The sequence below is a fragment of the Carcharhinus amblyrhynchos genome, chromosome 12 (genome assembly GCF_965287045.1).
Source record: "Carcharhinus amblyrhynchos chromosome 12, sCarAmb.v2.hapA, whole genome shotgun sequence".
NCBI classification, from domain to species: Eukaryota; Metazoa; Chordata; class Chondrichthyes; order Carcharhiniformes; family Carcharhinidae; genus Carcharhinus; species Carcharhinus amblyrhynchos.
Window position 1 is genome coordinate 76,948,423 of NC_137335.1, and position 144,179 is coordinate 77,092,601.

The window sequence follows — 144,179 nt, forward strand, 5'->3', positions numbered from 1 at the left end:
CAAGGGAGCAGAAGTGGTACTGTACCTTTCCTGTTCCATACTCAAGAAAAGGTGTACCATGGTTGAAATTCTACACATGGAGTCAGAAGGCTTAAATCCTTGTCTTAATGACTTAAGCAAGGTGATTGGACTCCTACTGAACCCAGACTAACACTCAAGATAATTATGAAGCTGAAATGACTGGATAAAGTCATTTCAGGGTTTGTTGATCTTGGGCGAGATTTTCCGGTCACTGATCGAGCGAGATCATAAAATCCCAACCCCAGATGTCTAAAGACAACACCAAGGAAAGCTGTGGGAGGAGAGGTGCAGCCACTTTGGATGCAGGGCCAGCTGGAAGGCACTATCTTGCATCCACATTTTTCCAGCAACACTGCATCTACCTCAACATATTTGAGGTCCAGTGCCCCTCTAGAGAAACTGTGATCTCCATACGCCAGATTGCTTCCAGCTGTGTGGGTGGCCACCTTATGCCAGTGGGTCTAAAGGTCACAGTAATCCTCAGCATATTTGCCGTCAGTTCTTTCCAGGGACCAGTGGGGAGTCTACTGCCCAGAGCTGTGGTAAGCTGATCAATGATGCTCTCTTCAGATGGGATGTGACATTTCCAGACTGATGGGCCAACCAGGCTGAGCAAGCCAGAGACTTTGCAGCAAATGCAGGGTTCCCCTACTTCCAGGGTGCCATTGACGATACTCATGTGACCACCAAGCTGCCAGGAGGTGAGCCGGGTGCCTTTGTTGGCAGAAAGGGCTTTCACTCCATGAACATTCAGATAGTTTGCAATTGTAAGACACAGATTCTGCAAGTCCGTGCAAGGTACCCTGGCAGCTCCCATCCTGCAACATTCGCAGATGACAAGATTGTCCATGGCTTCAGCTTGTTTGGATGATTGGCTTTCAATGGCAAAGGCTTTCCCTTGAAAAGGCAACTCTTGCATCAAGAACAAAAGTTGAGCTGAGGTACAATTAATAGTCTTGTCTCCTCAACGGTGCTAATCGAGGGGACAATTGAGCTGTTGAAGATGCATTCAGATGCCTCAACCAATCAGAGAGTGCACTGCAGTATCCTTCAGAGTGTGTGCCATTTACTACTGTGCAGTGTAGCAGACAGCAATCGGACTATGGCGGGGTGGGGGGTTGGGGGGGGGGGGGTGGTGAGTGGTGGTGTGGTGGTGGGTGGAGGAGGAGGAGGAGGCGGCATGAAAAGAGATCCATTGGGAGGGCCCCAGTGCTGGTGATCCATGTTTGGGGAGGAAAGACGCTCTTGTAAGAGCAGGATACAGTACTCAACTCATCGATCAACAGTTCTGACATGCCACAGTGTAAAACTGCACTGACCTCCTCAGAAGACAAACACGGGATATGGCAAGAAGAGTATCCTTTGGCGCCCAGTACTTTCACAGAGTGGAGGAGCTATGACATCTTCTCTGGAGCCTTCAACATGTCATCGATGAAGACGAACATCTCGCCACGGCCATTCCCACACCCCCATTACTTGCCTTCAAACAACTGCGCAACCTCAACCTCAAACAAATTGTTCGCAGCAAACTACCCAGCCTTCAGAACAGTGACCGTGACATCACACAACCCTGCCACAGCAACCCCTGCAAGGCATACCATATCATCGACACAGATGCCATCATCTCATATCAGAATGCCATCTCCAGGTACACGGTACATGCTCTTGTGACTTGGCCAAAGTTGTCACCTGATACGCTGCAAGAAAGGATGTCCCGAGGCATGGCGGGACTATGCAGGCGTTACAACAACGGATGAATTGACATTGCTCAACAATCACCAGGCAGGGGTGTTTCCTTCCCGCAGGGGGACACTTCAGCAGTCAAGGGCGTTCAGCCTCTGACCTTCGGGTAAATTTTCTCCGAAGTGGTCTTCAAGACACTGATTGTCAAATTCTGCACACATGAGGACGGCCTCAATCGGGATCTTGGCTTCATGTCACACTACCTGTAACCCCCAAGACTTGCCTGGGCTTGTAAAATCTTACTAACTGTCCTGGCTTGAGACAATTCATATCTCTTTAACCTGTGTTTAACCCTCTCTTCACTCGCATTGTCTGTACCTGTAAAGATTTATTACCTGTTAAGACTTGCATTCCAACCATTATCTTACTTTGTGTCTTTGTCTATATATGCCCTGTTTGTGAACCCAACTCTCCACTCACCTGATGAAGGGGCAGCGCTCTGAAAGCTCACGCTACCAAATAAACTGGTTGGACTTTAACCTGGTGTTGTGAGACTTCTTACTAAGATAGAAGCTTGCAGATCTGGTATTCACAACGTTTTTTGCACCATCTCCAGCACCTCCACATTGTTTATATATGTCCTGCCCAGCAAGTGTCGTAAAATTGTAGAATCCTACAGTGGAGGAGGAGGATATTCAGGCCATCAAGTCTGCACTGGCCACAATCCCACCCAGGCCCTATTATCCCCATAACCTCATGCAATTACCTTAGCTAGCCCCCCTAACACTAAGGGTCAATTTAGCATGGCCAATCCACCTAACCCACACATCTTTGGACTGTGGGAGGAAACCCGTGCTCTTGGAGGAAACCCACGCAGACATGGGGAGAATGTGCAAACTCCACACAGACAATGAACCAAGCCAGGAATTGAACCTGGGTCCCTGGCTCTCTGAGACAGCAGTGCTAACCGTTGTGCTGCCATATCAATGACATTCTTGCCACCAACCTTCAGTTGATTGAAAGGTATAGCACCTTCAGTGAACAATGACAGCCTTCAGGAGAATGCCTCTAACCTTCTTAAATCCCCTGCCAGATCCCCATTAGATCTAGCACACAACAAGCTCTTGCCCCTACACAGCCCAAGGAATCAGCGAAAAGAATCATGCTGTGCAGTCCTTAATTGGCAGCCAGCACGAAACTATTTAAATCCTGAAGATTTTCTGGAGCAAATTCCACATCCACTTCTGCACCCACCAAAATTCATGCCTCAAAATTCTTAAGGGGTTAAACAGGATAGACATTGGTAGTGTTTCCCTGGTTGGGAAGTCTTGAATTAGGACTCACAATCACCAAATAAAGAGTCAGCCATTTAAGATTGAGAGAGGAAATTTCTTCACTTGAAGTGTTGTGAATCTTCAGAAGTCTTCACCACACAGAGCTGTGGATGTCCATTTTTTAAGTAAATTTATGTTAGAGATCAACAGATTTTTGGATACTGAGGGAATTAAAGGATTGAAGATAGTATATGAAGGTATAGCTCAGGTAGATCAGTCATAATTTTATTGAATTGTGAAACAGCCTCAAAGTTAAATGGCCTCCACCTGCCAATTTCTTATGCTCCTGGTTTGGTGTAATTTGCAAAATTGAATCTTAGCCACAATTCCACCTCCTAATTGCAATTCCAACATCGATTTTCTGACATTTGGGAAAAATTACACCTTGTCTTTCCTTTTCTGTTATCTACAATTTTACTTTCACCCACCGAACAAAATAATTTGTACAATCTTGACAATTTTTTAGACCTTCAATTTCTTTGAGTGCTTCATTGTGCTCTTGTCTACTTCTTGCAATTTCTGCTTTGATCTCTCACTCTTTTCCCTATAATTTCACTTCATCACCATCATCCCATGGTTCATGATCCACTCATTCCGGCATTTTCTAGTGTAGATATGTGAAATTTCTTTATTGAACGACAAATGAGATCTGCTTCTAGCATACGAACCAGAGACATATTTTTGACTCATAAATGCCCCCAAGTGGCAAAAAGAGGATTTTTTGATAACTGCTCTAAAAACCAAATCATTGATGTTTTAAAATGTTTAGTGCAAGTTAATCAGCCCCCGTTCTTCTTGAAGACTAATAAAGTGAATTGCCTTGGGGAAATTAAGCACTGGTCTGGTTCCTACGAAGGGTATTCAAAGGCCAGAGATCCCACGGATCTCCTTTTCTTGCTAGGGATTGCAATGTCCTGGGACTACATTTTGCAGCAGGGTCGTGGGTAGAGTACTTGCCCTTTGGAAAGTTGGCCAGAGGCTGATATGACCAGAAGTCCCTCCCGCAGTTAAGGATGAGCTAAATTGGTTCAGGATGGATCTTCTATCCCTCTGAGCGCTGCTGGCATTGCAGGGAGCAGGATGAAGAACATCATGGCTGCCCCAGTAAAGAAAGTCTTGGGATCATAGACTGCAGCGAAGTGGTAGGGAGGCCAGGTTTTGAAGAGCAGGCAGTGCAAAAAGAAGGGGGTGATATTATCCCAATGCGTGCAGGGCAAACCCCTAGATGAGGTGTCCCTCCTTCCTCCCCACCTTTTTTCATGTAGGCCATAAAAAGCAGCCTGCTCATGCCAGCCACATTATGATGTGGGCATCATGTGTATTATCTAGGTTAAGCTTGTTAAGAGCCCTCTCCCCAGCTAAAATCCAGGCCTGGTCTGAAGAGGCAGGCAAGAGTCTGAAGAGGACATCAGCTGGTGATGAGCAGGCAATGCTTTAGATTGCACTAACCCTGAGTGAAGTTGTGGCTGGTAAAGCAGAAAACATTCGTGGGAAGTAGCATTCAGGGGAAACAGAAAGGCAGCTTGAAATTTGACTGCTTTACCAACCAAGTCGAAAGATGTGCAGGTTTAGTTGATTGGCTACGCTAAAATTGCCCCTTAGTGTCCTGAGGTGCGTAGGTTAAAGGGATTCCATGATTCTAACTGAACAGCTGAGAAGTTGCAGCTGGTTCTGCTTCAGGTTTCCAGCATCTACAGTATTTTATTTCTGATGAGTCGAAGCAATTTGTTTACATTTCTGCAAACCAAGAACTCATCAGGATTTTAATTCAAAGTAAAAGCTTCTTGAGTTAGATCTAATTTTTTTGAGGGACAAATTTTACGTTGCTAAAAGGGTAATGGAGAGCAGCTAGCATGTATTCACTAGGAGGTAGGAAGTGCTGATCGCCATTACATTATGTTTGAGGAAGGCAGCACCATGCATTTCATTCTCTGGTGTTGGGTTCTTTTATTTGGGTATTTAGCTGCTCAAGTAGCACAGTGGGCTGGGAGACATCAGCTGGGTCCTTTAGCGGGACTCACAACCAGTGTCTGGCCGATCCTGAGTCTCCCAGGCCCTTTTTTTAGTGTAAGTTCCACACTAGAAGTCGGCATGGAGCTGAATACCATTTTGAAATTGCTATTTACACATGCTTAGTGAGCCCGGAACTTACTCTCTGGGCCAGCTAGCATCTCCTCCCCCGTCAGAAGAAGTTCCCACCAATGAGGAACAGGCCCACCCGGAAGGTCCGGGGTAGGGGTGGTGTCCCTTGGGCAGTGCTAGTCTGGCACTGCCTCAAAGGGCACATTGGCACTGTTCACTGGGCCAGAGGGGGGGGGGCATGCTGGGAGGGATGACTGATGGTGGTCGGTGGGGGATTCACTGCCACTCTGCAATAGGATCATTTGGGGAGGGAGTGAGGGGCAAACGTGGCTGGCCGTGCGGGAGTGCTCGGTGCTGGCCATGGGAGAGGAGATTGGGGAGGGGGAGGAGGGAGATCAGTGATTGGGAGGGGTAGGCCAGTGACCGGGGAGAAGAGGGCCCGGGAAAATATTGGAAGGCTAGAGATTGGGAGAGGGGTGGGAGTAGGGGGACAGTGCACATGCACCAATCTTCTCACTGACAGATCGACACGTGCACAGTGGCCCACTCAGCACTATCCTGCTGGTCTTTTGGGCAGAATGACCCCTGCCCGATTTACCGGCATAAATCCTTCTGAGACACTCTGTGGTGCGTAGAATATCAAGAGAATCATTCAGATAAATATGCCCAAAAAACGGGTGGGAAATTCTCCTGTTTTCCACCTGTTGGGCACTTAGTTTTCTTTTGGGAGAATCCCAGTCAGAGATTCCCATCGGGACTCGGCCGGTCCCTTTTGGAGCAATCAAAACAGACTGTAAAGAGACTCAGAGCGACTTGCATCCCATCCCAACTGTCCATGCAAAACGGGGGGGCTTTGTATATGTTCACATAAGTTTGAAGGTATTGATTCATCTTGAATCACTTAAATGCTCATTGCGGCAACAACCCAAGTTGTGTAAGGATGGCGGACTCAGAAGGAAAAGTGGGTTATCATTTCTCAAGGCTGGTTTGGGATCAAGTCAGAGGTATCTATGAAGAGGACAGTGTTAAAATTCAAAATGACATAATTTGTTGGGTGGAATTGGTGACACTGGCTGATTAAATTTAATGAGGTACAATTCCAAAGGGGGTGCAGGAGCAGAGGGATCTGGGGGCATCATTGAAAGCAAAAGGGGAGTTTGGCAGCATGGTTTAAAAAAGCATGTGGAATCCTGGGCTTTATAAAAAGGGGCATAGAGTTAGGGTACATAAGCGAGGAAGTTATGATAAAAATGTATAAAACAGTTCAGCTTCCACTAGAGAATTGCATTCAGTTCTGGGCATAATACTTCAGGAAGGATGTGAGACATTAGATTCACGTGAATGGTTCCAGGGATGAGAAATTTCAATATTTATTTATTTAGTGAATGTAAAATCCCTTAGTTTTTTCGGGCCTTCTTGTGTTGAGTGTGGATAGACCTCCACTGAGTCTGTGGAATCGACACTCTTCTGTGATACGGTGCATAGCTTGCTTCGGTTGGTTAGCTCAGTTGGTTGGTCAGCTGGTTCACAATGCATTGCAACACCAACAGCACAGGTTCAAATCTGGTACTGGCTGAGGTTATTCACGAAGGCCCTGCCTTCTCAACCATGCCCCTCCGTCTGATGTATGGTGACCCTCAGGTTAAATCACCACCCTTTGATATGTCTTGAACTTGTTGAGGGTGGACCACTCTTTCCTTGGAAGATTGAAATCAGGCAGCTGTTGTGTTAGGACTGAGACAACATACTTGTGTGTGGTGTCCAATGACTCCCATATATTTGTCTGGGGGTTTGCACTGAAGTCCTATGTGGGAGAGTTTTGCAAATCAGTCTTCAGGAGGAGGCCAGTGTGCCAAACAGTATCATAGGTAATTGTGAGGTCAAGGAAAACAGCACCTGTCTTCAGGTTTCTCTGAAAATAATTTTCAATGTAGGTGGTGAGGGCCAATACCTGTTTCCCTGTGATGCAGTCCTTGTGAAACCAACTTGATCAATGTTAAGGACTCCTTCTACAATTAGGGATATGTGCTGATAGATGAGGCATTCAAAGATTTTGCATGGGACTGATAGGCAATCTGACAAAGCTAGCTACAGCTATGCAGTCTTCTCCAGGTTTTGGTATGGTAATGAGTTATGGTGTCTACGATTTCTTTGAAGTAGTATTGAAATTTTTGACCATCATGTACTTCAGTTATGTAAATAGACTGGTACTTTTCTGGGACATTTCTCTTATGAGAAGAGAAGGCTAAGAGGAGATTTGATAGTTATTCAAAATAATGATGGATCTGGACAAAGTAGACAGGGAGAAACATGGATCAAAAACCAGAGGATGCAGAACTAAGTTGATCGGCAAAAGCAATGGCAACATGAGGAAAATCTTCCACAGAGCAAATAGCTGAAACTAAGAATGCATGAACTGAAAGTGTGGAAGAGGCAGATTCAATCAAACCTTTCAAAAAAGAATTGTATAATTAGTTTAAAATATTTGCAGGGTTATGAGGAAAAGTGTGTGTATGGCACTACCTGAATTGCTCTTGCAGAGAGGCAGCACAGGCAAAATGGGCCAAGTGGACTCCTTCTGTGCTATGACCACTCTGATTCGATCTTGAATTTAAGTAGATATATTGCTATCAGAACATTGCAGCAATTCAGCTATCAAATTCAGAATATTGTAGTACTGAAGGAATGCTGCACTGTCAGAAATGCTGTTCTATAAACAAAGGACCTGTTTGTTCAAGTGGATGTTAATACCTGGGATGAGGAACTAATTGTGAGGAAAGGGATGGGACTATTTCCATTGAAACCGAGAAACTGGGAAAGATTTAAAGAGGACTTTAAAATTAAGAATTTTATTCAGTGTAAATAAGGGTAAATCTAGTTAAGGAGATAATTACAAAACACATGAAATTAAATTGGTCACTATAAAAGTGAAGGGAAAATGTGAAGAAGAGTTGAATTTGCCCCATGGAGCAACTGACACATTTTTAAGGAAACACCAGATAAACATTTGAAGTAGAGAAAGAGACAGAATTATCTAAGGGGTGCTGTAGGAAGTTTTGAATTGCTCTAGAAAATAGAAGATTATTGAGCCCATTATACCCACGTTAAACTTATATGATTCTGTAATTTTATTTATAGAAGAGCAAGAAGCTCCCTTAATCAGTGCACTTGATATATTTGTTTACATAACATTGAATGAGCTTCAAAAGTAATCTAAGGTAAGCACTTTCAAAAATCTCATAAGATGCTACCTAACTGCATTTATACTACAACAACAGCTTATATCTTGGCACCTTTGAAGTAGTAAATTCCCTCAAAGTACATCAGGCATTGAAACAAAATCTTGATAAGGGTGATAATGGCCTTTGGCTGTGCTTGCTCACATGACTTGTGGTTCATAAGATATCCCCAATGTAAGCTTAATGACCTAAATCTTGATGTCTTAGGTGAATTGTAAAGGTCACAAATGTAACCATATATGGTCAATGAAATACCTATAGGAGGGCAAAACTCTTGAAATTTGTCACTTCGTGTGAACAGAAGACATCATCCAAACCCAGCTGAATTCTAAGCGTGAGTATCCAAGGGAGTCTTTGCTTAGCCAGATTTTCTATGTTTCCCTCTTCCTCTGCTATTAACTCCAGTTTTTTCTCTAGGTCCTGTGAAGTGTCTCCCACATTACCCATTTATATTATAATGCTAATTAGATTGTCTAAAAGGTGGGACAAAGGGGTTGACATGTTTAAATAGATGCAAATATTATGGCAACATGATTGAATGTACAAATTGCTCTATCAAATATTTAATACACAGAATGCTTTTACAGCTGATGAATGGATTTAAGAATCATCGGGGATGTGGTGACAGAGGAACAGCATTTTTTTCCTAATGAGTGGATCAGTCTTTGAAGTCAGAATCTACAAATTATTTAAAAAAACAAAGTGTGTTTTTGCTCATCTGAATTTAAAGCTCTGCTTCTCCCCCTACCTTTCCTCCTTTGAAATATTCCTTAAAATCCACATCTTTGAGCAAATGGCACGGTGACACAGTGGTTGGCACTGCTGCCTCACAGCACCAGGGACTTGGATTTGATTCCCGGCTTTGGTCACTGTGTATGTGGAGTTTGCACGTTCTCCCCGTGTCTGCATTGGTTTCCTCTGGTGCTCTGGTGTCTTCCCACAGTCTGAAAGACGTGCTGGTTATGTGCACTGGCCATGCTAAATTCTCCCTCAGGTGCCAGAGTGTGGTGACTGGGAGATTTTCACAGTAATTTCATTGTGGTGTTAATGTAAGCCTACTTATGATGAATAAATTAATTTTAATAAGCCATTGATCTTCTGCCCCAATATTCTATTATGTGAGTTAACATGGTTTTACTAAAGGGAAATGTAGGGAAAGGTGAGATTATTCACTTTGGTTGAAAGGATAGAAGAACTGAATATTTTTTAAACAGCGAAAGAATTGTAAGATCAAAGAGACCTGTGTGTACTTGTTCACATTAACTTAATAAGTTAATATACAGGTACAGCAAGCAAGAAATTAAGAAGGCAAATGGTACACTGGTTTTTATTGCAAACAGTTGGAGTACAGAAATGAAGATGTCTTGCTGGAGCTGTACAGGGTTTTGGCGAGACCACACCTGGAGTATGGTGTGCTGTTTTGTTCTCCATATTTGCATTGAAGACAGTGGAGCAAAGGTCCATTTAGATTGGTCCCTGGCATAAGATCCTATGATGAGAGACTGAGTAAATTATTTTCGCTGGAGTTCGGTGATAATGTTTCGAATAATGGGAAAATCAAAAATTGTCTTTGGCTGTTGCTATAAAATTTGTTCTTTTGCTAATGATTCCACTCTTCCACTCAATCACTCATCATGAACCTAGCTACTAACAACTAAAACTGTTACCCTAATGCTTTCCTTATCACCCACCATAATCTGTATCTGGTTCACGTACACCATCTTCCATCAAGACTTGTTCATCAATCACCACCATCCTCAATGTAGCTACTCTGGTTCCACAACTCAATGCCTCAAATTTAAAATCTTCTTTAATTTCCCTTTATGGCCTCACTCCACCCTATCACTGTAATCTCCTGCAGATAATCATTCACTTTTGGGCATTCTTCATTCTTTCACCCATATCACCAGCAGCGGAGCTTTCAGGAATTCAGTTCTGAAGTTCATTCACACTGTCTCTTTCTTTAAATAAAAACCTCTCCTTTACAAGTTTTTAGTCCCAATCTCTCAGTTCCTGTCTCAGCATATGTTTTCCCTGAAGCACCTTGGGATATTTCTTGTTTTAAAAGCTAATGTGACAATTGAAACAAATTGCATTTTTACTCTTCTGATTTGCTATTTGTGCAATCTTGCTGTGCGAAAATTAACCGCTGTGCTTCTCTAACAAACAAACATTACTTTTCAAAAAGTAATTGGTTGCCAAGCATTTTGAGACATTAAGAATATGAAAATACTTCCTTTTGTTTTAGTCTTCCAAACTAAATTACCGTTGAAGCAAAAGCAAGAAAAGATCTGAACAGGCGGTGGTTCCATTAGTACCTGTTCCTCTTTCCAAAAGCTAACTGATCTGCCTGTATGCTGACAGCATATTAATTTTTATTTCTGATTTGCAACAGTGCAATGTTTTCTGTTGTATCATTTAATTCCTCTCATTATCATTAGAGGTTTGGAGGTGATGGGGCTTGTTCTCGGATTCATAATCCAAGGCAGGTGCATTTAATCCCATGATTGGCAGTTTGAGAATTTGGATTAAATTTAAAGAAAAAAATTCAGGGAACACACCTGGCTATTAATTAAAATAACTGTGAAGTGGAAAATGCTGGACATACTCAGCAGGTCAGGCACCAATTGACAGGAGTTAATGTCCATTCATCAGGATGTCAATTGTTTTCCTCTCCACAGGTGCTGCTTGACCTTCTCAGTATTTGATTAGGAATTTATTTGATTTATTATTGTCACATGTATTGGGATACAATGAGAAGTATTGTTCCTTGCATGTTATCCAGACAAAACATACTGTTCATAGAGTACATAAGGGAGAAGGAGAGGGAGTAGAATGTAGCATTACAGTTACAGCTAGATTGTAGAGAAAGATCAACTTAATATATGGGAGATCCATTCAAACGCCTGATGGCAGCAGGAAAGAAGCTGTTCAAGTCCTTTAGTATCGGTTTTCAGATTTTTGTAATTTTTCCCAACAGAAGAAGCGGAAAAGAGAATGTCTGGGGTGTGTGGGGCCCTTGATTATGCAGGCTGCTTTTCTGAGGCAGCGGGAAACGTAGAGGAGTCAATCAATGGGAGGCTAGTTTGAGTGATGCACTGGTCTATGTTCACACCCTTTGTAACTTCTTGCGGTCTTGGTCAGAGCAGGAGCCATAGTGAGCTGTGATACATCTGGAAATGATACTTTCTAAGGTGCATCTGTAAAAATTGGTGCGACATGCAACATGTAGTGGACATGCCAAATTTCCTTAGCCTCCAATGAAAGTAGATGCTTTGCTGGGCTTACTTAACTGTAGTGTCAGCTTGGAGGGACCAGGACAGATTGTTGGTGATCTGGACATCTAAAAACTTGAAGCTCTTGACCATTTCCACTTTATTACCGTTGACATAGACAGGGCATATCCTCCAAAACTTTTGCTGAAGTCGATGACTGTCTCCTACATCACACCATTTCACCAGATTCTCTATCGCTTTCCTGTACTCAATCACTTTATTGTTTGAGATCTGACCCAGTACGGTGGTGCTATCAGCAAACTTAAAACTGGAGTTTGAGTGGAATTTGGTCACACAGTCATAAGTGTACAATGAGTATAGAAGGGGCTGAGGACACAGCCTTGTGGGGCACCAGTGTTGAGGGTAATAGTGGAGGAGGCGTTGTTGCCTATCCCTACTGATTGCGGTTTGTGGGTTAGGAAGTTCAGGATCCAGTCAGAAAGGGATTTGATTTGATTTATTATTGTCACATATATTAACATATAGTGAAAAGTATTGTTTCTTGCACACTATAAAGACAAAGCACACTGTTCATAGAGAAGGCAATGAGATAGTGCAGAATGTAGTGTTACAGTCATATTAGGATGTAGAGAAAGATCAATTTAATGCCAGGTAGGTCCATTCAAAAGCCTGATGGCAGCAGGGAAGAAGCTGTTCTTGAGTCAGTTGGCACGTGACCTCAGACTTTTGTATTGTTTTCCCGATAGAAGAAGGTGGAAGAGAGAATGTCCAGGGTGCTTGGGTTCCTTAATTAGTATGGCTGCTTTGCCGAGGCAGCAGGGAGTATAGACAGAGTCAATGGATGGGAGGCTGGTTTGCCTGACAGATTGAGCTACACTCACGACCTTTTGTAGTTTCTCGCGGTTTTGGGCAGAGCAGAAGTCATACCAAGCAGTGATATAACCAGAAAGAATGTTTTCTATGGTGCATCTGTAGAGGTTGGTGAAAGTTGTAGCTGACGTGCCAAATTTCCTCAGCCTTCTGATAAAGTAGAGACATTGGTGGGCCTTCTTAACTATAGTGTCAGCTTGGTAGGGGGAGGGGGAGGGAAACCAGGACAGGTTGTTGGTGATCTGGATACCTAAACTCTTGAAGCTCCTCAACCATTTCTACTTTGTTCTCATCAATGTAGACAGGGGTATGTTCTCCACTGCGCTTCCTGAAGTCGATGACAATCTCCTTCATCTTGTTAACATTGAGGGAGAGATTATTGTCATCGCACCAGTCCACCAGATTCTCTGTCTCATTCCTGTATTCTGTCTCAACGTTGTTTGAGATCCTACCCACTATGGTGGCGTCATCAGCAAATTTGAAAATCGAGTTGGAGAGCAATTTGGCTACACAGCCATATAAGGAGTATAGAAGGGGACTGAGAACACAGCCTTGTGGGGCACCAGTGTTGAGGATGATCGCAGAGGAGGTGTTGTTGCCTATCCTTACTGATTATTGTCAGCAGGTTAGGAAGTTCAGCATCCAGTCACAGAGGGAGAAGCCAAGCCCCAGGCCATGGACTTTGCAGATGAATTTCATAGGAGTAATGGTGTTGAAGGCTGAGCTGTAGTTAATAAATAGGAGTCTTACATAGTATCTGTGTTATCTAGGTGTTCCAGGGTTGAGTGCAGGGTCTGGGAGATGGCGTTTCTGTGGACCTGTTGTGGCAGTAGGCGAACTGCAGTGGATCCAGACAGTCCAGGAGGCTGGAATTGAGTCGTGCCACGACTAACCTTTTGAAGCACTTCATAATGATGGATGTCAGAGCCACTGTATGATTGTCATTAAGGCACACTTCTTGGCTTTTCTTTGGGATGATGGTTGCCTTCTTGAAGCAGATAAGGACCCTAAGCCACATAGTTTAGTGATGAGTTTGATAGGAATGATGGTGTTGAAAGCTGAGCTGTAGTCAATATGTAGGAACCTGACGTAAGTGTTCTTGTTATCCAGGTATTCCAGGGTTGAGTGTAGAGCCAGAGAGTTCGCATTTACTGTAGACCCTTTGCGGCAACAGGTGAACTGTAGCAGATCCAAGCAATCTGGAGACCAGAGTTGATGCATGCCTTGACTAATTTTTCGAAGCATTTCATAATGATGGATGTCTGAGCCATCGGGTGGCAGTCATTAAGGCATGCTGCCTAGTTCATGGATGACGGTTGTCTTCTTGAAGCAGGTAGGGACCTCAGATCAGAGTAAGGAGAGATTAAATATGTCTACAAATGTTCCTGTCAACTGGTATCTGAATCTGAGATACTTTTGACATTTTCTACGTTTGTCACTGACTTCAACCAGCACAGAGTTTTCCCTGAATATCACTAACTCCAGTTTTACTTGAGGTTCCTTGAAGCCATACTTGTGGCGTACTTTCGATACCGTATTTGGTCAAATACAATCTTGATGTCTAAGGCAGACACTCTCCCTTATCTCTGGAGTTCAGCTCTTTTATCCATTAACCAAAGCTGCAATTGCAGCAAGGAAAACAGAGTTGGTGACATGGCACAGTCTTGTTTGAACCTAGCCTTCAATGAGGTGAGTTTTTGGTGGCTCTGTTTGGCTTGCATGTCATCATGGAAGAGACAGTGGAGGGAAGGGCCTTCCACATATATGGGCTTGTTTGGCACTTCAGCAATTTCCCCTTTGGAATAAGAAAGAGCCTTATGACTGCACAGCTTACCCTAACAAAAAAATCATCAGTGATATGTTCCTATTGTCGAGGCAACAGATGAGGCCAAGGTGGGATTCTAGACTTGTCTTGAGCAATTCCATGACTGGGTCATGGCTAGTGACAAACTCATCCTTCTGATAGATTTATCTTGGAGAGTTGGGAAAGATCAGAATCCCTGGAATGTTTGACAGGTAAGGAAGGAGCATTGAAGCAAACTGCAACCACATCCCACTCCTGACAAAATGTCTAGGACATGACCTTGTCATAACCAACACCCAGCAAAACATGCACAAGAACTCAAGGCCAGGATCTAAACACTGCCCACCTGCTCACCATGTCATCATTCAAACAAGGAACCACAAAGATGTCCACATCACATGCACTATAACATAAAGAACAAATGGTGGGTAGAAATAGTATGGGAGATCCAACAACCGATGGACACCAATTACATACACTTGTTTGTCAAAACCCATCCCACAGACAGCCAAGCATGGAGAGCGTATTCAGGAAGGGAGGCAGTTACTGCTTATTGGAGCGAACATTCTGAAGAACACCTCATTTGAGAACCTCTTCAACTTGAACATTTTCAATCCCCCTCCTCATTAAGTTTGGTCCTGGCATTACCTGATCCAGAGCAAAGTTAAAAACGCCATTTGACAGTTGAGAGTCAACAAAGCCTCTGGAGCAAATGAATCCTTCCAAAAATTAATTCTGAACCATGACAGAGATACACTTCTGACACAGCTGCACAACCTCACATGAAAAAAGTGCAAGTCAGGGGGTGTCAGGAACAAAGTGAGGAAGGATGTGGTGCATTGGTGGCAGTTCAGAGCAGGTCTACCAGGTTGATTCCAGGAATAAAAAGATTGATGTATGAGGAGAGATTAAGCAGTTTGGGCTTACACTCGCTGGAGTTTAGGATGACAGCAGATCTAATTGAAGTATTTACAATATTTAAAGGGCTTGATAAAGAAAAATCCAGGGGGCCAGCGATTAGGAGTTGGGGGCAGGGGGGATAGAGGTCCAGTGGGGCCACGGGCTGGCCAGCAATCAGAAGGCCAGTAGTGCAGGACCGCTGCGCATGTGCCAATCTCAGTGCTGACAGATCAGCACATGTGCATTATCATACAAATCAAAGTGAGATACCACAGATGCTGGAATCCTGAGATAAAAACAGAAAGTGCTGGAGAAGGCTCAACAGGACTGGCAGCATCTGTGGAGAGAGAATAGAGCCAATGTTTAGAAGAATGAGGGGAGATCTCATTGAGACGTATAAGATGATGAATGGGATGGATAGGATAGAGGTGGAGAGACTCTTCCCGCTCAGAAAGGACAGTAGGACTAGGGGGCACAGCCTCAAGATAAAGAGGGGGCGGTTTAGAACGGAGTTGAGGAGGAACTTCTTCACTCAAAGGGTGGTGAATCTCTGGAATTCTCTGCCCGTTGAGGTGGTGGAGGCTGCCTCGCTAAATATTTTTAAGACGCGGGTTGATGGGTTTTTGATAAGCGAGGGGATTAAGGGTTATGGGGAGAGGGCGGGAATGTGGAACTGAGCCACGACAGATCAGCCATGATCTTATTGAATGGCGGGGCAGGCTCGAAGGGCTAGATGGCCTACTCCTGCTCCTATTTCTTATGTTCTTATGTTTTGAGTTTGGGTGATTCATTGAAAAGTTGGCTGTATTCTCACTCCACGGATGCTGTCAGACCTGCTGAGTTTTTCCAGCATTTTCTGTTTTTGAATCAGATTCCAGCATTTGCAGTAATTTAAAACCAAAAGGGAGATGTTCGAGATTATGAGGGGCATAGACAGGGTGGATAAGGAACACCTGTTCCCCTTAGTTGAAGAGTCAGTTACGAGGGGACACAAGTTAAAAGTGAGGGGTGGGAAGTTTGGGGGGATTTGAGGTAAAACCTTTTTGCCCAGAGGGTGGGGAGTGGTCTGGAATGTGTTGCCTGGGAGGGTGGTGGAGGCAGGATGCCTCACATCCTTTACAAAGTGATGAATACTTGGCACACCATAACATTCAAAGCTATGGGTCAAGTGCTGGCAAGTGGGATTAGATGGGCAGGTCAGGGTATTTCATGTATCCGTGCAGATTCATTGGGCCAAAGGGCCTCTTCTGCACTGTAGTATTCTGTGAAAGTGCTGGAAAATCTCAGCAGGTTTGGCAGCATCTGTGAGAAAAGAGTTGACGTTTAGAGTCCAGATGACCCTTTGTGAAAGCTGAGTAATTGATCCACAGTAATTTGCCTTCATGACTCTCTTTGGTTTATCACAGATCCTGGCAATGAATACACAAATATTAGGAAAGTAAACACTCATTTTTGTATTTAAAAAGCCAGTACTAATTAAGGATTGTCACACAGTAACTTGACTGCAGTGTTAATGTAAGCCTACTTGAGACACCAATAAATAAACTAAACTGCCAAAAACATTCCCTCGTCAAGTGTAAACTTACACTTTCTTGCTTTTCAGTCTCTCACAGAAAAGGCTGTGCGCTGCGGGCGGGCCCCCTGAAGGTTTAAACAAAGTTTTAGTGGCGAGGGCCTCCTAACGGTTGCGGTTTGAATGTCGGTAGCTGGCGCGCACCAGACTCCCGCGAGAGGCTGACGTCAGACGGGATTTGGCGGGTTGGGGGGGGGAGGGGAGTGCGCAAGCCCCAGCTGGGAAATGGCGCTGACGTTAAAGTGAAAGGAGCGGGAGAGCGAGCGAGTGTGAAAAAGGCTGGCGGGAGGGAGAGGATAGGGAAACGGGGAAGGGCAAAGGCGCAGCCGGACACACACACACACAGCCGTCACCACACTGAGAGCGGGCTGCTTGCTGCTGGAGGGACCATCGCACCCTGGATTTAATGACGGGATCAGCCCGGCGGCGGTGCTGCTGCATCTGATCGCAGGTAAGGGACCCCTTTCCATCCCTTCCTCCTCACCCCGATATTGTAGCGTTCCCTCCTCCAGATCTCCCTCTCATCACCAAAGCACCCGAAGCCTCTGGGCCTGCGAGTGAGGCCTGCACTAACGCCCTGACTTTTTTACTGAGGCGGCCGAGGAGGGTTGGAAGGAGGAGGGGGGGGTGAGTCACTCCTGTGTAGGCCCCTTCGCGCGCCAGTCTCCCCGCCCCTCTGTCTCTCTCCTGCCCCCCATTACCACGTCCAGCACTTGGAATTGAATCTTAAAACTGGGGCCAGAAAGCTGCAAAAAAAAGAAGCAGAATCTCCGAAGTCCTGCGCAAACGGATTTTTAATCCACTTCGTGTAAAGGAACTGCTGCCTCTCTCCCTCCCTGTCCCTCTGAACTTGGAATCGTGAGCATGTGTCAGATGTTCATTCCTGCATTTGTTAACATTCATAACGTCTGCATGGTGGTAAAGTCCACAAGGGAGTTCAATCCACCCGATCCTCCCCCTCCCCTTTCTATTTGTGAAGGTAGTGCTGGGATTTGTAGTCTGGTGGGTGAAATCTGCACGTTGCTTTCTTGAATAGGAAGAAACCAGACCCACGTTATCCTAGGCACCACTTGAATGGTATCGATCGGATTTAACCGGATGCACATGGGGCCGAAACCTCTTGGGTAGAGTTAATCCATACATTAAACTGGACGCGAAATGTGAGCCTTTAATAAATAGGGAATTAATAGCAGCGTTCGAGTCTTTTGCAAGAACGAATTGCAGTTTGCATTTGTTCTTTGTAGCTAAACGTTTTTAAAAAGATGAATACAGCTACAGTCAGTGCTGCAAGGGCAAAGATCTTTATCAAAGTATATTGCATTGAAGTTATCCAACAGTGTTTTGTGCACTGAAAAATTAATTAATACCTCTTGATGTAAAAGGTGTAACCTCTTCTGTTATGTCTTGTTATGTAGAGTAATATTTTAATACTGCCTCTGTGCTTTGCACTTTGTAGCAGTAAAGATAAAGAAATAAATCAAATGCAGTTATGTCAGTGACCATTTTATGAATAAAAAGATTCCACGAAACAAACAAATGATCAATTGCCATGGTGGTGCAATGGGATTATTTACATCCACCTGAGCAGGCAAATGTGTCATAACAAGTTGGCTAGGAACTGGGGCAAGTGCAGCATCCTCCCAGTTCTACATCAGCCAAGATTATGTGCTCATTTTTGATACAAGTTTGAATATTAGAAAACCCTGTACTGTGGAAGAATAAACTTTATTTGGGCTTGCTTCTGTTGAATTCTGACGAGTTATTTTTCATAGAATCCCTAATTACAAAAAGAGTCTGCACTGATTCTCCAAAAAGAGCATCCTACCCAGGCCCTTGCCTCCACCCTCTCCTTGTAGCCCTGTGTATTTACATTGGCTAATCAACCTAACCTGCATGTCCTTGGACTGTGGAATGAAACCAAAGCAGCCATGGAAAACCCACAGAGACATTGGGAGAACATGCAGACTTCACACGCACAATTGCCCAAAGCCGGAATCGAACCCAGGTCCCTGGCACTGTGAGGCAGCAGTACTAACCAGTGTGCCAACATCCTTGAGGCAGTTTGGAATTGGAATTTATTTTTGTGTAATGTGAAAGCAGTAATGCATTTCGGTATTGGCAACACTATTGATTTTGTGTAAGAGTGAGAGTGCAGTGAAATGAGCAAATAAAATCAAAAGGGGAAATTGTAAATGCAGGAAATCGAAAATAGAAATGTTATACTGGAAATGCACAATAGGCCATTTTAGTATCTAAACAGGAAAAAAACCTTTGATTTCGGTGCACATTTGATTAAGAGAAGGTTAAACTCTTAAAAGAAAGTTCTTGTGGTGCGTTGGGTAGTGCTCTGCCTCTGAGCCAGAAGCCCCAGGTTCGAGTCCCAGCCCAGGGCATGATGGTCAAGGAATGCGCTCATAATGTGGCCAAAAGGGTTGCATGCCAACGTGGATATCTGACAACGCATACCGATGGCATGTTGTAAGATTGGGAGAGATTCTTGGTCAGCTGTTAGATGGTAAGAAATTGGAGTCTCTACCATCATTGACCATAGCTCCAGGCTGCAACATGCATGTAAAGTGTATATTGTCACAGCAGCTTCAATTCCTTGGGAAATCAGTTAACTGGACAACAATGTGGGTCATATTGGTGCCAATAGCTGTGAATTTGAGACCTGCCTTCTAGCATAACCATGATGGAACACCTGTCATTGAGCAGAGAACCTTAGAGGAAGATGCTCTGAAAGATCCCCAAATTTGCTTGACTGTTCTCTTGTCATGGGTCACCTTCCAACAATAAGCTGTCAAAATAGTTTGAACAGCAGTAGAGAAGCTATTCAATTTGTAGTTTGATACCATGTTGGCTAATGTGATTTTCTTGCAGTGGTTTGCTAAAGTAATCTATTCTGCACCCAATGTATACTTAAATGGTTTGAGACATTATTTGTATTGAGAATATTTTCTTATGCTGGTGCTCACATCAGAACTGGAAAATTACACCAGCGGAGATAATTTTACTTATAACGTTTGACAGACTGAGGCTAGCTTTGCTCTGTTTTTGATGTGCCAGCATAAAATTAATGGTATCAGGCAATGGACTATAACTGAAACTCGTAGCTTGTATCTGAGGTCTCTTTCTAGCAGATTGGTTACTTTGTGTCAGCTTTTGACCTGCACTCTTAATTCAGTAGTTGCCTTTATTGTTTTTTTTCCAAATATGTTGTCTTTGTAAGTAACATTAATAACATGACAGATTGGTAAACAATACCGATACAAAAGTCTTGCGATTAAAGTAAAGCAAAATACATGCTTGTACAAATATGTAATTTTCTAAGAATGTACCCAAGATATTCAAACATGTGGCCACTTAATTTCTTTGGTCAGAGAATGCTTGTTGCAATGTTGAAAGTGCAATTTTTCAATGAGATATTTGTATGCAGTTCAAAGCAAATCTCTGGATTTAAAACAAAGTACATATTCAATAGTACAGACTTCACTCCTAGCCTCATGCATAGTATTATGGTTGTGTTATAACTGCAACATTCTATTGTAGTAGTGATACATATCTATTGTTACTGACAGTATCAGGCATACAGACATATGTTCTGCTCAAGGGAGCTGGTTTTGAGTTGTTAGCGTCTTTTTTCTGGAAAAGTAGACTTGGGGAAGGGTACTACCTTCCTCATCACTACATTTGAAGGATCTTGTGAGGATCTTGTGAAGATGCTGCTGGTGGTATTTATCCTGTACTTTGAAGTGCCCATTATAGGTTAGCCAAATCTGTGAAACATATAGGATAGCAGGGATCACTGCTGCCCGGTGAACCATGACTTGGATTTGAGATCCTGGTCCTCACATTCTCTGTTTCGGTTGACCAAAGGCTAAACTGGCATATTGGAGGCATTGATGAAATTATTTATATCTGCCTTTGTCATGAGAGGTGAAATATACCCACCCACCTGTGGGAGATCCTGGCTTGGCTTGTGACCGACCAAAATGGCTCATTGAGGAACGTACCATCACAGAGGCTTCGCCAGAAACGTGGGGAAGTTGAGATGAAGTGTAATAATCCCCAAACAACTCATCTACCCAACCTTTCAAGCATCACTTGACCTACACTTGGCAGATCCTTCAGATTACACATGGGATTCACCAGCCATCACAAAATCCATTGAACATGTGTGAAAGCAAACCATTCTTCACCCCAAGGGATTGCCTAAGAAGGAATTATGCTGTTTTAACTATTGCTTTAGACATTGGTAGGATCTTTGGAACATCAAACTTAATTTTGCTAAAGTTTCAATTAAACCGCCCTAGTAAGTTCACTATTCTCCAAAGTTTGTTTTTCTTCGCTAGATTTAACTTGCTAATGTGTCAAACTCTATCTTGTTTAAACAATTGAGAATTCATAATTGTTAATTATTCGTGCCATGATTAATTATTTTGATTCTATACGAAAGAGCGAGGTAATTTAAATCACCGTGTCTTCAGCGATGCGATCAGATGTTAACAGATCAGGAGCAATTTGTGAGCTGCTTTCTCTTATCTTTGGCCTTTAGCACTCAATTGCCTCAGCAAAACAAAACCTCAAAACACAACCTGCATTCAAGATACCAAATAATGGTGGTTGATCTTTGGTTACAGATTCTATCCAGCCCCCTAGACTCGAAAGGTTGGTTCTATATTCAGTCCACAGATGCTGCTAAGATTTTCCAACATTTTCTGTTTTTGTTTCAGATTCAAGCAACTGCAGTATTTTGTTTTTATTTACTCTAGGTTTTGCCTGTGCTTCTCCCAAGAAATTCCAGGAGTAAACTAAGTAGATTGGTTTGGAGTAGTGAACAATGCATATACTATTTAAATGTGATTGTAAAGGGTATCAGGATAGCAGCATAAAAATTGTAAGTTTAACATGAGTATATACCAGCCAACAAGAGGAAGTTCAAAACAATACTTGGAATTGTGAATGCGCAGTATTTTAAGTATCGCAATTGGCCATCTCAACTTCTATCACCTTTGAAAATGTGACAGTTCTTTTTTAATTCATAAAATTGTACGTGTGCTGTTGATGTGAACTGAACTGTCCATAGCAGAAGCTGACGAGTAATCAGTGATAATTCAGTTGTTACATAACAAAATGATGGCACAGAATTATGAGGATAATTGTAAATATCATCCACTGCAGAAAAATAGTCATATAGTTAAAGCAATATTTGCTCTTTTATAAAAAGAGGTCAATTTTTCTCTTTCTATTCTCCTTTCTTACCCACCACCAAACATTTTGTGTCCTGTTAATCTGCAGTAACTTTACAGAGTTACCAAGATCTGTGCTGATTTTGTATGGTTTTGCTAATATGTATATTCTGCTCACAGTTCGATACATCGTAAAACTATTCCCTTACTGCTCAAACAAGCAACATACTTTCACACAAAGCTCAGACAATAACGCAAGTAAATCCTCAAGTGGCAATAAGTGGATAAAGGCTGCAGAAAATTATTTAAATCTTTGTTTTCCTGTTCTTGCATTTATAAGCAGATATTGATTTTTAAGAACCCTTGCAATATCCAAATTCTGCCAACTGTTGAGTGTTTTGGTGGTAATTTTGCAAATTCCTCAAACCATTCTTCTGTTCTTCGCAGTCCCTCCTGTCAACAAACTTACGCCTCTTCAGGAAAATATTGACATCCTAGGCCAGACTAGCTTTTATTAAATTTCACAGGGCTCTCACAGGTTCTAACCTAACCTGATATTGAAGTTGAAGTCTTTCTTCACTTGACATATGTTCCGTGATTTCAGGTTATGTTCATAGAATCCCTACTGTGCAGAAGGAGACCATTCAGCCCATCGAGTTTGCACTGACCACAATCCCATCCATGCCCTAGTCCCGTAATCCCACGTATTTCCCCTGCTATTCCCCTGATACTAGGATCAATTTCACGTTCTTGTAAGGAAAGTGAGATGGGAGAGGAATGAAAATTTCCATAACTTGAAGCAGATTTTTAAAATAAACTTTTTTAACAGTAAGATTTGGGCTTTTATATTTGGAGCCAAGAAATATGAAACATTGAACCATAGAATCCCAATAGTACAGAAAGAGGCCATCTGGCAATTGAGTCTGTAATCATTCTCTGAAGGAGCATCTCTTCTGCCCTATCCCTGTAACCCTTGCATTTATCATGGCCAGTCCACCTAACCTGCACATCTTTGGACTGTAGAAGGAAACTGGAGCACCCAGTGGAAACCCACAAAGACACAGGGAGAACATGCAAACTCCACACACTGTTATCCAAGGCTAGCCACCATGCCACTCAACATTTTTGAACCTAATTGATATCTTATTTACAAAGACTCATATTTATGTAGCATCTTTCCAAGCAGTGATATACTTTGTACTGTGTGATTGCTGTAGAAATCGTGGTACCAATTTGTGTGGCGTGGCATGGTCCCATGAAAGGAGATTAAGTAAATAACCAAATCCTCTGTTCTAGGCTGTTGGTTGGGGCTTAAAATCGGCCAGGACACTGGAATGAACTCATCTGCTCTTCAATAGATGTACGGGATTTTTTTGTACCCACTTAAAGGTAGGCTGCCTGCATAAAAGTGTTGGTTTAGATTATTTAATCAAGTTTCTGCTATGGGGCATGTTCCCACAATCTTCTGACTCCCAATATGAGTGATACCACTGAGTTAGTACTAACACATTTACCAAAAAGCTGTTAATGACAGAAGTGGTGTTTCTATAAGGAGCAGTATTGGGACTGTTGCTGTTCACTGGTTACGTTTTAATGGTTTTGACTTTGGAATCAAAAATGTGGTTTTTAAATTTGTGGGTGCCATCATTTTGGTCAGCAGGCTAGTCAATACTGAAGCACACCCGAATAAATTACAGGGAGACACTAATAAGATCAGCCAAATGAAGTTCATAAATTGTGAAATGGAACATGTTGAAGGGTTGAATTGAGAGGTCACATTACTTGGAAGGGGCAAGTCTCGATGGGAGAAGGGATCAAATGGATCTTAGCATGCAAAGGTTGTGCTATAGATTAGCAAGGCCATATTAAAAACAAAACAAACAAAGCACTAAGCTTTTTCTAAAGGAAAAGGGAAAGAAGTGAAGGGACATTATTGCCAGATCTGTATTAAATCTAAGTTAGATCACACTTTGAATAATGCATTCAGTTTTAAGCACCACATTTAGATAGGGTGGATAGTGATAGCCTTTTTCCTCGGATGGAGAAAGCTAGCACGAGGGGGCATGACTTTAAATTAAGGGGGGGTAGCTACAGGACGGATGTCAGGGGTAGGTTCTTTACCCAGCGGGTGGTGAGGGATTGGAATGCCCTGCCTGCTGCAGTTGTAGATGCGTCTAGTTTGGGGGCGTTTAAGAGATCTCTGGATAGGTTTATGGACGAAAAGGGATTGGTATAGGCTAGTGGGTCATTGTTTTTGTAACTGGTCGGCGCAACATCGTGGGCCGAAGGGCCTGTTCTGCGCTGTAATGTTCTATGTTCTATGTTCTACATTATAAAAAGGTGTAGAGGCACTGGAGAAGCATGGACGTATCAGCAGATTGATTTCATTTATTATTGCCACATATATTGGCATACAGTGAAAAGTATTGTATGTTGCACACTATACAGACAAAGCATACCATTCACAGAAGGAAAGGAGAGAATGCAGAATGTAGCGTTACAGTTATAGCTAGGGTGTAGAGAAAGATCAACTTAATGCAAGGTAGATCCATTCAAAAGTCTGATGGCAGCAGGGAAGAAGCTGCTCTTGAGTCGGTTGGTACGTGACCTCAGACTTTTGTATATTTTTCCTGGTGGAAGAGAGAATGTCTGGGGCCATGGGTGCATGGGGTCCTTAGTTATGCTGGCTGCTTTTCTGGGGAAGTGGGACTCATAGACAGAGTCAGTGGATTGGAGGCTGGTTTGTGTGATGGATTGGGCTACATTCACAACCATTTGTAGTTTCTTGCTGTGTTGGGCAGAGCAGCAGCTATACTAAGCTGTAATATAATCAGAAAGAATGCTTTCTATGGCGAATCTGTAAAAGTTGGTGAGTCATAGCTGACATGCCAAATTTCCTTAGTTTTCTGAGAAAGTAGAGGTGTTGGTGGGCTTTCTTAACTGTAGTGTTGACATGGGGGGGACCAGGATAGGTTGTTGGTGATCTAGACACCAAAAAACCTGAAGCTTTCTACTGTGTCCTCATTAACAGGTTGGGTCCCTTTGTTTGAAAAATGAAGGCTGACAGGCAGTTTTTAAAAATTAGGGAAAAATTTTAAGATTTTGGTAGTGTGGAGAATGTTTCCTGTTGTGATAAAAAACATAAATAGAGGTGATTAATATTAAGGTAGTCACCAAGCAATCCAGTAGGAAGTTCAGGAAAAAATGTGCTGGTGAGAATGTGAAACTTGCTACCACAAGAAGTAGTTGAACCAGATAGTATAGAGACATTTAAGGGAAACTAGACAAGCATTTGCAAGAGTAAGGAATAGGGTTATGATGAAAGATTTAGATGAAGGAAGATGGAAGGCTTGAGTGGAGCATAAACATCAGCATGGACTGTTTGGGCCAAATGGCTTCTTTCGGTGCTGTATATTCTGTGCAAATACCTATGCAGCACTACTGAATGCTAGAAAAGATTTCTGCTGAAATATGTACTTATATTCAGTGACTTGTTGAAAACTTAAATAATGCAATTCTTCCAGAACATCTACATTCAAGAACAAATGAAATTGGAGCTCGATCCAGGCATTGCCCGCCAATAAGATCATGAATGATACATCTCCTTTCGCGTTCCCACACTAATCCCTTTATTAATTTCTTCACCTTTTTCAAACACAAAAGAAATGCAATTGTTAACTACTTTAGGAAGAATGCAAAGGCATTAGAGAGCATGCAGAAAAGATTCACAAGAATGATTCCAGGATGAGCAGTTTCAGTTACATGGAAGGTTAAGAGGAGATTTAATGGAGATGCTTAAAATTGAGGGGACTGGATAGACTAGGTAGAGAAACTGTTGCCATTGGCACAAATTTAAGGTAATTGGCAAAAGAAGAAATGGTGACATGAATGTCATTTTATTTATGGAGCAGGTGGTTGGGATCTGGAAAGCACTGCCTGAGTGTGTGGACTGTGTTGGAGGCTAATTCAAAAATGAATTTGATCATTATCTGAAAAGGAAGATAATTGCATGGCTACAGGGGGAAAAGGAGGGGGAGTGGCATGAAGTGAATGGCTCCTTCAGAGGGCCAGCACAGAGATGGCAGGCTGAATGGTTACAGCATAGGACAGCCATTCTATGATTTCAAAATAGTGTTCAATTTGTCACAAGCAACATGTTTCTAAGTGGACGCTTTCTAGAATGTAGTTTTTTTTTAGTTAGAATTCGCAATAGCATGCCCTTTACTGATTTTTATGCAAACATGTTCCAGTTACTTTCACTGCTTAAATTAGTTCCCTATGAATTTGCCTGCAGTAATTTTTCACTGATGCACAAGAGCTGAGGAATGCACTGCGTACTCTGTAAAGCATCGGTCTTTCTGTCAGCAATTGAAGAATTTGTATTTGCAGCTGTACAGTGCCGTTATGATCTGGTACCTTGTATTTTACTTCCATGCTCGTTCTGAGAAGTCCTAGGATCTAAAGTTCAAGTTTGCTGGAACCGCAAGTTTTAAGATGAAAAATGTTATTTTAACAATAACTGTTTCGATATACTTCTGTAATTATTTTGTATCTTAATATTGCAAATCTTATTGCCATCAGCAGTGATATACGTTTTTTCCCCAGAGTTGTTTTACGACGTATCCAAGACTGACCACAATGTATGTACTATCAACACACCTCAAAACTGCACAAATCTCGATAACTATAAAGAACAAAATACACACTAAAACTAAATGATGTGGGTGGTAGAGGCCAGAATTTTTGTGTCCTGGTTGAGGCACATAGTATGGAGGGAGCCCGCAGATGCAATTAGATGATGTAGGCTGGGAGGAGGCTCATTGGAACATTTATAGTACAAAACCAAAAAATCATAAGGACTAAACTGTACAACCCTTACTGTTCACATCTAATGGTTGATCCAGTTTTTTATTTCATGGGATTTGGGCATCATTTGCTGCCCATCCCTAATGTCGGGGCAGTGAAGAGTCAACAATGGTTTCGTGGTCACTATTAGACTTTTAATTGCAGATTTTTATCAAATTCAAATTCCATTTGCCATGTTGGAATTTAAACCTGGGTCTCTGGATTACTTGTCCAGTGACAGTACCACTACACCACCACCTTACCATGGTCCATATTTGTTTGAATCTCACATAAACTGCAGTATTTCCTTTTCTTGATTTAAAGATGGAATTTTTTTTCCATGGGATAAATAGTTACTTTGAGACATATAAAAGATAACATAGGATTGCTTAGAAATTATAGGATAGAAGTAGGTTGTTAGGTTCCATTCAGATATGTGCCAGACATGAGCCCCTCAGCTCATTAAATAATAGCTAAAACTGAGTTCTATAGCTCATAAAAGAACTCTGATTTTAAATAATACCTTTAACATAAATGGCACACTATCCTAAAGCGGGGATAATTTGTCGCTGAAAGAACTAGCAAACAATTAATCTAAAGAATTGAGAGCGTGTGTCTCTCCCCCTCATGTATATGTATGATGTGCAATTCCAGTATCGCAATTTTGAATCATCACTGTTGGAAATCTGTTGTTCTGCGTTTATTTTTGCAAAGCTCCACTTAATTTTGTCATTTGTTAATGAAAATACTTTTCTTAAATATTTTCCCACGGCAATTGATATCTGTATGTCCAAAATAAGATTTTAACCATCAAATTAAGTATTTTACGTTAACATCAATTTTACCAAGTAGTTTTTATCTCATTGCTTGAAGGTGCATACGTTTCTGAAAATCTTCATTTGGACTTGACTGTCTTTGTTGAAATTAGCAAAAGCCGGCTCTCACTCACTCTCACTCATGGTGACACAATGGTTAGCAGTACCAGCGACCCGAGTTCGGTTCCCAGCTTAGGTCACTATCTGTGTGGAGTTTGCATGTTCTCCCTGTGTCTGCATGGGTTTCCAGCAGGTGGTCTGGTTTTCTCCAACCATACAAAGATGTGCAGATTAGGTGAATTGGCCATGCTAAATTCTCCTACAGTCTACCCAAACAGGCACTGGAGTGAGGCGACTAAGGGATTTTCACAGTAATTTCATTGCTTTGTTAATCTGTAACAAGAGAGAATCTAACCATCGCTGAATCCCCCACTGTCAACATTCTGGAGTTACCATTGACCAGAAACTGAACTGGACAGCTATGTAAATAGTGTGATAACAACAGCAGATCAGAGGCTGGAAATTCTGCAAAGATTAACTTGCCTCCTGACTCCCCAGAATCTGTCCACTGTCTACAAAGGGCAGTTCTTTGCACTTCTGTTAGTGGGTACCCAAACCGCACTGTGATTGTACCTACACCTTGGGGATTGCAGCGGTTCAAGAAAGCACCTTGCATCTTCAAAGCACCTTCTGAAGTGCAACTAGGGGTGGGCAGTAAATGCTGGCCTAGCCAATGATGCCAGACCCATTTTCTTTGCTATAAGCACTATTAAGAAATTTTAACTTCTATTTAACACCTTCTAGTATTACTTTCTTTACAATCCTACATCCTTGCATGCTCCTGATGTATCAAAAGCCTCAGAGTTTTCAACCTACAGTGATAAATTGAATAGTCTGCAAGTGTGCTAAACGCCAGCACTCCCTCCCAATGCTTCTAATAACTTGGGGCCATGCTCAGTAAGAGCAGAGCAAAGAACTGCCCCTGAACTGCAGCTGAGCCATACTCAAGTGCTACTAAATACCAGATGTCAAATTCCAAATTGTACATCCTGCATACTATTTTGATGTATGGTTTTGAAGCTGGAAAAGGATTTTTGAAGTTTGTAAAATTGTTTCACAGAATAATGAAAAGCCATGGAATTCCATCCCAAAAATATCCTTTTAATAAAAAGAATTTGACAACGTGAATGAATTATTTTGGTCTTGCTCCTAAAATAATTATAACAATATAACTAACTAACCATAGGAGCGCTCCTTACTGTTTTATAAATTATATTGAAATTGCTGTGCAATTCATCTGTAGTGCCCCATTAATTTTGGCTTATTCTGTTTCAGAGTGAAGCATGTGTGAACTTGCAGCGCAAGTCACCAGTGGTCTGCTGCAGTTTCCAGAAGTAACCATCGAAGCTCTTGCCGATGATGAGTCAACACAAGATGAAGGTCTATACGGGAAGATCGCTGCAGGTACAGCATAGTGATGTTTGATCAAAATTAGTTTAATTTATTTATTTAGCCTGTAACCTAATTTGTTTCCTTAAATGTTCATTATGGTATTTGCAGAATATTCATTTTTCTCCATCTCACCTCCAGATTAGTAGATATAACGTGTGCTTTAACTACAAACATTTTTGCAATGTATTTCTGGAAAATGTGACACTGCTTGTATTTTATACTGTTTCACTTCATTATCTTGTGGTGTTGGATACTTTAGTTTCAAGTTATTGATTGATTGATTCTAGTCAATTTGTCCTTGATGGATTTGAGTGCTGGTATTTGGTTCCTCTGGTTTCAAGATAAGAATTTTTGATACAAATGCCTAGGAATTAATGTGCTATTTTTGGGCATCATTTATCAATACAGTACTTGCTATCTAGAAGCATGTGGTAGGTATAAGCATAATAATTAATGTTCCCTCCAATCTAAGAGTGCACGGTAACTTGGAAGCTCCAGCAAACATGTCAACCCCTTTAAGTTACCAATGACTGTACAAAACATTAAAGGACTTGCACATAAATTGCCCACGCGCTACAAATAAAGGTTAGTGGGCACGTTGTTCAGAACTGATGAAAATGCTTTGCTATAATCTTTCAAATGGGAAGATGTTTGTAATTGTCTCTTGCAATGAGAGCGACTTCCGATGACTGAAGTCTGCAGTTAAAGTCTAGGTTTTTAGAGAAGCTAAACTCAAGTAGTTTTATTTTCTGGCTCAAGCCAAAACATGGGAGAAGGATTATTCTGAGTAGCGGGTGAGCAAAGCTCCAGTTTGTACACAGATGTTTTCCTGGCTTTCTTTGTGGTCCAACGATATGCAAAATCTAGAATGTTTGACAAGTGCTGGAGTTCTGTACAATGCAGTTTTAATTCACATGGTGAATTTATTGGTTTTCATTTCATTCATTATCAAGTTTTCTTTGGCAAGCTGTCTGTCCTATTATTCAGAATAAGGTCACATCAGGATAAAATACAGTAAATACTGTTATTCTGGTACAGTGGTGGCTTTATTGGGGCCGCCTTGCATCAAATAGAGTGCATAAACTAGATTACATTGCTTTGTGGTATAAGGAATTAAATATTATTATTTCTTTCACAAACTTATTAACAGTATTAAGTAGGAAAGCTGCCCATTGGTTTAGTGCCTCAGTTTTATAAATCATAGAAATCCTTCATCACTAAATAGAATACTTTAAAGATGCTGGTGTTAAATTCAGTTTTATTCAGGTATTCCCTCCAAACCTCAATAATGGTGCATTTCTTTCAAGAGTGGCTATTGTTATCGGCAATATAACTACATTTTGAAATTAACTTTTATATTGTAGCTCAGACTTCTGAATAAACTCCATTCTAGAACCTTCATTCGAAATGACATGTAGTTTTTGGATCAATTGTAAAGGGCTACTTATTGTTTCCACTCTCAAAATCTGAGCGCACAATTTGTGGGTGACATGGTGGTAAGCACTGCTGCCTCACAGCAGCAAGGACCCGTTTTGATTCCTAGGTCACTGTCTGTGCGGAATCTGCATGTTCTTGCCCTGTCTGCGTGGGTTAGTTGGATTGGCAATGCTAAATTGCTTCTTACTGTAAGGGAGACTAGCTAGGGTAAATATGTGGGGCTGTGGGTGGGATTGTGGTCAGTGTAGACTCAATGAGCCGAATGGCCTCCTGCATTCGAGGGTTCTATGATTCACCTTGAGGCCAACTTCGAGATTTATTGGTGCAGGCTTGCTTATAACTTGTATTTGCATGCTCAGTTATTACGCAAGATTCTTGTTCTGCCAAAAAACAAAATTGTCTTCTGAATCTGTGCCTGTAGGTGTGACTAAAGGTTTGGCTGCAATACCTGACACTTAGGTTACATTCCTACTTCTTTAATATGAACATGTTAATTATGAATACAACATTTTTGAAGAAAGAGAAATCAAATTCCTGACATTCTGTGGCCCAGTGGTTAGCACTGCTGCTTCACAGTGCCAGGGACTTGGGTTCAATTCTCAGCTTGGGTCACTGTCTGTTTGGAGTTTGTTCATTCTTCTCGTGTTGGTGGTTTCGTCCAGGTGCTCCCGTTTCCTCTCTCAGTCCAAAAGTTGTGTTGGTTAGGTGCATTGGCCATGCTAATATTCTCCCTCCGTTTACCTGAACAGGCACCAGAGAGTGGCGACTAGGAAATTTTTACAGTAACTTTGCAGTGATGATGTAAACCTACTTGTGACAATAATAAACTTTAAATTTTAATTGCAACATTTTGTTTTTGAGTACTGGTTTTTCATAAATTTTATTGAAGGGAATATGGTCCACATATCCTTCTATTTCCTATGATGTAGATTGCATTCTGGGAAAGTCTTCACAGATATAGTCAAACGCACTGAGTTGCAAGTATAAAGTTGAAATCTATGTTTTAAGAGAAGCTAAACACTTCAAGTAAAATTTTCTTACCAAATGTATGAAAAGACAGAGCATTTATTATAAGGTGAACCACAGAAAACGCACGAATTTTTCATAGAATCATAAAATCCCAACAGTGCAGAAGGAAGTCATTTGGCCCATCAAGATTGCATCAATAACAAACCCACACAAGCCCTAAACCCCTGGCCCCATGTGTTTATTCTGCTAAACCCCATGATAGTAAGGGGCAATTCAGCATGGCCAATCCACCTAACTTGTTTGGGCAGAGGAAGGAAACACAAGCACCTGGAGGAGACCCCTGCAGACACGGAGGATGCAAACCCTACACAGTCACCCAGGGTCCCTGGCACTGTGAGGCAGCAGTGCTAACCATTCTGCCAACATGCTTTCTATAATCCCTTATTTTGATTTAGAAATGTAATATAGGTGTGGGTGTAGGTGAATTACGGCTTTAGATAGCTATTTCCGAGATGCTGTATGGAAATGTACCTAAAAAATGAGCACAGTTACGAAATTTGCCCTGTGATTTTTCAATTAAGATTAACGTGTACAATATGTGAGCATCATGGGCAGCAATTAATGTGTTTGTATGTTTGAGGTTATTAGATGAGAGTTCGGGTCAAGAATGGGATAAGAGCTGGCACTTGTTCCAGCAGCTTTGTGTACTGTTTTTATTGCTGTTTTGAAATAGAAGTATAATTATAGAAATTAGACGTTAGTGCATAATTATTTCATGCCAAACTATAATTGTAATGAAGTTCTCACATATTTCCACAGTTTTTTAACTAGAAGTTAAGTATAGGGGTGTGTGAAATGTTCACACTGTGTCCACTTGAACAATGAAGAACATCTAAGGGTGCAATTATAGGTTTTGTCCTTACAAATTTAAATTTTTGCCTGCAGTGAGCCATTTGCTCTATTCAAGACTGGGATGTAACTCTGATGGTGGGAGCAGAAAGATTAATTGACTGAGGTACAGTTAAGTAATATAGTCAACAAGTTATTTTCTTCCATTACTTAAAACTTCATCAATATTGTTACCTTTTTAAAAGGATTGCACAGTTGTTTTAAGAACTGATCACATGTTGGTGATGAGTACAGGAAAGAGAGAATGTGGTGTGATGATGATCTCTCCCTCAATGTCAATAAAACAGATAGTCATCAACTTCAGGAAGCGTGGTGGAAGACATGCCCACATCAATGGGAATGAAGTTGAAGTGGTTGAGTGCTTTAGGTTTCTAAGTGTCTGGAGTGCCAACGAGAATAGCCACTGTTGTTCCTTGTTTAAGAAAGGAAGCAGGGATAACCCAACAAATTATAGGTTGGTGAGCCTAATGTCTGTGGTGGGGAAACTTTCAGCAAAGATACTGAGGGACAGGATATATGCACATTTGGCAGAAAATGGACTTGTTAATAACAAGCAGCATGTTTTTGTACTGGGGAGGGTCATTTCTCACCAACCTGATTGAATTTTTTGAAGAGGTGACAAAAATAATTGAGGAATGGGCTGTGGATATTGTTTATATGGGCTTTAGTAAGTTTAACAAGGTCCCACGTGGCAGACTGGTACAAAAATTAAAATTACACGGGATTCGAGGTGGGCTGACTACATGGATGCAGAACTGGCTTCATCATAGGAGACAGAGTAGCAGGTGTTTTTCAGAATGGAGATCTATAGCTATTGGTGTTCTGCAAGAATCAGTGCTGGAACCTCTGTTCTTTATATTATACATAAATGATTTGAAGGAAAATGTGTGTAGTCTGATTAGTAGGTTGCAGATGACTTGAAGATTGGTGGAGTTGCTTATAGTGTTGGGATTCAGCAGGATATAGATGGATTGAAGACTTGGAACAGAAATGGCAGATGGAGTTTAATCTAGACAAATGTGAGGGGATGCATTTTGGAAGATCAAATTTAGGTGTGAATTATACTGTAAATGGCAGAACCCTTAAGAGCATTAACATTCAGAGTGATCTGGGCCTGCAGGCCTACAGTTCCCTAAACAACATAGATGACCAAGGTGGTTAAGAAGGCATATGGCATGCTTGCCTTCATAGGCTGGGGCATTTGAGTACAGCAGTTGGGAAATTATGTTGCAGCTGTATAAAACCTTGGTTTTGGAGTATTGCGTGCAGTTCTGGTAACCACACTACCAGAAGAATATGGAAGCTTTGGAAAGAGTGCAAGATAGTTCACCAGGATATTGCCTGGTTTCAAGAACGTTGGCAATGAGGAAAGATTGAATAAACTAGGATTGTTTTCATTGTAAAGACAGAGGCTGAGGGGAGACCTGATAATGATCTACAAATTTGAGAGGCATAGACAGGGTGAATTGTCAGAGGCTTTTTCCCAGGACAAAAATGTTAATTACAAGAAAGCACAGATTCAAGGTGAAAGTTTAAGGGAGATGTGTGAGGGAAGCTTTTCATGCAGAGAATGGTGGGTGCCTCGAACTCGCTGCCAGAGGTGGTAGTGGAAGCAGACACATTAGCAACATTTTAAGAGGCGTCTGGATGGGCACATAGGGAAGAAATAGAGGGATACAACCCAAGTAAGGGCAGAAGTGGGGCATCATGATCAGCACAGCTTGGAGGGCTCCTGAGATGTACTTTTCTTAGTTTTTTTTCTACCCTGCCTAGCCCTTCCACACCGAAGTGTTAAGAATGCACCAAAGCCTCTAATTTCTTAGGAGAACATAACATAAGAACATAAGAAATAGGAGCAGGAGTAGGCCATCTAGCCCCTCGAGCCTGCCACGCCATTCAATAAGATCGTGGCTGATCTGAAGTGGCTCAGTTCCACTTTCCCGCTTTCTCCCCATAACCCTTAATCCCTTTGCCTACCAAAAACCTATCTACCCGCGTCTTAAATATACTTAGCGAGATAGCCTCCACCACTTCAACAGGCAGAGAATTCCAGAGATTCACCACCCTTTGAGTGAAGAGGCTAAGGAAATTCAGTGTGCCCTCTACGACTCTCTTCAATTCTTACAGATGCACCATAAAAAGCATCCTTTCTGGATGTGTCACAGCTTGGAGTGGCTCCTGCTCAGACCAAGACTGCAAGAAACTACAAAGGGTTGTGAATGTAGCCCAGTCCATCGCACAAACCAGCCTCCTGTCCGTTGACTCCATCTACAGTCCCCGCTGCTTGGAAAAGCAGGCAACATAATCAAGGACCCCATGCATCCGGACATACTCTTTCCCATCGGAACAAGGCGGAAGAAAGATACAAAAGTCTGAGGTCACGTGTTGGAGAAAGAAAATTAGTGACGAGTCGGGATTTTGCTTCTTCAAGAAAAATCCAAAGTACAGAAAACAAATAAATACTGTGGCCTTTCACACTTAAATTAGGCCAGCAAGAAGCAACAACAGGATTAAGGATTGTAGAGCTAGTGAAGGAAGACTTAAGAAAAAGTTCTCTGATCGGAAATAAACCACATAAAGAAGGGTCAGATTCCAGGCAGAATGTGGCATATTTGAGAAGAGAGGAATGCTTTGCTGTGTGGCTGGGGCTATTTAAAATACGTAAGACATAGGAGCAGAATTAGGCCACTCAGCCCTTCAAGTCTGCTCTGCCATTCGGTCATGGCTGATATTTTTCTCATCCCCATTTTCCTTCCTTTTCCCTATAACCCCTGATCGCCTTATCAGTCAAGAACCTATCTATCCCTATAAACTATGAAGCTGGGCTAGCGCTTAATATAAAAAAGGATAGCAAGAGTTTTTATAAGTATATAAAAAGGAAGAGGCTGGCTAGGGTGAACGTTGGTCCTTTAGAGGATGAGAAAGGGGAGCTAGTGGTAGGGGATGGGGATATGGCTAAGGTATTGAATAACTTTTTTGTTTCTGTCTTCACGGAGGAGGACGTGAATAATTTGTCGGGTGTTAGCAATGGAAAGGTGGTAGGACTGGAGGGTCCTAATGACATTACTGTTACTAGAGAGGCGGTGCTCGACAGACTAGAGGGGCTGATTGTGGACAAGTCCCCAGGACCGGATGGAATGCATCCGAGGGTTCTGAAAGAAATGGTGGAGGTGATAGTGGATGCCTTGGTGGTTATTTTCCAGACGTCGCTGGATTCCGGGGAAGTGCCGGAGGATTGGAAAACGGCTAATGTTACGCCGTTGTTTAAGAAGGGTGCCAGGCAAAAGGCGGGGAATTATAGGCCGGTTAGTTTAATGTCTGTGGTAGGTAAAATGTTGGAATCCGTCATTAAGGAGGAAATTGCGAGGCATCTTGAAGGGAACTGCTTGATAGAGCAGACGCAGCACGGTTTCATTAAAGGGAAGTCGTGTCTGACAAATTTACTGGAGTTCTATGAGGATGTGTCTAGGGCGGTGGATAGAGGAGAGCCGGTGGATGTGGCCTTTCTGGATTTTCAGATGGCGTTTGACAAAGTACCTCACAAGAGGTTATTGCAGAAGGTCGAGGGACATGGAGTTGGGGGTAGGGTGTTAGTGTGGATAGAGGGTTGGTTGTCAAATAGGAGGCAGAGAGTGGGAGTCAACGGGTGCTATTCGGATTGGCGGATGGTGACTAGTGGAGTGCCCCAGGGGTCGGTGCTGGGGCCTCAGCTTTTTACCATTTATACAGATGATCTGGAGGAGGGAACCGAGTGTAGGGTGTCGAAATTTGCTGATGACACCAAGATTGGGGGAACGGCAAATTGTGCGGAGGGTGTGGAGAGTCTGCAGAAGGACCTAGATAGGCTGGGCGAATGGACCAGGAAATGGCAAATGGAATTTAATGTTGGCAAGTGTGAGGTGGTCCACTTTGGTAGGAATAATGGTAGGAAGGACTATTACTTACGTGGTGAAAAACTGCAGCAGGCGACGGTGCAGAGGGACCTTGGGGTCCTTGTGCATGAGTCGCAAAAACCCAGCTTGCAGGTGCAGCAGGTGGTCAGGAAGGCGAATGGGATGCTGGCCTTCATAGCGAGGGGGATTGAATATAAAAGTAGGGAGGTCTTGCTGCAGCTGTATAGGGCATTGGTGAGGCCGCAGCTGGAGTACTGTGTGCAGTTTTGGGCGCCGCACCTGCGCAAGGATATTTTGGCCTTGGAGGGAGTGCAGAGGAGGTTTACTAGGCTGATACCGGAGTTGAGGGGGTTGAGCTATGAGGAGAGGCTGAATAAACTAGGCTTGTACTCGTTAGAGTTTAGAAGAATGAGGGGAGATCTCATTGAGATGTATAAGATGATGAATGGGATGGATAGGATAGAGGTGGAGAGACTCTTCCTGCTCAAAAAAGACAGTAGGACTATGGGGCACAGCCTCAAGATAAAGGGGAGGCGGTTTAGAACGGAGTTGAGGAGGAACTTCTTCACTCAAAGGGTGGTGAATCTCTGGAATTCTCTGCCCGTTGAAGTGGTGGAGGCTGCCTCGCTAAATATTTTTAAGACGCGGGTTGATGGGTTTTTGATAAGAGAGGGGATTAAGGGTTATGGGGAGAGGGCGGGAAAGTGGAACTGAGCCACGACAGATCAGCCATGATCTTATTGAATGGCGGGGCAGGCTCGAAGGGCTAGATGGCCGCCTCCTGCTCCTATTTCTTATGTTCTAAAGACACTCAATGATCTGGCCTCCACAGCCTTCTGCAGCAAAGAGTTCCACAGATTCACATTGTCTGGCTGAAGCAATTCCCTCTCATCTCTGTTCTAAAGGTTCGTCCCTTTAGCGTGAGGTTGCGCCCTCTGGTTCTAGTTTTTCCTAGTAGTGGAAACATTCTCTCCACATCCATTCTATCTAGGCTATGCAGTACCCTGTAAGTTTCAATAAGATCCCTCTCATCCATCTAAACTCCCAGAGTACAGACCCAGAGTTCTCAACCGTTCCTCATACGACAAGCTCTTCATTCCAGAGATCATTCTTGTGAACCTCCTCTGGACCCTTTCCAAGGCCAACACATCCTTCCTTAGATATAATGCTAACAGTCTCCGGGGTAAAAACCAAAATACTGGGAAGACAGTAAAACATACTGAGCAGTCTCTAGTACTGCAAGAGAAATAATGGGTTAATTAACATCCATGGGCCCTTTCAGTGAAGAAAATAGAAATGGAGTTCCTATGCAGAGTGTTTTCAGTACTTTGTACAAATGAATAAAATTGCTGGTGAACTGTTTGTACCAGTTTTTCTTAGTACAATAGGAGTCAGATCTTGCGCTGGATTTTGGTTCATCCGACAAATCTGGGAACTAAAATTTCCGATGACTTGACAAAGATCTTAAAGAGCAGTACTCTCCAAAGCAGTTCAGGTTCCACCAAAGGAATCAAGTCGAAGGCGAAAGAATTATGCAGTTTGACAGTTGTTAGAAGATACTCTTTGAGATTGTCTAGTTTTTAGACCACAAACTAGACAATCTGAAGAAAATTGCTTACTTGAAAATGCTTTGAATTTAAGCACAGCAGTCTAAATCAGAATGTCGATGGAAATATCTGGTAAAGGGGCTGCACAATTTGGTGCCAGAATGAAGATCCACAAGATGGAAACTGCCTGTATGAAGTCAAAACCACAATAGGCACGTCATAGTTATGCCAAAATGGATCATTCAGAATGAATGCTGGAGCAATAATAATTGTGGCAAAACTGATCACATTGTAAAAGTTTGTTGGCCTAAACGAGCTTCCCTTGAGAAGAATATTCAGATGAAGAATTTGGGTACTTTCAAGAAGAACAAATTGCGTTCTACAAAAAGAATTACATTTGTGAAGAAGAGAATGTCCATAAATATGGTGGAGATCCAACTGAATGTCTTATCCATACATAGTGGATTACATAGATTCCAGGTGACTCTGAAGTTAAGTGAACAACAGATTAGGATGGAGGTTGACACTGGTGTTGCTGTATCTTTAATTCCTGAGACTACGTACCAGCAAAAGCTGAAGCATCTTCCTTTAAAACTAGCCGACATGATTTAAAGGACATACCACGAAGAGATGTATCATTGAGTGGACAAACAACAGAGTTGCCCCTTCATGTCGTCTGTGATAATTTTCTAGTTCCATTTAGCAGATCATGATTGGAAAAGATAAAGCTTAATTGGAATGTTGTCAATAAATTTGTTGATGTCTAAACAGACCGACAGCACCATCTGGATAAATACGAGAGTGTATGCGAAGAGTCACTTGACTTAACGAGGGAGTTGAAGAGAAACTTGAGATAAAGCCAAATAGTTAACCAAGAAGTCTTGAAACAAGAGCGGTGTCGTTTGCAATTTATTCCAAGGTTAAGAAGAATTAGTGTGACTTGTTAACATTGGTGTATTGGGTAACGTGAGTGACTGGGCTACCCCCATCATATCTGTCATGAAACCAGATGGTTCTGTTTGTATATGTGCTAATCAATATCTGCTTCCTTTAATTGAAGATTTGTTTGCTGGGTTATCAGGTGGCCAGAAGTTAGCAGGATTGATCTCTCACAAGCATGCGTAGAGATGAATGTAGCTGCTAAATTTTAACCGTTACTTATAATCATTACTCATGAAGATATTTTTCATTATAGAAGATTTGGAATAACATCTGCACCAACCCTATTCCAAAGATTGATGAATCAGATTTTATGTCGTCTCTCTAGTGTACAGTGTTATCTGGATTTGAATAATTTAGAAGCAACATAGGGACGTTTCTGAGAATGTGGTCTGCGTATCAAGGAAGAAGAGTATTTTAGGATCGATAATCAATAATGTGAAATGATGACCATATAAATAACATAACTTTGGTGCACCAGAAGTTATGCTCAGTGCTGCTTTTTCTCTGGCTGGGCGTAGGTTGAGCACTGGTCAGAGTTTGCAAAGCAAAAGCTATTGTTTGTTCTTCTGAAGGATATGTGAAACTGCTGCCCCTACTCCATAAGGTGAAGCACCACAACTGAGCAGTAATGTTACAACTGGACAAATCATTGAAAAATTTGTCAGATTTTTCAATTGCCTCCAAAGGTACCAACTTCTTTAGTTACTAATATTGTGAATACTACTATGGAAGACTTAGTTGAAACTGAGTTGCCTGATGATTGTGTCTTAGCTACAATACCATGTGAGAATGATGCAACATTAGTTCCAAGAGAAGAATCATACTTCCAGGGTCAAGGAAAGCCAAGTTCCAGAACATCATACGCAACCAAGAGATCCTCCTGATCAACCGTGTTGTTGCTTCACCAGGTTGTCACCTCATTTTTAGGTATACCCAGTGCTACTCCTGGCATGCTCTCCTTATTAAACAAGAATTCATCCTTACCTTTGGCAACGGTAACATAAGCATTTCGCTGGCAACAAAGTTGAAGATTGTGGTTGAATCCAATTCTACGATGCTGATGGGCCATAGTGCCATGTGGATGCTCAGTTTGAGCTGCTAGATCTATTTTGAATCTATCCCATTTAGCACAGTTTATCGTGTGATACAGCATGATGGAATGTATTCTTTATGAAAAACGGGGCTTCACCTCCACAGAGACTGTATAACAGGCTCCCCACCCAATACTGTCATGCACTGCTATAAGTAGATTGGTGAGACAAAGTAAGAGAGTTTTTCCCCTCCTTTTTGTTCACTCACTACCTGCTGCAAGCCTTGGCTGTCCTTCAGGACCTAGCCAGTAGCGGTACTTCTGAGCGATGGGCATTGAAGTTTCCCACAGAGAATGCATTCGTTACCCTTGATTCTTCTTCCAAGTGGTGCTCAACATGAAGAAACACTGATTCATTAGCTGATGGAGGACAGTAAGTGATAATTATCAGGTTTTTGATTTGATTTATTATTGTCACATGTATTAGCGTACAGTGAAAAGTATTGTTTTTTGCATGCTATGCAGTGAAAGCATACTGTTCATAGAGAAAGAAACGAGAGAGTGCAGAATGTGATGTTAGTCATAGCTAGGGTGTGGAGAAAGATCAACTTAATGCCACTTAATGTAGATCCATTCAATGTCTGATGGCAGCAGGGAAGAAACTGTTCTTGTGTCAGTTGCTATGTGACCTCAGACTTTAGTGTCTTTTCCCAACGGAAGAAGGTGGAAGAGAGAATATCCACTTTATATGGGAGGTTTCATCATCTGTGATGCCAAATACTTCATTAATTCAGAGCCAATGCTGAGGACTTCCAAAGCCAATTCTTTCTGACTGTATACCACTGGTCCATCAGCTTTGAGTTTGTCTTGCTGATGAGTCAAGACATCTCCAAGGATGATGGAGAAGAAAAATGGGTTCTGAAATCTGAAACAAGAGTAGAGGAAGCTGGAAAAACTCAGCAGGCCTGATGGAGGAGTCTGGGGACATTATCTATGAGATATGATTCAGGGAGTATGGCTATCGCAATATTGTTTGACTGTACTGTGGGACAGCTCTCCCAAGTTTTGGCACAAATCCCCAGATGTTCATTGAAGAGGACTTTGCAGGATTGGGTGTGCCTGTGTCATTTTCTGATGCCAGGTGGTTAGACCAATTTTATTCTTAGAGCTTTCCTGTAATGGTTTGATACAACTCAGTGGCTTGTTAAACAATTTCAGAGGAAAGTTGAGAATGACCAACATTGCAGTGGGTCTGGAGTGTGTGTGGCCAGAACAGGTAGGGATGGTAGCTTTCCTTCCCTAAAGTGAATCACATGGGTTTTCGCAGCAATTTTATTCTACGTTTATTAATTGATTGACAGACTGACTGAATCTAAATTCCCTCGCTTCTACAGTGGGATATTATTTAGCATCGTTTTCAGTTGTCAGCTGCTGACCTCTGAAAGAATACACCGTTGGACTTTGAATCTCACATGAAGTAATCATTCTTTATTCTGTGGCTTTTGCTATGTAAACCTTTTCTGTTGTTCTCTTTCCCTTGTTTATTATATGAATACACCTGAGGGTTAATTTGCAACCTTAGTTTTCTTTTGAGGTGTGTGCAAATGAACTCAACCTCTCTGTTCACCCTATATTGAGTTTGTTGTGGGGTTATTAATTGAAATTGGATCACTCCAAAACTGAGGGGTTGGGAAAATGCACCTCTTATAAAGGGGGAAATCAAATCACCCCTTCTGTTCACAGATGAGTTGTGAGAGGAGAAATTGGGGTTGTTTAAATTAAACCTGTTCCTATGCATAACATCCAATTTTTCAAAAGGCAACTTTTCCATATGCTTTGCATCAGTGCTGTTTTCGTGAGATCTAATTTCTTTTGCACAATTCTGGCCAGCGACAATTGACATAAGGGACAAGAGTATGCCTTGTGGCATTACAGTGTGTGATGAATTCCAGCCAGTTTTCTGCTCCAGCTGTGCTTTTGAGCCAATGTGCTGATTGTTTGGAGAGTGTGTGTGTGTGTGTGTGTGTGTGTGTGGGGGGGGGGGGGGGGGGGGGTGGGGGGGTGTGGGGGGGTGGGGGGGGGGGAGCGGTGGTGGGGTGGAAATATTGTAAGTGTGTTACAGCTGTTTGCAATTTGCTTGGTCTGTACTGCACTTTACCAATTTTATGTCAGTGTGTGTGAATACAGTGAAAGACTATATAATGGAAACATGTTAGGAGTTCAAGGTCCAGCATTTTAGTTTCTGAGCCATCTGTTGTCAGAGCTCTCGCTCGTCGGCCTTTTGGCTAAGATCAAGTATAGTTTTGCTGTCCTGCACTTGACAGATGTCACTGAGGCTTCATTTGAAGCAATTTTTAAAAACAACATCTAGGTCCCTTTGGCTAAGATGCAAATGAGATCAAGCCTTGGAGGAGGTTCAATGCCTGCTCCAATCAGCTTGGATCATATAGATCAAACCCAATACAGGAAGAAGCTTGGATCTGGAATATCTCACTTTTGAGACTTTGAATTGGACTTTGATTGGATTGAATTGGATATAACAAAAAGATCTGTTGTCAGAACCCTGTACAACACTCAAAAGTACTTTTCTGAGAGCACAACTGAGATGTGTTTGATTGCTGCTGTGAAAATATCTCATTAGCCCTTCTGTCTGTCTGTGTCTCACTCATGCGCGCTCTTCCTGAGGTGACTTCCGTGAAGAAAGCAAATAATCTGAACTGTTATATTTAATCCAGTGTTGTCTGATTAGCCATTGCAGCACATTCCATGGAAGAAAATACTGTGAAGATACTCTTAAATGGTTACAGCACCCTCTTAGTTACATTTCTCCCTAATAAAGCTGATAGAAAAAGTATTGGGGATTGTAGCATTGTTCAGATTGCAAGGAAGATCCTAATGAAATCCTATAGTTAAGATGTGTATTTGGCAGAGAACATTTTCTACAATGTTGACTGCTGTTGTGGCCATTAGCTGTGGAAATTGCAAAAGTTACTGAGCAAATTCAGAGTTTAATGCTGAACTTTTAACAAATACATTTCATTTTTTCCCGCGTTTAATAACTGTATTGCACCTGACAAAGAAGTTGGAAGGATCACAGCACAAGCGCAGGAAAATGGTTCAAACTCATACCAGTTATTTTATTCCAGCAAAACCCAAGTGACAATTTACTATCAAGTTAACACCAAGGATTATTCTTGGACTGGCCCTGTGGCAAATGGTTTCCTTCTCGCAAATTTTTGAGCATTCACTGGATACTTTTCTCCCAGATTGTATTGCTCCCCAAGAGCCCAAAACCGCAATTACTTCAACTGTAGGGCAAACACGAGCTTCCGAAACTCAGTTCCCAGCAGCTTTGCAGTATTTCTATCAGAGAGCTTAGAATTTGTGTCTTCACTCTGACATACACACTCTGAACTTCTTTTCTGTCTATCACCAGGCCCCTATGGCTAGGTACCAGCACAGTTTTTTTTCTACTATGTTTTTTCTCAAAAATCACAAAACTATTAACTCTTTTGTAACCTATCTCTTCACTTCAGGGGTTGTAAAACCTCATTAAAATGCATGTGTGTAAATGAGCCCAGAAAACCTAGCTTTTTTAAGCTGAGGATCCCTCCAGACTTCCCAATGCCAATCTTACAAGCAAACAAAATAAAGCGGAACCCAAGTCCTACCTTTCTTAATGCACAAGTAAAAATTAAACATAGTTATATGTTGTTCCTAACACTGGTCTTTTTCAGTGGGCAATTAATAGCCAAGGCAGTGAGTGCAGCGTGATGAACTGAAGTCTGATATGTTGCCAGTTCTGGTACATACCAAGCTTGCTGCCTGCAAGAATATTAGAAATCTAGTTTTCTTGTATGGTCCTTTTTTAATCATTCATGAAGTGTTGAGGAACATTTGTGTTCACCATAATAACTGTAGCTATTGTGTTATGTGTCTCTTTCAGGTAGAAATGGTTTGTCCTGGCTAGCTTGTGGTGCTCATTTGGAGCTGCTTAACTCGGTCACAGGTGAACGACTATCAGCCTATCGGTTCCGTGGAATTGGAGAACAACCTCCGACCATTCTGGCTGTAAAAGAATTTTGCTGGCTGAAAAGAACTGGATTATTGATAGGCTTAAAAGAATCAGAAGGTAGCATCCTCTGCCTTTATGACCTCGCAGTATCCAGAGTGGTTAAAGCAGTGTTTCTCCCTGGAAAGGTACATTATTATAATCCTTTGACCATTGCCCCTCTCCCTTTGCAACGAAACACAGTGATTAGCAGAGAGCCTTAATTTTTCATATTGTTGTTTGAAATTTGTCATGTTAGTTTTCATATTCTCAGTTTTATGAATGCTAAGCAATAGTTATTTCCATTTCTTCACAGATTGCAAAGAAAGATGATTTGTTCCTTTGTTTTCTATTTAACAGCAACCAACTGTCCTTCATTTGGGACTGGACTGTTGTATGTTTTGTTCTTTCCAAAATGGTCTGAATTTCTTTTAGAACCAAAAGTGTGTGTGCTGGAAAATTTCAGCAGGTCTGGTAGCATCTGTAAAGAGAGAAAAGAGCTGATGTTTTGAGGTCAGATGACCTTTTGTCAAAGCTCATCTGGATTCGAAATGTCAGCTCTTTTCTCTCCTTACAGATGCTGCCACAGGTCTGAGATTTTCCAGCATTTTCTCATTTGGTTTCAGATTCCAGCATCTGCAGTAATTTGCTTTTCTTATAACAATCCTTTCTTTGCACTTAGCTTTGCTCGATAAGTGGAAAAGTTTCAAAAGTGCATTTGCACTGGGCTTTGCATTGTGCGTCAGAGGCTTCATACTCTGCAACAAGTTATTAGTTCCCCCAACCCTTCAGCAGCTTTGTGTCATCTATAGGGTTCAGGTCTGGAATGTGACGAAAGTCTCTCCAGTTGACTAGATGAGCATAACTGAACAACACTCGAGCTGGATTCCACCCAGGATAAAGCAACCAACCCATTTAATTGGCACTATATCCACCACCTTAAACATTCAACCCCTCCACTACTTCGATGCACCTTCTAAACCCATGGTTTCTATTGCCTCGATGGATGGGTGCATGGGAGGACCACTACCTCTAATTTCTCATCCAAGTCTCACACTTATTATTGTTTTTCCTTCAGCATCATTGGCTCAAAATCCTGGCACTCCCTACCTAGCCATGCTGCTAGATTTATCTTTTTACATTTTCATCCACTGAATTAAACCTATTTGTATTCCCTATGTGAAACTTCATGATTCATGAAATGTCCCATGTTGCCTGCTGGGAACGTAGTGTTGTTCAACTTAATTTCTATTCAATCCTGAGGTTCATTTTTAATATCACTAATAAGATGCCATTTGAATTAATTCTTGCACAATATATTGGTTTTTGTGCATATCTACTGAGGAATATATCATTTCTGGTGGATATGTTTCAAATATGATTGTTCCATTTTGATTTTAGTTAGGGTAGCAAGCCTAAGAAAGTTTCTTCTTGAAGGTACTTAATCTTTTAACATTCCACTGTAATATTTTGCATGTGACCGCCTCAGTTCTGTGTTATGCAGTATTGGGTTTTAAGTCGAACTGCTTATCAGCTGCTGAAGTACCACCAAGATCTGCAAGGAGGGACATGGCCTGCTTGCTTACTATATCTGTCCTGTTTCCCTCAACCCACCCCAAAAAATTGCCCCATAGCTTAAATGTGAAGTGATTGAAACAAAACAGAAAGAACTGAAACAAAGCACATGATGAAGAAGAAATAGCGAGGCATCTTGAGAAGAATTGTTTGATAGAGCAGACGCAGCACAGATTCGTTAAGGGGAAGTCGTGTCTGACGAATTTATTGGAATTCTATGAGGATGTGTCTAGTGCGGTGGATGGAGGGGAACCGGTGGATGTGGTGTTTCTCGATTTTCAGAAGGCGTTTGATAAGGTGCCGCACAAAAGGTTGTTACAGAAGGTTGGGGGCATGGAGTTGGGGGTGTTAGCGTGGATAGAGGATTGACCCTCAAATAGGAGGCAGAGAGTAGGTGTCAATGGGTGCTATTTGGATTGGCGGTTGGTGACTAGTGGAGTGCCCCAGGGATCGGTGCTGGGGCCCCTGCTATTTACCATTTATATAGATGATCTGGAGGAGAGAGCTGAGTGCAAGGTGTCGAAATTTGCTGATGACACAAAGATAAGTGGAAAAGCAAATTGTGTGGAGGGTGTAGAAAGTCTGCAGAGGGATCTAGATAGGCTGAGCGAGTGGGCGAGGACCTGGCAGATGGAATACAGTGTTGGCAAGTGTGAGGTTATCCACTTTGGCAGGAATAATAGTAGGAAGGACTACTACTTAAAGGGCGAAAAGCTGCTGCATGCTACGGTGCAGAGGAACCTGGGGGTCCTTGTGCATGAGTCGCAAAAACCCAGCCTACAGGTGCAGCAGGTGGTCAGGAAGGCGAATGGGATGCTGGCCTTCATACCGAGGGGGATTGAATATAAAAGTAGAGAGGTCTTGCTGCAACTGTACAGGGCACTGGTGAGGCCGCAGCTGGAGTACTGTGTGCAGTTTTGGTCGCCGCACTTGCACAAGGATATTTTGGCCTTGGAGGGAGTGCAGAGGAAGTTGACTAGGCTGATACCAGAGTTGAGAGGGTTGAGCTATGAGGAGAGGCTGAATAGACTGGGCTTGTACTCGTTGAAGTTTAGAAGGATGAGGGGGGATCTTATTGAGACGTATAAGATGATGAAGGGGATGGATAGGACAGAGGTGGAGAGACTCTTCCTGCTCAGAAAGGACAGCAGGACTAGAGGGCACAGCCTCAAGATAAGGGGGGTGCAGTTTAGAACAGAGTTGAGGAGGAACTTCTTCACCCAAAGGATGGTGAATCTCTGGAATGCTCTACCCGTTGAAGTGGTGGAGGCTACCTCACTAAATATATTTAAAACGCGGGTAGATAGGTTTTTGGTAGGCAAGGGGATTAAGGGTTATAGGGAGAAAGCGGGAAAGTGGAACTGAGCCACTTCAGATCAGCCATGATCTTATTGAATGGCGTGACAGGCTCGAGGGGCTAGATGGCCTACTCCTGCTCCTATTTGTTATGTTCTTATGTTATGTTATGTTCTTATGTTATGTTATGTTCTTATGTTATGTTATGTTCTTATGATGTTAAGACACAACATTAAAAGTTGTGTTCATTAACACTGTTGGCTTAAGCTTGTTTTTGGTTTTTATTCAACATTTTGGATGCATTTTACGGTATTTTGAAAGAAAATTATTCAGGGTTTGCTTTTTTTAAAAACATAGGTGACTGCCATTGAACCAATAGTAAACCATGGAGGTGCCACTGCCAGCACACAGCGCTTACATCAGAGTCTACGGTGGTTTTTTGGCATAGTAGCTGTTGTGACAAATACTGGACACGTTCTACTCATCGATCTGTGCTTGGATGACTTCTCCTGTAGTCAAAGTGAACAGGAACCAGCTGGTAAATTGACCTGAACAACTGCTGAGAACAGAAGAGAAAATGCTGGAAAATCTCAGCAGCTCTGTGGCAGCATCTAAGGAGAGAAAAAAGCTGACGTTTTGAGTCCAGATGACCCTTTTGACAAAGAGTCATCTGGACTCAACACCAGCTTGTTTCTCTCTCTACAGATGCTGCCAGACATGCTGAGATTTTTCCAGTATTTTCTCGTTTGGTTTCAGATTCCAGCATCCACTGTCATTTGCTTTTATGCCTGAGAATAGAAGTACTAATGCTCATTTTGCTTTGTGCTTAGAATTATAACGTGTAATTTGCATTTATTACTAGTTGGCAGTGCAGATCTGATGCATGGATTACATTTTCCTTGCCCTGACTCCATTTACCTTGCTGTTGTCACTATAGCGTGCATTCACCAAGCAACAATCTCTTATCATACAATAATTGGTTGTTTTCTTTAAGCACACAGATACTACTGCACTGCACTGCACCCCACCCTACCCAGGGCCTAGACACCCAAAGAGAGAAAGTCTTTTCATAGTGCTTATTTAACATTGCCTAAACCTGCAGGTAGTGATGAAATTGATCTGCAGGGAGAAAATCGTCTTCATCTGAAACACTCCCAAGATTTTCTCCACCCTTTCCAAGTTAACTACTCTGTCCTTGATCTGTTTTTCTTTCCCCAAAGTAAGTCCCTGTTTCACTTTTGGATTAGGTTAGCCTTGAATCATAACAATTATTTGTGCTGATATATTGCGATTTAGTATATTGTTTTATTCTTGTATATCCAATGGTAGACTGAGAATCTTTTGCAGTGGTTTCTCTTCCTGTTGGTGCATCATATTCACTGGAGTTCCCCCAAATGAGCCATCCATCCTATTTTACATCTACATGTGGCCTGTTGACATTACCCAAAAGCATGTTGTCAGGTCCCACTTGTAGCATAACTGCGCTACTCTCTTTCGCAACAAAATTTTTCTCGATCTTCCCACTGCCTCTGTGTTGTCATACTGCTTATCTGACATCCAGGCCAAGATGTGCTCAAATGTCAACCTCACCTTGATGTACAGATTGACTGTTCCTTGCAATCAATGATCATTTCATACTAGTACTTGGTTATTGGTTTCTTTGTATTAACTCTTAGCATTTTTACTTGCAACCATCATTATCTTACCATTGCTTCACTATCGCCTACCATAATGGTGAAGCCTAATGGAAAAATTGCCAGGGTAGATGCTTTGTCTGATGGATTGAATGCTGGAGGCTGAGCTTCCCGACTTTCCTGTTGTTGCTCACTCTTTTTAGTGTTTTTATCTTTCGTGCTGCTACTGCAGTTGTTGGAAGGGTAGTTGAAAAATTGGGAGGATTAAGAACAGTGGAGTGGAATCTTTTTTTTAGCTCCCCTCCTGAGAGGGGCCCTCCGTATACATTGGTCCCGTAGATCTGTATGTGCCTTATTAATATAAACCAATTAGTGGAGACAGGCATTGTAAAACAGAGCTCTTCTGTTCCCATGTGGATTTCCATTACTTTTGTGGCCATGGTCCTGTAACTCTGACTTGGGCGTATAAACTGGTTTGCCTATATTCATATACACATAGAAAATTTGTGACCATATGTTATTGGTTTTAGTTCTACAAGTGGAAGTTATTTCACATTTGAAAATATTACTTTAAGAATGGCTCTTTTAAGATGTTGATAATAGACTCAGTGTGATCAGCTGATCGTCCAGCCAGACCTGTGAATTAGTCTTGGATGTGCTGAAACATTTGTTTGGGAGCATTTTCACTTGCTGCATTCTGAATTGATGTCTTTTCAGATCTTGAAGTGGTCAATAGATCCCCTGCGGAAATTCCTCAAATGAGGGAAACTGTGATGAGGGAAGGACGACACCTCTGCTTCCAGTTGCAGAGCCCATCTGCAGTAGCAGCCACTGCAATGAGCTATGTGCCCAGAACAAACCAGCTGGTAGTTGGCTTTGCTAATGGTTATGTTCAACTCTGGAACTTGAAGACTTTGAAAAAAGAGTATGTATTACAAAGTGTGGATTTTGCATGCTCATTCATCGTGATTGTCTCTACCTTATCTGTAGTGCTATTTGGAGTTGTTAGGTCTCTTGGTAGATCCCTCTTATCCCCTACAATTTAACCAGTTTCAGTTTCATCAACTGTTATGACTAGGAGAGAGGGATTCTGAAGAAACATGCATTCAATGTAGTAACAGCAGATACCACATTCTAATGGACTCCTGAAAATAATTGATTTGATGGGACCATTTTCCTTGGTGCAGATACTACTCACAGTTGGAAGGAGGGAAGGTACCTGTCTATGCATTCACCTTTCAGGAGCCTGAGAACGACCCTCGGAACTGCTGTTATCTTTGGGCTGTGCAGTCTGCTCAGGATAGGTGAGTGTCCAAAATTATGTATGGAAAAACTATAAACATGTTGCTGTATGGTTATTGAGAGTAATTCATGTTTTATGTAAATTTTTTGCTTCGTGAGGTGATTAGTATTAACACTAAGCATGGAAGACTTTGGGAGGGATTTTCCAGCCGAACCCACCCCAAAACCAGAAAATCCCACCCAAAGCCAGCAGACCTTTGCATGATCCCGCCCTTCCCATCCGCTACATAATCAATCATTCCAAAATTGGGTTTGCAGTTAGGTGCAGCATAAATCTATAACAGTGCATCTTGGCCCCAATCGCAGGAAAGCAACTTCTCATGATCTCAATCTCAATTCTACCTTTAGGTGAGGAAAAATGAGAGGAGGCCCAATTGGAATATAAACATGATCATGGACTGGTTGAGCTGAATGGCCTGTTTTGTGACATATATCCTGTGTCAGTAGTCATTGCGTGGGCCCACTTGAGCTCAGAGGAAGTGTTCTTGCTCTTGCTGTCCACTCGGGCTGAGATCAGGGGATCCAGAATTAATTTTGAATGATAGTATAGCAGTAAATAATGTTGCATAATATTGGAATTCTAATCTCAACAGTCAAAGGCTAGCATCTAATCTACTGCATTGCCCAATTCTTCCAGTATTGAATGTTCCAGAAGAAAATTAATCTTCAGTTTTGTTTGTTCATTTTAAGTTCTGATCATTTTAAAGCACAGGCTACATATGTCGTTTAAAGTAGTCTTAGTTTACTACTTTGTTTTTCCTTTTAGTGAAGGGGACGTGGTAAGCCTACACTTACTCCAGTTGGCATTTGGCGATCGGAAATGTTTAACATCAGGACAAATCCTCTATGAGGTACACATTTGTTTTACTATGTGCAATATATTTTGATGCATTCACAAAGTAATAACCCATGTTGATGTTGAACAAATGGCAAATTTTTGAGTCTAAATAGGGATAGATTAATGATAGACGATATGAATGCCAAAAATATTGAAAGTAATTGCAATTTTAAAACAAAGTCTAATCCAGTTAGTGATTGCTGTGGTGTCCGGTTAAAAAATGAATCCTCCAACCTGATTCACTGTTAACAGCAATCTATGCAATGGATGAGAACACAAATTAGAAGAACGGATAGGATGAATAGTTTATTGAACCTACTCCACAGTTTCAATTCGATCATGGCAGATATTGGTTTTGCCTCCATTTTCCTGCATGCTCCTATGTGTTAGCATCTGGTATATCTGTTATACCACAATGATGTAAGTACAAAGTGTACTTAGACAATTACCTGATTCACAAACTTGTGGCTCAGGTTCACTCTTGTGAAGGGGATAACGTGAGGAAGGAATGACAAATTTTATGGGACTGTATTTTATGACGATTAGGGGAGCTGTTGTGAGACTGCTCATCCCTCCCAGAAGAAATGTCGGTTTTGACAGACTAACTCTTAAAAAGCCTACTCCGCAATGATAACATTGAGCTATGCTATAACAATTCTGTCTTTCTGAAGGTTGGAGTTCAGCCCCACAGTGGACAGCAAGTCCTACCCTCAAGATCTGTCAGTCAATTGGATTGGACAGCAGGTCTAGCAATTTTAGCAGTGCCAGAACTCAGTAGTGGACACTGCCAGTACTGCAAGGAGATGTAGAAAGAAGAAAGTTCTGGGCTTTTAGAGTGGGTGGGGATCAGAAATCTGGAGGGATGGTGGTCTTCGGGTGACAGGCAGTGAGGCCCACAAGTGGGGGTGCCCTTAATGCACACGGTACCCTCCAATTGATACCAACATCCAGCAAAGGATATAAAATTCAACCCGTGGTTAATATAATGCTGTTGATAATGGTCATTTCTAGAGAGGTCCTGAGATTTTCCTTGCACCTTTACTTCAACTCCTTGGTTCTCAATCGAGGTTTAGATATAAACATACAAAGATTATCTAGCAATATGTATGGAATGTAATATGAAATAGGACAATTGAAATATGTTAAGGCAACAAACTTCAAAAGTCTGATTTTGTAGACCTTTGGGCCCTGGTGACATGATTGGAAATCTATGCTCCAAGAATGAACATGTGCCATAGAGGTTAGTGGCACACTAAGCAGCAGCAACGTGCATTCTAACTTGCTTTCAGAGTTTCTAAATAGACTTTTTGTTATTTTGAAGGGCTTGGAATATTGTGAAGAGCGTTATACTCAAGATCTTACCTATGAAGTATTTTCTTCAAGGACTAGGAATACCAATGCTCGGCTGCTGGGTTGCCAGACTATAGAGAAATTTCGCAATCATGGTGATAGAGAAGAAAATGTGACTGAGGGTGAGTTTAAAGTATTACTTATATAGAGCAGGTAAACCCTAGTAGATTGCTTTTGAAGATCAAATGGCAGTGTTACTGCTTATGTCCAAAGCTGCCCATAAATCCCTTTGAGAAAGATTGGGAGCTTCAGGCTGTCAACATTCATTTAATTGAGAAATAGTGGAATTTTTTGATCGCAAGTGATACTACTACGTAGTTTATGGATTGAAATTTACAAGATGTCAGCCCTGAATAGGTTTTGACGGTGGTGAGATGAATTCGGGACTCAGCCATTGCTGTAGAAACCTTGTAGACTATTAAACATGTGGGTATTATTAATATGCTGCAAGAAAGTCTGGTTCCCCATGGCCACCTGCTGACATTCTCTGGTAAGTGCTGGCAAGAGAATTCCAAGAAAGTGTCCCAGAAGGAAAAAAGTGCCATGCAGAAGTGGGTAAAATTCCCAAGTAGAACCCAGAGTCGCATTCCTGCTCTTTATAAATACATATATGCTCAAGCCTCTTCATCTTCCCAACAGATCCCAACTGTTCAGCTCTCCAGGAAAGCTGCAACACCTTTCCTGTTCAGGCCTACTTACAATTGCAGTCGGGGTTCAATGATAACATCAGACCCTGATCTGATGTTATTTAATGAATGACCTTGCCATGTTTGACTGGGTACCTTAGTTTTCTGTCCAGAGGCTTGCGGGAACCAGGTAATCAAAGGAAAGTGATTTGGATGATTTTAACTACCCAGCTAGTTTTCTCAGATAAGGTTAAAAATTCTCCCACAGCACAATTGTTAAAAAAATGAAGCAGTTCTATTCAAAGTTTTCCAATGTGTTGTTTTACTTTGGACTGTTGTTGCTGTCTAGTGATCTCCTGAATTGAATTTACAATTTTTTTCAGAGGATACGAAGTTCTACACTGATCCTTGCATTGTACAGAACAAAAATAATTGAATATATCATTGTAATTGTTATTAATGTAATTTTTGTGCTGATTTGTTTATAATAAGCTTAGTGAAATCCTTTTGCTTACAGCCAGCTCGCCAGACACCAGTGTGTCTATTTTCAGTTGGCAGGTGAATACATATGGGCAACGAAAGCCATCCACCTACCTAGGTATTTTTGATATCAATCGTTGGTATCATGCACAGATGCCTGATTCACTAAGGTATGAAATCTGGATTTCCTTATTTTTCTATTCATAACTATTAATAAAATTTTAATGAACAATCATGAAGCACCAAATTGGCAAGCTCATATATTGAACATGAGAGGACCTGGTCAGGAGTAACTGTTATCCTGATGCTGATATAGGAATGGAGGTAGCTTTTACATATCTGACTGTCTGCTCAGTAGTGCTCACCCAGTAGAAAGGAATGTTCCATTTCCTGGTATTGATATTCCTCAGTTTGAGCAGAGAAGAGTTGAAAACATAAAATCATTTTCCTTCCTGTCAGAACACCACAAACTTTCAAGCCAGTGCACCATCTTGTTGGCTTGATTGCATGACTTCAGCTCAGCAAGAACTTAAACGAGTTATCTGGGCGTGGCTTAGCACGGATAGTACCCAGCTAAGCTTGGAAAGTTCCCAGTTAATATGAAAACCTGTTGCCCACATCAGTGTAATAAAACTGACTTTGGATTACATTGGGATAAATTTCAGTGTCTTCTATGTGTAATTGCAAAAGAAACTGAGGTTTATGCACTGGTTATTCAAACACTTAACACAATCAACAGAAAGAAGGACATATCCATTGTAACGATCCAGCTTCCGGATGATTAATTTTTGTACAGGCCATTATGGAACATTTGGAATGGGAGAGACTAAGTCAGTTAGGATTCTATTCACTGGAATTTAGAAGAGAGAGGGGATCTCATAGAAACTTGTAAAAAATTTTAACAGGGTTAGACAGTTTAGATTCAGAACGAATGTTCCTAATGGTGGGGGAATCCACATCTAGGGATCATGGTTTGAGGATAAGGAATAAATTTTTTAGAACTGAGGTGAGGAGACATTTCTTCACCCAAAGGTCAGCCGTGATCGAAATGAATGGCAGAGTAGGCTCAAAGGGCCAAATGGCCTATCTCTGCTTTTAGTTTCTAAGTTTGTGTTGCATCCGCATTGTTCCTGTGTGATTCTTTCAAAGTGCAGAAACAAATTTTCAAATTGTATAGAAGCAAAATACTGCAGCTGTCAGTAGTGCTGGCAATACTCAGCAGGTCAGGCAGCATCTGTGGAGAGGAACAGATAGTACTTCAGGTCAGTGACCTTTCATCAGGTCAGGTATTGATCATTTTTATTGTTTATTCATATTAGGCCAAAATTCATGGACCTTTTTTTGCCCATTCTTAATGGCCCTTGAGAAGGTGGTAGTGAGCTGCCACCTTGAACCATTACAATTCATAGTGCTGTTAGGAAGAGAGTTCCAGGATCTTGACCCGGTGACAGTTAAGCAACAGCAATATAGTTCCAAGTCAATATGTATGAGAGACTTGTAAAGGAACTTGCAAATGGTGGTGTTCCCAAGTGCTTACTGCTTTGTCCTTCTAGGTTGTAGAGGTCATGGGTTCGAAAGATCTTAAACTTGTTGAAAATTGTAATTGTGACTGGATGTTTTAATTTTGTGGTTTCTATTGTACAGGGCAGGAGAGCAACTCCATAACTGTCCCTACTTTGCATTATGGTCCCTTGATGCTATTGTGTGCATGACCTTTCCATATTACCTGCTGGATGTTTTGGTACATGAAAGAAGCCTGAGTCGTGGAGTTCCTCCTTCTTATCCCCCACCAGAGCAGTTCTTCAATCCTAGCACCTACAATTTTGGTAAGTGTACTCATGTGGTTTAAGACTTCTATGGTGCTATGGTAGAATGTAACATTTATGTAACTTTAAAGGTTCATGCTTGTGTAATGGCCACTTAGGTGAGTTAACTTTGATCACTCGGTCTAACTGTTCTGTAGGCTTGGTGTTAAATTTAAGTCTGATGATGCTTCCATGAAGTTGGGACATTGTATTACATTAAATGTGCCCAAAAAGTGCTATTTATTACTTCAAGAAAACTTGGAACTGGTTGTTGATATCTCACCCCAATGTCTTTGCATTGTTTTCCAAGTACTTCAGTTTATACATCAGTTTTTTGTTCATTACTGATCTCCTATGAATGCTACTAGTATAAATGGTAATACGGTGGGATTTTAACTAATCTGCATTGTTTGTTTGAATGAGTTGCTAAACGTAGATGTTTTTAAATTGGAGGCCAATATTGTTTGAGATACTGAGCTTGAACAAAATCTAACTGACTTTTGTATTAAAAAGTATGTTTTTTATTTTTACAGATGCAACATGTTTGATAAATTCAGGTCTTGTGCATATAACATGCTCTGGATTTCAAAAAGAGGTGAGTTCTGATGTTATTTAATACAGCAATAATTCAGTGTCACTTTATTTAACTGAGATCATTTTAAATTAACAAAAAATCTGATTTCAGATTTAAGCTGACCAAACACCACTACAGCTAGAAATTCGACTAGTCTTTTATGTATGTATCTGTGGTGGGTGGGGAGGTTATAAAGGGGAGAAAAATAAGTCAACATAGGAGAGAGAATTTATGTAACATCTAAATCCTTTTGTACTTGACAAAATAATATCTTTGTTGATTTCACTATAGCCATTTGTGCTATGTTACTGAGTGTAAACTGTTTTTGAGTTCCAGTTTTCTAGACAAGACACTGACCCACTCCACCATTGTAGTCATGGGCTGGCATTCATTTTTACCTATTACTCAATTGGATCTTGGCTTTATTTCCTCTTCTGGTCTGTGCCATCACTTATTTCAACAAGTCAACAGTTCACTGTGGTATAATTTACTTAGACTGGTTCTTGACACCAGGTTTTCTTTGTGGAAACTGATTCTGGGCAAATTCAGTGTAATGTAGTAATCCCCAGCTAGCCACTCAGTAGCAACACTCATTCCAGAAGGCTTTCATTTTAAAACTAGTATCACACAAGTTTTGAAAGGAGATAAGAACATAAGAAATAGGAGCAGGAGTAGGCCATCTAGCCCTTCGAGCCTGCCCCGCCATTCAATACGATCATGACTGATCTGAAGTGGATCAGTTCCACTTTCCCGCTTTCTCCCCATAACCCTTAATTCCCTTGTCTGTCAAAAACCTATCTACCCGTGACTTAAATATATTTAGCGAGGTAGCCTCCACCACTTCAACGGGCAGAGAATTCCAGAGATTCACCAGCCTTTGAGTGAAGAAGTTCCTCCTCAACTCCATTCTAAACTGCACCCCCCCCCCCCCTTTATTTTGAGGCTGTGCCCTCTAGTCCTGCTGTCCTTTCTGAGCGAGAAGAATCTCTCTACCTCTACCCTATCCATCCCCTTCATTATCTTATATGTCTCTATAAGATCCCCCCTCATCCTTCTAAACTCCAATGAGTACAGACCCTGTCTATTCAGTCTCTCTTCATAGTCCAACCCCCTCATCTCCGGTATCAGCCTAGTGAACCTCCTCTGCACTCCCGTCAAGGCTAATATATCCTTGCGCAAGTACAGCGACCAAAACTGCGCACAGTACTCCAGCTGCGGCCTCACCAGTGCCCTGTACAGTTGCAGCAAGATCTCCCTGCTTTTATATTCTATCTCCCCTGCTATAAAGGCCAGCATCCCATTTGCCTTCTTGATCACGTGCTGCTCCTGCAGACTGGGTTTTTGCGACTCACGCACAAGGACCCCCAGGTCCCTCTGCACCATAGCATGCTGCAGCTTTTCGCCCTTTAAATAGTAATCCCTCCTACTACTATTTCTGCCAAAGTGGATAACCTCAAACTTGCTAACATTGTACTCCATCTGCCAGGTCATCGCCCACTCGCTCAGCCTATCCAGATCCCTCTGCAGACTTTCCACACCCTCCACACAATTTGCTTTTCCACTCATCTTTGTGTCATCAACAAATTTCGTCACCCTACACTCAGCCCCCTCCTCCAGATCATCTATGTAAATGGTAAATAGCTGAGGCCCCAGCGCAGATCCCTGCGGCACTCCACCAGTCACCAACCGCCAATCAGAATAGCACCCATTGATACCAACTCTCTGCCTCCTATTAGACAACCAATCCTCTATCCACACTAACACCTTACCCCCAACTCCATGCCCCCTAACCTTCTGAAGCAACCTTTTGTGTGGCACCTTATCGAACGCCTTTTGAAAATCAAGAAACACCACATCCACCGGTTCCCCTCTGTCTACCGCACTCATCACATCCTCATAGAGATCCAATAAATTCATCAAACACGACTTCCCCTTAATGAATCCGTGCTGCGTCTGCTCTATCAAACCATTCTTTTCTAGGTGCCTCGCTATTTCTTCTTTGATGACAGATTCAAGCATTTTTCCAACAACAGACGTTAAACTAACCGGCCTATAATTCCCTGCCTTTTGCCTGCTACCTTTTTTAAACAGCGGCGTAACATTAGCCGTTTTCCGATCTTCCGGCACTTCCCCGGAATCCAGCGAAGTTTGGTAAATAATAACTAAGGCATCTACTATCATCTCTGCCATTTCCTTCAGAACCCTGGGATGCATTCCATCCAGTCCTGGGGACTTGTCCACCATCAGTCCCTTTAGTCTATTGAGCACTACCTCTCTAGTGACAGTAATCGCATTCAGGCCCTCAACTCCTACCATCCTTCTATCTTTAATATCCGACAAACTATTCGCGTCCTCCTCCGTGAAGACTGAGGCAAAAAACTTATTTAAGGCCTCTGCCATTTCCTCATCTCCCACCACTAAATCCCCCCTCTCATCCTCTAAGGGTCCAACATTCACTCTAGCCAGCCTCCTCCTCTTTATATACTTGTAAAAACTCTTACTGTCCTTTTTTATATTTAGTGCTAGTTTAGCTTCATAGTCTATCCTTCCTTTCTTTATCAACTTCTTTGTCATTCTTTGGTTTTTAAACCTCTCCCAATCTTCTACTCGCCCACTACTTTTAACCGCTCTGAACACATCGCTTTTAATTTACTTCTCTCCTTTATTTCCTTCGATAACCATAGCTGGTTATCCCTTCTCCTACATTCCTTCTTTACCATCGGAATATATTTCTTCTGAACACGGAAAAAGATCTCCTTAAAGATCCTGCACTGTTCCTCAGCAGTCCTACGAACCAATCTGCGCCCCTGGGACTGTGCTTTCTCAGTTATTTACTGGATGCCTATGATCCATAATCGCTCGGCCTCTGTAGAAACTGTCATGAATTGACTGTGTTTTTGCTAGATGTTCAACTTTCCACTGAGTGAGCTGTCCTCACTCAGTTTACAGGAAAATGCTCTGTTTTATTGGCCTTATGTCATAATGTTTATCCTATGATCATACACTTACTATACTGAGAACTTTGAAGAACTGTTCCTCGCATTATTGACATCTAATGTTGTTTTCTAGACATTAAATTATTTGAAGAAAACTGGTCCTTTTCTCAGTGAAGCTATACCTGATGGTTATAGTCGTTGCCTGATGGCTGGCCTTCTGTCTCCAAGGCTAGCAGATGTACAGCCTTCTTGTCTCTCACAAGTAAGTTGAAAATAAGAGAGGTGTAAAATCTTCTATTGATAGATTGAAAGATAAGCAAAAGCTATTTGACCCATCAAATTTTGTTTTCTAACTCCTTTTTTATAGCCTATTATTTATGTTGTAAAGTGGATTTTGTTTTAGCTTTTTTTATCTAACTTTTTTTGATTTTATTTATCACTGGCACTTCTTACTGTGCCCACTTCAGTCCAATGCTGGCATCTCCACATCATGATTTATTATTGTCATGTGTATTAGTATACAGTGAAAAGTATTGTTTATTGCGCTTCTCTATAACAGATAAAGCATACTGTTCATAGAGAAGGAGAGAGTGCAGAATGTAGTGTTACAGTCATAGCTAGGTTGTAGAGAAAGATCAACTTAGATCCATGAAAAAGTCTAATGGCAGCAGGGAGGAAGCTGTTCTTGAGCCAGTTGGTATGTGCCCTCAGACTTTTGTATCTTTTTCCCGACAAAAGAAGGTGGAAGTGCGTGTGTCCAGGGTGCGTGGGGTCCTTGATTATGTTGGCCGCTTTGCCGAGGCAGCAGAAAGTGTAGACAAAGGTTCCTGAAATAATTAACTTTATAATCAAATGAAGCTACCTTATTAATTTGAATAAATTGTCATTTAGTGTTCCTCCAGTCTACTCTCCAGGGTGATTTCCATTATTTTGCCTGTTACTGTTAAGCCAATAGACCTATAACTGCTTGGGTTTAATTTGTTGCTCTATTAAAATATGTGCACGTGATTTCCTTGCTTGTTTCACTCTGTACTCTGTAGATCCTCAAGTGCTCAATGCTTTTGTGAAAATTGCTAATACCCAACAAATATATTCACTTGTCTCTGTGATCATCCTTGGTTTGTGCTATGCCAACAGGTCTAAGAGATTGCTAGCCTTTCATTTGATTTATCTAGCTACTGTTTCTACCTCACAGATCTTCTGAATCTTTCAGAATTCAGTTTACTATTGTTATCTATTTATTAAAGTATTCAGCATTTCTTAAAAATATTTTGGACTAATTTCCCTCCAACTTCTCTCTTAGAGCTTGAACATTTGTTCAAGTAATTGTTTTAATATTTGTTTAGCATCTTTTGCTGTGGCTATCTTTAGGATATCAATTGTACTTTTGTGTGTTTCCTAACCAATTGCTTTTAGAATCATGTTCAGTAAAGTACTACTTCCTTTTAGCAGTACCATGGCTGTGGTATCAAACCTTATTCCCAAGAATCAAGCACTTTATTTAATCTGACACATCAGTGTAGTACAGAAATGGGCTTTTGGATGAAGTATTAAGTAAGGCGAGTCCCGGTTTAGCTTGTTTAGGTGGATATAAGTGATCCAATTCAGCGAAGGACTCAAGTTCTGCATTCTTCCCTTAATCGACAGAGGAGAGACTGAGGGATTTGGGGTTGTTTTCACTGGAAAGAAGGCGGCTAAGAGGGGATCTTATTGAAACATATAAGATGATTAGAGGTTTAGATAGGGTGGACAGTGATAGCCTTTTTCCTCGGATGGAGAAAGCTAGCACGAGGGGGCATGGCTTTAAATTAAGGGGGAGTAGTTATAGGACGGATGTCAGGGGTAGGTTCTTTACCCAGAGGGTGGTGAGGGATTGGAATGCCCTGCCTGCTGCTGTTGTAAATGCGCCTAGTTTGGGGGCGTTTAAGAGATCTGTGGATAGGTTTATGGACGTAAAGGGATTGGTTTAGGTTCGAGGGTCATTGTTTTTTTAACTGGTCGGCGCACCATCGTGGGCCGAAGGGCCTGTTCTGCGCTGTAATGTTCTATGTTCTATGTTCTATTTTTTTAAAAGACTGATCATTCATGTCAGTTGTTTTGGGGATTTTGTTTTGTGCAAATTCGCAGTGAAACAAGTCCATTATCTTTGATGTGCTTTTGGTTATCCTGAGGGCATGCGAGGTATGACTTAGATTGAAACCTGTTCTGCCAATTTTCTATTTTTTTTTGTATCCCCCTACTACCATCATCTATAAACAACTTTTGTCCCTTTATTCATTCTTGGTGCGTTCTGCTTGTTTAGCTTACACCTACTTGCAGTTAATAAAAACAAAAGTGCTGGAAATACTCAGCAAATGTTATGATCTCAAGGGAATCTATTAAATTAAAAAAATTGAAGCTCATGAGTTAAAAGATTCATGCCGGCAGATTTTGCATTTTAAACAAACATTTCACTATACAAGCATTAAATAAAGCAAGTACTTAACACCATATTTTATGAACCCTTGCTATTTAAATGCAAAAGACTCAAAGGATCACTTCCCGTTCTGTGCCTTACAGGATATTGAAGATTCCTTCACTCATCCTGGGATAAGATCATGGTGTGCCACAGGCCTTAAGAATTCATTAATTTTCTGTTTCTCAGTCTGGTACTCGAACCTCCAGTGTCTCTCTGTCTTTGTCTGTCTCCCTGTCTGAGCCCTAGTATAAATCACTCCAAAAATCAGTGGGCGAGGCCTTTTCCCACTGGAGAGGCTGGCAGCATAGCGCTAAGCAGGCCACTGCGCATGAGCCAATCTCAGTGCTCGATCACTGGTCAGCCCCATGGCACCCGCATCACTGGCCTTGCCAATCTCCCCTTGCCCCAATCACTCGCTGGCCCTCCCGAACATGCCTGGGCCAGCCTCGACCCTGGCTGTGGTCCACCTCAGTGTTCCCACCTGCCTCAGTTTTCCCCTCCGCCTCTCCAATGCAGACTGACATCCCCACCCTGGCACCCTACAGGGGGGGGGGCCCTCAATGGCTTCCCTTCACTCCAGTGGGGTCGGACTGCCAGTTCCCCGCATGTAGGGACTTGTACTAAACCCTGCTGGAGTGAAACATTCCTGGAAAGCGATCGAGAGATTTCAGTCCTGGGCCCAGTAATAGCATTTAAATTGTATGGAAATTAGAATTTCCATGATTTATTTAGCTCCACGTTGATTTCTGGCACAGAGCTAATGATGTTGAAATTCCTGCGCTTGGCAACTCATGGAGACAGTGGTGGCCAGTAGGAAGCTCATGAAACAGCTTCTGCTTGAGTCTCCTAGTCCACTGTGTTGCTTTAAAGCCCTCTCTGTGTCTCTTTCACTCGCTGTCTCTCTCTGAAAAATATGTGGATGCTGTAAGAACTTAACCTTGTTTACTTGTTGCCCTTCAACCTGCCTTTGATCTGGAGAATTACATGAATAATTCATATCTCTAATGAAGAGACTTCCTCAGACTTACTGGCCAGCTGGGCCAACCTGCCATTTTGTGGCTCTCAACCTTCTAACTCTGACCTTGAGTACACATGGAAGTACTTTTTGATGTGTAAGTACCATGCATGCTCTAGCTACTTTGACTTCCAGATGACCTTACATTGACAAATTTAATTTCCCTAAAACTAAAAGTTATATTTGTACAAAACATGAATTATGAAATTCAATAGATTCTATAGAAATTTGCAGATATTGCAAGATCTATGTTGAGGAAATAGAGTTAATGAGTCAGATATCATTACTACAGTCATTCTGAAGAAGTCATATTTGATTCCAAATGTTCATTTTGTTTCTTTATCAACAGATGTTCCCAGCATCCACAATATTTTACTTATATCTACTGGCTATGCAAGTGTCCTCAGAATCCTGAAGCTTGCAACCAAATAAATTTCTAATCTCTCAGCATTTAAATTGATGCTTGCTTTCTACATGCATGTAACTTGCTCACCAGGATTGGCGAGATGTTTATTGGGCCTTTTGACAAGGGAACATGATTTTATTGACTCTATCTTTTGACAAGAAAAATGCTCTGCCTTAAGCAACGTTTACAGGGAGCTGTCTAAACATTCATTGTTGATGGGATCTAATTCCTTCATTGCCTTCCATTTATTTATTTATGTCCCAAGGAGATCTGACTGCTTCAGAGCTTCAATTCTAGAGGCAGTGGAACCGTGAAAAATTTAAGCAAGGTCAAGCATGCTGCCAACAGGCAAATAAATGATTTGGTGCGTGATGTGCTTATTGAATAGTTTTGAACTTCACAAATTATAGTTTGAACGTAAGAAATACTCCATCTGCCAGGTCCTCGCCCACTCACTCAGCCTATCCAGATCTCTCTGCAGACTTTCCACACCCTCCATGCAATTTTCTTTTCCACTCATCTTCGTGTCATCAGCAAATTTTGTTACCCTACATTCAGCCCCCTCCTCCAGAACATCTTTGTAAATGGTAGACAGTTGAGGCCCCAGCACCAATCCCTGCGGCACTCCACTAGTCACCAACTGCCAACCAGAATAGCCCCCATTGATACCAACTCTGCTTCCTATTAGACAACCAATCCTCTATCCACGCTAACACCTTACCCCCAACTCCGTGCACTTTTGCATTTTTCCTATTTTTTAATGGAGTAACTCACTGTCATCTTTGAATGTAAGCTATTTAGAGCTAAACAAACAAATGTATAGCGCTGCATATAGTAGTTGATGAATGCATCATTGACAACCTTTTCTATGAACAATTCCATGAATCAGCTACTTTTGTCCATTTTTGTCAGATGATGAAAGCAAGAACACATGAGCAATAATTCAAGCCTGGTTTGATCTCTAATTAAATTAACTTTCTGTTTAAGTCTTACTTCTGCTTTTGCTTAAATCTTTGATGCAGTCTTGTAACTTGATTTCATTGAGAATGGTTAATCAATGTGTTTCAGCAGGGCGTTGCTGAATAGAAATGAAGGTGACAAAGTTGACACACAACTTTTACATCTCTAAACCAGTGGGCGTTTGTCCCATTAAATGTCTTAAAATTTGAATAAGTTGCTTAATTAGTTTCTCTTTCACACACACACACTCTCTCACACATACACGCGCTCACACTCTCTCGCACGCCCTCTCTCCCCCTCTTGCGCGCCCTCTGCGCATAGAGAGACTGGGGGTGTGTGTGTGCATATCTGTCTTTGTCTCACTCTCCTTCATATGTAGGCTATATGTTTTTGTTTGAGTTTGCAGTAATTTATTTATTTTGAAAAGTTTTTTGAATTTTTAAAATGATGAAATGTATAATGTCTGTTGTGCACCTTATCAGTGCAATGATTCATTATTCACCTTCAGGCATATTGTACAAGGTTATTTTATACATGAGGTCCTGTTTCATTTCAGAGGGACTTGTGGATGTGTCTATGGAAACAGACCCTTAAAGCTGGGGTGAGGTACTATCAGGAGTGCAAACTCAATTGTAGCATTTCTTTTTTTTTCTAAGGAAGAGAAACTTGAAGCAATTTTGTCAGCAGCCGTGGAATCTAGTTCCTTGGGGTTAATAACGGGATGCATCAAACAATGGACAGCAGAAGGTAAGCCCATTGAAATCTATATATAATAACCCTGTTTTAACTTGGTTGCTCTGTTCATTTTAAACTTTTTATTGGATTTGTAGTTTGTTTTGGAGTTATGACTAAATGCAATGTATCAGGTTAGTCATAGGCCAAATTATAATGTATTTTAAAAATATTACTGCTTCCAACTTTTTTTAAAATTCAGCTTGGTATTCTGACCTTATTAATAATGCACTCTTTTTTTTGTTATGCCAGGTGAGTTTTTAAAGTTATTAACACCACTGTAGCAGTACATTTACACAGTTCACTGAAAGATGTGCAAGCTTTCAAGAACACAAGAACCAGGAGTAGGCTATCTGGCCCCTCGAGTCTGCTTCGCCATTCAACAAGATCATGGCTAATTTTTTTTGTGGACTCGGCTCCACTTACCTGCCTGCTCACTATAACCTTTAATTCCTTTACTGTTCAAAAATTTATCTATCTTTGCCTTAAAAACATTCAATGAGGTAGCCTCAACTGCTTCACTGGGCAGGGAATTCCACAGATTCACAACCCTTTGGGTGAGGAAGTTACTCCTCAACTCAGTCCTAAATCTGCTTCCCCTTATTTTGAAGTAATGCCCAGTAGTTCTAGTTTCACTTGCCAGTGGAAACAACCTCCCTGCTTCTATCTTATCTATTTCCTTCACAATTTTGTGTTTTTATAAGATCTCCCCTCATTCTTCTGAATTTCAATGAGTATAGTCCCAGTCTACTCAGCCTTTCCTCATAAGCCAGCCTTCTCAACTCTGGAATCAACCTAGTGAATCTCCTCCGCAATTCCTCCAGTGTCAGTATTGTTCCTCAACTTTCTTCTCAAAAATGACGAATGAGACCATTTGAGTCTTCTAATTAAAATAAAATATATTGACACTGAAAGACACTCCCATCTTGGAGCAAGCTTGTGGGACTGAATGGTCTACTGGATGTTTTACTTCAAAAATGTAATATGTACTAAGATGTATGAGGGCAGCATGTGGCACAGTGGTTAGCACTGCTGTCTCAGCACCATGGACCTGGGTTCAATTCCTGGCTTGAATCACTGTTTGTGCAGAGTTTGCACGTTCTCCCTATGTCTGCATGGGTTTCCTCCCACAGCCCAAAAGACATGCTGGTTAGATGCATTGGCCAAGCTAAATTCTCCCTCAGTGAATAGGCACCAGAGTGTGGCGACTAGGGGATTTTCACAGTAACTTCATTGCAGTGGTACTGTAAGCCTACTTGTGACTAATCAATAAACATTTGAACTTTAAAACTTTGAAATATTGCACAGGTCAACAGTACACTGAAACGGGCAAAAGAAATAAAATGGAAGTAGCCCAAATGTCGTCAGTCTCGCACCAAATACTTTGCATTCTGGAGACCGTTAAAGGCATGGCATGAGGTCTAATTGTGGAGCAGTGAGATAAAAACTTAACTGACTTTTTTTTCCCCAGTTTTCTATCTTAAAGCAGGGACATACCAGGCAAGGTTCACAATTACAAATCATCCTCCAGTACCTCCTCCCTAGTATCAATTTTTTTTATATTAGCCTATTTGTGATCTGTTGACTGATGCGGGGAAATCACAGCCAACCCTTTCCTGTTCCCCTTCAGCATATTGACTTGCTCAACAAAGACTGTTAATTCTGGCCACCCTCCCCTCCCTCTCATCCATAATGCCCCCTCACTCCCCAGCTACCTTAAATAAACAATGTATTTCAATAAGTAAATATGAAGCTAAAAATCATATTTTCAAAGAGGGCTTATACTTGAACTGAAAGTTGTTTCACTAGAAAAGCTTGACAAAGTTGGAAGTTAGAGTTTCCCTTAGCTTGAACTTTTTGGTACATACTAATGTTCCTGTTCAAAAAAAACAAAGAAAACAGATAATGAGGCACTTTATAGCTTTGTGAATGATTATGGCTTTGCTTGTTTTTAAATCATAATCACACCCCTTGGAATTTATTTCTTTGACTTTCAGTGTACTTCATGAAGAAATAAAATAACACCTGGTAAAGGAATATTATTTTCTGATGGTTATGAGTTTGCCCAATAATTCAATAATTTGAGCAGATCGCAGCTGAATTTAACAATTGAACATCAATGGAATACTGCCAACTTTTTTTTTAATGGCATTTCAGCTTAAATAATGGGGAGATAATGGCACAGTGGTTAGCACTGCTGCCTCACAGTGCCAGGGACCCTGGTGCAGTTCCAGCCTTGGTAACCGTCAGTGTGGAGTTTGCACATTCTGTCTGTACCTGCATGGGTTTCCTCCAGGTGCTCCGGTTTCCTCCCACGGTCCAAAGATGTGCAGATTAGATGGATGCTAAATTAACCCTCATGTCAGGGGGTTAGCAGGGTAAATATCTGGAATTATGAGATAGGGCCTGGGTGGGATTGTGGTTGGTGCAAACTTGATGGGCCAAATGGCTTCCTTCTGCACTGTAGGGCTTCTATGATTGAAATGTTGAGCATTAAAAAAAAAAGTCCTATTAACAGTAAAACCTATTTTCAGGCACCTGCTTTGATCTGTGGTTCAGATATATATATATATATATATATATGCAGAGACTTCTTACAGTTTTATGTATAGTAATGTTTTTATTTACTCCATAAGAACAACCTAGGTCAGCTGCCAGCCTGCGCTTTGTGCTTGAGTGGACCTGGAAAAAAATAACCCGCACCAAGGAGGAACTCGACAACATCTGTAAGTCTCCACGCAGCTTGTGGAAGTGCTTTGTTCCAGTAATTCGCTCAGCTTTTATGATGAATAATCTCGTAAAAGAGGTTATATCATCTTGGGTGGGAGAGATTCTGAGATAGTAGGAAGTGTAACTACTTTTTTTCCCCCTTCTAGTTTTCTATTCTTCAAAAGAGGGTGGCTTGCCTCAGTTGCAGAATCACATGGCCAACATATTGTGTTTTTAAGCTGTACATCTTTCGATTTACTGTCTCTTAGTGTCCATAAGATTAGCATTCTTTCATTACTCTGGTGTAATTGTTGTCCTTGTTAGCATTTGTGATACTTGGAATAAGTTTGAATTATCTGTCTCATTGTCTCATTATCAATATCATTGAAACTCTTATCTATTCTTTTGGCATCTCTGGGACTATTATTCTAGATCTTCCTTGACAGCTATCAGAAACTTGGCCATACCTCTTCCTGCTTGTAGCCTTTTCTGCTCTATCAGCCTCCTCTTCTGTGACCTTCATGGGCTTCCTACTTCTAATAAAGTGAAAACTTCTGTCCTCATTCTAGCCCTTGCACCCATAACTTTCAGTCCTCTGACTCTGGCCTTCCTGGCATCCTGCCAAGGTGCTGGAACCAAACCCCAAGATATATTAAGAAAGTAGACTAGCCCTCAACAATTTTTCTATCTTGGTGTAAATATGAGGAAAAGATGCTTCACCTCAAGAGTAATTATGCTGACAAATTAGGGATTATTTTATCAAAGCAAGCTTTATTCATAACACAGTAAGTATAACTTGAACAAAATGAAGCAATTTAACTCTTAACTGTTGAACAATTTTTAAGCATGAAAAGAACAACTCTAATTTCTTATATATCACTATTTCAGTTCCAAATAAACAACAGACTTAAATGCCACAATAAATATAGTGAGTAAATCCAGGCATTCTTGCTTTAATTTGAGTAGCAGCTGTGAAGGTTTCTGAGAGAGAGAGACAGACACTTTTTTAACAGCTCCAGTCACGTCGGGTCACCGTCAGTGTGGAGTTCGCACATTCTGTCCGTACCTGCAAGGGTTTCCTCCAGGTGCTCCAGTTTCCTCCCACTGTCCAAAGATGTGCAGGTTAGATGGATGCTAAATTAACCCTCGTGTCAGGGGGTTAGCAGGGTAAATAAAATTAAAATGAAGGAGGTTTTGAAATTAAAATGAAGGAGGTTTTCTGTTACAAGCCTATCTCCTCCCATTAACTTAGTATCACATGACTGTCAATCACTGTACTCTGAAACCCCAGGGGAACTTAAGTAAACAAAAATGCATTAAGCCTTCTAAATAGCACTGCATGGCTAAAATGAATAATTATTGCGCTTTCTCAGCATCTGTGCTGTATTCCCTCCAAACAAACCAACTTGCTATAATAAAACACTGACTCTTAAAGCAGTCTTAAGCATAAAAATATATCAATAGCACAGTATCATTACAATCCGCATTCCTTTTTGTTCCAGTTGGTGGTAGAGACAGCTTCTCTATCCCATCCATCTGGAACTCTTCCAAAATTCCACCTTCCAAACCATTTTTCAGTCACCTCTCAAAGCTGCTTCCTGCCATGCTTGTCTTGTGCTCCTTTGTCTTTAATCTATTTTGCCTGCCCTGCTACCCCAGTCCCTTTCCCTGCCTTTACTCAAGCACCTTAAGATGTTTTCTGTTAAAACTACTGTAAAAATAAATGTAACTTTGCACAATATTTTGAGTTATTTTTGTCTGTATGGCATGGACTTCATAGATAGGCAAGCGCTCAGCACAGAACAAATGACTGATTTTTGTGGTAGTTGCCAGTACCTGAATTAGTCACTTTTGAATGATTTTGAGCAATTTAAGTTGGTTTTGTAATAGTAGATTACTAATTTGTAGCCTTGTCCTTCTAAGTATTTGTTTGGTTCTTGGTTCATAATTAAATCCATTGGAAATACTTTTATTTGTTAAGGATGTCAGCATCTCTGGCAAGGCCATGATTTATTGAAGAGTAAGAGGGTGGCTTGATTGCAATATATAAAACCCTAAGGGATTGTGATAGTGGATGTGAGAAGGATGTTTCCTTTTGTAGGTGAATCTAGATGTGGGGGGTCACTGTTTAAAAATAAGGGGAGGTACTCATTTAAGACAGATGAGAATATTTTTCCCCTGAGTAGTGAGTCTTTGGAACTCAGCTTCCACAACCTATTGAGAGAGATGAGTCTGAATATTTTCAAGTCTGAGGTGGATGGATCCTTGATAAGCAAAGGGATGAAAGGTTATCGGGCAGTTGGGAATGTGGAGTTACGGTTGCAGTCAGATCAGCCATGAGCATATTGAATGGCAGAACAGGTTTGAGAGGCTGTGGTTTGTTCCTCATTCGTATGTTTGCATTAGTTTTTGTGGTGTAAGGAAATTTACATTGTTGTTACAAAGGAAGTTCCAGGATTTTAACCCAATGACAGTGAAGTAATGGGAATATAGTTCCAAGTGCAGATGGTTTTTAGTTGGAGAGGAACTTGTGGTTGTGTTCCCATACATCTGCTGTCCTTGCACTTCCAAGTGGTGCTATTGAAGGAACCTTAGCAGCTGCAGTATACCTTGTAGATGCTATACACTGCTGCTGTTGTGTGCTGGTGGTGAAGGGGATTCTGATCCAGTGGATGGTATTAAGCTTCTCAAGTGCTGTTGGAGCTGAACTCATCCAGGCAAATAGAAAATATTCCACCACACTCCTGACTTGTGACTTGTAGATGCTGGAGACGCTTTGGGGAATCAGGAGGTGAGTTGCTCACTGCAGAATTCCTAGATTCCGAATTATGTAGCTGATCCAGTTGTTAGGTTGATTGGCTATGATAAATTGCCCCTTAGTTTCAGGAAGATTAACAGGATAAAAACTTGGGTTTATAGTGATAGCGCTTGGGTGAGATTGTTATCTGTGCAGACTTGATGAGCCGATTGGCCACCTCCTGCACTGCAGGGATTCTGAGTCTGTGAAGTTTCTGTTCAGTGGTAGTATAAAGGATGTTGATGGTGGGGCAGTTTGGTGATGATGATGTTGAATGTGAAGGAAAGATGGTTAGATCCTCTTGTTAAAGTATGTGTGGAATAGGAATTAATTGAGTTGTCTGGAAGAGGTGATGTACATTTTGAAAGAGCTGCACGCTACTGTTAAGAAATAAAGTAGACACAGCATCAGTTATTCTGTCGTGTGCTGCTGCTGGATGAAATTATACATTTAAAATATGGGCTTGATCTGTTATGTAGGTGTGTTAGATTAATACAGAACTAAATTAGCACTTCACTGTTGAACTCTCTTTCTTTATTTAGGCCAGATCTTGAACAATAGCACTTGCAATTTTTTATTTAAAGGAAGATGCATTTTTTTTTGTTGCTGAGTTCACACTTACATATTTTGAACCTATAAACAACTTCCTAAACTTCCATTTTTCCTTTTGTGTGCTCTTGTTATGCTATCATCTTCTGGCTGAAACTTTTTTCTGGCAATTTACCTCCAGGCTGCAAGCTGACATACAAGTGGGAGACACAAAAATCAATCAGGAGTGAATCTACACTTGTGGGTGGTGGGATGGCAGGATTTTGTACTTTTCAGCTGTGCCTGGAAGAGGCTAGTGTTTGCTCTGTAGATTCTACTGATTTTAACAAGACTGACATCATTAGCTTGCATGCATTGTACTGCAGGCATGATCACCCCAAATTAAATCATAGAAATGAAGTTATGTGCTCAGTTTTTAAAATTTATGTTTCAGGTACGTTATCCTCATTTTGAAGTTGGTATTTGTGCAAGTCTAGAAGTGTAAGGGTTAACAGCTGTGAAAATGGTTTTGAAAAGTCACCTCATGCTTAACTCTGGTGTGTTTCACTTTATCCTTTAACCACTAGGTATTCCACTTTTTGATGGATCGTGTCACTACATTGACCCACACACACTCCAGTCGCTGCAGCACTGCCAGATGTTACTTAGCAACCTCACCACCATTGTTAGCTGTTTCCTTACTGAAGCCCAGGAGCTGACTGAGCGAGGTGTGTGTATATGTGTTACAGCTGCATTCCTTTGTGTAAATTGTTACTAATATGCCATTTTGTTTTGGGTATGCAACAATATTTTTAAGCTTTTGCTAATTGTGTTTTGTTAATAATATTAACAAATAGCCACCAAATATTCAGTAACATTTGTGTATGGCATTAACCTACAAATAAACATTATGAGAGAACTTTTCCAGCAAGAGGCTCCAACTGAATATTTATCTTAACTACATTGTTTGAATATGGAGACCCTTATAAGTATATTAATGAAAATATTTCCAACAGGATTGATTGATTTAATGAACAAACGCCTTGTAGGCACTCTACTTTCCCAATACACTCAGGTTGTATTGTGGTTCTGTCGTGCTGGCCTACTCCCCGAGGGTTCAGGTACGATCAAGATATATATTTTAAAATTGCTGATCGATTAAGCAAGAATAACATTTTATGCTGTGCTTCAGTTGGCTAGTGCAATCTATATAAATGTTATTTACTTTTCTTTTAGATGATGTCGATGTGTTACAGTTATCCAGGCCCATCTACAACTACCCCATTATACAAAATTATTATACCAACAGACGGCACAAGTTGGAACGTCTATCCAAGTACGTTCCTCATGGATTTTTTTAAACAAGTTAAATTATAGACCAGTGAGCCTTACTTTTGTTGTAGGCAAAGTTTTGGAAAGGATTATAAGAGATAGGATTTATAATCATCTAGAGAGAAATAATTTGATTAGGGATAGTCAACACGGTTTTGTGAAGGGTAGGTCGTGCCTCACAAACCTTATCGAGTTCTTTGAGAAGGTGACCAAAGAGGTGGATGAGGGTAAAGCAGTTGATGTGGTGTATACGGATTTCAGTAAAGCGTTTGATGAGGTTCCCCATGGTAAGCTACTGCAGAAAATACGGATGCATGGATTGAGGGTGATTCAGTGGTTTGGATCAGGAATTGGTTAGCTGAAAGAAGACAGGGTGGTGGTTGATTGGAAATGTTCAACCTGGAGTTCAGTTACTAGTGGTGTACCGCAGGGATCTGTTTTGAGGCCACTGCTGTTTGTCATTTTTATAAATGACCTAGTTGAAGGTGTAGCAGGTTGGGTTAGTAAATTTGCGGATGACACTAAAGTCGGAGGAGTTGTGGACTATGCGAATGGATGTTGCAGTTTGCAGAGGGACATAGATATGCTACAGAGCTGTGCTGAGAAATGGCAAATGGAGTTTAATGTGGAAAAGCGTGAGGTGATTCACTTTGGAAGGAGTAACAGGAACACAGAGTATTGGGCTAATGGAAAGACTCTTGGTAGAGTGGATGAGTAGAGAGATCTCGGTGTCCATGTGCATAGATCCCTGAAAGTTGGCACCCAGGTTGATAGGGTTGTTAAAAAGGCATACAGTGTGTTAGCTTTTATTGGTAGAGGAATTGAGTTTCGGAGCCATGAGATCATGTTGCAACTGTACAAAACTCTGGTGCAGCCGCACTTGTAGTATTGCGTACAGTTCTGGTCACCGCATTATAGGAAAGATGTGGAAGCATTGGGAAGGATGCAGAGGAGATTTACCAGGATGTTGCCTGGTATGGTGGGAAGGTCTTATGAGGAAAGGCTGAGGGACTTGAGGTTGTTTTCATTAGAGAGAAGGTTAAGAGGTGACTTAATTGAGGCATACAAAATGATCAGGGGATTAGATAGGGTGGACAGTGAGAACCTTTTTCCTCGAATGGTGATGGCTAACACGAGGGGACAAAGCTTTAAATTGAGGGGTGATAAATATAGGACAGATGTCAGAGGTAAGTTCTTTACTCAGGGTAGTAAGGACGTGGAATGCACTGCCTGCAGCAGCAGTGGACTCACCAACTTTTCAGGGCATTCAAATGGTTGTTGGATCGGCATATGGATAATATTGGAATAGTTTAGGTTAGAGAGTCATTAGATTGGTTCCAAGGCTGAAGGCCTGTACTGCACTGTAATGTTCTAGGTTCTAAATGTACAGTAATGTGATCCTCAAAATTATTTATTATATTGTACAGCACAGCTCTTTTTGTAACTTAGTTCATCATTTCTAGTTTTGAAATTGATGTTTTGAACTTAGGTTTTCCCTAGGAAAATTTATCTTTCAAAGAAAAATTGATCTCTAGACAAAAAACAATGGGTAGTCACAAGGTGACTCATAATATTTCATGTTCCTTTACCCAGAGGCAGATGGTGTTCAGACTGCCTGTTGATCGATGGAATGGTATCAGAAAAAGGAGACTACATAGAGCACCTGTGGAAGAGGGATGAAGGAGGGACGGGAAAATATCCACCCTCAACTCTTCATGTAAGATATGATGCACAAATAGCAAAATAGATTTACTTGAAATGTTGCAAATATTTAACTGACCTCCCTTGTTTTTAATAACAGGCTCTTCTTGATGTGTATTTACTGGAGAATGTAGATGAAACAACAAAGCATGCCATTGTATCCTTCAGCAACGTGCAAGGTATTTTTGGTTGTGTACAGCCTTGCTGGCACACTGATGAATTACTGTTTGCAAATATTTGGCCTCCTATTGTGTTTTTTAATTACATAATTAGTTATAAGTTGGGTCATTGCACATCTGTTTTGGAGCCTTAACCTCTGATTTACAGGCCATTTACCTGCTGCTAGATGTTCTTTCTTCTGCCCCTAACAAGAATGAGTCTTCAATTGAATCCTTTCCACCTGCTTTTGCTGTTCCTGTGGGTCTGGTGAATCTCATCCAAGGATTTTGGCTTTTGGATCACAGTGACCATGAGGTAAAGAACTTCTGCTTTCTAATCACTTGAAGCACATTGTTGACTTTCTTGTTGAAAGTATCTTGGTGCATTGAAAATTGACAGTTAACATTGTATGTAATGATTTAAAACTTTTAAGGTGTCCATACCTGCCACGGTAGTGCGTCCAAAAATGTATATCAAATGGCTCAAAATTCTGAGCTGTGTAAGAAATTTCTTTTTCGTTCAAACTCCTGATGTTCAGGAACAAAATGTTTTTTCATTGACCGTTACGAGTAAAGACAATTGTGCTAAAATAACAAACCCATTTTTAGGCTCTGCCATCTTCAATATAAGTGGATATCAATGAAATGTGTGCTGTGAAAATGATTTTTTAATGCACAAAATCCAAGTTAGCTGCATTATACCCTAGAATTCACAAGGTAAATGAGAAGAAACGAGCAATGCACAATTACATTTTTGAAGAATCAATGTTACTAGTGCAGAATTAGTGGATGGTAGGTTGCCATCTTTGTACAAAGAGAGGCATGGTTTATAAAGTAAACGCCAAATTGCCAAATATCTACAGAAAGATGAAAATGCTTGACGGCATTATACACAATGTTATTCTGCTATGAAGCCAGCTCCATAAGGAGTAATCAGCATAGAGGTGGGAGCATTATGCAATCACTTCTCTGCTGAAATGCTTTGAGGAGATAACTGCCTTGGCCTATCCAGTTAGAGCTGACAGTGTGTCCACATGTCTTTATACATTTATTAAGTAATTTCTGCAAAAGCAGGGAAGAATTTTTAAAATGAATTCAAGGCTACTGATAATGTTAATGATACAGAGTTGCATCTTGCCGGGGTGGAGAGAGGGGAGAAGAAGGGCGACAAAGTCAAACCACATTATTCTCACTGTATAAGATCATTGGTGGTACAACTGTTTTTGGAATGTTGTATGTAGATTTGCCCACCATAAGGATATTGCTGTGTGAGGAAGAAATTAGTAAAAAGCAAAGAAATGGATTTAACAGTTGCAAAAATGGGCTTGATATTTTATTCATTAGATAACAGAGGAGGGGTGGCTGTCAGATCCTGGAGCTGTTCATGCCAGACTTGAGCAAGGCCAGGGGAAGATGACATGTCTTTAAAATGCCAACATACACAATCTACTGGCAGAGGCAGGATATTCAACCCAGTCCGTGAAGATAAATCTTGAAGATTTAAAAAGGATGAACAGCATATGAGAATTAAGATTAGAAAGTGAGATAATCTGGAGCAAGATAGGTTGATGTAGAACCAAGCACATACTATAATTAGCAAACACTCCATAGTGTGATTCTTGTTGGTTGGGCAGTTACTAATGCCTGTGAAAGATAACAAACTTCTTGAATTCCAGCCATATCATGCTGCAAATTATGCACAATCACTTTATCACAATGTCAGTGTTATCTGAAACTGCTGATTTGTATATTATTAGTTGAGAAGGCTCAGTATAGTATTAAAGAAAATCCTAATGAGTTGAAAAGCATGTTATACAGTATGGTATGTCTCTAACACATGAATTAGAATTGAGGTGGGTATAATAGTGAGGTGTAATTTCCTCTTCTCTGAACAGATGGTGGACTGAGTTTTTAAAACAACATTGTTTTACTTGCAGCACAAATTATGACTACAACTTCCTGAGGCAGGCTGGGGCAGCATAGGGGGTAGATACAAGAAAAAGTTTTCAGTAGGTTACCTTACTAAAAGGTCTAGTCTATCAAATCAGTACAGCAATTGTTATAAGCCACATCAGCTGTCTGAATGAGATTGCCTGCCAAATTTGAAATCTATGAAGTCTGTCTTTGGGTAATCACCACTCCAGGGGCTGGGCCCTGAACTCCCTTAGGGGAGGGGCAATTCTTTGCACTGCCATCTCCCATGACCCAAGCAGTTATCTCCTTCCAAACGCCATTAGCACAATTACAATTAGCTAAAATTTAATACCAACTCATACTTTAACATTTATTTACCTGCAGTACAAAAGTCCGGTAAGTTGGGTGGCAGAATTTATTTACTGATAAGATTTCTGTAATATATCCTAGAAACAAATTCCCATTTGATTTCTGTTTTAAGATGTGCAAAACAATCTATTAGATTTGGCCGAGGTAGAGTGGAGGAGGCTCATAGAGCGTAAGTCCCAAAAATAGAGAGATTGACCTAGATTCCATGCCGTAACTTCTATTATTGACTAAGGTATGTATATGAAAGACATATACCCAGGAAAGTAAGATCGTTCAGTATATTGTGTAGCAAGAATAGCCATGAGAATGACTGATGTAAGATTTGACAAGTCTACATTAATTTAGTATTGTGTGGTAGTGGTCTTCAGGTGAAAAGTATTGCATTTTGATCTCTTATTTCTTCCCTTTTTCTCCAGAATGCTTTAGATCGTATTTTGCATCCAGCCACGAGCAGGTCACTGTCCTCGTGGCAGCATGTCCGGATCATACAAGCCTTGATGTGCCAGGGAGAGCCTAGAAAGGCCCTCCGGTATATGCAGGCAATGAAACCTTCAATGGCTAGTAGCAGTGAAGTTAAACTGCATCTTACCGTGTTGCTATTTAACAGGTAACTGAATTGGTCATCTGTTTATTTTTGTAGGTTCTTCTCACTGATAGTAGGGTCATCCATTTATCTGTTCGGTTGCTAAAGGTGGATTTTGTTACATGAAGCTAATTTTGCAATTCTTGACAGTTCTGCCAACTGTTTTTCATGCATGAACAGCACAGGTGTACTTTCTCATTGGGCTCATTTATTGTGCAGCAGGAGGGACTAACTTAACTGCCTTGTTATCTTGTGTACATGTACACTACACCAGAGCACTGAAAGAGCTGGGCATTTAAACTGCTCTTTTGAAACTGTTTGGTAGGCAATGGTTGGAAGCTTACCTGTATGGTCATGCTAATTTTCCCTCAGTGTACTTGAACAGGCACCGGAGTGTGGTGGATTTTCACAGTAACTTCATTGCAATGTGAACGTAAGCCGACATCTGACATTAATAAATAAACCTAAACTCAAAAAAGAGGATTAACCTTAAAATTAGAGCTCGGCAATTCAAGAAGAACTTCTTCACAGAAAAGGCAGTAAATAACTGACATGTTCTCCCCCCAAAAAAATCATTGACGGTAGTAGGTCAGTTGAAAATTTTAGAAACAAATTTGATGCATTTTTGTTATGCAACAAAATGGAGGAACCAAGATGGGTGAAGCAATTCCAACAAATAAGTCCTGAACTAATTGAATGATGGACTCAAGGAATGAATGATCTAATGTTGCAAAAGGGAGGTATTGTTGCTTAGCTCTTTTTCATTAACAACTTGCTACTTATTTTTGAGGACCAGTCCTTTAAAGATTTCTGTGTTGTATAGTTTTTAAATGGATAGGTTGTGCATGTTAAGTTTAATTGTGAAAATTGGCATTGAAACTAAATAAAAATATTTATTTTGTAATATAAACTTCCAGGTGCATGGTGGAAGCTTGGCATCTACTTCGACTAAACTCGGACAGAATAAATGTAGAGGACCTGTTAAAGCACATGTATGAACTATGTCAGGAGAACGGGTTGATGGAAGAACTACTTAAACTTCCTTTCACTGCTACTGAACAGGTATACTACCCATAAATCACTAATTCCTAAACTTGCCTGTAGTTGGAAGTAAGACTAATTTTTAGTTGTAATTTGAAGACTTTTCCATTTAAATATCTTTTCAGTAGACGTGTTTGCTGTTATATGGTCTTAGTGTGAATTCATCATGATCATTTTATCTGCAATACTTATATAGTGTTATATATCTATTCACAGGAGTGTTTGGAGAAGTTTTTGAAGAAGAGTGGCAGCCTTCAAAACCAGGAATATCTGTTAGTTCACCATCTTCAACGTGCCAACTATGTTCCAGCCTTGCAGCTTAATCAGTTGCTGAAAATGAATTTGGTAAACTGAAAACTACCTTTTTGAATTGTTTTTAATCATTGGTGACCGAATTTATTAATTCTGTCTCTAATCTGCCAAGATGTGTGCTTGAGATATTGGGGAAAGAAATCTGTCTATTGCACCTTCACATACCTGTATGAAATGTCAACTTTGACCCCATTTTAGTATCGAGTGTTTTTTAAAAGTTTATTATAGGATAATGTTAGAGTTGTAATATATATAAAATATTAATATTTATTTTGGTTACAAATATTGCACCTTCCTTTTTTAAAAAATATTTTATTCATTTAAGTCCATTTGAAATTGTTCAAGTCTTCTCTTTACGACTCAGGAGCAATGTTAATTGCCCATCACATTTATGTCTGTAATCTAACTGGCTTTCTGTGACAGCAATTGCACCCACCTCCTCCTTGCTTCTCCCCCACCTCCCACCCATCCCATTGATTCATTGTTCAGTTCACAAGCTTTTAATTTCCTAGGTTATACTTGAAGCTAGTGAATCAAACCCCATAAAAGTTAAACACTCTGATCATGGAAGTGACAGATGCTGCTGAACCTGAGAAAGTACCTGAAGTACATGGAATTCGTATCATTTGGAAATAATATGACAAAATCTCTTTCGCCACCACCCACTCTTTAAATTGGGTTTCACTGTATCCCCTGGCACTGAACTAGAAGAGGAAGTTAGCACCCCCTTCCATCCGTTGGTGCATGTGAGGTTCCTCTCACTACTGGCATTATTGAGCATTTGCTATTCATTCCTGCTTGCCACCCCGATTCCAAACTTTCACCACACCATTTGAAGCCTTGCTCCCTTATCTGTGGCTGCTTTACTCATTACTGTTTGCCTGAGCCCCCACTGCCTCACTACGAATGAGCATAGACAGTGAAGGAGCAAGGCAGTGGGCCGGAGGGAGGCAATGAGAGGTAGACAGTGAGCAGCCAGCAAGAGGATGAGCAAGGCAAATGAGTCAGGAGCAGGGTGGCGAGCAAGATATGGAGTGGCACAGTGGGTTAGCTGCTTCACTGCTCCAGGGACCCAGGTTCAATTCTGGCTTTAGGTGACTGTGGGGTGCTTGCACATTCTGTCCATGTCTATATTGGATTTCCTCCGGGAGCTTCAGTTTCCTCCCACAGTCCAAAGATCTGCAAGTTAGGTATATTGGCCATGCTAAATTACCCTTTAGTGTCAGAGGATTAGCAAGATAAATACGTGGGGTTACGGGGATGGAGCCTGGCTGGGATTATTGTCAGGTGCAGACTTGATGGGCGGAATGGACTCCTTCCGCACTTTTGGGTTCAATGATTCTAGGTCAGATCACGAAATGCTCAATAGCTGCACAATTTTCAAACTAGTATTTTGAGGATCAGTGTTCTGCAAGAACTGCAATCCTTAACCATGGTATTTAGACTGTCAGAGGAAGCTCATACATCATGTAAGACTGCATGTCAGAGAGAAATTTGAAGAAGAACATTTAATTGATGGATTGTTAATATATCTTTACACTTTTAAATGTTATGATCGATTCTATTCTTTGATGCTGACAGCTACCTACAGTGTTGCTGGCAGTGGTATCACAATTGCTGCATGTGCAGTGAGTGCGAGCATCTTCTTTGCATTGTTGAAGTGTTAGCAAGTGCAACCATAAATCATTACTCTTGAGCTACTTTCTGTTTTAGGCCATGTCTGTAATTTTCATGGCCACTATGCACTTTGTTAGTAAATTGTGTGCCAGCAGCTTTTAGTTGTTTTTCTCTTGTCAAGAGATAAAGAAAAGAACGTACTGTTTCAAATTCTGCTGAACATGATTTAACACAATGTTCAGCAATAGGTCATAAACAAATGATAAACGGGGGTAAATCCACCAGTGATTAGACTTGTCTATAGTTATCTATGCTGCATTGTACATCTTCCTTCCCGTAGAAAGAAACATATTCCAGTGTTGACTGTGTGGCATAAAAATGATCCAACTGTGTAGGAAGAAAAGTAGAAAGTTAAGCATGTCGATGTAAAACAGGAAAACAACAGGAATAAAGTATTTTCTAAATTTTTTTATTGTCAGAATGATCGTGATCCTCAAATTCGAGAAAGAACAGCTGCCAGGAACTCCATTCTGGAGCAGTATGGAAAAGTTCTTCCAAGGGTTCAGAGAAAGCTAGCAACGGAACGTGCAAAACCGTACCATCATTTAGCAATTTTGCGTGAAGGTGAGTTTGTGCTTTGAAATATTTTGAAATCTGCAATGTTTGAAGCTACCTTTAAAGTTCTTGTTTTGACAAGACAGATACAACTGAAGAAAACTGTTAAGTGCATCTCAGTTCATCCATCCAAAAATACCTTTGAATTGGCAAGTGTTGGAATCTGTTATTGAGGAGGTGTTATCATGATATGAATAGGTAAAGTGAACATGGCTTTGTGGAAGAAAAATCGACCCTGACAAAGTTACCGTTTTTTGGAGAATATAACAGGGTAGATAAAGAGGGAACCAGTTGATGTAATATTATGAACATTATGTTCTTAGATTCTAGAATTCCAGTTTTGAGCTGCCACGTAACAGGTTATTACACAACAATCATGGGGTTGCGATAATGTATTAGCATAGGTAGAGCATTGGTTAATGGACAAAAAGCAAAGGTAGGGAAAGGGGGGGCATTTTCAAGTTGGCAGGCTACGACTAGTAAGGCTTTGTATGGATCAGTTCTGTAACCTTAGTTATAATCTATATTTAATGACTTTAAAAGTAATGAGTAATGTCATGTTTTCTCTGACTGGACAAAGCTAGATGGAGCAGTGAACTGTAAGGAAGACAGAAAGAGGCAGCAGAGAAAAAGGGGCAGGTGGGGTATCATGTGGGGAAACGTGAGATATTCACTTTGATAAGAACAGAAAAGCAGAGTTTTTTAAATGGAATGAAGCTTTTAAATTATGTTCAGAGTAGTTTGGATATCCTTGTAAAAGAAATACCAAATTAGCATGAAGGTACATCCATGCAGTTCCAAAGGGAAATGTTGGCTTTTATTACAAGGGGACCAGGGTATAAGTGCAAGGACGTCTTGCTATAACAGAAAATGCTGGGAAATCTCAACAGGTCTAACAGCAATTTGGAGATAGAATAGATCAAATGTTTCAAGTCTAGATGCTTCTCTTCAGAGCCCTTGCTACCGTTGTGTGCAGGGCTTTGGTGAGACAAAGTACTGCACAGTTTTAGTCTCCTTATCAAAGGAAATGTATACTTGACTAGGAGGCAATACAGTGAAGATTTGCTGAGGTTAATTTCTGAAATGAGAAGTTTGTCTTGCAGTAAGAATTTGAGTAGATTGGCCCTGTACTGTCTGGATTATAAAGAATGAAGAGTGATCTGCTTTGATGGGACTTGATATGCTTGATGCTGAGAGGTTGTTTCCCCAGGCTCAGGGGTATAGTCTCAGGATAAGAAATCAGCCATTGAAGGCCTGAGTTGAGAAGGGATTTCTTCAAAGGATTGTGCATAATTAAAACTCTTTGGATGCTCAGTCATTTGAGTATATTCAATGCTGAGGTAGATTTTCAGACACTAGGAGAAAGACAAGGTTTTGTGAAAAAATTGAGATCAGCCATGATATTATTGAATGATGGATGGAACCGGCTCAAGGGACCTTATGGTCTAATCATGCTGTTATTTCTTATGCTTTTAATTTGCTGCTGTTATAAGATTGATCTGTTTCTTTAACATTGCTAGTGTTCTTTGTTTCCTTCTTGACCTTCAAATCCATATTATGTCTCCATGTATAAACCGGAATTTAGCATTTTATTAAACTGAAGCAATATTTCCTTTATACAGGCATAGTTTAAGTTAAAATATTTTGGATTTTTTACTGTACTGTTCATTATCCTGTATATCTGTTTGTGGATACTCTGTTGTTTCATTTCAAGAGTGTAAAGCTCAAATATTTCTAATCTTTCCTATAACTCAAATTCTGTAATATTAGGGATTGGCTTTAAGGTTTTTCTGGGGTACATTTTGATGACAAAGGATAACACAAGATTTCTTGCTTTAAGACATTTACTGTAATAAAAGCACTGTTGACTAAATACTGCCTTTGTAGGAAATTTGAACTTCAAACCATAGAACAGAATATCCACCTTATTTTCAGCAGAACCAAAGAAACGCACTTCACAGCTGTTACACTGCCCTTAAGTAAATATTCATTTCTCCCAATTTCAGTTCAATACAATAATAAGCTCCAGAGATGTTCTCTTTCTTTCTCAGCCGATGTTTAATCTCAGAACTGTCCTTCATTGTGAGAGTAATACTGGAGATTCCCCCCCTCCAGTGCAAGCTAGGTGAATGTTCCAGTTTTGTTTTAATGCCTCACAGATTTGGTCTTTTCAATCCAAGCATGAGCTCCCACCCATCTTCCAGCGTGAAGAACCAGAGTCTCTTGCTACCCTTCTCTCTTTTGGATCTGGCAGACCATTCTGTTTGTGGTATTCAGTGATGTTTTAGGAAAGCCTCTAAAGTGATTTCACTGGTTTCCTCAGTACCCTTCCCATCTTAAAAAAACTAATCACGAGTAATGTGAATCATCTTGACCTTGGATCCAGGCAGATATATTGAATAACAAACTTAAAGCTTAACTTTTTCATTTTGGGAAGTAAATGGGCAAACTATTTACAATCCAACATCCTCAACTTTTTTTTGCGACTGGGAGATGTGGCAGCACGATGGCATTGCTGCCTCTCAACTCCAAGGACCCACGTTCGATTCCAGCCTTGGGTGGAGTTTGCATGTTTTCCCTGTGTCTGCATAGGGTGCTTCGGTTTCATCCCACAGTCCAAAGATGTGCAGATCAGGTGAATTGACCATGCTAAATTGCCCCTCAGTGTCAAAAGACGTGCAGGTTATGTGGATTGGCTATGGTCAATGCACAGGGTTATGGGCATAGAGTGAGAAAATGGGCTGAGCTAGTGCTCTTTCGGAAGCATCACTGCAGATTCGATGGGCCAAATAGCCTCTTTCTGCAGTGCAGACATTCTGTGGAACACAGTCTGTCCACCAGTGTCACAGCTGTCTTCCCCATTGTCTACAAGCATGAATACCTTGCACTGTTTTCCTAGTAAAACATTCTAGACCTTCCTTTAATCTTTAGCAGTTAGTATTTGGCCCATTGTTCCACTTGCTTTGTTAATGGCCGCTACATCGTGGTTTAATGTGTTGAATCTTGGATATGTTTTGTAAACAGTTACGCGGCCCAAACCATTATCTACTGTGGCAAGGCGAACAACTTCGGGAAGTGTGGTTACTCGTGCAACATTCATCAGCTCGGTGCTCTCAAAGGTTAATGAGGTCTGGCAAAAAAATGAACAAGAATCTGTTCTATCTCCTCACAACAGGTAATTAATTCCAGTACATCTGTAGTGATTCCACTTATTCAGCTGTGTCCAGAAATGGTCAAGGATGGTTTCATAATGTCTGTCTGTACCATGCAGACTCAAAAGGAGATAAGAGTTGAATAAAAGTAGTATATGTTGCCAAACATAGATCTTAAAAATTGGAAGATAAAGATGAGACTGATTTTAATATGTCTGTAATTTTGAGATGGCAAATAATTAGTTCAAACAGCTATTAGTGCAATGAGTGTTGATTTTGGCATAGGGAAGCCAAATTGTTTATGGGGTGGTTACTTTGTAAGTTAAGAGATAAAATGGATAACTACTGTAGTATTGATAAATTAACGCTGAGAAAGTTTGTGACTAAGGCATAGAGTGAAGATCCATCCAGTAATTGTCTGCGCAGGTACTGTAAAGTATCAACAAAGTCTTGGTGTTTAAGAGCAATTAAGAGTTACTGAGGAGAAAATGAGCTTCAGTACAGAATGGAGCAGTCAAAGTTTTAACTGCAACTTGAGCAATGGAAGTGATTTGGGAGCTGCATTTAATATTAGGTGAAACAGCCATATCAACTGATAAAGGATCAAGAGTGAACCCGTTAAAGACAGTAAATAGGGATGTTAGTATTGAATTTATGCTGTAATAGAATTCATGCTTTAAGTTGTTCATTAAGCACAGCTGTCTCCAATCTGGGAAGGATTCGAGAATTATTGCAGGAATATATAAACCAGTTCAGTCTGTATCTGGCAGGAGCTGGGAGAGTCTGTAACTTTGCTTTCTTGAAATGCAAGCTACATTTGGACTCATTCTTCCTAAACACACAATTATTGGAGTTAATGAGGAGATAGCTGTGGGTTTGCAAGAAATATGAAGCAATTGTCTTCAAAGAATTGGCAAAATTCAAATATCCATTGCCACAGGGAAGGACTCCAGTACATGAGAAGTGGATGGAAAAAAAAAAGTGAGTCACTCTTAAAGATTGCTGTGGGTGATTTTCATTCTTTGGAAGTTGCCAGTGAGAAGCGGGTGAGGGGAAAACCACACTACTGTTTAATCAGTCTTTAAATACAGCATTATTGTCTGAAAAGTCTACTTTGTTCTTGTAAGGCAAAGGACTTGGATTCTACCAGTTAAATATCAGGCAGAGAACTTGTGTCTTTAGTAAGCAAATTTTAAAATTGCCCATTTTGTAGAATGAAAAATGTGGACATTAAAATGATATACACTGTTTTGCTCTCTAACTTCACCCTGGCTACTTGATAATCTTCATTGCAGCACAGTTTCCCTCCCGTAACCTGCATATACACATTTTGTAAAAAGGTGGAAGTAGTTTAAATATTAGAAAAAGAGTCAATCTTGATCTTTGTACTAAAGCATATTTTTCTTTCTTAAAAATAAACTTCAGTCCTAGGAATAGTGAACCACCTTCAGTTAATCCAGAAGTCAAGACTGCTGAAGTATCGAATGCTTTTGTTGGGACACCAATCAACAGACAATCTAAAAGACTTTCCAGGTAGACATTGCTTTATTTAATAAATTTATTTACACTCTGTCTCACATGCACTCTTTCCTTCTTATTCTTGTGCATTCTTTCCCTGCCTTTGGAATGTTGCTTCCCATGAGGATTTGTTTTAGAAATGAGTTTTAAGTTGTGTACAGACCGACATCTGTAGTTAATAACTTGGATCTTAGAATAAACACACAGCAGGCCACTGGCCTCCAGCAAAGATCGAGCAAACAGCGTGGTGCAGATTTTTCTTATCTTAACGTTAATTTAATTCTGATACCATCTATAGGAGAGCTCCAGCATTCAGTGACCACAGTATCGCCAAGCAAGCTAAATGTCCAAACACATTGAAGAATTTTCACAGACACAAACCAGGAATTAACACTATTTTATAATTTAGAGCATTAGCCTGGATCTCTGGATTATTAGTTCAGTGACATTATCACTATCTCCCATTATAATACAATAAGATTTTAGTGGTGTTTGAAAGGAGGAAACATAAAACAGCTAGATTTAGCTACCGCTGACTTGGGAGAGACAGAAATGGTCCGCAGTAAATTGGGCAAATGTGTTAATTTATAAAATGATAAAAGCTTAGTGCATGCTGTTGAATTTAATGTGATGCAGCAGCAGTTTATATCCCCAAAGGGGCAAGAGCTCTGCTCGTCAAAAAAGATAACCATAGCTAACTGGATAAAAGTAAAGGAAAAGTATTACCGAATGCAAAAAAAAATCCTGGCAAATGGGAAAGATGCGAAGAGCAGGACAGAGTAACAAAGCATAAAACAGGAGTATGGAGAGTCAAAATCAATATGAAAAATGCTTACGATTAGGAAAAATAGTGGTTCAGTGCAAAGTAGGGTCTTTGGAATTTGGCAGGGAGATTGTCAATAAAAATAAGGAAACAAGACCTGATGAATAATTTGTCCGTATTTACAGGAAAAGAATAGATCAGAATGCTGGAAATTGCAAGAAATTAATCCTAAACCAATCGGAGGAGCTCATTAAAATGAATGTAACCAATAATGTAGAAAATTATGGCACTGAAGCGTGAAAACGTCCCAGGTCCAGGTGGATTTTATTCCAGGGTTTAAAAGGATGCAAGTGAGAGCAATGCAGTCGCTCTAGCTACAATCTTGCAAAAGTTTCTTTTTGATTTGTGAACTGTTCCTTTTAGATTGGAAAATTGCACACACCCTCATTACGATAGGATGAGGGCGGAGTTGGCTAATGTAGACTGGGAGCGCAGACTAGTTGGTGGAATAGTTGAGGATCAGTGGAGGATTTTAAAGGAGATTTTTCTCAGTACTCAGCAAAAATATATTCTAGTGAAAAAGAAGGAATTTAAGAAAAGGGTCATCAGCCGTGGATAACTAAGGAAACAAAGAAGAGTATCAAATTAAAAATCAATACACATGGAGTGGCCAAAATTAGTGGGGAACTAGAAGATTGGGAAAGCTTTAAAAAAACAAAGAAAGGAAAGCTAGATTATGAAAGTAAACTAGCGCAAAATATTAAAACTGGTAGTAAAAGTTTTTACAAATATATAAAACGGAAAAGAGTGGCTAAAGTAAATGTTGGACCCTTAGAAGATGAGAAGGGGGATTTAATAATGGGAAACGATGAAATGGCCGAGGCCTTAAACAAGTTTTTTTGTGTCAGTCTTCACAGTGGAGGATATAAATAACATACTGATAATTGACGGTCATGGGGCTGTAGGGGGTGAGGACCTTAAAACGATCACTATTACTAAAGAGATAGCGCTGGGCAGACTCATGGGACTAAAGGTAGACAAGTCCTGAGGCCCGGATGGAATGCATCCCAGGGTAATAAAAGAAACAGCAGAAGTAAAACAGATGCATTAAGTTGTAACTTATCAAAATTCGCTTTACTCTGGGGAGGTGCCAGCTGATTGGAAAACAGCTAATGTAACGCCACTGTTTAAAAAGGGAGGTAAACAAAAAGCGGGTAACTACAGGCCGGTTAGCTTAACGTCCATAGTTGAGAAAATGCTGGAATCTATCATTAAGGAAGAAATAGCAGGACACCTGAAACAGGCTGGTTCAATCAAGCAGATGCAGCATGGATTCATGAAGGGAAACTCATGTTTGATGAATTTACTGGAATTTTATGAAGATGTAACGAGTGCAGTTGACAGAGGGGAACCAGTGGATGTGGCATATTTAGATTTCTAGAAGGCATTCGATAAGGTGCCTCACAAAAGGTTGCTGCACAAGATAAAGGTACATGGAGTTGGGGATAAAATGTTAGCGTGGATTGAGGGTGGGCTATCTAACAAAGCAGAGAGTCGGAATAAATGGGTGCTTTTCCGGTTGGCAGTCAGTGACTAGTGGCATGCTACAGGAATCGGTGCTGTGGCCTCAACTATTTACCATGTATATAGACGATCTGGAGCAGGGACCGAGAGTGGGATAACAAAGTTTGCGGGTGACACAAAGATGAGTGGGAAAGCAAATTGCGCAGAGGACGCAGGAAATCTGCAGCAAGATTTGGATAGGCTAAGTGAGTGGGCAAGGATCTGGCAGATGGAATATAACGTTGGCAAGTGTGACGTTATCCACTTTGGAAGGAATAATAGTAAAATGGACTATTACTTAAATAGTGAAAAATTACGACATGCTACTCTGCAGAGGGACCTGGGGGTCCTTGTGCATGAATCACAAAAACTCAGTTTGCAGGTGCAGCAGGTGATCAAGAAGGCAAAGGGAATGTTAGCCTTTATCGCGAGAGGGATGGAGTATAAAGGCAGGGAGCTCTTGCTGCAATTGTACAAGGTACTGGTGAGGCCGCACCTAGAGTACTGTGTACAATTTTGGTCCCCTTATTTAAAGAAGGATACATTAGCTTTGGAGGGAGTGCAGAGAAGGTTCGCCAGGTTGATTCTGGAGATGAGGGGGTTAGCTTATGAGGAGAGATTGAGTAGACTGGGCCTGTACTCATTGGATTTAGAAGGCTAAGGGGAGATCTTACAGAGACATATAAGATAATGAAGGGGCTAGACAGGGTAGAAGCAGCAAAAATTATTTCCACTTAGAATGGAAACAAGAACTACAGGGCACAGCCTCAAAATAAGGGGGAGTCAGTTTAGAACAGAGTTGAGGAGGAACTTCTTCTCCCAGAGGGTAGTGAATCTTTGGCATTCTCTGCCCATTGAAACAGTGGAGGCTACCTCGTTGAGTATGTTTAAGTCACAGATTTTTGACCAATAAGGGAATTAAGGGTTATGGGGAGCAGGCGGGTAAGTGGGACTGAACCACTATCAGATCAGCCGTGATCTTATTGAATGGCGGGGCAGGCTCGATGGGCTAGATGATTTAATCCTGCTCTTATTTCTTATGTTCTTATGCTGTATTATTTAAGGAAGATGGCAGAGAAAAACCAAGGAATTTTATAAACCAGTTAGCCTAAATCTGTTCTCAGCAAATTGCTGAAGCCTATAATTGACTTGAAATTTTTCAGCTGATCAGAGGAAGCCAGCATGGATTTGTAAAGGGTAGGTCATGCCTGACAAATCTGATTGAATTTTTTGAAGCAGTAACTAAACTAATGAGATGGGGAATATCTATTAATATTATCAAATGTCTTCTGGAAGTAATATAAATAAAGTCCCTCAAAAGAGACTGTTTAATAAAGTTCAAATCCATGAAAGAAAATGATTGACCTGATCAGGAAATTGGTGAGTGTCAGGAGACAGCGAGTAGGAGGTAATGGCAGCTACGCTAATTGGGAATATGTGACTAGCAGTTTTCCGCAGGGATTTGTTGAGAAATACCAACTATACACTATTTATTAATGCCTTGGATAGAAAGCCAGATAGCAAATTTGCCAATGATGCAAAGATAAATTACATTGTATGCAGTGTACATGAAAGCTTGATGCTCCAAAGAGATATAGATCAATCAAGTCAATGAATAAATTTATGGCAAATGGATTTCAGTGTAAGCAAATGTGAAGCCATCCACTTTGGACCTAAAAGTTTAGAACAGGATGTTTCTGATTGTTAAAAAGCTAGGGACGGTGGAGGCACAAAGACACTTAGGTAATCAAGTTCATAAATCATTAAAATGTCATGCACAGGTACAAAAAATAATCAAGGAGACTAATGGAATTAACCCTTGATATCTAGGAGGCTAGCATACAATGAGGCAGTAGTCATTGCTTCAGTTGTACAAAGCTGTGGTTCAGCCACACCTGAAGTAGCGTAAACAAGTTGGCACCACACTTTGGGGAGCATAAATTGGGATATGCAGTGTAGTTTTACAAGAATGGTGTGAGGACTCCCGAGGATTAGGTTATGAGGAGAGATTACACAAATTACGGTTATTTTCTATGGAATTTGGAAGGTTATGAGATTATTTGATTGAAGTTTTTCAAGGTATAAGGGGAAAGGTAGTAAAGGTGGAGTGAAACTTTTTCTGTTAATTGGGAAGTTTAGAATTAGCCTGCATAATATAAAAATTAGAGCCAGTCCTTTCAGGAATGAAATTAAGAAACACATCTACAAGCAGAATGGGAAAGCTTTGGAACTCCTTTTGAAAATGTCAATTGATACTAAGTTGTAAATTTTAAGTCTGAGTTTGATAGTTTGAATTATCTACACACTGAGGTATGTGAGGCAAAATCTGTAAAGCCACTGATCAATCATAATCTCAAATAAGCTGAAGGACTTGATTGACCTACCACCACTTCCTTGTTCCTACAAATGTAAAATCAGTTTTTTCTAGGGACAGCGAGGTTGCTCAGCAGTAACTATGATGTGGTATTGTATTAGAAGCCCACTGCACCTCATTCAACAAGACTTAGATTTTTGAAGGGTTTTCACATTGAGAATAATAGTGTAAATAATGGAAATTCACATCAATTTTGGAATTCCTAATTGATTTCATTCTGTAAAGACTTCATTCACATCCTGTGTACGTGAGGAGAATCACTGATAAGAGCTGAAGAATTTCCACTTTTAATTATGCATGGGCATATGCCAGCAGTTGCTGTCAGCTTCTCATAATAATGATGGTGGTGCTGACCATTTTGCCATCATACAGCTGCAAAATGTGAGCTATATCTATTGAGAAGGACATTAGTGTCAAGTACCTGAACTATTTTCATGAGTACTTCCAGGTCAATAAAGGAGACCGGGTGCGATGCAAAATTCCCTTTATCATGTCAGACTAGGTAGTTATTATCTGAATAGTAAGCCACAGATGTGAGTGCAAATCTCACATGATTATTTGTGAATTTGAATTCAGTTATAAAAAGTTAAAACCATTGAATAAAAAGCTAGTCTCAGGAATGGTCATCGTAAAGCTACTGCATTGCTGTACAAACATAACTGGTTCAATAATGCCTTTAAGGGAAGGAAATCTGTCATCTTTGTCTGATCTGACCAAATGTGGCACTCTTCATTGCTGCCTGAAAAGACCTAGCAAGCCATTTGTATCAAATCAAACTGCTGCAAAGAAATGTGATTAAAATAAAATTGGATAAATCATTTCAGTTTGTTCTAGCTGTCAGGTTTCAATAGCACACCCAGTCAAACTTTTAAAAAGTCCTCCTCATTATCATCTAGGATTTGAGCCACTATTGGGAGAGCTGTGCCACAGTCTCGTCAAACCTAACATATTCATACTTAGAATTTTATTTTTTATGGGTGTTACTCATCTCTAATTTTCTTAGGAACTGTTAAGTGTCAATCACATTAATGTGGGTCTTTGGCAGATTTGTTTCCCTAAAGGGCATCAGTGAATCAAATGAGTTTATCCAACTATTGATGATAGTTTAATTTTCAGCATTACTGAGACAATCTTTCAATTCCAGATTAAAAATTAATTAGTTGAGTTTAAATTCTACCAGATGTTGTGGTGAGATCTGAGCATGTGTTCCTAGGCATTAACCTGGGCCTCTGGTCTGCTAGCCCAGTGACATTGCCACTGTACATCATATTCAACAGTCAACATCTCGGACTCCCCTATCACCATGTCTGTCCCTCCTACAAGGTGATAGCTCAATAGCACGCAGTTAGGAGGCTATATTCCTAGGAATCTTCGATAAGGGGTGGCAAAGGGGCCTGTGTTCAATTCTGAAGGCCTTAGTTGATTGTCTGCATGGAGTTTGCATGTTTTCCCCATGTCTGAATGGTTTAACCTCCAGGTACTCCTGTTTCCTCGGCTGATTTAGGTTGATTGAAGATGCTAAATTTGGTCGATTGGAGATGTTGAAATTGGCCCTTAGTGTCAAGGGGGTTAGCAGGATAAATATGTGGGGTTACAGGGATAGGGCCTGGGTGAGACTGCTGTAGGTGCAGGCTCGATGGACCGAATGGCCTTTTGCACCGTAGGTATTCTATGAATTACCACAGACTCTGAATTCCCATGGCATGAGGTAAAGCACGGACAAGGAAACCTACTGGTACCACCTACTCTTTCAATAGATTAATCAGTCCTGCCCCAATTATTACCATTTGGACTGAGGACTTTGGTGTCCATCACCAAGAATAACTCAGTAACACTCCACTGATAGAGTACACCAAGTCCTGAAGGGCATAGCTACCAAACTTGACTTGCAGCAGTTAGTGAAAGGAAAGAAATACAAGGGCAAAACCCATTTATTCTTATCCTTCTCTTTCAACCTGTCCCAGTGGCCGCTGTCCATGACATTATTGGTAGGAATGATCACCACCACAGTTGTTGTTCTTGGGGACACAGTTCCATCTTTACAGTGAAGGCAAGCTGCATCATGTGTGGCAATATGAAGAAATTAAATTGTTGGAAGAGAGTGAGGCTTTTAAAGAAAGAGTACATTTCCGACAGAGTTTTTTCTTTGATTAGGATATTGGATTCTGTACGGCAGCTGAAGACCCACTCTCCCTTGAATGCAGAGACTACTCCTTGTGCACAAAGTAAGGCAAGTCCGTCTTGGATGGCAACCAATCCATTGCAACCATACACTATCAATTCTGGCTATCTTGGAGGCATTTCTAAAGCGTCGGAGCTAAAACTTTTGCAGACCCCTCCTGTGATGAAGGTATGCAGTTAATTTCTATGCCTATTTCTAGATTGAGTATGTTACGTTTTATGAAACTTTATTAAATACTTCCTAAGCAAAGGAACTATGCTGTAGTTAATGTTACTCCCTCATCATGGGAATAGTTTGTCATGTGTGGGGGGGGAAAAAAACACAGTAACTTTTGTACCCCTCTTAATAGATATCTATTTTGGTATTATATGGTATGAATACATTATATGTACTCCATATTGCTATGATAGTTGTTCCATGTATCTGGTATTAACTTCTTAATTGGAAAGACACTATCATCAAACTTAATTTTTCATTTACCAACATATACTTTGTTTTGTGTTTCTATTTAGAGGGCAAGAGCATTTACATCTTCAGACACCACCTTTGCCAATTTTACTCCTCAATCGATCTTAAGATCCAGTCTTCGTCCCACACCCCTAACATCACCGTGTGCTTCACCAAGTCGATCTTCAACTCCTCCACTTCATGCTAAAGAAACCAAAATTTCTTTTATGAAGGAAAAACCAACTATTCGTTGGACTAATGGAGTATGTATTTTGTCATTTTTGGATTAGGCTAGCATTTAGGTGCTTCATTAAAGGGAGTTTTAAATCTCTTTAATTGCTAACGTCAGGGCCATTAGCTATCTGTCTTCCAGAACTTTTGAATTCTAAACTCAAAATGTTAATGCTTAATAATCTATATGGCAGGACTGTATTTCATGACACTTCTCGGTTCAATTGAAGGTATTTACAACCAGATAAAAGTCAGGGAACATTCTGTGCAAATTCTTGAATTCAAGATTACTCTGTGGATTTCATCAATACTGTTGAATCACAAACATTTATCTAATTTATTTTCCTAAATCTTTGAAAAGCACAGGATGAATGTTCGATGCATTTATGACATGAAAAGGCAAAGATAGGTTAATTTAGAAGTTGTATAGTGGGCTAATTGTGGGGATCCAGCTGTCATAAAGCTCGTGTGAGATCTCTCGGAATGTCATTCAGATATGTTTTTAATAAAAGTACTAATTTTGAAGCTAAAATAGCCTTTAGCATAGTGGGCACCAGTGATGAAGAAAGCAACCGGGCACATAGCTCAAGCAATTGAGCGTGTCCAACGAAGTGATCCAAGAGGTGATAGATTGATCTCTTTCTGCCTTGAACATTTTGTCCCTGCCTGGGCACTCTTTATCAAAAGGGGTGCCATTGTAATCATGGAGGGAATGAAAGGGTGTGACATAAATCTGACAAATTGAGATTTTAGCATTTGTGTTACGGAAAGTGCAGAATTTGGAACATTTGCAATGGGTGGGTTTTTTTGATTAAATTAGAACTTTAAAGGGGATAGATCACCTGGATCCCAGGATTTTCTCCCATATCAACACAAACTGAGATCAAGCTTAGACTAGAAAAAGGTAAATGGACAGTTAAGATTGAGCTGATGCCAGAAGTAAATTTGTGGAATCGTATACTCATAGGCAGATTGCAGTAGTGATGGGTATAAGAACATAAGAAATAGGAGCAGGAGTAGGCCATCTAGCCCTTCGAGCCTGCCCCGCCATTCAATAAGATCATGGCTGATCTGTTGTGGCTCAGTTCCACTTTCCCGCCCTCTCCCCATAACCCTTAATCCCCTCTCTTATCAAAAACCCATCAACCCGCTTCTTAAAAATATTTAGCGAGGCAGCCTCCACCACTTCAACGGGCAGAGAATTCCAGAGATTCACCACCCTTTGAGTGAAGAAGTTCCTCCTCAACTCCGTTCTAAACCGCCTCCCCTTTATCTTGAGGCTGTGCCCCCTAGTCCTAGTGTCTTTTTTGAGCGGGAAGAGTCTCTCCACCTCTATCCTATCCATCCCATTCATCATCTTATACGTCTCAATGAGATCTCCCCTCATTCTTCTAAACTCTAACGAGTACAAGCCTAGTTTATTCAGCCTCTCCTCATAGCTCAACCCCCTCAACTCCGGTATCAGCCTAGTAAACCTTCTCTGCACTCCCTCCAGGGCCAAAATATCCTTGCACAGGTGCGGCGCCCAAAACTGCACACAGTACTCCAGCTGCGGCCTCACCAATGCCCTATACAGCTGCAGCAAGACCTCCCTACTTTTATATTCAATCCCCCTCGCTATGAAGGCCAGCATCCCATTCGCCTTCCTGACCACCTGCTGCACCTGCAAGCTGGGTTTTTGCGACTCATGCACAAGGACCCCGAGGTCCCTCTGCACCGTCGCCTGCTGCAGTTTTTCGCCACGTAAGTAATAGTCCTTCCTACCATTCTTCCTACCAAAGTGGACCACCTCACACTTGCCAACATTAAATTCCATTTGCCATTTCCTGGCCCATTCGCCCAGCCTATCTAGATCCTTCTGCAGACTCTCCACACCCTCCGCACAATTTGCCTTTCCCCCAATCTTGGTGTCATCAGCAAATTTCAACACCCTGCACTCGGTTCCCTCCTCCAGATCATCTATATAAATGGTAAATAGCTGAGGCCCCAGCACCGACCCCTGGGACACCCCACTAGTCACCAACCGCCAATCCGAATAGCACCCATTGACCCCCACTCTCTGCCTCCTATTTGACAACCAATCCTCTATCCACGCTAACACCTTACCCCCAACTCCATGTCCCCTGACCTTCTGCAATAACCTCTTGTGAGGTACCTTGTCAAACGCCTTCTGAAAATCCAGAAAGACCACATCCACCGGCTCTCCTCTATCCACTGCCCTAGACACATCCTCATAGAACTCCAGTAAATTTGTCAGACACGACTTCCCTTTAATGAAACCGTGTTGCGTCCGCCCTATCAAGCAATTCCCTTCAAGATGCCTCGCAATTTCCTGCTTAATGACGGATTCAATTGTTGTTCTTTGCCTGTGGCCCATGTCATCTTTCAGTGCTCATCTCCACTTGAATTGTCTTTTGTTTGGGACATGAATATAATTATTTCAATGGTTACTGTATGTGCAGTTTAAAAAAGAATCCTAACTATCATTGAGAATTCTAATAATGCCTGTTTTAGGTGTGGTCTTATTGAGTGCACAAAAGTATAATTTGAAATTCTCTTGAGACCCTTTTAAAGAGGTGCTTGCCCACCTAATTATTTTATTCCCCTTTGCCAATTGTATAAGCATTTTGTCAATTATAAGTGAAGCAGAAGAGCATTTTTAACCCATAGTTGCCTGCAAGCTCAGAATTTACAAGGCGCAGATTATTGATTAACCTGTTATTTTATAATTGGTTGCAAATTGACATCTGTCTTTTAATTCAAGGTTGCAGCTGCTGATGAATTACAGCTACTGGCTTCATCATCTGAACAGATTCCGCGAACACCATCTGTAGAGTCATGGCCTTCAACTACAGACAACCATGCTCCTGAAGAGCTAACTCCAGACAATGAGATACTGTCCGAGCAAGTGGCAGTGGTTGATCTTTCTGGTACTGACATGGATGATGATCAAACTCAAGTTCCAAAAGACAACATTGATAGTTCAGGAAGAACAGAAGAGTGGTCTATGGAAGAATATGTGGATGCTGCTGAGTCCCTGGATAGAGGGGACACTTCCAAGGAAATGAGCAAAGAGGCTTCTGCAGATATATTCTTCCTAAGTGCTGGAGAGAGAATCTTGACCGGTGATCCTCCTTGTGCAGAGAAACAAATTGTGGAGGAGGGTGCTGCAAGTGAGCAAGAACTGACAGTGCCTCAAACACAAAATGAGGATGTGCCTACAAATGAAAACCTGTTTGTGTCAGATACTGAGCAAATGTCTGTATGCAAAGAAGGTATGTTTTGCTAAATTGAGTAGATTTATATTTTTGTTTTAGACATTGATTGGCCTGTTACACAGTATGCATGCATAGCTGACTTAATGCTAGTTAAGATAGGTTTATAATGGTATGCAAAATGCCTTGAACACTTCATTGCTTAGAGTTGGGAGTTATTTGGATCCTCTTAGGCCAAATAGAGGTTGGTAAGGCGCAATATGTTTGGGTTTATTTGTTTCTACTGCTCTAGCGATTCATTTTGCAGATGTTGCCATGTACACTAGTTGACTCCTTTGGGTCTCAGTCAGAGAATTGAAGTGTTCTAGGAATTCCTACATTGTAGGATTGAAGTAGATTTAACTTCAATTAATTTCCTTTGTCAAACAAAGGCACTCACTTGCTTACACTTTCTGTTGTTAGTTTTGGACACTGATGCACCATTGGAAAATATTGCAACAGCATTCATCACCTCAAATAATGAAGAAGTCACCCCATTGAAATATAACCTTGAATCTGCTAATAAGGGGTAAGGCTGGAATATTTTCCCCTTTAGCTTCTTGTTTGCACTATGGTGTTGCCTGCATGCTTCTATTTTCCACAATATTTGCTCAAATTGTTGCAGCAATTGTCCAGGGTATTTTCCTTTTCCTCCTGATTTTTATTGTAAATAGTTTTGCGCTGTCTTGGCATATTGGTTAAATTAGTGTTTCTAAACATTTTTCTTAGAAGGCCATGTCACTTCGACAGCACACATTTAGAAAACAGTTTTCATCTGTTGAATTAACTTTTTTTCTACCAGTCTTGGACACCCCTTGACATGTTGACCCAGGGCCTGAGAGTAGATTGTATGCCTGCTCTTCGAAGTATTGTGTGAGGGAGCAGTCGTCATAAAGAATGATGACATCGGGGTGGTTTGGAAGAAAAACATACAATTATCAGTTGCAACTCCATTTTATTTTCAGGAAACCTCCATGGCTGGCAAATTACAGTGGAAGAAATGAGGCTAATGGAGTAATCATGGAAATTTTAATCCTCATATAGACTGAGGCAGCCAAATCTCTTTAAGGGAAGTCAGATAAGTAAATGGGGGGAAAAGGACTGGAAGGGCCTACTGATGTGAATGGGTGAAATTGGATGGTGGTAGGCTCATGTGAAACCTAAAAAGTGACATTAACAAGTTAGGCTAAAAAGTGTGTTTCTGTGCTTGGTAGTTCTACGTTTGCCTTTTTGTTTCTCTAAACAGCGAAGGCATGCATCCAGAAATGCTCGAGGAACAACTGCCGTCTTATGAATCACAGGAAAAGGACAGATTGTTCCTGAGTGAGGAGCACCCAGTCACTGCAGAGGCCGAATGTATGTGCAATTCATTTTATTACTTGTGTAAAATTACCATCTCAAGTAGAACTAGCTTTCTTTTGTAGGTGAGCTTTTATTTTGAACTTTTTTCAATGCAGCATTGGCAGTCAACAGGTTTATTTGCCAAGGAACAATTGAAGGCAACTGGAGGGGCTTTAGTGTGGAAATCCAAGTCGGCGGGAAACCACCTGAACAAAAATGTGTGTAAAGATGACTGTCCAGCTAATAAAATGAATGGCCCGATTTGCTGTTGTTGAGCTTGTTTATACAGCACCAATATTGTGTAGTTATACAAGTTTGCAGATTCTACACGTCTCCTTGGGTTTATGTATCAGCATGATATTAATGAATGGTGAAATGGACTTGAGAGGCCAACTGGCATACTCTTACTCCCAATTCGTATGTTAACTTGAAAGAAAAATTTGCATTTATATAACACTTTATCACGTTTGTAAGTCACTTCAAGACACTTTATCCACAATGAATTAAATGCAGTAATTGTTACATGGGTAATTCATTTGTTAAGCTTCTTAAACTGTCCAATTTGTTTCTTCCAGTAACACAGAAACTTGAAGCAGGAGTAGGTCATTTGGCCCTTCGAATCTGCTCCGCCACTCATTTTGATCATGGCTGAACATATTCAATATTCTAATCCCTAACCTTCACCTCCATATCCCTTGATCCTTTTAGCTCCAAGAACTATATCTAATTTCTTCTTGAAATCAGACAACATTTTGGCCTTAGCTACTTTCTGTGGTAGTGACTTCCACACGTTCAGGGTGGAGAAATTGCTCCTTGCTTCAATTCTAAAAAGTTTACCCCTAATCTTCAAATTGTGACCCCTAGTTCTGGACTTCTCCCACCATTGGGAACATTCTTTCTGAATCTACCCTGTTCAACCCTGTTAGAATTTTATAAGTTTCTATGAGGTCCCCTCTCACACTCTTCTAAACTCCAGTGTACATAATCCTAACTGATTTAGACTGTCCTCATATGACAGATCTCAGAATCAGCCTGGTAAACCTTCACTGTACTCCATCTATAGTAAGGACATCCTTCCTCAGATAAGGACAGCAAAACTATGCACAGTACTCCAGATGTGGCATCACCAATGTCTTACACAATTGCAGCAAAAAATTACTATCCTGAAATTCAAATCTGCTAGCTATGAAGGCCAATGTACCATTTGCCGCCTTTACTTCCCGCAGTACCTGTGTGCTCGCTTTCAGCAATTTATGCACTCATATTGTTATGAGCCCTCGTGCATCTGTGTTATCATAAGAAGGGTAAAAAGAACTTGGATCTCTGGTGCGTGTATGTATGTAGGAAGAACGTAATACTTTATATCGAATCAAAGAAATGTCTCTAAACCACCACTTTTGATCATATTCTAAGAGAAAGTTTAAAGCCCCAACAAAAACCATTTATAGCACAGGAGGAGGCCAAATGCCCATCATATCTTTGCCAGCTCTTTGCTTGAGCAAATCAAAACTAATTTCAAAATTCTATTGTCTTCTCCTACAAAGGTTTATCTAATCTTCTTTGAAAGATATGGTACTGTCTGGGACAGCTGCATTTTGTATAAAGCATTGAATGGCCCAATAATCCCCATCATTAAAAAAATTACCAACTACTTCCCTCACTCTCTTGCCAACAATCTTAAATTGATTAGATGTTGATCCCCCCCCCCCCCATCTAGAGATAATGGCCTTTTGTTATTTATACACTCAAAACCCTTCGTAATTTTAAAAACCTATATCTTGTAGCCTTCTCTGTTGTATTGAGCGCCACGATCACACAGTGGTTAGCACTGTTCCCTCACAGCACTAGGGACTCGAGCTCAATTCTGGCCTTGGATCACTGTCTCTGTTTGAAAGTTCTCCCCGATGTCTGCATGGGTTTCCTCCAGCTGCTCCGGTTTCTTCCCGTAGTCCAAAGATGCGTGGGTTAGGTGGATTGGCTATGCTAAATTGACCCAAATTTCATAGAATCCTACAGTGCAGAAGGAGGCCCTTCGGCCCATCGAGTCTGCACTGACCACAATCCCACCCAGCCGCTATTCCCATAACCTCATGCATTTACCCTAGCTAGTCCACTTGACACTAAGGGTTAATTTAGCATGGCCAATCAACCTAACCTGCACATCTTTGGACTGTGGGATGAAACCGGAGCACTCGGAGGAAACCCACCCAGACATGGGGAGAATGTGCAAACTCCACACAGTTACCCAGGCCAGGAATCGAACCCAGATCCCTGGTGCTGTGAGGCAGCAATGCTAACCACTGTGCCAAATGTTGGGGGATTAGTGGGGTAAATGAGGATTGGTACAGATTCAATGGGCCAAATAGACGACTCCTGTACTATAGAGATTCTACTCTATAACTCTAGTGCCAGTATCTCACCTTCATTACTTAAAAAATAGGGATTGCCTTAATATCAAAAGATAAGTTTTCACATTCATCCAAATATGTGTGTTGGGGAAAACTACCTCTTCATCCAGGGCAAGTAAAGGATGCCAAATTTATAGTCAGGTTCCTCTGTTGCTCCAACTTGTTCAAAATTCAGAAGGTTGATCTGCCTTGGGTTAGTATTTAGTGTTACAGTTTCCTGCACCAACATTTTAATGAATGTAATAGAAGTTTTGCACTTAACTATGTATGATTGTACACTGAGCTTGTGTTGTGGAATTGGCTACAAACCTTCCAAGCTCATTTCTTGTAGAGGATTCTTCTCAGTCAGGAGAGAAAAATTGTTTATATGTCATCAGTAAATGCTTTCACACCGTCACTTTTGTTAAGAGAATGGTATCCGTGTTTGGCTTGAGACACTTACGTTGCTGTTGTACCTTGAAGACAGGAGTTGTGAGCTGATTTTTGTGCATTTTTTTCACCAAGGGTAGGATAGTCAGATTTAGTTGTGCAAATGCAGGAAATTAGATGTGCAGAATTTGATGTAAAGAAGCACTAGTATAAAAGTAACTGAGATTTGAATTCTAGTCCCCGTGCTAAAAAAAGATTATTCTAATCATTGTACTACTTAGTTTATTATTGTTGCTGCCAAATTGCCCCTGACCTTCACTAAATATCTTTGGTCAAACATGCTCCCAGTGACATCCAGGATGATATCCACCCACACAGCTCTCTCAAATATCTAAAGGGATTGTACTTAGGCACCCAACAGCTGCTTTGCTAGATGTCTTTTGTACAAATAAACCAATTATGAAAGTAAGCATAAACAGCTAAATTTGTGGATTAAGAGGTTTTGCCATGCAATTTCTAAGATGATGTGGTGAGAACTAAAGTTCCACTTATAACTAACATTGGTCATCCATAAAAGACATTGCTGTAGTCAGTACTCTGTGGATGTGTTAAATGCTGTACCAGGACTGCAGCTTAGGGCATTAGAATAGGGCATTTGATAATCTTGGGTTTTCCACCTGGTCTGCAGTAATGGATAATCAGGCAACAGGTTAGATATCATTGTAAAACTTCCAACAGTTTTGGGAAAGCTTACAAGCAATGTCTTTGGAGGTCTATTTTATTTTCTCCTCTCTATCCTTTTGTATTTCTGCTCGTCCCCAATTCAATACTACTACTATTACTCCTACTATTTGGGTGGCATGGTAGCACAGTGGTTAGCACTGCTGCCTCACAGCTCCAGAGACCTGGGTTCGATTCCTGGCCTGGGTCACTGTCTGTGTGGAATTAGCATATTCTCCTCGTGTTCGTGTGGGTTTCCTCTGGGTGCTCCGGTTTCCTCCCACAGTCCAAAGATGTGCGGGTTAGGTTGATTGGGCATGCTAAAATTCTCTGAGTGTCCTGAGATGCATAAGTTAGAGGGAATGGTGGGTAAATATAAAGGGATATGGGGATAGGTCCTGGGTGGGATGGTGGTTGGTGCAGACTCAATGGGCCGAAAGGCCTCTGTACTGTAGGGATTCTTCTATGATTCTATACTTAACCAGTGAAAATATTTGTATTCCAGTGACCTAATGGGTAGCAAAGAACAACAAGTATGCTGCAGAATTGTCGTTCATTCTCCCACAGCTGAACACTCTGGATTTGGTTAATTGGAGTATGATTTTTAATGAAAGAAAGTGTGCACTCCAAATTGTTCAAATGGAAACTCTTACTTTTGACAAATTTTCAGTACTTCATTTTGGAGACTCTGAAGCTTTGTGCAAGATCTGTGTTTGTTAGACACACAACTGATCAAAATGAGAGTTCTTGATCTATTGTTCCTCCTGACGTTTTATCTTTGTAATTGCTTTCGACTTGAACCTCACATGGTCAACAGATTTAACTTATAATGCAACAGATGAATAGAAATAATGCTGTACGAAGCAATGGTTAGATCCCCACTTAGAGTACCTCCTTCAGTTCCGGCTATAGCACCTGAGGAAGGATATATTGTCTTTGGGAGTGACTGCAGTATAGCTTCACAAAATTATACTGGGACAAAAAGGTTTATTTATGAATTACATAGGATTGTATAACCTTCAATGTAAAAGTCCATGGGAATGATCTAATTGCAATGTTTAAGACAATCCAAGGAATTGATATAGTAGATAAAGAAGCTCTGGATCCTCTGGTGACAGTCTCAAACAAGGGGCCAGGAAGCACTCCTTCACAGGCAGCAAAATGGAAATTTTGGAGCACACTTCCCGCAAAAAGTTGCTGACAATGTCAGTGCTGAGAGTTTTTTGTTAGTCAAGACTATTAAGGATTACAGAACCAACATGGGTGAATGGAGTTAAGAAACAGATCTACCCTGCTTCAGTTGAATAGCCGAATAGGCCTACCCCAATTCCTATTGAGACCAACAAAGATGCAGAAGACATTAACATATTCCTATACAAGTCCTGATTTCAACAAGAAAAACACCAGCTGCTTCCCAACATAAGTAAGGAAGGGAAAAATCTGAGACTTGGTCACCAAAGCCTGAGTTGCAGTCCATCTAGAGGGTGCATTCTCTCAATTTAGCCTTTGTATCCTAATATTAATATAATAATCTGAAATATAAAGCTAGAATCAGTAACGGTGACATTGAAACTATCATCAGTTGTCATAAAAACCAGTCAGATTCAGTAATGTCCTTTAGGGAAGGGAATTTGCCATCCTTACACAGTCTGGCCTAAATGTCACTCCAGACCCACAACAACTGGTTGACTCTTAGCTGACCTCTGAAATGGTCTAGCAAGCCAACTCACTTCAAGTGCAATTAGAGATGGACAACAAATGTTGGCCTTGCAGGTGATGCTGACATCCCCTGAACAAAAAAAAGGATGCTTTTGCATTAATTTTATTGATTGATTTTAAGAAATTGATCCATTTAATGTTTTAAAGATGGTGAAAATGTTTTCTGTATTGCTGCTTTTGAGAGCCAGTGAAATTAGTTGTGCTAAGTTTTAGTTAGGTGGCATGCAAAAGATAACTCTTCCTCAGTATTAAATTTTATGGTATGCAAATGTAAAGAACAGCTAAACACTCATGTGCCTAATATCTCTTTACAAAGCTACTGTAGTTAATACATATTTAGTTTACTTTGTGTTTAAACAGCAAAACAGGAATTGTTACTCTGATCCAATTACTCTCTCATTTTCTTTTCTAGCTGTGGTAATTGTAGTTGATGATGAGGGCATTCCTGCCACACAGTCAAGAAGTGAAAAGAATGAGTCTGTGCTATTTAGAAATGAAGAAAATGATGTTGAAATAGTGAGCGATAATGCTGAGTGTACTCTGGATGAACCACTTACAGTTTTGCTTCCTGTAAGCACTCAGCATTTGCAGGTAAACATTTATCAGACTACTTTGGTGTATTATTTGGACATTATGTATGATACAAGCTGTTCCTCAAACATTCATCTTCATACAGAGGAAAATGTTGTCTCCAAATTAGAAGGTAATTATAGGACCTCTTGGTAGCCACATATGCATCTTTCCATCTCTTTCAAATCATGAATGTCAGTGTTGCAGCTCCAATCCTTTTTTGTCTCAGTCTGTTGATACAAATTGTTGAGAGTTGATATAATGGCCAGTTGCGCAACTTTGATGGGAAATGTGATTGAATTTTTAATGGTAACCTGGAATCTTAGTTTAAATTGGTAGATATCATACCAGCTATTCATTTTATATAGTTTTGCCCAAATCATTTGTGCAGCCTGCACTATCCCCTCTGTATCAACTACCTCTCAAGTTTGGTATTGGCTCCAACTGAGTTTTTGAACCCACCTCACTAATGTAAATTAGAAACTGGAAATGCTGCAATATGAATACCACAGTTCCCTTTTGGATTATATACTTGTTCCTGGGACTAGTTAATGGATAGGTTTTGTCCTATCCTTGGATTTCTCTAATTGTTGGACAATCGTTACTCATTTTTGATGTGTTCTCTGAATGTGGGCAACACTGGCAAGGCACACTTATTGCAACTTTCTTATCATGAGGTAGTGTTGATGGGCTTTGTGCTTGAACCATTGCAATCTACTATTGATGGTGCTCACATCCCGCTAGTGCTAGGTAGACAGCTCCTGAGATTTCATCTCACAAACATGGTTAGAACAAAGATTTACTGACTAATCCAAAACCCACACCAAGTATTTAAACCTTTCACTGTCTGTATAAACTATATTTGCACACAGAGTATCTCCATTCCTTTTAGATCTGTAAGCATATCATCTATTTTCATTCTTTCTCAATGTCTCTCCAGCTCATTCAAAGTAATTGCAGTCCAAACTAAAATGAAGCTTTCTGTATTGTGTGACTAAAGGAATACAAGTGTGTTAAAAGTTTATTTATTAGTTACAAGTAAGGCTTATATTAATGCTGCAATGAAGTTGCTGTGAAATTCCCCTAGTCGGCACACTCCGGTACCTGTTTGGGTCAATGCACCTAACCAGCACACCTCTCAAAATGTGGGAGGAAACCGGAGCACCCGGGGGAAACCCACGCAAACACAGGGAGAACATGCAAACTCCACGCAGACAGTGACCCAAGCCGGGAATCGAACTTGGGTCCCTGGCGCTGTGAAACAGCAATGCTAACCAATGCGCTACTGTGCCAAACTCTCAAGTGGTTCCTCCCTTTGAGGAAGGCCACAATTTCTTTGTATGGAAAAGTTGTAAACTATTTTCAAACTCTAACTAAAAAGGTAATGTAAGTTTTAAGCGCTTACCTTTCACGTTACCTTCCTGTGTTAACTGTAATTCATTTGTGTAAGTGTACTAAAATAAACTGCAGTGAATTCCCTTTACATCCACCCTGATGCTTAAAATGTATACATGGAATTATTTTTGTGAAGTATTTTCTTATTCAAAACTTCAATCTCCTGATTTATAGGATGCTGATGATGTTGAAGTGCAGCCCCAAAGAGAGATGTCTTGGCCGATAACTCCTGCAGAACTGGAGCAGCATGAACCAGTTGTATTTGTTGGAGAGAATGACTTTGAACTTGCAGAGAAGTCCTACAATACAGTTAAAGCTGTGAGTGAAGCTGAAGAAGTTGATGAGATTACAGAGCAGCATAATATTCAAGAAAACTTTACTTTAGTATTGGAAGACAATGATGGGGATGAGGTTGACCTGTTGACAGCCACAGAGACAAATCAACAACCCCCTCCAGTTGAGAATGAAAAGGCAATTCCATTGGAATTAATGGAAACTAAAATTAGTGAACCCAATAAAGAGACTCAAGAGGTAAGTACGTTTGAAAGTGAAGAGCAGACATGCACAGAAAACAATTCTTTAGTTCTTCAAGAACCATTGGAAGATCAACACAACTTGGCTGAAGCATTGCCTTATGTGACTGAACCAATTAAAGTGGCCAAAACAGATAACTCAATAGAGGTTCTTAAGGTAGATCAGTCCAATGTAGAATTATCTGAACTGATCTCCCTACCTGTTAAGGTAGATACCCCAGTAATAAATGAGAGGAGTGGCTTGTTTCAGGACAAGGCAGTAAAGAAAGCACCAACAGATCAGTCAGAAAAGATTGTTGGTAAAGTTGTACAAACGAAGCAAGTGGCAACACCAACAAGATCCTTGAGAAAAAAAGGTAATAAAGTGACTGAAGATAATGCTCTAGATAATGAGGAGCTGGTATTGGTGGAGATACAGAAAGTTAAACCTAAAATTGAAAAAACTGCAACACCGAGGAGGAGTACAAGGAGAACTGTTACAGGTGTAGTTGAGATCCTGAAAAATAACTTCACTGACCCAAAGAAGGTACCACTTGATCAAAAATCTGACTTAGTTCATCCTACTTCAAGGTCCTCCAGAAAAGCTAGCACTCGTAGAATGAGTGCAATGGAAAGTAGTCTTGTTGCCAAAATGCCACTCACTCAACATACTGAAACTGTGGTTTTGAGATCCACGCGGAGTAATGCCTCTATTCAAGCAGATGTAGAACACATCTTGCATGATCCTTTAAAAACACCACTAAGTCAACAAGCTGACATCGTTCCTGTTTCTCACCGATCTACGAGAAAGAAAAGTAGGAAACCTTCTGAAGCTCATGCCCTGCTAAGCGACCCACTTTCAACATTGGAGATTAGTGAACAAGTGTCTGTGCCACCCACACCCAGCAGACTTACAAGAAGCAGGGCCAAAGATGCCCATCTTGTGGCACTAGAAAACATTGCTGAACTGAGTTCCAATGTTGAGATAACCTTGCCTGCTAATTCTCAAACAACCAAGAGGAAGCAACCTGTTTCAAGCAAAGAAACATCTGATCCTGTTGTAAAAGATGATATTGAGGATGACAGGCAAGAGGAACAGCTCACAGTAACTTTTACCCACAAACCAACTAGAAGGAGACCTGGTAAAAGCTCTGAATCACAGGCAATAATTTTAGCAGAAGAGGATGCTTACACTTTCTCTCCTCCTATTACGAGATCATCAAAAAAACCAAAAGGTAATTTTGACTGAGGCTGTTAAACTGTTCTTGTTCATGTATATTTTGAACCTTTTTGTAGATACCAAGTTAGTTAGTTTAGCCTATTTGTTTGATTTTAGTTGCAGGAATATAAAGTACAGCCAAAAAATGAATTGCTGTTGGTCTGAAGTATGAAAATTTAACATTAATGTTACCGTTTTCACTTTTGTAAAGCATTCCTCATCTGCTTAATTGTCTCTCTCAAACAAATACACCAGCAGCTATACTCTGGCTGGGTGAATGGTGATGGGCAGAACTACAGAAGCACTGGTGTAAAACCATCTCCAGGACAATTGGGAATCAGTAATAAATACTGGTCTAGCCAGCATGTGCTCACCCTATGTAAGAATTAACAAAAACACGTTGCGATTTTTCACTTGTATGTTTCGAACTTCTTACAGACGTATACATCACATTTGCTTTTTTTTGGAAATAAATTTGCATTCATTTTATTTTTGGAGGATTTTTTTCGCTTTTTTGCACCAACTTTCTTTTCCTGCTTCTGAAAGCATTGCCTGCTAGCTGGTTCACAAGGCTCTGGACACTCCTGAGTAAAGTACCCTGTGGCTACTCCTCATGCATGAGCACATACGATGAGCTAAGCCAGCAAAAAAATTACTGTCAAGCTTTCCGCTTGATAGTGGGGCCTGCTATAAAATTCACTTCTTTCCTTTTGTTTCCTTCCTCCAAAAGTGAAAGTCAGTTTCCTCGGGTTTTCTGTATTCATTCATGGGACGAGAGTGTCGTTGGCTGGCCAGCATTTATTGCCCATATCTAGTTGCCCTTATTCTACTACCCATTTGCCCCTTGTTTTCGTCATTAGCTCCAACTTGATAAGCTACTGCTTCAGTCCAGGAACAGACGAGGCTCAATGTGTGGGGGAATTTATGAGCATGGTGTGATAGAATCAAGGATTCCCATCACTTCAGAATGAGTCAGTAACATCAAATAGGCTTCAGTGCAGATCAGTTCTGAGAGTGTCTGAGGCAGTGAAAGTTGCTTGCCAAAAGAAATGGCACTGGTGTGTTTCTCCCCCAAGAAAGGGACAGATTTTCCAGCAAGATCTTCCCTCACATGCTGCCTTTTTGAGGGGGGGAGCCTAAAGACACTAGCAAGCCCAGTTCAACAGAGATCAAAAGGGCACCTCAAGCACAAATTGGATTTAAAGGATCCCACTCTCCACCGTCATGGAGATCAGGACACTTCTTTCTCCGTCTCCCCAACCCCACAATCACTGCCTTGCTGTATTCCCAAACACCCAGGGCTACAATGGTCGCCAAGCACCCTGGCTTGGTCATCACATCTGGTCTTTGTTTGTGAAAACCGGTAGATTCCTTAGATTCCAGTTTTACGTCACGCAAAAGGGTGAGAGCATTTGACTTGATGTTCCAGGAAGATGTGGTGTTAAGCCGATTCTGCATATTTAAATCCATGGGAATCAGATTTATTTTCCTTGCTGGGCGTTAAACTGAGTAGGCCTACTGGGAGGATACAGGAAGAAGATTGCAAACTGTTTTACATCCTGTGAATCCTGTTTTAGCCCTCTTGTCGAATTTGCGCTGGAAATAATGGTGTTTGAAAAACTCCCTCAATGGACTGAACGGCTTCCTCCTGAGTTCTATTCTAAAGCTAACCTAAGCAAGCAGATTTATTTAGTAAGGCACTGTATGTGTACATATCCACAAAAGTCCACATTTTTTTTGTGGAAAATTCCTGAGTTTTGTTACAATTTCCTGGGTTTCACACTGGCTTCATGACTCCTTGATTCTACCCTCATCCAAAGTTGCATTTATCTTTTCAGAGTTGCTGGGTAGTGATAAAAAGCAGGATTTAAATTTCTGCTCCATGAATGTTCAGGGTGTGCAGTAGACATCATGGGGTGCCGATACATTATTTCAGGCTGAGAGTAGGAACAATATGTAACGGAGTCCAGTGGAGAGGATATAATGACGGGAAGAAGGAGCAGGGAGAATTGAGCAGGAGTACCCGCACCAAATTGCTGGCAGTGGCAAATTTTTCCCACTAAAATTAGTACAGAAAGGGCCTAATACAGGAATTCTGCCTGTCAGTGGGGTGTCAATTAGCCCATTAATGAGTCAATTAATATCAATTATCCATGAGCCCGCTGATATTTAATAATGACTAAGAGATTAAATGGGAGCTGCATGTTGCTCCTGCACTCCCAAAAAACCACCTGGAAAGTTCTGTCTGGTACACCAGCCACCTCCTTATATTTCACACGGATTCCTTCAATGTCAGGCACTCGGAGCTTGATTCAGGAACCTATTCCTCTGTTTGCATGCTCCCTCCCTCTCTGCCCTTGACCACAACCACCACCCACCCCTCCCCTTCCCCAAAGGGTTCCCCAATTTCTCTAAAAGAAGTTGGTGAGGCCCCTGTGGAACTGCATAGTTAACTTGGCCCAAGTTGAAGAATGAATCCAGGTCAGTTGTGGATGTAGCTCAGCTAACTAGTGTCTCAATTGGCTACATTTGGGAATTCAGGATATTTTAGATTAAAATATCAGAACATTTTGTGAAAAGATGTATTCCAATTTATTAACCCACTCTCTTCAGCATCAAGGGAGACACTCTCGCCACCTGGTGGTCATTTGCTATAAGAAAAGTTGATTTCTTTCTCTGATTTAAGAACATAAGAACATAAGAAATAGGAGCAGGAGTAGGCCAACTAGCCCTTCGAGCCTGCCCCGCCATTCAATAAGATCATGGCTGATCTGTCGTGGCTCAGTTCCACATTCCTGCCCTCTCCCCATAACCCTTAATCCCCTCTCTTATCAAAAACCCATCAACCCGCGTCTTAAAAATATTTAGCAAGGTAGCCTCCGCCACTTCAACGGGCAGAGAATTCCAGAGATTCACCACCCTTTGAGTGAAGAAGTTCCTCCTCAACTCTGTTCTAAACCGCCCCCCCTTTATCTTGAGGCTGTGCCCCCTAGTCCTACTATCCTTTCTGAGCAGGAAGAGTCTCTCCACCTCTATCCTATCCATCCCATTCATCATCTTATACGTCTCAATGAGACCTCCCCTCATTCTTCTAAACTCTAACGAGTACAAGCCTAATTTATTCAGCCTCTCCTCATAGCTCAACCCCCTCAACTCTGGCATCAGCCTAGTAAACCTCCTCTGCACTCCCTCCAAGGCCAAAATATCCTTGCGTAATTATGGCGCCCAAAACTGCACACAGTACTCCAGCTGCGGCCTCACCAATGCCCTATACAGCTGCAGCAAGACCTCCCTACTTTTATATTCAATCCCCCTCGCGATGAAGGCCAGCATCCCATTCGCCTTCCTGACCACCTGCTGCACCTGCAAGCTGGGTTTTTACGACTCATGCACAAGGACCCCGAGGTCCCTCTGCACCGTCGCCTGCTGCAGTTTTTCTCCACGTAAGTAATAATCCTTCCTACCATTATTCCTACCAAAGTGGACCACCTTGCACTTGCCCCTTTCCATTGATTCATTTCTCAGTCCATCTCCTTTTAAGTTGCCATCCAGTGCTCAGTTCGTTCCTGTTTAAGTCCAGCCCACCTTTTGACAACTTGCAAGAGGTGGAAGATGATGTGTTTTAATCAGTAACCTTGCTTCAAGGGTTGTAAACTTTGTATTTGAATCTTCTGGTCCTATGCTAGTGCTCTTCTAAGTAGCTCATTTACATCCTTATCATCTGAACCTTGCCTGATTTTTGTTTTTGATTTCGCTGTGTCATGTTCTCCTACTTCCTTATCTTTTTCAACAAATTTCAGTTTGCGTCACTTCATTCTCCAGTAACTTTCCAAGAGCTGATTATCATCCTTGTTATTCATCATCGATTACCCTGAATGCACTTTTGAGTCATTTGAGTTAACTTCTATTTTAGTTAATCCTCACATGGGCTTTTGTGCGTTTTAATGAAACCTTCCCAGTGACCAGCATGAATGAGGTGTGCAATTACAATAAGATAATTGCCTCAATGTATTCACACTGTGCAAATATTACAGATGTCAGAATTTCCATACAAATTGAATTATCTGGGAGGGAGCAGTGTGAAATCATTGAGAGGCATCTTAATGTTGTTCTGAAAATCTCCCAAACCTCTGACTGAGGTGGCAGTCAGACAGACACCCCAACAGTGCTGTTCTATTGTTCTGTTCACTACAACGATAATGCCCAACTCCTATGACAATGACTGAAGTCTGCCAATGATGTATGCAAACAGTATTAAAAAAAAAAGTGGCCATGCAAATCGGAATAAGAACATAAGAACATAAGAAATAGGAGCAGGAGTAGGCCATCTAGCCCTTCGAGCGTGCCCCGCCATTCAATAAGATCATGGCTGATCTGTTGTGGCTCAGTTCCACTTTCCCGCCCTCTCCCCATAACCCTTAATCCCCTCTCTTATCAAGAACCCATCAACCCGCTTCTTAAAAATATTTAGCGAGGCAGCCTCCACCACTTCAACGGGCAGAGAATTCCAGAGATTCACCACCCTTTGAGTGAAGAAGTTCCTCCTCAACTCCGTTCTAAACCGCCTCCCCTTTATCTTGAGGCTGTGCCCCCTAGTCCTAGTGTCTTTTTTGAGCGGGAAGAGTCTCTCCACCTCTATCCTATCCATCCCATTCATCATCTTATACGTCTCAATGAGATCTCCCCTCATTCTTCTAAACTCTAACGAGTACAAGCCTAGTTTATTCAGCCTCTCCTCATAGCTCAATCCCCTCAACTCCGGTATCAGCCTAGTAAACCTCCTCTGCACTCCCTCCAGGGCCAAAATATCCTTGCGCAGGTGCGGCGCCCAAAACTGCACACAGTACTCCAGCTGCGGCCTCACCAATGCCCTATACAGCTGCAGCAAGACCTCCCTACTTTTATATTCAATCCCCCTCGCTATGAAGGCCAGCATCCCATTCGCCTTCCTGACCACCTGCTGCACCTGCAAGCTGGGTTTTTGCGACTCATGCACAAGGACCCCGAGGTCCCTCTGCACCGTCGCCTGCTGCAGTTTTTTGCCACATAAGTAATAGTCCTTCCTACCATTCTTCCTACCAAAGTGGACCACCTCACACTTGCCAACATTAAATTCCATTTGCCATTTCCTGGCCCATTCGCCCAGCCTATCTAGATCCTTCTGTAGACTCTCCACACCCTCCGCACAATTTGCCTTTCCCCCAATCTTGGTGTCATCAGCAAATTTCGACACCCTACACTCGGTTCCCTCCTCCAGATCATCTATATAAATAATGGGCCCCTAAAGAATAAATGACTTTAAAGTGAAACCACGTTGAACAGGGTGATTAAAGCCAAGGATTTTCTGTATGGCTTACATGTCATAGAGTTTTACAGAAGCGCCAGCCATCAAGCTGCGCCTGCCATCAAAATGGGACTATTTCAGTCTCATTTTCAGCACTGTCTGCTATGTTGTTTCAAGTGCTCATTTAAATACCTCTTAAATGTTTTGAAGAAATCAAGGAGAGTTTTGTGGTCACCATTACTGAGGCTAGTTTTATATTTCAGATGTATTAATTGAATTCTAGTTCCACCAACTACTGTGGTGGGATTTGAACCCTTGTTCTCGGAGTTGCAGTTTGGGCCACTAGATTAGTTACATTATCAGTACACCACCATCTCTTTGTTGAAATAAGAGGGAACAAGGCAATGTTAAATAAAAACAGTGTGACCTCATAAGTTCTTATGAAGGCAACCATGAATAAATGAACCTAAATCCACCTTTTTCACAACCTCAATATCATTTCTGTTATGGGCATTCATGACTGTACACACTTTCTGGATCAAAAGAATTGAGGTGTGCTTTTTATGATGATGCCCACCAGTATTCCTGTTGAAGACTTCTTCACCACACCATTCCTTATAAAAGGTGACCACTGGGAAAGTTATCACATAGACTACATAGTCATACATTATCCTTTTCCTCAAAGGATTACTACTTTCGCAACAAAAACTACAATAGACTATCCGGTATCTCTAATGAAATGATGACATTGTTTTAAATGAGTGATATTGAGCAGTATTGATATTTTACAGCACAGGAACAGGCCCTTTGGCACAGACTTGGAGGGCTGATCACGTTGTCCTATCTAGACCAACGTCTTGTATCCCTCTATTCCCCATCTGTTCATGTGTCTATCCAAATGAATCTTAAATGTCACTAATATATCTGCCTCAACCACTTCACTTGGCAGTGCATTCCAGGCCCTCACTACCCACTGTATATAAAAAAAATTTCCCCCGCACATCGTCACCATTTATCTTAAACCTCAATTTTCACTCGCACTTTGTAGTTTAGTTTTTGCACGCATTGATCATTTTGAGACTTTTAACAAGCTTTAAATGTTTTTGGGACTTTAATGAATAAAATAACACATTAACAAGTTTTTAAATGTCTTTGGGGCGTTACTTTAATGAATAAAATAAAGTGAATGACAGCTTCACTTTAATGAATAAAGTGAAGTTGTCATTTTTAATAGACAGTTCATTAACAGATTTGATGGGCCGAATGGCCTCTTTCTGTACTGTAGGATTTTATGTAAATATATCTAGATTTTGTTTCTAATTACTTTTCACAGAAAGAAGAGTGTTGCAGGATTCTTCTGCAAAAGAGCCACCAGTGTTCACCTTTTCTACTCCTCTAACGAGATCCAGAAGAAAAACAGGCAAAGCAGCCTTGCAGATGGTGGAAGAACAAGTAAACAAAACTGCATTTTATAATCTAGTATAAATGTTATTCATTTTAAAAACTATTCTAAACTAGGCATGTAGATTAAAACTGCTTGATTGGAATTAAATTAGAGTGTAATTATACAAATTAGGAGAGTTTGCACAATAAAGGAATTGATGTAGATGTACTGAATGGGATTGTTTCATATTCCTGGTTTTTATCCCAAGTTCTGCACAATACTTGACCTGTAGCTTTAAGGAAGCCTCATTTCCTTTTTAACTGTAACCATCAAACTGACTTTGGTTGATCTGCTTCCCATATTTAGGAGTAATAGTTTAGAAGGTAAATTACAATATGTATTTTAGTGGAAGAAGTATTGATGCAGATTTTCATTTTTGTGGCCCTCAGGACTCGCCGGTTTTGGAGGATGTCCTCAAAGTAAGAGGTGCTGAAAAACAGGAAGAGGAGAAAAGTAAAAAACATGAGAAGAAAATGAGTACCAGAAGCAGAACTACAAGACTTCGAGTGAAAAGGAGTCCCAGGTAATACCTAATTCTTAAAAAAAACTGTTGTGGAGGGGGAGTAAGATAGAGTCATAGAGGTTTACAGCATGGAAACAGGCCCTTCGACCCAACGTGGGCTGCCCTTTTTTTTTAAAACCCCTAAGCTTGCCCCAACTGCCTGCATTTCGCCCATATCCCTCTGTACCCATCTTACCCATATAACTGTCTAAATACTTTTTAAAAGACAAAATTGTATCCACCTCTGCTACTACCTCTGGCAGCTTGTTCCAGACACTCACTGCCCTCTGTGTGAAAAAATTGCCCCTCTGAATCCTTTTGTAACTCTCCCCTCTTACCTTAAACCTATGCCGTCTAGGTTTAGACCCCCCTACCTTTGGGAAAAGATGTTGACTAGCTGATCTATGCCCCTCATTATTTTATAGACCTGTCAGCCTCCTATGCTCCAGAGGGAAAAAGTCTCAGTCTATCCAGCCTCTCCTTATAACTCAAACCATCAAGTCCCGATAGCATCCTAGCAAATCTCTTCTGCACTCTTTCTAGTTTAATAATATCCTTTCTATAACAGGGTGACCAGAACTGCACACAGTATTCCAAGTGTGGCCTTAACGATGTTTTGTACAACTACAACAAGACGTCCCAACTCCTGTATTCAATGTTCTGACCAATGAAACCAAACTTGCTGAATGCCTTCTTCACCACTGTCCACCTGTGACTCCACTTTCAAGGAGCTATGAGCCTGTACCCCTAAATCTTTGTTCTGTAACTCTCCCCAGTGCCCTACCATTACTGAGTAAAGATGTGGTTATAATTTACAATTGTGTTACTCAAAGGACAAACATTGAATTTTAAGCTCTATCAATTTTATTGACTGCTTTTATTGAAAGCTGCATAATTAATGTAAAATCTCAACATGTATTGATCTTGACAGAATAACAAAGAAGACATCGTGGTCAGCTCCTCCAGTGCAAATAGAATTTCTGTCTCCTTTAGCGAGTCCTTTAAATACACGGTCCAGTAAAAGAGTGGTGGAGGAGGAGGAGGATGACGATGATGCTGGGTCTGTAGAACACAAGATGACACTTCGCTATAAGAGGAAAAAACTGATCCCAGTATTCCGAAAACCAGTCACGCGCAGAAAAGTAAACAGACACAAATAGTGAAAAGTTTTACTGTTTTATCAATTTAATACTTGGATGCAGTTTATATATAAGAGTTATACAGTATACAGAACTGAGCGAATTTCTGAAGTTCATCTAATTTTCGGAAAATAATTTATATAAATTATTTTAACATTTCATGAACAAATGGTCTGTAAGGGGAACTGTAGCTCCGTATGGAGTATTGTAACTGCTATTTTTGTTTTTAGGCAAATGTTTCTCATTTTAATTTTGTAATGAATCTTACATTTTATTAACGTATATAAAATGATTAAATGTAAATATTTTTGACATTTTAGGGAAGTTATAAATAAAATGTATACTTGGCTGTTTGATATGTTTTTTGCATTTTTGTGATGGAACATTTTGCCAACGGGGTAAATGGTACATATATGCAGTTGTACATCTCTAAAGTTTGTTTTTATGATCATTTTAGAGACATAAGATTGTCAGTAATCTGAGGCACAGGCCAAAGTGGTGCTTGGCTATCTTAAGCTTTCATACCTCATTCTGTTTATGTTAAAGGTAATAATTTGTGTATACTACTTGTATCCCACGCCCTTGCTAAATCCATGAAGGCAGTGGCTCCCCTTCATGAGGAAATGCCTCTGGTTCTGTAAGCTGTTTTCTCATTCCATGGGTACTTGTCATTTCAAGTATTGCGCACATTAAATGCAGATATAATGGTTTCCAATATTGGTAAATTGGAAACTACTCACTTCAGTTCGATTTGGAAAAGAGAGGTCATGGTGGGGGAAAAAAAGCAGGAGATTCTATCTTCAGTTATTTTTAAAAGGAGAAGTGGGAAATATTTTATATTGGGGATTCTTTCTCCACCCACACCCCACAACCCAGCCGTTTCCTAGCTCCTTTAAGATAGTCAAGCACTGACTTTGAAATCTAGCCCAGGTATCTCACAGAACTTTGTAACATACTAATTTTATGTCACGTGATGCTGCATCACGTTATTTACTTTTGTCACAATGCTTGTATCATGTTTTTGGTTTTCATCAAGAAATGCTTGGCGTGCTGCTATAAATCACACAACAAACTGAGATAGCTCAGCAAATACTGGTAAGTCGGGCAGATTTTAAAAAAAATAAAAAGATTGCTGAAATTTCTTTATACAATGGATTTGTCTTGTTCTTTATTGTCACCAGTATTTAACAACTTTCTATAGTTTTCCTTTTAAATTTGCCTCCAATTCATTAGAAGGACGACTAACATCTGTTCTTCCTCTTTTCAAATGGTAATTTCACACATGTTGCTTATAAGTAAGTAAGAATGTCTAGATTTGTGCAACTAGGGAACTGAAAAATTTAAAAATGGACTTGCAGGAGAGTGACGTAGTAGGAATACATTTTCGGGGTAAATAAACTAGATTGTGCATCTTCATCATTAACTTAATCAGTTTTGTTAACCGTTGTAAGTTCCAGTCAGAGCCAAAGAAGACCTTTGGGTCTGAAACACTTCAATTTAAACAATGGATTGGTAATTTCAGTTGCATCTTTATAGATGAACTTTCAGGTTCACACACAATGGCATGGGGATCCCAGTCCTTTGCAAAACATGACCCAAATTGTTGTACTGTATGTTTTGCCAACCTCTTCTAGTTTTCTCTCCATGTCAGATGCATTGTTGCAATATCTGTGTGTGAATCGAACATTTCCACTGTGCAGCAACCTTCATGTTGGTGTATCCGAGATGAGAAAAGGTTGGCTTCCCCAAGCAGACTTGCCCCAGTCTTACTGCATCTATCTACAACAGCCAAACTGCTACTCTGCATCTCCTGAGTGACCAAAACTCTGACCTGTAGCCAATTCACCAGCCCAGTTGGAAACTCCTCTCAACTCTTGTGGGCAAATCAAGAAATTCCAGGAGATGTCAAAACCAGTAGTCATTTGCCAGAATAATTTATTCTCATCTTCCATACAATGTGATCATTTCACATTCCATTTTCTTGAAGGATTGTAGGGAATCCTGCTTGTTGTGGAATCCTGTTCCATGTTTATCACCTCCATAAATGGAGACCTGTAAGTCTAATGGGTGAATATGAATGTCTAATGTGTGGGTGAAGAGACGTAGCATGTTTTCTGTTTGTGCTAATATCTCATTTTCTGCCCTCATCACTGAGTGGCAGCAATGAGAAAAGGGAGCTAGAAGTGTGTGTCTGCCCATCATTTCGTAACTTCTCCATCAGCAAGTCCTCAGTTAGGTCTCCTCATGATGACACATTGAAACGGAAACTCTAGTGGCCCTTGGCTAAAGCTGCAGAGGAGTTTCTAATTTATCCTTTAATTGGAAGTGAGCTTCACTGGCTATGCCAGCAGTTACTGCCCATCCCTAATTGGTCTCACAAAGTGATAGTGAGCTGCCGCCTTGAACTGCGGTTGATCATGTGGTACAACCACAGTGCTATTAGGAAGGGAGTTCCAAGATTTTGACCCAGAGAACTGTGAAGGAATGGTGATACAGTTCCAAATCACAATGATGTGTTTGGAGGTGAGTTTGTAGGCAGTGGTGTCCCCTTGCACCTGCTGCCCCTGTCCATATATCTTCAGTGGCAGAGGGTGATTGTTTAAGGTGATGGTGATGGGGTGACATTCAAGCAGGCTGCTTTGTTGATGTTCTTGTGTTGTTGGAACTGTACTCAATACAGGCAAATGATGAGAATTTTGTTGTCCTGTAGATGTTGGACAGGCTTTGGGGAGTTGGAAGATGATGATTGTATGCAGTCCCACTGGTATGTGGACATGCACTGCAATCACGAACCATTCTCCCGGCTATGGTCAAATAGCTTTGCTGCCTCGTGGATACCTTTGGAGAGTTGAAGGCTAGGGGAGTAAGCCCTGATTGAAAAATATGGAATGGAACCTATAGACTCGAGTTTAAATTTGTTTTCCAACAATCCTTGCAATCAAGGTGGTGCCAGATATAGTGCTTTGCTTTCTCTGAACTCAACCCTAGAAGTCAAGAGGGGGCTCCTCACATTTGGGCAATTTAGGATCTCAAATTTTGCCCAGATTCGCCACTGGAGAGGACACTCCAGTTTTGCTGCAAAGCATTAGCTCGAGACAGGGTAAATTCAGAATGAATGGTCCTGTAGTCGGGGAGTCGTTGTTTGAGGATAAGGGGGTAAACTTCTTAAAACTGAGATGAGAAATTTCTTCACCCAGAGGGTGGTGAATATGTGGCATTCACTACCACAGAATGTAGTTGAGGGCAAAATGTCTGATTTCAAGAAGAAATTAGATATTGCTCTTGGGGCTAAAGGGATCAAGGGATATGTGGTTGGGGGTGGGGAAATCAGTGTATTGAATTTGGTAATCAGCCATGGTAATGAATAACGCAGCAGGCTCAAATGGCCTAATAGCCTGCTCCTGCTTCTTGTATCTATCTACAAATTGATTGATTGTAGAGAGTGGATGCTACAGGCTACTTCTGTCCCACTGGTCAGCCACCGTTCACCTCAGGTCAGGCAGCCCCTGATTGTCAGTGCTGACAGTCCTAAATGGGGAAATGTTTAGGAAATCAGAAACACAAAGAGAGTTGGGAATCCTTGTTCAAGATTCTCTTAAGGTTAATGTGCAGGTTGAGTCAGCAGTTAGGAAGGCAAATGCAATGTTAGCACTCATGTTGAAGGGCTAGAGTACAAGAGCAGGGATGCACTTCTAAAGCTGTATAAGGCTCTGGTCAGATTCAATTTGGAGTGTTGTGAGCAGTTTTGGGCCAGTACATCCTTTGTCTTATGGTCTCTGCTTCAATAGATTCAAGAGTCTTTGTTCAATAAATGGACGATACTGTACCAGACAAACAAATTATGTGCACACGGTCCAGTTTGTCACTAAGGACTCAGCAAGATGCTGAGCCCTTAGTGACAAACTGGACCATGTGCACAGGATTAGCAGAATTCACAGCCTCTCTAATGTTCCCAAGACAGCTGGGATTGACATGGAACTTCATGAACTAAATATTGACATGAGAAGCCTGGTATTTTGTATGGAAGCTGATGGTCATAACAAAGAAAAGAAATTATATGTTTATCTAGCAGGAGAAGAGTTTGGAGGAAACACGTGAGTAAGCTATAGGCTTTGCTGCAAGAAACTATTCTCTGACATCCACAAATGGTCCTGAATGTGTTTTTACCAATTACCTCAAGTCCAAGAAGGCCATTTAATATAGGACTAAGGAGCAAGAGTAGGCTATTGGACTCTTCAATCCTTTTGATAAACTCATGGCTGATCTTATTGTGCTTTCAACTTCACCTTCCTTTTCCCTCGTCTGTCAAAAATTTATGTATCACCACCTTGAATGAATTCATTGACCTACCTCTGTCACTTTCTGGGGAAGAACATTCCACATATTAGCAACCCTTAGAGAAAAAGTGTTCCTGATCTGTGCCTTGAAACGAGAACCATATTCTTAAACTAGTTCTAATCTCCACCTTCCTGTATCCACCCTATCAGTTCATCATCTCAGGACCTAATAATAAAAGCAGGAAATGTTGGAGAAGGTCTGGAGAGAGAAACAATTGATGTTTCTTCAGCGCTGAAGAGGGGTAGAAATGTGATGGGTTTTATGCTTTTGAGAGTGGTCGAGAAAAGTAGAAGGTGAGGGATGGGTTGGACCTCAGGACCTCATTTGTTTCAGCAGAATCGCCTCATTCTTCTAAACTCCAATCAGTATAGGCTCAAGCTGTTCACTATTTGTTTAATAATCAAACACTTAATCCCAGGAATGAGTTTTGAGTGAACCTTCTCTGACCTGCTTCTGATGCAATTATATCCTCTTTCAAATATGAGAGCAGAACTGTCCACAGATGTGATCTCACCAAGACCCTGTACAGCCACGGTAAAACTTGCCTGCTTTTACATTACATTCTCCTTGCAATGAACACTTCATTTACTTTCCCAATCACTTGCTGTACCTACATGCTAACCAGGAAACCCAGATCCTTCTGTACACTGAGTTCTGCAATTTCTCCATTTAAATATATGGAAATATATGTCCTTGTCCTTGAGTTACATGCTCCAGAGGTGAAAAACCAGCTTTTTGACTCTACTATTAACAAAATCCTTCAAGTCAGAGCATACTGGGGAATTCCAACATGCAAACGGACACAGACCACCTCCTGCCTCAGATGTCGTGACCTGGGAAAGTTTAAATGAGACTAATTGAGCTTTGCTGCTCCCACAAGCTTTGTGTAACTAATTCCTTCCTTCACAAACCATGCCACACGATTTCTTGGAGTCATCCAAGATCAGGGCATCAGCACCAGCTGGATGTTATTATCACCAGGTCTGAATGACAGTCTCAATTCATGCTGATACCATGATGCTGACTGATACCCTCAATTGTATGCACTCAGGTAAGAATATAACCCTCCATTTCTTCATTCACACCAGAAATGCATCCTTGTATCAACATCCGCTGTACTACCTACCCAAATAAAAAACAGCAGTTCCATGATTTGATTGAACAGGAACTCTCTGGCATTCCCACATGGAGTATAGAAGCAAAATTATATGTGCTTCAGGGTACCATCTACAATATCATGTTCTCAGCATATTGGAGGCAAGAGTGGAAAAATGTTGATGGTTTGAGACTAATGTTGTGATGAAACCTGTCAAAGCCAAACAGTTCACTATCAATTACAGGAGAGATCCAATTTAGGAGGATCTGAATGAGCTAATCAAAGTAAAGTCTGACAAATTTCTAGGCAGTGTACTAATGACTACTGTGATAACTCTGCAAGAATATCTAGATGTCCTTTGACGCAGGGACATGTATGAAGAGATCAAAAAGTTGAGGAAAGCTGTTCTATTGACAAGAACAGCAGGAGAGGCTCATCGCCAACTGAAATAATCAGTTGGAGAAATGAGTGGAACATGAATTTGTTGTCCTCTAGGGAAAACATTTGTCAGTCTGGAAACTCCAGACACAGAGTCTGCCTTTCAAACCCATGGTGCAGAAGCTTAACAAAGCTATTGATTCATTTGCCATGGGCCAAGCTGATGCTGTACTAACTGAACTCAACAAGTCCAGGACATCTGCATTAGACCAACATCTAATGTTGGTCTAATGCCAACATCTGCACAATCATCCCTGTCTGAAAGGGCAAACTCCGAAAGCTTGCGAGTTTACTATCAAATAAATCGGTTGGACTTAAACCTGGTGTTGTCAGACTTCTTACTGTGGGGACAGTATACCAGGGTATGTGAGATGGCAAAGACTGTGACCCTGTACAAGAACATGGTGACAGCAGCAACTGCCGGTAGATCCTTTAGGGGCACAAGTGATAATGGAGCAGAAAGAGAAGCCTATTGCAGCTGATTTTCTGGCTATGACCATCTGGTAAGAATGAAACCAAAGCGAGAGTAGTCCCATTCGCCAGGATGATGATGAAGAGATGTTGGAGGAGAAGGCTGTGGTCAACCATGTCAAAGGCTGCAGAGAGTTCAAGAGGACAAAGGGGGAAAGAATACTTTGGACAGTTACATTGGATGTCATTTGTGACTTTGAAAAGCTGTGAAGCGTATTACCCTCATTAACCCCCTCTGTAACCTCAATCAAATGAGTTGAACACTCATAAATAAATTCATGCTGGCTATCAGTACTTCATCCACATTATCCCAAGTGCCTGTTAATTTTGTCCCAAGTTATAGTTTCTAAAGATTTTCCCACACCAAGGTTAAAACCGACTGACCTGTAGTTGCTGGGTTTATCCTTGATGTAATATAGGAACACATGTAAACCATTCAGCCCATCATATCTGCTCTACTATTCAAATAGATCATGATTGATCATCTAGCTCAATGCTACTTACCCATGCTATCTACAAATCCACTGAAGTCATTCATCTTCAGAAATCCATAGATTTTTGCCTTGAACGTGCTAAATGATTAGGCTTCCACTTTCCTCTGGGATAGAGAATTCCAAAGACCACTGCCTTCTGAATGAAGAAATTCCTCCTCGTCTCAGTCTTGTCCCCAGTTGTAGATTCACAAGCCAAGGGATACATCTATCCATGTCAACCATGTAGGAATTTTATATGTTCCATTGAGATTATCTAATTCTTTGCAATGCTAGAGAATACAGGCTACTCTTCTCAATCTCTCCTTAAATGGCAATCCCGCTATCCATTAGTCTGGCAATGCTCTATTGCGATCACTTGATGGTAAGTGTATTCATCCTTCAATGAGGAGACCAAAACTATACACAATACACCAGGTGGGGTCTCACCAAGGCGCTACACAAGTGCAGCAAGACACCTTTACTTCCATACTCAAATTCCTTTGCAAGGAAGGCCAACATACCATTTTCCTTCCTAATTGCTTGCCGCACCTGCATGCTAACTTTTAGTGACTCGTGAATGAGGATACCCAGGTAGGTCCCTGTGAAAACCCACACTTCCCAGCCTCTCATTATTTAAGAAATATTCTTTCTGGTTTTTCTTCCAAAGTAGATAACTTCACACATCTTTGCATTATGTTCCATTGCCATGTTCTTGCCCACTCGCTTAGCCTATTCAAGTCTGCTTGAAGCCTTTTTGCCTCCTCCTCACAACTTACATTCCCACCTAGGATTGTTTTCAGCAAATTTGGGAATATTACAATTGTCCCCCACATCCGAATCATTTATATAGATTGTGAACAGCTGGGAACCTAGCACTAATTTTGCGATACCCCATTAGCTTGCAATCCTGAGAATGATCTGTTCATTCTTACTCTGTTTTCTGTCTGTTAACCAATTTTCAATCTATGCACATATTAATCTCAATACCATGTGCTCTAATTTTATTTACTAACCTCCTGTGTGGGAACTTATCAAAAGCATTCTGAAAATCAAAATACTCCGTATCCACTGGTTCTTCTTTGTCAGTGCTGCAAATAACATCCTCAAAGAACTCTAACAAGTTTGGGAATGGAGGGATACAAACCAATGGTCTAGTTGGACCAATGAGCGGTGCAGGCTTGGAGGGCCGAAGGGCCTGGTTCCTGTACTGTATTGTTCTTTGTTTTTTGTTCTTTGTTCCTTGTTTGTCAAAAATGGTCTTCCTTCCGAAAATCATCTTGACTTTGCCCATTGTTACCATTACTTTCTAAGTGTCCAATTACTACATCCTTTGTAATAGATTCTAACATCTTCCCTACCACTGACGCCAAACTAACGGGCCTGTCATTTTTCATTCACCCTTTTCTACTTTTCTTAAATAATGGGCTGATGTTTGCCCAAATCGCCACTTGTAAAGCTCCGATCTTCTGTATCTAAAGAGGATTAGAAGATTAAGGCTATTGCTTCAGCAATTTCCACCCTAGCAGGGATACTAAGCACCCAGTCCTGGTGACTTATCAACCTGAATTACAGCCAACCTAACTCATTCCTCTCAACCACAGGGTCACAGAGTCATTTACAACACAAAACAAGGCCATTTGGCCCATCAAGTCCCGGCTACCTCCTTGCAAAGCAATCAACTCAATCCCATTCGCCCGTTTCCCCTGCAAGTTCATCTGCTTCAAGTGCTCATCCAACCTCTTTTTGAATCATTGATTGTTACATCTTCCGTCACCTTTTATCTCTCTTTTATCAATTTTCAGCCCATCAAGTTTCTCTTTCACTCTGACTTGGGCAGCAAAATGCTCATTTCATACCTCAGTCTCTGTGTGTCAGTTCCCTTGTTGTTCCCTAATTGGTATCACTTCTTCCTTTATCACCCTTTCACTATTAGTACGCATAACTCTGGAATCCTGCTCATGTTAGCTGCCTGATTCTTATGCTCTTTTAGGGCCCCAGTAAATTAATGATTTATTAAATAAAGATAATATCGTACCAAAGTTAATCTTTTGCAAACAGTTATTTTTGGAAAAGTCAGTGGTTTAAAATATTGTCTTGTTTGAGAGTGACCCCCTCCCGTCCCCCCAACAAAGGCACTGAGATTACTTGGGAAGTACAATTATTTTCCAATAGCACTTTTTTTTTTCAATTTAGAATTTGTGGGTTAGCTTCAAATAGCTGGGGAAATCCATAATCTATTCAGTCACCGGAGATGCTGTCCATTCTTTCCTGGTGCGACAGATCGGTTTCAAGTTGGCTGTTTCATTATGCACTTTATCCATTTCAGGAGCTTGGCTTAAACAACTCAGATATCCAATTTACATTTTCTCTTTGCCCCACTGAACCCTAAGAAGATGTATGTTATTGGTGACCAATGGAGAGGGTGGTGGGGTGGGGGGGTGGGGGGGAGGGGGGGTGGTGGGTAGGTTTCAGAATAATAATGAAGAGGTATTTTACTTCCTGGTTATTGGCTGGGTGACAAATGTGCAGGTAATCCTTTAATTCCTCCCCCCCCCCGCCCACCTCCCACTGCCAACACTGTTGCTACACTTGATACCTCCAGCCTGACATTCAGAAACAATCCCCATTTGTGCGCACTTACCCGTAACACATCTCACAGAGGGAAAGTAATGCAGATGGAAAAGCAGGCAAGCCGCATTTAAGTTATAAAGTGACATCCCTTAATAAGCATCATCAGGTTAAAGCAGGCTGCCCAGACACCAACTGGGGAAATGCAGGAAGGATGAAATATGCTGAGTGCAGACAGTGTGAAAGTGGCAGTCCGTGTTCGACCATTTAACCAGGTGAGTGAGAGCTATAGCTACTTAAATATTTCAAGTGATTAACAAATAAGTTATTAATGTACGTATCGGCAATGTCTAACAGGACTAGACAGGGTAGATGCAGGAAGGATGTTCCTGATGGCGGGGAGTGCCAAACCAGGGGTCACAGCCTAAGGATACAGGGTAAACCTTTTAGGACTAAGATGAGGAGAAATTTCTTCACCCAGAAAGCGGTGAGCTGGTGGCATTCGCTACCACACAAAGCAGTTGAGGCCTACATATTGTGTTTACAAGAAGGAGTTAGTTATAGATCTTGGGGTGAAAGAGATTAAAGTATATGGGGGAAATCAAGATCAGTTTATTGAGTTCAGTTAAATTTTATTCACTAGTCAAAAGTAAGGCTTACATTAACGCTGCAATGAGGTTACTGTGAAATTCCCCCAGCTGCCGCAGTCCGGCACCTGTTCGGGTCAATGTACCTAACCAGCATGTCTTTCAGATTGTGGGAGGAAACTGGAGCACCCAGGGGAAACCCACGCAGACACAGGGAGAACATGCAAACTCCACACAGACAGTGACCCAAGCCAGGAATTAAACCCAGGTCCCTCACACTGTGAAGCAGCAGCGCTAACCACTGTGCCACCGTGCCGCCCCACTGTGCTACCATCAGTTTGATGATCAGCCATGATCATAATAAGAACATAAGAAATAAGAGCAGGAGTAGGCCATCTAGTCCTTCGAGCCTGCCCCACCATTCAATAACATCATGGCTGATCTGAAGTGGATCAGTTCCAGTTCCCCGCAGGCTCGCGGGGCTGAATGGCCTACTTCTGTTCCTATTTTCTATGTTTCTAAGAACTCTGTCAGGATACCTTTCAAAGACATCCAAAATCGCCTTTAATCCAGTTGCACTCTAGATGAACTGGGCACCATTATCCTACTCAAGAGTTTAATCCATCTAGAAACATCTGCTACATCTTACCACCAAGAAGCTGGTACTGCAGTTGGCAGAAGGGAGGCTAAAATTTTGTGAGAAATCTCCACACTTGCCTAATTTTTTATTTTGTTCAATCATGGGAATGTGGGCATCACTGCCTTGTCCAGCATTTATTGCCCATTGCTAATGCTGATGGTGAGCTACCTTCTTGAACCGCTGTAGCCTAGGAAGTAATGAAGTAATCTCTTAAGACATGTCAGAAGTGGCCAACGTAGCATCCACAGCAATGCATGTGTCACAAGCGCCCATGACTCATGACCTTAAGTTTATAGCATGCACAAGGTTTCACCCCCATTCAAACTTGATATAATGGACCGTGGCAGAGTGGTGAGCACTGCTGTGTCACAGCGCCAGGGACCTGGGTTTGATTCCCTGCTTGGGTCACTGTCAATGCTGACTCTGCTCGTTCTCCCCATGTCTGCATGAGTTTCCTCTGGATACTTCGGTTTCTTCCCACAGTCCAAAGATGAGCAGGTTAAGTTGATTGGCCATGCTAAATTGTCTCCTAGGGTCCCAGGATTGTAGATTAGAGGGATTAGCGGGGTAAATGTGTGGGGTTATAGGGATGGGACCTGGAGTTGGACTGTTGTCAATGCAGACTCAATGGGCTGAATGGCCTCTTCCTGCACTTAGGGTTTCTATTCTATGAAAGCCAAATATTTCTAGGTATTAATGCCAGGTTACTTCATCATAGTCGAGTTGGCACCAAGATCTAAACCAGGGTCATCCCAAGGACATCCAAAATCATCTTTAACCCAGTTGCATTGAAGATGAACTGGGCACCACTATCCTACCCAACAGTCTTAACCATCGGACAGCATTTTCACAGTATAGCCCCTCCACTCAGCCAAGTAGGGATTTCCAGTGGATATGTAGCTGAAACCTCTGTTGCTTCTAAGCTACTGTTTCACTGATAGCTAGGCTATAGTTTTGTTAGTTGACCTATCTTCCCCAGACAGATAGCTTATATTTGATAAGTGCCAATTTGTTAGGGACAAGTCCATTTAGTAAGCAGCAGTTTTACCTTGTTGGAAGTGACTGCTATTCTTAATCTGTGAAAAGTAAAAGAAATCCTTAGCCAATGTAAAATTTTATCATTAAATTACTGCTGCAAAAATATCTGTTAGAATCTAGTGTTTCATTAATGTTCAACATGATATGAGTTTTAAAACCTCAGCTGCTCCATCAGCCACTCTACACTCCTGCCAACCTTTTCCCCAACACGAGCAAACAGAGGATTGCTGTGTCCATTGGCTGGGAAGTGAGGAACATGAAGAAAGAACAAAAGGACATATTGGTCCTTTTGATCCAGTTAACTGACTGGTACCATCCTACTCACATTAGCTCCAGTACTGGTAATACAAACAAGGCATTAAACCAACTGACCACTGCCTTCTCAAAGAACAAAGAAAATCACAGCACAGGAACAGGCCCTTCGGCCCTCCAAGCCTGCACCGATTATTCTGCCCATTTGAAGGAAAACCCTTCTGGGGACCGTATCCCTCTATTCCCATCCTATTTATGTATTTGTCTACCATATCTGCTTCCACTACCTCCCCCGGCAGCAAGTTCCAGGCATCCACCACCCTCTGTATAGAAAACCTGCTTCGTACATCTCCTTTAAACTTTGCCTCTTGCACATTAACCTGTGCCCCCAGTAATTGACTCTTCCACCCTGGGAAAAAGCTTCTGATTATCCACTCTGTCCATGCCCCTCGTAATGTTGTAGACTTCTATCAGGTCGTGAAAATTCACATGGCCCTATTTTAAAGAAGAACTGGGAGCGGAGTGGGAGACATCTCTTCCCCGGTGTCCCAGCCAATATTTATCCATCAATCAACACCACAAGAAACATACTATTTGGCCATGGTGGCACAGGGCAGCATGATTCCGCATTGTTTAGCACTGCTGCCTCACAGTGCCAGGGACCTAGATTCGATTCTGGCCTTGGGTGGCTGTCTGTGTGGACTTTGTATGTTCTCCCCATGTCTGCATGGGTTTCGTTCAGGTGCTCCAGTTTTCTCCCACAGTCCAAAGATGTGTAGGTTTGGTGGATTGGCCATGATTAATGCATAGGGTTACGGGGTTAGGACAGGGAGGTGGGCCTTGGTAAGATGCTGGGTCGGTGCAGACTCGATTGGCCTCCTTTTACACTGTAGGGATTCTGTGGGATTATCACGTTTCTGTCTTTGGGATCTTGCTGTGCATAAATTAGTTGCCTAAGTTACAACAATGACATCACTTCACAAGTGCCTCATTGGCTATAAAGTGCTGTGGGGTATCCTAAATGTGTGAAAGGCACCACATAAAGACACGTTCTTTCTCTCCTTTCCAATAGAAGTTACTGTGCCAGTTAAATGATTTCACTTCTGTAGATTGTCAATGAATACAATTAATCCAGTTCTTTTGTGCTGCACGGAATAGATTATGTTGATTCTAGCAGTCGTGCTGTTAATTTTTTCCGGCCCTGCTATTTTAATGTACTTTGTTTTCTCACTCTGCATTCTGGGTTCCTGTGTATAGCGTGTTTTGTGATGTTCTCCCAGTGCCAGATAGCTTGCCAATAGCTGCCACCTACACTGGTATTCCTTAGGTCATGGCACATTGAGCCTACACTGATAACATTATGAGATGTCCTCTGTATGTACGTAGGAGCCTGCACATTCTCCCTGTGTCTGCGTGGGTTTCCTCCGGGCACTCCGGTTTCCTCCCACAGTCTGAAAGATGTGCTGGTTAGGGTGCATTGGCTGTGCTAAATTTTCCCTCAGCGTACCTGAGCAAGCGTCAGAGTGTGAACATAAGAATATAAGAAATAGGAGCAGGAGTAGGTCATCTAGCCCTTCGAGCCTGCCCGCCATTCAATATCAATGTGGATCAATTCCACATTCCTGCTTTCTCCCCATAACCCTTAGTTCCCTTGTCTATCAAAAACCTATCTACCCATGACTTAAATATGTTTATCGAGGTAGCCTCCACCACTTCAATGGGCAGAGAATTCCAGAGATTCACCACCGTTTGAGCGAAGAAGTTCCTTCTCAACTCTGATCTGAACTGACCCCCCTTACCTTGATGCTGTGCCCTCTAGTCCTGCTATTCCTTTCTAAGCGGGAAGAATCTCTCTACCTCTACCCTATCCATCCCTTTCATTATCTTATACGTCTCTATAAGATCCCCCCTCATCCTTCCAAACTCCAACGAGTACAGACCCAGTCTATTTAGTCTCTCTTCATAGTCCAACCCCCTCATCTCCAGTATCAGCCTAGTGAACCTCCTCTGCACTCCCTCCAAGGCCAAAATATCCTTGCGCAAGTGTGGCCACCAAAACTGCACACAGTCCTCCAGCTGCGGCCTCACCAGTACCCTGTACAGTTGCAGCAAGACCTCCCTACTTTTATATTCCATCCCCCTCGCTATGAAGGCTAGCATGCCATTCACCTTCCTGACCACCTGCTGCACCTGCAGGCTGAGTTTTTGCAACTCATGCACAAGGACCCCCAGGTCCCTCTGCACCGTAGCATGCTGCAGCTTTTCGCCTTTTAAATAATAATCCCTCCTACCACTATTTCTGCCAAAGTGGATAACCTCAATTAGGGTGTGGCAATTAGGGGATTTTCACAGTAACTTCATTACAGTGTTAATGTAAACCTATTTGTGACATGAATAGATAAACTTTAAAACTTGGAGAATAATCTTTAATCTCCTTAACCTAAAGTAATTTAGGATGTTACTCATGCACTGTCGCAAATATTTCTCCATCAACTCCCACCTGAATGACATTTCTTTTTAAACAAAGTGTCACCCCACTTATCTTAACAGATGGAGAAGGATGCACGGAGCCATTGTATTATCTCCATGTTTTTAAACAGCATCACAATTTGTGATCCCAGAAATCGCAACAATGTGAAAAGCTTTACATTTGATCTGGCCTATTGGTCACACAGTGCGTTTATTAAAAATGATGAGGGAATCCTTATTCCAGATGGACCTACAAGCAGATATGCAGACCAGGTAAGATGATACAGTTGCTTTCTGGAAGGATTAGACTTTCATTATACAGACTAATGTTGACTTTATTTAGAGCATGGGATCTAGGCGGAGTCTTCAGTTCCGTATTGAGGGAATTATAAGAACATAAGAACATAAGAAATAGGAGCAGGAGTAGGCCATCTAGCCGTTCGAGCCTGCCCCGCCATTCAATAAGATCATGGCTGATCTGTCGTGGCTCAGTTCCACATTCCCGCCCTCTCCCCATAACCCTTAATCCCCTCGCTTATCAAAAACCCATCAACCCGCGTCTTAAAAATATTTAGCGACGCAGCCTCTACCACCTCAACGGGCAGAGAATTCCAGAGATTCACCACCCTTTGAGTGAAGAAGTTCCTCCTCAACTCCATTCTAAACCGCCCCCCCTTTATCTTGAGGCTGCGCCCCCTAGTCCTACTGTCCTTTCTGAGCGGGAAGAGTCTCTCCACCTCTGTCCTATCCATCCCATTCATCATCTTATACGTCTCAATGAGATCTCCTCTCATTCTTCTAAACTCTAACGAGTACAAGCCTAGTTTATTCAGCCTCTCCTCATAGCTCAACCCCCTCAACTCCAGTATCAGCCTAGTAAACCTCCTCTGCACTCCCTCCAAGGCCAAAATATCCTTGCGTAAGTACAGCAACCAAAACTGCACACAGTACTCCAGCTGCAGCCTCACCAATGCCCTATACAGCCGCAGCAAGACCTCCCTACTTTTATATTCAATCCCCCTCGCTATGAAGGCCGACATCCCATTAGCCTTCCTGACCACCTGCTGCACCTGCAGGCTGGGTTTTTGCGACTCATGCACAAGGACCCCGAGGTCCCTCTGCACCGTCGCCTGCTGCAGCTTTTCGCCACGTAAGTAATAGTCCTTCCTACCATTATTCCTACCAAAGTGGACCACCTCGCACTTGCCAACATTAAATTCCATTTGCCATTTCCTGGCCCATTCGCCCAGCCTATCTAGATCCTTCTGCAGACTCTCCACACCCTCCGCACAATTTGCCTTTCCACCAATCTTGGTGTCATCAGCAAATTTCGACACCATACACTCGGTTCCCTCCTCCAGATCATCTATATAAATGGTAAATAGCTGAGGCCCCAGCACCGACCCCTGGTGCACTCCACTAGTCACCAACCGCCAATCCGAATAGCATCCATTGACCCCCACTCTCTGCCTCCTATTTGACAATCAATCCTCTATCCACGCTAACACCTACCCCCAACTCCATGCCCCCTTACCTTCTGCAATAACCTCTTGTGAGGTACCTTGTCAAACGCCTTCTGAAAATCAAGAAAGACCACATCCACCAGCTCTCCTCTATCCACCGCCCTAGACACATCCTCATAGAACTCCAATAAATTTGTCAGACACAACTTCCCCTTAACGAAACCGTGCTGCGTCTGCTCTATCAAGCAATTCCCCTCAAGATGCCTCGCTATTTCCTCCTTGATGACGGATTCTAACATTTTACCTACAACAGACGTTAAACTAACCAGCCTATAATTCCCTGCCTTTTGCCTGCCACCCTTCTTAAACAATGGCATAACATTAGCCGCTTTCCAATCTTCCGGCACTTCCCCGGAATCCAGCGACGTCTGGAAAATAACCACCAAGGCATCCACTATCACCTCCGCCATTTCTTTCAGAACCCTCGGATGCATTCCATCCGGTCCTGGGGACTTGTCCACAATCAGTCCCTCCAGTCTGTCGAGCACCGCCTCTCTAGTAACAATAATGTCGTTGAGACCCTCCAGTCCTACCACCTTTCCATCGCTAACACCCAGCAAATTATTCACGTCTTCCTTCATGAAGACCGAAACAAAAAAGTTATTCGAGGCCTCAGCCATTTCCCCATCCCCTACCACTAAGTCCCCCCTCTCATCCTCTAAGGGTCCAACATTCACCCTAGCCAGCCTCTTCCTTTTTATGTATTTATAAAAACTCTTGCTATCCTTTTTTATATTAAGCGCTAGCCCAGCTTCATAGTTTGTCCTACCCTTCTTTATCAATTTCTTTGTCAATCTTTGTTGACATTTAAACCTCTCCCAATCCTCTTCTTGCCCACTACTCTTAGCTACTGTAAACGCCTCCGCTTTTAATTTAACACTTTCCTTCCCCTCCTTTGTTATCCACGGCTTATTACCTCTCCTCCCACGGTCCTTTTTAACCATCGGAATAGATTTCTGCTGAGCACCAAGAAAGATCCTCCACTGCTGCTCAGCAGACCTACCTTCCAACGAATTATCATTGTTCCAGGAGTAATACTATCGGTAATGCATAGCAGTGTAGGGTTTCACGGTCTGAGGTTAAAACCCTTCTAATGAAAAACTCTAAGGTCTGAATTCTTCATTCCTAACATAAACATCCTCCGTTGTGCCTGACCTACAAGAAACAAAGAACTAGTGTTTATAAATCAAGTGGTATTTATTAAGCAAAATTTTAAAACACTTAACACCAATCGGTGAAGACAACATCAAAGGCCTTGGTCCCTCAAGATCCTAGGAATCCTTTAGCGTAGCTAGCACAGGTGATGTCTTTCTCTTCTTTGTCTTTGATGTAACATTGAACATTGTCCAGAAGAGTCATACCTTAGAAGCTTTGAGCCAACGAAGATAGATTGGTGATTAGATTAACCTGTAGGGAACATCAGAGTATTTTCCAGGTGACAAGAAGCTATAAATTCTGGATAAACAGAGTGAATTCAAGATTCCAAGTATGGAAATCACTATTGGACAGGTACAAAAACTCATTCAAAAAGCTAATTGACTGTTGATTGTTGTCTGAGGAGATCTGAAAGGGGTGGGAGTTATGTCCCAGCTGTACAGGGCTTCGATTAGATGCTACCCTAGTCATGCATATAATTCTGGGAAGCAGATCTCAGCAAGGAGATATTAGCCTTGGAGTGGCTACAGGATAGGGAGACTTTAAAAGGTTAAATTATGAGGATGGGTTTCATAGACTAGGCTTATACTGAGTCTATTCTGAGGAAGAGTCATACAAACTCAAAATGTTAACTGTGTTTCTCTCTCCACAGCTGACCTGCTGAGCTTTTCCAGCATTTTCTGTTCTTATTATATTCATTCCCTTGAATATATTGACTATAAACGGGAAACCTAATTGAGGTGTTTACAATGATTAATAGATTGAATTGACTGAATTGAGTGAAACTATATCCTCTGGTGTATGAACTCACATTGCACAGACACACAAATGCACATGCATACACACACATACACGCACACATGCACATGCATGCATGCGCGCACACACAAAAACATGCACATGCATATACACACATGCATACACATACATATGCACACACGTGCATGCACATATACACACACACACATGCACATGCATGCATGCACACACACACAGATCACGCACACACATGCACACACATAAGACAAGGGATCATCACAGAATCCCCAGTGCAAAAGGAGGCCATTCAGCCCACTGAGACTGCACCGACCACAATCCCACCCAGGCGCTATATTTACCCTGTTAATCCCCCGAGACCAAGGGGCATGGCCAATCAACCTAACTTACACATCTTTGGTCTGTGGGAGGAAACTGGAGCACTCGGAGGAAACCCACAGACACGAGGAGAATGTGCGAACTCCGCACAGTCAGTGACCCGAGGCTGGAATTGAACCTGGGTCCCTGGTGCTGTGAGGCAGCATTGCTGACCACTGTGCCATCGTGCATGCCCAATGAAGAGAAGAGAAAAATATTGAATTTTGTTTAACTTCTTTTTAGAGGAGAGTGTTTGATGATCTTGGCCAAGAAGTGTTGAAGAATGCATGGAAGGGATACAATGCTACGCTGTTAGCCTACGGACAGACAGGCTCGGGAAAGAGTTACTCTATGATTGGCTATGGTCCAGATAGAGGGATAATCCCATTAACTTGTCATGAGTTATTCAAAGCAATTCAACAAAATCAGGAACTGGATAAACAGTACCAGGTAAGGATTAGCTGTTCTCAGGTGGAGTGATTGGAAATTGGTAAAGGGCATTTGGGGGTTTAGTGGGTTTTTGGGATCAATGGCAACTTAGTGAAAGCTTCAAAGTTTATTTATTAGTCACAAGTAAGGCTTACATCAACGCTGCAATGAAGTTACTGTGAAAATCCCCTAGTCACCACACTCTGGCGCCTGTTTGGATACACTGAGGGAGAACTTAGCATGACCAATGCACCCTAACCAGCATGTATTTCAGATGGTGGGAGGAAACCGGAGCACCCAGAGGAAACCCACACAGACACAGTGGCCCAAGCCAGAAATCAAACCCAGGTCCCTGATGCTATAAGACAGCTGTGCTAACCACTGTGTCACCGTGTCGCACATAATAGCTTTGAGATGAATAGTGGTTATTTTGGAAGCTGGGGAGCAGGTGTCTGTAGGCAAATGATGGAAGCAGATTAAGTGTTAACTAGAACCCAGAATACCCAAAAGACGTTTATTCAAGCATTGCACAATATTAGTAATCCAATAACCTAATCCATCATACATCACAAACAGACTTTCTAGATGCTTTTACAAATCATTAATTATTTCCACTGGGATAACAGTGGGAACCTAGCTGGCCCTTCAGGGATAGACTCCATTCATTATTGATGGTAGAATGTGGTTATTAATTGAATTGTGATGAGCACTGAAGTATCAGTCAGTCTGGAGTGCACGTGGAGGTTAATGATGTTAGGGGGACATGTCTGTCTTCTGAATCTAGGATGAAACCTGGTGTTGTCAGACTTTTTACTTTGTTGAGTGTAACATGGCATTAAAGTCCCAGTTTAATTTCTCTTCTTTTACAGATTTATTTCAGCATGTTGGAAATCTACAATGAAAAGGTCATTTTTCCTCTCTACTGGAAAATCTCTGACGCCTTCTCCTCTCAATAGAATGATGTGTGCTTTGAGTAGGTGTTGCATCGGTACAACATGAAGGCATGTCCTAAGGGGATAGGTTCAATGATCTTTCCAGTGTTTTTACTCAGAGTGAAATGATTCACTTTGTTAGGAAGAATGAAGAACAGAAATATAAATAAAAGTGGCAAAATGGAAGCAAAATACCTCGCGGGTGCTGGAAAGCTGAAGTAAAAACAGAAAATGCTGGGAAATCATAGAAACCCTACAGTGCAGAAAGAGGCCATTTGGCCCATCGAGTCAGCACTGACCACAATCCCACCCAGGCCCTTACTCTATATCCCTACATATTTACCCGCTAATCCCTCTAATCTACACATCTCAGGACACTAAGGGGCAATTTTAGCATGGCCAATCAACCTAACCTGCACATCTTTGGACTGTGGGAGGAAACCAGAGCACCCAGAGGAAACCCACGGAGACACAAGGAGAATGTGCAAATTCTACACAGATGGTGACCCAAACTGGGAATCAAACCCAGGTCCCAGGAGCTGTGAAGCAGCAGTGCTAACCTCTGTGCTACCATGCCACCCCAAACACAGCAGGTCTGGCAGCACCTGTGAAGAGAGAGATAGAGTTAATGTTTTGAGTCCATGAGACTCCAGCTGTGAAGAACCATATGAACTTGGAACATTTTCTGGCCATTCCCATCAACAGGATCTTCTGGTCCCGCCAACGGCAACCCCATGCCATGGGTTCCCTGGCAGCAGAGGATACGAACAATGGGAAACACTGGGTTGAGACTGGCAGGACTGGAAGATCCCACCACTGGCCAATGGCGGACCATCTCCAATGCTGTAAAATACGCCACAGGGAGGGAGGTGGAAAATCCCGCTCATTAGCCCTGTTCCTCTTTCCACAGGCACAGTCAAATCTGCTGAGTGTTTCAAACATTTTGTGTAACTAAATAAAAATAGTAAAGTTTAAAGTCTTCCAGGATCTTTATGGTCAGAGAAAATGCAATAGACATTAAATAGGGGAGTCAATGATCTGGTGGCATTATCTCTAAACTATCAATCCAGGAACTCAGCTAATGTTCCGGGGGACCTGGGTTCGAATCCCACCACAGCAGATGGTGGAATTTGAATTCAATAAAAAATAACTGGAATTAAAATCTGCTGACGATCTTGAAACCATTATCGGAAAACCCCATCTGGTTCCCTAACACCCTTTAGGGAAGGAAATCTGCCATCCTGACCTGGTCTGGCCTACATGTGACTCCAGAGCCACAGCGATGTTGTTGACTCTCAACTGCCTTTGGGCAACCGGGGATGGACAATAAATGCTGGCCAGCTGGTGATGCCAGCGTCCCACAAATAATTTTTTTTTAAATTAACTTAATTAAACTATACCAATAATTCTTGCATTTTAAGTAAAACTCAACCTTATCTTGTTGGTTCCAGTGAAGTAAGTAATATATAATGTGCCAACAAATAATCCAGTTAATTCATTAAGCGGAGGTTTGGTTCCCACGCTTCACTGATATTAGCTCAGATGTTGGTGGACTGGAAGTGCTCATTTCAGAACTGAGTGAAGACTGGGCACATCGCACCCAGGCACTATTCCCGTAACCCCACATACTTACCCTGTGATCAGATTGATGTGATCAGATGGAACTTCACAACCTACGATTGCCATTGGTTTAAATATAGTTTGTGCCCGATAGGAAGATTTCTCTTTCGACAGATATTGTTCTTAATCCCAAAATAGAAGATGAGAGTGTAGAAGGATGGGGCAAAGAGGAATGGTAAATAAAAGACGCTGAGGTAAAATAAATACCAAGAGTGATGAGAGATGATAAAAGAATAAAGTTAAACTAAATCAGAAAGTGAGACGTGAGAGAATAAGGCCAATCACAGATGATGGGTTTACAAATGCTTAATACTGGGAATCACTTTATCATTATTACTTTTTGACTTAATTTGATTTATTATTGTCACATGTATTAGTCTACAGTGCAAAGTATTGTTTCTTGCATGCTATACAGACAAAATATACCGTTCATGGAGAAGGAAATAAGAGCATGCAGAGTGTAGTGTTATAGTCATAGCGAGGGTGTAGCGAAAGATCAACATAACGCAAGGTAGGACCATTCAGAAGTCTGACAGCAGCAGGGAAGAAGCTGTTCTTGTGTCGATTGGTACGTGACCTTAAATTTTTTTATCTTTTTCCCAACGGAAGAAGGTGGAAGAGAAAATGCCCGGAGTGCGTGGAGTCCTTAGTTATGCTGGCTGCTTCCCGAAGGCAGCAGGGAGTGGATGGGAGGCTGGTTTGCTTGACGGATTGGGCTACATTCACAACCTTCTGTAGTTTCTTGCAGTCGTGGGCAGAGCAGGAGCCCATACCAAGCTGTGATACAACCAGAAAGAATGCTTCCTATGGTACATCTGTAAAAGTTGGTGGGATTCGTAGCTGACATGCCAAATTTCCTTAGTCTTCTGAGAAAGTAGAGGTGTTGGTGGGCTTTCTCAACTATAGTAACAACGCTTACAGGTAACGTTGAGTAATTGTGTAGATTTATTGCTGTGAATATTGGGGTTAATTTCTGTCTCCCCCATGAATGGGTTGAAAATTAACTAAAATCTGCCTGTCACTGGGTGACTGGAATATCCTTCGTCACGCCTGTAATCTGAGGGTTAAATGAAAGAGGTACGGTCTATATATTTTTATCGCATCTAACATAAGAACATAAGAAATAGGAGCAGGAGTAGGCCATCCAGCCCCTCGAGCCTGCCCCGCCATTCAATAAGATCATGGCTGATCTGTCGTGTCTCAGTTCCACCTTCCCACCCTCTCCCCATAACCCTTAATTCGCTTGCCTATCAAAAACCTATCAACTCGCGTCTTAAGTATATTTAGCGAGGCAGCCTCCACCACTTCAACGGGCAGAGAATTCCAGAGATTCACCACCCTTTGAGTGAAGAAGTTCCTCCTCAACTCCGTTCTAAACCGCCCCCCCTTTATCTTGAGGCTGTGCCCCCTAGTCCTACTGTCCTTTCTGAGCGGGAAGAGTCTCTCCACCTCTACTCTATCCATCCCATTCATCATCTTATACGTCTCAATGAGATCTCCCCTCATTCTTCTAAACTCTAACGAGTACAAGCCTAGTTTATTCAGCCTCTCCTCATAGTTCAACCCCCTCTAAAATTAATGTCTCCTAGGTGATTGACTTGCTATCCAAGAGTAAGCAGCCTGGAGGTCTAAAAGTGCGAGAAAGCCCCCAGAGGGGGTTCTATGTGGAAGATCTGACGTCAGTGCCTTGTGAAAGTTACCAGCAGGTTGAACAGTTGCTGAAAGAAGGAAATAAGAAGAGGATCACGGCGTCTACCAACATCAACATGAGCAGCAGTCGTTCACACATGATCATCACCGTCCGATTCAAACAGGTACCAGTCAGCAGGACAGGGCAGCAAGGACGGTGACACCAACTTTCTCAGCCATTAACCTCCTTCTGCAAAGTTTACCTTCATATAAAATGACCTGGACTTACGCACACAGGACACAATTTCAAAGCCTGCAGGTGACAGGAAACTCAGAAATCCAATAAACAGCAAGGAAGAAACTTCAGGGGGACGTTGATGAGTAAAATGGGCAGACACGAGGCAGATAAACATTAAAGCAGAGCACTGTGGAGTGATTCACTCTGGTAGGGAGGATGAAGAGAGGCAGTAGAAATAAAATGTGCTTTTTAAAGAGGCTTCCCGTATCCTTAAATCATACACAAAGGCACAGTGCACAAACGTAAGAAAGTTATACTAAGACATTGATTGAGAAATGAAACTTCTGTTGGAAACCCCTTGCTGGAGTGTTAACACTGGCAGCTGTGTTCACAATGTGGAACCAGACGGCTGACCAAATCAACAGGTACATAGACGCGGCTGTACCCTTACCCCAGCAAGAGAAGCAATTCCTTCCTCCAATAGAAACAAATTGGAGCAGATTAAAAAATAGAGTTCTTATAAACATCAAATTGTAGGGATAGGATTTTCAATTAATTTACCTGGGTGGGTAATGTGGAGGAGGCATCATGCTGGGAAATTCAAGGAGGAGCTGGATAGACATTTAGCCAAGAAAGGATTCTGGTGTGGGACAATAGAATAGAGTAAAATAGAATAGCATCTCTACAGTGCAGAAAGAGGCCATTTGGCCCATTGAGTCGGCACTGATCACAATCCCACCCCGGCCCTTTCCCCATAACCCCACTTACCTACTCTGCTAACCCCCTGACACTAAGGGGCAACTTAGCATGGCCAACCAACCTAACCCACACATCATTGGACTGTGGGAAGAAACTGGAGCATTCAGAGGAAACCCACGCAGACATGGGGAAAACACACAGACTCCACACAGACAGTCACCCAAGCCAAGAATTGAACCTGGGCCCTTGGCGCTATGAGACAGCAGTGCTAACCATTGTACCACCGTGCTGTCCAAAGGGGGAGTGAGGGGATTTTTTCATTTTGTGTCTGATCGGATTGAGGTGATATTTGAAGGAGAAAATATTGCAAGACTGTGGGAGAATGGAGGAAGCTCTAGGTGGGGGTGGGGGTTTCAATTGATTATCTCTTCCAAAGAGCTAACACAGACACAATGGGCCAATGGCCTCCTCTGCTGTGAAATTTTATGATATTCTGGCCAACCCTGAGAGCCACACTTTTGGAAAGAGACCTCAGACCTTAGACAGAGCAGAGGAGATTCTTTAGAATTATATCAGGAATGGACAGACAAGTGAAATAGGTCAAAGAAGTAGGTTTAAGTAGCAGCTTTAAGGAGGAGTGGGAGATGGAGAGACTTAGGGCCTGGACAGCTGAAATCACAGTCATCAATGATGACACAATAAAAATCAGGGACACGCAAGAGACCAAAGTTGGAGGAGCTCAGAGATTGCAGAGGATTGAGGTTAAGGAGGTTACAGATATTGGGAGCAGCAAGAGGCTTCATAAGGATTTGGAAATAAGGATGAAAAGTTTAAGATGGAGGTGTTGCTTAACTTGGAGCCAATGTAAGTCAGCAAGCATGGACGTGATAGGTGAACAGGTCTTGGTGCAAGTTAGGATGCGAGAAGCAGAATTCTGGATGAGTTCAATTTCAGAGAGGGTGCAAGGAGGAAGGTCAGTTTGGAGGTATTGGAATAGGTAGGTCTGTTGAAAACCACTGAGAGACAGAAATTGGACATGGTCATCTAAGCAGGGACCTTTTCTCCAATAAATAAAAGCTAATTACTGCAGACGCTAGAATCTGAAACCAAAAGAGAAAATGCTGGATAATCTCAGCAGGTCTGGCAGCATCTGTGAGGAGAGAAAAGAGCTGACATTTCAAGTCCAGGTGACCCTTTGCCAAAGGTAAAAGACGTAGAAAGTGGGAGATATTTATACTGTAGGGCGAGGGAATGAAAGATGAGTCATAGCCATGAAAACAAGGGGAAAAGCTAATAATGGCAGCCCATTAGAGAGGATAGAAGGTGTGAATGGCCAAACAGCAGTGAAACTGAAATCTGGGGATAAACTGTGACAGATGAAAATGTGGGGAGAGAGTGGAGATGTTGAGAGAGACGTAAAATTAAGAAAAAGGGGGAAAGGGGAAGCAAAGGGGGAGAAAATGTAAGGAAAGGGGGGATAAAATAGATGGAAAGTTTATAATATTGACCAATTTAATAGATTCTCTTGCTGCTATATTCTAAATGATGAGCATTTTAGTTAATTGGGGCTGGTTCAAATAAAGAGGAAAAGGAAAAGGAGTTCAGTGCCAAACACGTCATTGTATATTTACTGGAGAATACATTGAGGAAAAGAACAGAGAAAGTGGTGAATGTCACAGCTGCTGATCGTAGAACACAAACTTTTCATTTTGCTTGATGTGCTTTCACGCAGGTGTTTTTAAAAGACAACTTAACAAAGCAGTCTGATATAAACCTGGTGGATTTGGCTGGCAGTGAGAGACAGAGAGCCTCTGGTTCGGAGGGGGACCGGCTGAGAGAGGGAAGCGCCATCAATCTCAGCTTAACCACATTGGGCAATGTCATCAGGTGGGTGTAATAATTCCATGGAGGTGAAGGTCCCATCATTGTAACTTCCTTTATTACAATACAAACTATGCAACAGAATGCTCTCTGTTGCTTCCTGCTTCAGCAGGCAGACAGACTGACACACCTGCTCTAAATAGGGAACATTAGGCTCCGTAATTGGGCCATTAATTAGGACTCATCAGGAACATCTTTTTGTGTTCAACCAAATAAATGAAATCAAATTAACTCAGAGACAACTCAAAAGAGACAACTCCCTAAAAGAAGGGGAACCACCCAAAACAAAAAAACAAAGCAGAAAGGACTCATCAGGGAGTTAAGGCTTGAGCAGGCCAACCTCATTGGCCTGACTGAAGTCATCACAGTGGGACAACATAGAAAGCAATCTGCACATGGGAATGTGGGTAAAGTTGAGGTTATGCGAATTTAAATCTCCTGTTTAGTTTTGTCTCTGCCTTCAGTAAAATATTCCCTTTCACACTTACAGAGAAACTATACATTCACATCCATCTCTTTGTATCTTTGTTGACCCGGCTGCTCTGGTCTTGGAGATTTGAGAAGTGTTTTTACCAAAGTCGTTCATGAACGACATGAGTATGTGCATGTGTGTGGGTGAGTGTGTGGGTGTGCATGTGTGTGGGTGCGTGTGTGTGTGTGGGTGTGTGTGTGTGTGTGTGCATGTGTGTGGGTGTGTGTGTGTGCATGTGTGTGTGCATGTGTGTGTGTGGGTGTGTATGTGGGTGCTTGGGTGTGTTTGTGAGTGTATGCGTGGGTGCGTGCGTGTGTGTGTGTGTGAGCGTATGTGTGGGGGGGGGTGTGTGGATATCGTGGGCGTGTGTGTTTGTGTGTATGTGGGTGGGTGTGTTTGGTGGGTGTGTGTGTGGATGGGGATGTGTGTTGGTGTGTGTGTATGTGGGTGGGGGTGTGTGTTGGTGGGTGTGTGTTGATGGGTGTGTGTGTGTGGTGGGTGTGTGTGTGTGGGTGGGGATGTGTGTTGATGGTTGTGTGTTGACGGGTGTGTATGTGGGTGTGTGGGGGTGTGTGTGGATGTGGTGTGTTTGTGTGTATGTGTGTGTTTGTGTGTATGTGGGTGTGCGTGTGTGTGGTGGGTGTGTGTGTTGGTGGTTGTGTGTTGATGGGTGTGTGTGTGGTGTGTGCTATGTGCCCAGGGAGTGATAAACGCAATAACCCAGCAGCAAATAATCTTTGCTTTAAAAAAAGGGTTTGTTTCTTTCACCCTGTGGATCAGTTCAGACCAGACTATGCGCAGGGCTGATATTTCTGAACCTCCTCGCTCCATACTTACTGAGGATGGCAGTTGTCAACGTTTACCCGATTTGTAACATACTCAATGTCTTTGGCCCCAGTGGTTTGACCTGTAAGCCTCATTCTTTCACCCACAAATGGTTATTTACCATCTGGTTTGGGAGTTTAAGACACACCCACACTCAGCACCCTATTTTACCATTTTGATTCTAAGTGCTGGGCGGACTTGAGTCTGGGAGTGGTTCTGATCTGACTTTTAGACCCGTTCTCCAGCGCCTTCATATGCACTCTGCCTGCAAAGATATCAGCAAGTCCGAATCGCACGGCACGAGCCTGTGGACTGGGCCTAACGCTCCTGAAATCCTGCAGTTCCGATTGGCGCCTCCAACTGCGCGTGTGCAGAAAAAAAAGTGATAGAATGCGGATTCCCTACTACATCCCTCGCTGGCCGGATAATGCCCCCCCCCCACCCCAGCTCCCACAGACATTGCCCCACCCCTTACCGTCCCCCCGCCCCCGCCACCCAGGCCGATCACGGTCTCCTACCCTCTTTCCCATTGGCAGAGTGGCAGCAGACCCCCACTTCCCCCACCCCACTGATCTCAAGTGGGGAACCATCTGACGCTAGGCACCGACCTCCTCACTAACTGGAGCGCCCAAATCGGACTTTTGTGGAGCGTGTCTGCTTCGAGCCGATTCCGGATGGACAAAAGCGGTGGTAAGAGGGGGAAGTGCCGGTAAGGTTGGGCGTGCGGATGCATTTAAGTGTCTGTAGCACCCGTTTCAGGCACGGTCCTGATGGTGGCCATTTTCGGGCCTTGGTAAAGGGGATCACACCACCCACCTCAAACCTGACTTTACCAAGTTTTTGTGCTAGAAAATGGGCGCGAGTTGATGGTAAAATCAGGCCCTCGGTGCTTTATGGAACTAACCAAGATTTCATTTAATCCTGTATTTCTTCCCAGTGCCTTAGCAGAAATAGCCATGGGGAAGAAGGTGCCACATGTGCCGTATAGAAACTCCACACTTACCAAACTACTGCAATCAGCCCTGGGAGGAAACAGTAAGACTGTGATGGTAAATGCTTACTCAGCAAAAGGTACAATCCACTCTGACCCCCCCCCCCCCCCCCCGATAAGCAAATCTTCTGTTATTTTCTCTTTCTTAGTCAGCCGTGCTGGCCTCTGCCCCACCCTGCGAGGTGGATGTTTGGCCTCTTCCTCGCAGACCGCTCCCGGGGTCGCAGGCAGCAGTTCCAGATTCAGTGGCTGGACGTGGCTTTGAGGTTGGAACCGTGTTCAGTAACCAAAACCCTGTGTGAAACTGCGTCTGTTATTTACGCCGTAATATCCGCGATTATGGTAAAATAATCCCAGGCATTCTTTAACCAGAAATATTTGAACAGTTATTCCAATTTAGTTTTATGTATCATGGAACACCCACAGTGCAGAAAAAGGCACTCTTTAAGCCTGCACTGACCGCAATCCCAACCAGGCTCCATCCCCTTGGCCCCACATATATAATTTTTTATTATTCATTCGTGGGACATGGGTGTCGCTGGCTGGGCCGGCATTTATTGTCTATCCCTAGTTGCCCGAGGGCAGTTGAGAGTCAACCACATTGCTGTGGCTCTGGAGTCACAGGTAGGCCAGACCGGGTAAGGACGGCAGATTTCCTTCCCTAAAGGACAGCAATGAACCAGATGGGTTTTTCCGAACAATCGGCAATGGTTTCATGGTCACCAGTAGGTTCTTAATCCCAGATTTTTTTTAACTGGATTCAAATTCCACCAGGTGCTGTGGCAGGATTTGAACCCGGGTCTCCAGAATATTAGCTGAATTTCTGAATTACCGGTCTAGCAATAATAGCACTAATAAGTAGCAATAATAACAGGCATATTTACCCTGCTAATCCCCCTGAGACAAAGGGGCAATTAATCATGGCCAATCCACCTAACCTGCACATCTTTGGATTGTAAGAGGAAACCCACGCAGACGTGGGGAGAATGTGCAAACTGTACACAGACAGTGACCCGAGGCTGGAATTGAACCCGGGTCCCTGGTGCTGTGAGGCAGCAATGCTAACCACTGTGGCACCGTGCCGCCCAATTCGATTTGCTTACTTTGCACTGTGAGGACCAAGTCATGTCCCCTTAATGATATCGTCAACAATTAAGTAAAAGAAGTCAGAAATGTCAAGGTGGCTAGCTTTCCAAATCAATCATTATTCCATTTACCAGTTAGACCTCAATACTATCTAAGCATCGTCCTAAAACTATCCCCACACGTGATGAAGCTGATGGAACTGTATTTACACCTTTCAGAGAGTTTCACTGTGTCCTTAATCACAGCCTCCTTCCATACAGATCCCAGTTATTAAGAACAGGGGAGGCATCACTCGTCCTGTAACTCAGGATCATGCTTTGGGGATCTGGATTCAAATCCCACCATGGCAGATGTTGAAATTTGTATTCAATAATAATCATAGAATCCCTCCAGTGCAGAAAGAGGCCATTCAGCCCATCGAGTCTGCACCGACCACAAACCCACCCAGGCCCTACCCCCATATCCCTACATATTCACCCATTAATCCCTCTAATTTACGCATCTCAGGACACTAAGGGGCAATTTTAACATGGTCAATCAACATAACCCATACGTTTTTGGACTGTGGGAGGAAACCAGAGCACCCGGAGGAAACCCATGCAGACACGGGGAGAATGTGTAAACTCCCCACGGACAGTGACCCGAGCCGTGAATCGAACCCAGGTCCATGTGAAGCAGCAATGCTAACCACTGTGCTACTGCGCCACCCCTTAAGAATCCCCTAAGGGCCTACCTGGTACCTGTACCTGGTCTGGCCTATATGTGACTCCAGGTTGATCTTTAAATGCCCTCAGGGACAGACAATAAATGTGGCCCAGCCAGTGATGCCTACATCCCATGAACAAATAAAAAAATTCAAGATGGGGAGTAAAGAATAAGGGTCACTAATTAAACAGAGAGGAAAAACATCAGTTCTTCACAGAGTTAAGGAGGCACAATATCTGAGATATTAAAAAAAACTCTGGCCCACCATTTTAGACCCCAAAATCTCCCATTATGTTATCAAATTTTGTCCTTAATACTTTAGCCACCACCACACTGTCAGTCAGGCCAATGTGTCATAGAATCCCTCCAGTGCAGAAAGAGGCCATTCAGCCCATCTAGTCTGCACCAACCATAATCCCACCCAGGCCCTACTCCCATAACCCCACACATTTACCCTGCAAATCCCACTGACACTAAGGGTCAATTTCGCATGGCCAATTGTTGAACTGTGGGAGGAAACCAGAGCACCCAGAGGAAACCCATGCAGACATGAGGAGAACATGCAGACTCCACACAGTCAGTGACCTGAGGCCGGAATTGAACCTGGGGCTGTGAGGCAGCAGTGCTGACCACTGTGCCACAGTGCCACCTAAAAAAAAAACTACTTTTCTGTTGTTAATTCTTTAATTCCCTTTCATTATAATATAGTTACATCTATGCAGCATCGTATTAAATCCTAGCACTAAAGCCAAGTGCTTCAGGCAATGAATTTTGTTTGAAACAGAGTGACTTGTTCACTGAAGCAACCAGCAGACAATATCACTGCTCTCACAGTGCATTAGGGAACCTACGTCACAATTCAGCATTAATTCTGCCTGTCTGGTTGTTTGCTTTTAAGGT

At 41.6% G+C, this 144,179-nt stretch overlaps 2 protein-coding genes across 3 annotated transcripts in view; both read left to right on the forward strand.

Moving 5' to 3' along the window:
• The first annotated feature begins 16,968 nt into the window (after window positions 1-16,968).
• ahctf1 (AT hook containing transcription factor 1) lies at window positions 16,969-114,741 on the forward strand. Of its 2 annotated transcripts, XM_080200775.1 has the most exons (37): window positions 16,969-17,193; window positions 23,228-23,320; window positions 28,927-29,055; window positions 43,717-43,970; window positions 47,050-47,230; window positions 49,044-49,251; window positions 49,514-49,630; window positions 50,395-50,479; window positions 51,788-51,938; window positions 52,960-53,092; window positions 54,567-54,748; window positions 55,261-55,322; window positions 58,371-58,499; window positions 63,733-63,823; window positions 66,445-66,534; window positions 70,430-70,570; window positions 70,859-70,963; window positions 71,079-71,178; window positions 72,768-72,891; window positions 72,976-73,032; window positions 73,203-73,349; window positions 75,733-75,923; window positions 76,817-76,961; window positions 77,157-77,285; window positions 79,349-79,493; window positions 82,509-82,659; window positions 84,062-84,169; window positions 91,009-91,204; window positions 91,549-91,746; window positions 94,479-94,989; window positions 95,392-95,497; window positions 96,215-96,324; window positions 101,938-102,116; window positions 103,665-105,237; window positions 111,839-111,957; window positions 112,339-112,472; window positions 113,383-114,741. In XM_080200775.1, exons 3-37 carry the CDS (start codon window positions 28,935-28,937, stop codon window positions 113,609-113,611), a joined length of 6,702 nt encoding a protein of 2,233 aa, XP_080056901.1. In that variant the 5' UTR covers window positions 16,969-17,193; window positions 23,228-23,320; window positions 28,927-28,934; the 3' UTR covers window positions 113,612-114,741. The 2 variants fall into 2 exon arrangements, with proteins under 2 accessions (XP_080056901.1, XP_080056902.1); XM_080200776.1 differs by lacking the exon at window positions 23,228-23,320.
• An 8,341-nt stretch (window positions 114,742-123,082) lies between these two features.
• kif28 (kinesin family member 28) overlaps window positions 123,083-144,179 on the forward strand; it is a 56,949-nt gene continuing 35,852 nt past the window's right edge. The window contains exons 1-7 of the mRNA XM_080199845.1: window positions 123,083-123,249; window positions 128,042-128,233; window positions 132,016-132,222; window positions 133,071-133,106; window positions 136,343-136,567; window positions 139,052-139,206; window positions 141,435-141,546. Coding sequence (XP_080055971.1) covers window positions 123,196-123,249; window positions 128,042-128,233; window positions 132,016-132,222; window positions 133,071-133,106; window positions 136,343-136,567; window positions 139,052-139,206; window positions 141,435-141,546 — 981 coding nt within the window. The 5' untranslated portion in view covers window positions 123,083-123,195. The remainder of the gene's footprint in view (window positions 123,250-128,041; window positions 128,234-132,015; window positions 132,223-133,070; window positions 133,107-136,342; window positions 136,568-139,051; window positions 139,207-141,434; window positions 141,547-144,179) is intronic.

Excerpts from the sequence above, each read along its gene's own strand:
- ahctf1 (XM_080200775.1), top strand. The coding sequence starts at position 28,935 with ATGTGTGAACTTGCAGCGCAAGTCACCAGTGGTCTGCTGCAGTTTCCA. Across the intron at positions 47,231-49,043 it reads AAGTGAACAGGAACCAGCTG|ATCTTGAAGTGGTCAATAGA; the intron begins GTAAATTGACCT and ends ATGTCTTTTCAG. Across the intron at positions 82,660-84,061 it reads GTTCTATCTCCTCACAACAG|TCCTAGGAATAGTGAACCAC; the intron begins GTAATTAATTCC and ends AATAAACTTCAG.